The sequence below is a fragment of the Aulostomus chinensis genome, chromosome 9, assembly GCF_037954235.1.
Source record: "Aulostomus chinensis isolate RoL2024-O1b breed Wild chromosome 9, RoL_Achi_v1.0, whole genome shotgun sequence".
NCBI classification, from domain to species: Eukaryota; Metazoa; Chordata; class Actinopteri; order Syngnathiformes; family Aulostomidae; genus Aulostomus; species Aulostomus chinensis.
In genome coordinates, this window is record NC_141328.1 from 3,803,823 (window position 1) to 3,947,446 (window position 143,624).

At 44.6% G+C, this 143,624-nt stretch overlaps 6 protein-coding genes and 1 long non-coding RNA gene across 20 annotated transcripts in view; 4 read left to right on the top strand and 3 right to left on the bottom strand.

Annotated features, from left to right (window-relative positions):
• Positions 1 to 2,038, top strand: part of LOC147255450 (uncharacterized) — a 32,056-nt gene extending 30,018 nt beyond the window's left edge. For both annotated transcript variants that reach the window (XM_086213178.1, XM_086213180.1), the window contains one exon: positions 1,665 to 2,038. In XM_086213178.1, the coding sequence (XP_086069304.1) occupies positions 1,665 to 1,766 (102 nt within the window). In that variant the 3' untranslated portion in view covers positions 1,767 to 2,038. The remainder of the gene's footprint in view (positions 1 to 1,664) is intronic.
• Positions 1 to 40,034, bottom strand: part of LOC147255451 (uncharacterized) — a 65,864-nt gene extending 25,830 nt beyond the window's left edge. For 6 of the 8 annotated variants that reach the window (XR_015117841.1, XR_015117844.1, XR_015117843.1 and 3 more), the window contains exons 1-4: positions 39,818 to 40,034; positions 20,950 to 21,008; positions 20,588 to 20,646; positions 13,312 to 13,383 (exon numbers count right to left, since the gene is read on the bottom strand). This is a non-coding gene — a long non-coding RNA (uncharacterized LOC147255451). Of the gene's footprint in view, positions 1 to 10,479; positions 10,511 to 13,059; positions 13,384 to 20,587; positions 20,647 to 20,949; positions 21,009 to 39,817 lie in introns of those variants that run through there. The other 2 variants (XR_015117846.1, XR_015117839.1) reach the window with 2 other exon arrangements.
• cbln4 (cerebellin 4 precursor) lies at positions 8,266 to 16,551 on the top strand. The gene is made up of 3 exons (XM_086213181.1): positions 8,266 to 8,989; positions 10,508 to 10,624; positions 13,192 to 16,551. The coding sequence occupies exons 1-3, from the start codon at positions 8,723 to 8,725 to the stop codon at positions 13,387 to 13,389; spliced, it is 582 nt and encodes a 193-aa protein (XP_086069307.1). The 5' UTR covers positions 8,266 to 8,722; the 3' UTR covers positions 13,390 to 16,551.
• A 3,311-nt stretch (positions 40,035 to 43,345) lies between the features above and the next one.
• LOC147255453 (putative N-acetyltransferase camello) lies at positions 43,346 to 45,130 on the bottom strand. The gene is made up of 2 exons (XM_086212540.1): positions 44,987 to 45,130; positions 43,346 to 44,484 (listed from the first exon to the last, which is right to left on the bottom strand). Exons 1-2 carry the CDS (start codon positions 45,003 to 45,005, stop codon positions 43,751 to 43,753), a joined length of 753 nt encoding a protein of 250 aa, XP_086068666.1. The 5' UTR covers positions 45,006 to 45,130; the 3' UTR covers positions 43,346 to 43,750.
• A 25,162-nt stretch (positions 45,131 to 70,292) lies between these two features.
• On the bottom strand, positions 70,293 to 73,348 carry pfdn4 (prefoldin subunit 4). Its single transcript, XM_086212541.1, has 4 exons — positions 73,196 to 73,348; positions 72,632 to 72,739; positions 71,676 to 71,816; positions 70,293 to 70,821 (listed from the first exon to the last, which is right to left on the bottom strand). Exons 1-4 carry the CDS (start codon positions 73,220 to 73,222, stop codon positions 70,690 to 70,692), a joined length of 408 nt encoding a protein of 135 aa, XP_086068667.1. The 5' UTR covers positions 73,223 to 73,348; the 3' UTR covers positions 70,293 to 70,689.
• A 2,778-nt stretch (positions 73,349 to 76,126) lies between these two features.
• Positions 76,127 to 91,003, top strand: bcas1 (brain enriched myelin associated protein 1). 5 transcript variants are annotated; one of them, XM_086213183.1, is made up of 16 exons: positions 76,133 to 76,379; positions 76,499 to 76,574; positions 76,830 to 76,905; positions 77,817 to 78,013; positions 79,423 to 80,622; positions 81,647 to 81,826; positions 82,706 to 82,765; positions 83,741 to 83,776; positions 84,093 to 84,290; positions 85,566 to 85,625; positions 85,817 to 85,858; positions 86,004 to 86,069; positions 86,327 to 86,365; positions 87,465 to 87,587; positions 87,875 to 88,078; positions 90,014 to 91,003. In XM_086213183.1, exons 2-16 carry the CDS (start codon positions 76,536 to 76,538, stop codon positions 90,092 to 90,094), a joined length of 2,601 nt encoding a protein of 866 aa, XP_086069309.1. In that variant the 5' UTR covers positions 76,133 to 76,379; positions 76,499 to 76,535; the 3' UTR covers positions 90,095 to 91,003. The 5 variants fall into 5 exon arrangements, with proteins under 5 accessions (XP_086069310.1, XP_086069309.1, XP_086069308.1 ...); XM_086213182.1 differs by having other exon boundaries at positions 76,135 to 76,379; positions 87,462 to 87,587; XM_086213184.1 differs by lacking the exon at positions 83,741 to 83,776 and having other exon boundaries at positions 76,127 to 76,379; positions 87,462 to 87,587.
• Positions 91,004 to 100,086: 9,083 nt separating this feature from the next.
• On the top strand, positions 100,087 to 107,647 carry znf217 (zinc finger protein 217). 2 transcript variants are annotated; one of them, XM_086212542.1, is made up of 5 exons: positions 100,087 to 100,235; positions 103,682 to 105,054; positions 105,147 to 105,254; positions 105,745 to 107,133; positions 107,235 to 107,647. In XM_086212542.1, the coding sequence occupies exons 2-5, from the start codon at positions 103,737 to 103,739 to the stop codon at positions 107,345 to 107,347; spliced, it is 2,928 nt and encodes a 975-aa protein (XP_086068668.1). In that variant the 5' UTR covers positions 100,087 to 100,235; positions 103,682 to 103,736; the 3' UTR covers positions 107,348 to 107,647. The 2 variants fall into 2 exon arrangements, with proteins under 2 accessions (XP_086068668.1, XP_086068669.1); XM_086212543.1 differs by lacking the exon at positions 100,087 to 100,235 and adding an exon at positions 100,263 to 100,373.
• Positions 107,648 to 143,624: the final 35,977 nt, after the last annotated feature.

Sequence of the window (143,624 nt, forward strand, 5' to 3'; positions counted from 1 at the left end):
CCTTCGCACGCTGAGGGCCAGAGCGCCATGTGCACGATCACCTGACACACCATCAGGGAAGAAGCTTTTGTTCTTTAAACCTGCGCAAATCTTCCAGAAACGCCAGCGACACCACCTGTAAGCAGCGATGACGCTGAGGGCTTTTGGATGAATCTGCGAGAGACACACATTGATATTTTAATAATCACTTAAATTCATGTTCAAATTCTATGAAAAAGTAATGACCGGGAAGATTGCTGTGCTAAACTGGGTTGTAACCTGCATTACAGGGTGTAATTTCCAAAATATGATAGTTGGAGATTAGATTTTGCCAACCATCATTTGTAATTATTCCATAATTTACGGCTGCAGATGTCTCGGAATTATTTCTCATTCAGTCAGAGAAGATTCAAGGAGTGGAACGTTTACAGCAAACACTTATCAAGGCAGACGTGACTGAAAAGGCTCCGACTTCTGACTGAGCTCTCATGGAGGATGTGTCAGAACGGATCTAATCAGGGGGCATTAGGGTAACTGCGGGGGTTACGCTAATGCCTCTCTTTCTCTCGCTCTCTCTCTCTCTCACACACACACACACACACACACACACTTACACACACACACAGCACTGTCAGAACATCATACACTTTTACCAAGCAGAGTCAAATAGACCCAAAAGAATCAATCCACATTTTCTGTAATAATCATGGAAGCCACAGCTGCCCAGCATGAACGCAGCATCTTGCTTTAGTGTCGGTGCTGAAAAGGTCAAAGGTCAAGCCCCGGACCAATTAGCACACTACTCTACTGCCCAAAATGTGACTTTATGCAAATATTACCAACAGGGTGTGTCTTGAGATCTTAAGAACATGCTATATAAATATGATGACGATCAATTAAAATCAAAGTTTAGCCCCGACTACTCAGATTGCTGCACCATGTACCTTCCCATGAGTCGTGACCGACGTTTATGTGCGCTAGCGCCACCTACTGTATAATGGAGAGAGAACAAATGATATCACCACTAAAATACATGTCTTAGTAAGTCCTTTAGATCATTGTTTTGCCATCGTAAATCAAAACTAAAATCAAAACTAAACTCTCAGACAAAGGACGGCAAGTAGAGAGTTAAAAACAGTCACGTAAAATGTAAAAAACTGTCTAAAAAAATAAGATACGGGGACTGAAAAAAGTCAAATAATAAATTGTTTGGACTTCATTTCTTCCCATCTCTGGAGGCAAAGCACCTTAAAGTGCTTTGCATTTCTTTACACAGTCAAAGTGAGGAGAGTGACATCAGCCTATGAGCTGGAACTTCTTCCGTCTGCACATTCAGCTGCATGAACCAAGCCCATTAGTTCACTTAGCTCCTCTGACCTCTCATATAGTTTGACTGGAGGATTATGTTTTTATATCAGTGACCCTTGACCCCCCAGGGGTTTGTATTCATTCAGCTTTTCACAGCTACCTCGGTGTGTGAGTGCTCTCCAGGAATGGCCTGCATGCTGAAGCAGAATATCAGCTAATTACATCAAAAGCCCATTTAGAACAAATATTCGAGACCAGTGAAGTGATAAAAGTTAATGCTCTGGTTAATTCTGAAGTGAACTTGAAGGTCTGAGGCGTTGCTTTTTTTCTCTCAGGTCAGTGTTTTTAATGTCATATCCTGTTTTTCTTGTGTCGAGGTGAAATTCGGGGAGCCGGCGGACCAAGACTCGCGGGAGCTCTTCGGGATGATCTGTCAGTTCATTCACGAATTCAGGATGGCGCACGCGGACGTTATATGAGTTCTACTGTACATGTTAGGGACCACTGGGACTGGAGAGGTGTTAGAGGAAATACAGTCACTTGACATGTTACAAAAAAAAAACAAACAGCTTTTTTATGTGGTTGCATTTCTCTCTGCCAATGTTTTGTCTATTAGCTTTGTATCGGAGTTCATTTCACACTGGTCACTGGATGGGAGTCATTCTGTGTGCGTTGCATTATTCTCATGTACCTGGGCAACAGGATGACAAAGTCAGTAGAAATCAATTTTGGAGAAAATAAAGCTGATCTGCATCACATTCGTTCGCGTCAGACGTCGGTTTGTTTAGGGTTGACTTCTTGTTTACTGATGTTTGTTTTGAGACAAATCTGTAATGAAGGATTTGAAACCCTCCGGTGCTGTGAAGGATGCTGAACTGCATCTGAGGGCTCACTAATACCCAGAGCTCTCCGCTGGCAGAGGAACAGAACAGACGAGCAGCTCTGGCTGGTGTTGCTTGGTCGTGCGATCATTTGGAACATGCAGTTGTGCTCTGGTTGGAGATATTTCCCATCCAGGAGGGGCTTGAAGGCCACCTTTTATTCAGGACCACATCTGCACTGTGGCGAGACATGACAAGCAAAACAAATTCCCCTTCACATGCTACTGGGAGGTATTCTTAGCCCCGCCAGCGCCGACGTCCACGTGTGTGACATTTTAATCAGATAACAGGAGAGCCACCATTGTGGAGCGAGGAGGTGAAATGTTCCTCGCTGAGCAGGAAGACTTGCACGTCTCCTTGTAAAAAGGAGGAAACACCGACTTTAATTACACCTCCACAAACTGGCGATACTTTGGCAGGTCGCGCACAAAACCAGTTTCACTGTTTGTTTTCGTCAGTTTTGCGGGCAGAGGGATCTTTGCACAGCCTCACCTGATGCGACTTTATGCTGATTTGGCAAATTAAAAAAAGATGACTTAACCCTGAGCGTCGATACATCAAAGCGAAGTCTGTTCAAATACACATTTAATTTCTCTCCTATTTAAGATTCACTTTTAAAATGAATTACATGTCTCCAATTATTAACCCGATGCATCAGACGGTTGGTTTCACACCAGCATCTGAGACACTAAAGACACTTTCAAAATAATTAAAAAAAAAAATCTAAACCCTTGGCAGGTGATGAAATGTATCATCAATCTATCACCGTGAGTGATACACCAAAGGAGCTCATTACAAACCTGTCGAATAATGGAAAAATCAGAGAAGAGCAGACACAGGGATGCATCCAGACCTGCCTTCAAAATATCATTCGTCTGCTTGAGTGTCGCTGACGCATTGGCCATTAGAATCATTTAAAAAAATACTCGGTTTTGGGCAAGGTCAACGCGAATAAATCACAGCATCATTTTAGATCAGCGAGAACAGCATCAAATGGCTGAAAAGACTCTCCCGCCACCGGGATATTTTCCTTCCTCCTCTGTGGAAATGCGCTTCGTTCCCGGTCTTCGAGCATTAATCGCTCCGAGTGCCGCGGTGCAAGTTCATTAGCCAGCAGCTGGAGCAGGAGGCCGCTGGTATGAAGGTGCTATGACTCATTGTGGTGCCGCTGTGCAGAGGAAAACAAAGTTCCACATTTGTCTCCCACTCTGCGGTGTGAGCTGATGGGAACACACACACACACACGCGCGCACACACACACACACACACACACACACACACGCACACACCAGCCCATCTCCTGGTATCATGCAGCAGACAAATATTAGTATCACTGGCTTCATATTTTAGGCTTTTCCTTTCCTTATTTACTTATTTAAGACGAGTCGAGGTCACGGGACACCGACACCTTCATGGTTTTGGCGACATTTTGCCAATCAATTCCGAATGAAACATCCGACCCGTTGTGTGTAATGTTGAACTTGTTTTGGGTAAAAGGCTCCAAGTGCACAGGGGGATCAAATAAATGCTCCTGAACAGGTTAAAATCACTCCAGAACAGCTTCCTTCTTCTATTTTTGTTTTCAAAGTGAGTTTCTCAACAGTTCTGATTATAATAACAGGATGCAGGAAAACAGCGGCATCAACTCGCTTTGCTGGAAGCCAACAGCTCCAAAACTCCAGGTATGATTTGACTTTTAGCTCAAAACAAAGCGTTTGCTGATAGAATCCAGCTGGATGAAGAAGACGGAGTGCACGCTTGAGAGCTTCCAACCTGCTGTTCGCCGTCAAGCTAAATATACGAGGCTGACGCTTCCTGCACGCTGCAGTCACACAGAAGTGGTGCAGGAGGGGAAAACGTGGCGTTGATGAGTTCGGAGCACCTCCCGCTGCCAGAGTGTCATAATTCTTGGTGAGAATCTTTTTCACAACTTTGCAACTCCTAAAGAATTTTTTTTTTTTTTTTAAGGAACGTATTGATACGCACTTGCGACTCTTGAGCAGTTTTGCTCCAGTAAAAGCTCCGCGCCGTCCTCCGCAGACTGAGACAAAACTATGGATTTATTCACACCTTGGCAAGACTACAGATGTTTTGAACACGCCATCCATAAATCAGAGAAGGTTATCACACCGCAGTGATGGCTGGTGAACAAACTTTTACACCTGGAATAGTTCGGCTGAATCATTCAAGCTCCGTCACCCTTGTAGCACCCAGAAAGGAGCGATTGATGCACATTTCTCAGTGATACGTTCAGGGTCAACGAAAACGTGAAAGAAATCGCTTTAAATTGGCAGGTGAATGTTGCTGGTATTGATCCAGACAAACATGCTGGAATTTTTGATTCAAAATCAGATGAAGTCGGATAAAAAATGTTGGAAAGTCACGGACGAGAGCGGTACCAAGCCAGTGACTGACAGCTGCCCTCTCTGGACGACCTTCAGACTGTTTTATTCCTCTAACGAGTCGCACACGCACATCGGATTCTGTTTAATTGGTGTAAACTAATACAATAACATGTGGCCCGGATTGCCAGAGCTGCTCATTATGCGCGACAGCCAGGCCCCGCCGACGGTCAGAGTGCTTCACGCCTTCATCCTCTACTTTGACGACTAATTAACTTCTGAGAGATGTCTTCTTTTATCAGTAGTGGAGTTCATTTGTTTTATCATTTCTTTTCATTAATACTTCCCAGATGATAAATCCAACCACATCCATGTCGGACAGCATTTTTCAAAAGGGAATAGTTGTTTGGAAGGTAAAATATGAATGTGCCCCCCCCCCCCCCCCCCTCACATAAGCAGTTTAAGTCATTTTACAAATGTCTCCTCACCTGGCCGGTGGCTTCGACACTGACAAAGATTTGCTTCTACTCATTTGTTTATCCACCTTCAACTCAGCCTGACCTCTGATTCCTCTTTCTGACCAGTTCCTGGGCCGGTGCCTTACTTTGAACCAGTTCTGTGCTGTAACAGAATGGATGTCCCAATCCGGATAAGGTATCGGATCGGATCCAGCACGAAATGCGCTCAATTTCTTTTTTTTGTGTCGCGACACTTCGGTTCACTCTGCTGCTCCCTCTGCAGGCACAGGGAGAACATGCGGACTCCGCACAGAGAGACCCCGTGCTCCAGCCGGGACTCGAACCCGGAACCTTCTTGCCGTGAGGCCACCGTGCCGCCTTAACACTGAACGTGAACCCCAAAAATGTTAGTTGTTGGTTAACGGAGTGGATACAGTCAACACTGGCTCAGGTCACATGACTGCGGTCAGGACTTTCCCTGCTCGCTTCAATGATGAACACTGTCAAACTGACCACGAGAAAGACGCTGAGCACCCAAACAAACCAGATGCCTTCACCATTGTGTGTGTGTGTGTGTGTGTGTGTGTGGGAGAGAGAGTGATTGTGTTTGCATGCTGTTGAGCTGCACAACACCCTCCGCTGCCGTGTGTGGAATGGTGGGTGGAGTAGAGGAGCCCTTTGGTTGCACGCCCTCAGGTGGCGTTACACCAGGAACACTGACCGAAGCGCTGAAAACCTGACAAACTCATCTACTGGAAGTGGCGCGTCAATATTAGCAGTGTTTACCAAAACCTGCCATTACAAAGCCCAAGTTTTTGCGCTTTTATAGCCTTGACAGCATAGAACATTTCTTTCGTAAAATTAAGAAGATACGATAAATAAGGAATTAATAATAAATGCCAAGTGTCAATTTTCAAACCAGTATTTGTATGCTGCTTCCTGTTGAAGCCTCTTACTCGATGCGACTGCCATCATGTTGGTTGTTGCCAACTCCAGACAGACATTAGCTGCGTTTCCACTACCACTCCCTTTTCCATTCCCGCTAGAATTGCGCAAAATCTAAATATTGCAATAAAAAAAACTGCAAATGGAAACACCTTCATTTTGAAAACTCTTTAACGCCCTCATGAGGTGGTTCTTCAGACGTGTCAATCGGGCGCGACGTTAAATCTCTCATTGATCCCTTATTCGTGTCCGCTCCCACGCACACCGACTTCACCTCTGAACCGTCGCTCGCTGCCTTCGTCTCGTGATGGGAACAGCGGCGACCGCAGCAGTGACAACTGAAAAAGCTGCTCCAAAATGCAGAATGTTTTGCAACCCCCGGTCCTCCTCAAAGTCGAGCCTCGCGGGATGAGGCTTGACGAGAATCACAGCTTGTGCGCGAAACACCGTCCGATGGAAACACCTGCGAATCGCAGTTGTCCTCTGTGGAAATTTTGGAAATATCGCTTTTATTTTGCGGGAGACTGTAACGGAAACGCAGCTATTGATTGATGAGCAAGAGCCATGGACTCTGAACCCACCAGAACAGGACAGAAGAACCTTTTCTGGAGCGGGGAAAAAAACAAACAAACCTGGGAAGGGACGCTAAAGACAGAGAGCAGAGCTGCTCTGGCAGAATGAACAGAACTCATGAACTGACATCCATCGCTCCAATGAGAAGGGAGTTCCTTCCCACTCCTCTACATCGACATCACGTCCAACTTCTCCTTCACAACAAACCAGCGAGTGAAACTCTACCGTCGCGCGTTTTTCTAAACACCGAAATGAAGCCACACCAATCGACCACATCTGGTGACACTGATGTCACATGACCCACGAGGGATTGATCCCACCATTGACCACACAACGTCTAGAATATCAAGATGTTAATAGCAAGTAGATTACACACACACACACTCTTTAAAAAAAGAACTTTTTAAACAGTTTTCCCATTTATGTTGTAACTCTTTTTACTTTCTTTAAAAAAAAAAAAATCAAACTGACAAAGAAAGGAAAACACGTCTTCAGGTGGCGGGTAACAAATCTCCCTCCAGTCAAAAGTTGTCTTGTAGAACCTTTGTGTTGAGTTCAAGATTCAGGAACGGAAGCGCCAGTCTTCGTCGCGCTCATTTAAAATCCCACTTTAAAGAGTTTGGTGTCAGAAGGGGGACTCGTGACATCACACGCTGGTCCTGGTCCAAACCCGGACACAATCACAACATGGAGGCTCCTGACTACAAGACATTTTGTGTCCAAAAGTTAAACTTGTTTAACAAAATTTACTTCCACATTCATGTATTCAGGAATGTTTCATGTGGGCGGGGTAGGTGCTACCTCAGGGATTTAAATGTGGTAATTATACTTTTTTTTATGCCAAAACAATGTCGACACTTTACTGCATTTCTTAAAGTATTTTTTTTTCCATTGTATTCCTTAACACGTGCAGGGATCTTGACAATAAAATAATTACCACAGAAGTGTGCTGGCTGGATCCCCAGTTCAGCGGTGAAGGTAGTGAACCCCTAATTGCTCCAGATGAGCAGGCTGGTGTGTCAGCCGCCACCATCACGGCTGAATGAACCATTATTACCAAGCTTTCTACCATTAATGCTCTCGGGAGCTATATAATGAACCCCATTTGAATGTGTACTTCCAGGAGCTTGAAACTTTGTTGTAATATTTCCAAGAAAATGTTTCTAGGCACATTACCTCCCAGCTCTGAAATCTTCCATTGCCATGGAAACATATTGACATGCATGACATTAGGCACTCAGCCATTTGTCAGTCTCACAAAATGGGAGCCACACAGAGTGGCGTTGTCCTCACACTGACTGTCATTTACAGGTCCAAGTGAAGACAGACCTACTGATGCTGCTCAGGAAGCCACACACAGACCCAAGGTCCCACCACTGCCTCCCTGAAAACCTGGAAGTGAAAACTTTGCTTCACTGATAGGGTTTTTTTTTTTGGGGGGGGGGGGGGGGCAATATTTTCAGCCAATAAAATCCAGATACCTCACCGCATCATGGAGCAATTTCTGAAAATTCTTACAAGAAACAAACCCCGAGACAAACTCAGGCTCCAGGGCAGATTCCAGATACCGGATTCATCAGGAACCACTCGCGGTTCGCTCCTGGACCTGAATATTCATTCAGTGCTTCTATCAACGGGACACACGGGCAGTTCATACCAGCACACTTTAGTTGAACGCCCTCTTTTTTTTTTTAAGGAGGAAAACAGGAACGCAAACTTGAGGGAAATTACGCAGGGGCAGTTCATTAAAACTTATGTGTGCGTGCGTAAAGTGGATGGCTGGAGCGCGCACACACGCCGCACGACGCTGCGGGGATCAGCTGCTGTCAGACGCGGAGTTGGAGTGAGAGGCTATGGACGATTCCTCCACAGATCTGCGTCTCAAACTGGAACAATCGTCTCTAGAAATTAAATAATAATAAATTTTAAAAAAATCTTCCAGCTTTAAACTGAAGCACCCGAAAAAGAAAATGAGGGGCATCCGGTGATCCCTGCTTTTGCTGAACAAGGTTTAGACTTCATCATGGTTCTGTTGACGGTGGGGATGTCTCTCTCGGATATGGCACATTTGTGGATAAGAGAATAAGAGAATTTGAGAGCGACAGACGCGTCTGCGGCGGGGGAGACCAGCGGAGGGACGGGGAAACTTGGGTGGCGCAGGAGACGGTCCCTCTTTTTCGAATCGGTGCAGCCACAGCCGTCAGGAAGAGAGAGAGGGAGAGAGGGCGAGAGAACCATGGTGAACTCCCTCATACTGATGCTCAGCTGGGCCGTGATCTCGGAGGTTGCCAGAGCTCAGAATGACACGGAGCCCATCGTGCTGGAGGGGAAATGTCTGGTGGTGTGCGACTCTAACCCGACCACGGACTGGAAAGCTTCCTCCTCACCGTTAGGCATCTCGGTGCGCGCTGCCAACTCCAAGGTGGCTTTCTCTGCAGTCCGGAGCAACAACCACGAGCCGTCGGAGATGAGCAACAAAACAAGAATAATCTACTTCGACCAGGTTAAGACACTTTTTTTTTAATTCACAACAAAAGTGATCAAATGTCTTTTTGCAACGGCGCATTAGCAGAGTTTTTTTTTCCCCTTCAGCCTAAAAAAAAAAAAAAAAAAAATCTGTCTCTGTCCGTCTTTTCCGGTGAATTATTTTTCTAAATGGAAATATTTTATCTCTGACTTTGAACATGAAGGGACTCATTTCCACTTGTGAGCGTGGAGCTGCACCTCCAGAGCTGAGTTTCGGGCTTGTTTGCCGTTCTGGAAACTGTTCAAATGTCGCACGCAGGCAGGTTTGGGAAGTGTTGTGGATCATGTTGGAGGGCGGGCATCCTGCAGAGCTCGCACTCCTGTCTTACAGCTAATGTGCACGGCGCGCGCGCACACGCACTCACACACACACACGCACATTCTCACCTACATACTACACCCAAAAGAAATCAAACAACACGATTTGATTAGTCATGCAGCCGTGGCGGTGGGCAGCGTGAGGCGATCCTCTGCCCTCTCGGAGAATTACATAACGGGAGGTTTTACTGTCATAGCACCTGAGAGGGATCTGATTGGTGTGGATCATGCTGTTGCTATGAAAGTCATTTGTCAAAGATCCTGCAGTGGTTTCATGCTTTTTTTGTTTTTTGTTTTTGGACAGGTGAGACTGGTGTGTTCGAACCCTTGCTGCATCCTTCCATCATCACCTCCCCCCCCCCCTTCCTCTGTAGTAAATATACCTCTAGAGTTACTGCAGTCTTCTTTAAATCCTTAAATGACACTCATGAGACACAGTAAGTGCTTCGCTGTATGCCGACTGAAATATTTAGAAAGGGAAGCAAAAGTTCCAAAATGCATTTATTTATCACTCTGCTGGTGTCACCCAGAGAAGCACGTAGAGCTGCACCGCCACAGCGACTTCACCCTGATCCCGATACCAATCTGCTGATACCACAGCTGCTTTTCCTTGAGTGTACTGTCTTTGCTGGTGTTATGTTTATAAAGTACAAGAGAGCCTGTTTATTTATATATTTTAGGGCAATTTATTTAACGGCGTACGCACGGCTGGTGGCTCTCATCCGTGTAAGGGAACCTGGACCTGCACCATCATTCTTATATCCCATCTGTGCATGAAGTCAGTCGATGTGTGGATGTACTGGCAATTCCAATATTCCCGATTCAATGTCCCATCACTACAGCCAAGAGGATTCTTTGTCTTATTAAGTTATGTGAGGAACAAAAAAAAGAAATCTGTTTATGCCCAAAAGTGGAATTTATTTAGAGAATATACATTTGGGTCAGCCTCATTTATTTTATTTTTTTTTTTGGATCTCTTTGTCCGTCTGGTTTGCAACAGAGACGCTGGAAGAGGAAATAAGGCTGATGAAAATGTTTGAACAGGGGGAGAAACGTGCCTGATTCCTTGGTGAAGTCCTGCTGGTATTAACCCTTGAGTTGCTGGCTACATCACATGCTTCTCTCTCTCTCTCTCTCTCTCTCTCTCTCTCTCTCTCTCTCTCTCTCTCTCTCGCAGGTTCTGGTGAACATAGGAAACTACTTCACATTTGAGTCAGTCTTTTTGTCTCCTAGAAAAGGAGTCTACAGTTTTAACTTCCACGTCATCAAAGTGTACCAGAGTCAAACCATACAGGTAACTTCTCTGCTCCTGTACGAAAGTCACTGCGTAGTTTAATTCCCCATTTCTGACGAATCCTGATCTCGGTCACACGTCGGTGTGCATTTTTGCTCTTTTGTGCGACTTCTGTTGTGCGAAGAGGGTTTTTTCCACTTCACGTTCAGAGAGTTTAACCCCTAATGAACCGCCGCTGTGGCTGTGATACCTTCCAGTATCAGCGTGTAGTTTCTCCTCTCACACCTGAGTAAGCAGTACATGTGTCACATTGTCACCTTCTGAAAATAACTGCCTAAATCAGTCGTTCTGACAACTTTTTGTTGTTGTTGTTGCTTAAAACAACACCTTATGATGTTTTATTGTGTTTCCTGGAAAACTTGAAAAAAAAAAAAAAAACCCGACTCAGGCGATTATTTTAAGCAGGCGACGATATTTACTAAAGCCTCCCCCGGCGTTTCTCTCAACCCATCTCATACGAATAAGTCAAAGGACAAAACAAGCACAACCTCTCGTCGTATAATTTCAACTCTTATCATTGCAGTATCGGCACCACAGCGTCTCTCTCTTTTTCTTTTTTTTGGGGGGGGGGACACAAACATTTCCAAAACTTAATTTTATGGTTATTCACTGACATCAGCGTCTTGGAATGAAATCCTCTGTTGAACAATCACATTATGTGATGTCAACAAGTTCCAGGCACAAACAAAGACTTTGTTGAGTTGAGGAAAACGTCATCAGGTGCATTCAAGTTGTGTTTGGGACTTGAAGGACCGCCAGACTTGGCTGCTACCACCCACAGGCCCAGTCTGACCCCGGAGCTTCACCGACGCCTGTTCTGACAACTGTGTCCGTCACCCGCCATACCAGGGTTGTAGCAGGGAATCCACATGTCCACCGTGGAAAGGATCATGATCGAGTATAAAGGGTTGGCTACGTTGAACCGCGATGTAACCATCAGCGGTGGAGACAGGCGGGTGACCAGGGTGGCACCCCGGGTGCCCTCCCAAATTCAATCGGATGTACTTTTCAATGTTTTTTAATGAGCATCAAACTGAGTCGTGGGTCGAATCCACGAGCCCCAGCATCGGCAGGTGAGCCAACTCTAGATCGACATTCAGTTACAACAAACAGCACTGCCCCGCATTTGGGTGTAAATTCACACAGTGGCCTTGTTATTGAGTCATCAGTTTTCTGGAGGCATCCGCCCCCCCCCCCCCCCCCCCCCGTTGTAAAACTTCACCCCTGACCCCCGTAAAAGGCAGCGTGAGGAGGTAATTTCAGGTTTGGCATGAACTCATTGAAGCACTCTGGAACTCCTCTATGGTTTTAGGGACTAATAGATGGATGAATCCCAAGTGGTTTTTCCAGAGACGACTGGACCGCCGATCAGCATTGAGCAGGACTTCAGTATTACAACAGGGGTCAGCGAGTCTCTACCGCATCAAAAGGAACCGACTCGTTGGCTAAATGTCTTGCAGCAGCCATTGCTCAACCCATCTGGTGCTGCCGTGCCGGTTCTTTAAACCCTCACTCCAGACGCAGGCCAAAGCGGTTTCTTTCAAGCAACTTGGAAGGCAACGAGCCCAGTGCATTCTGGTTGCTTTGGCCCTTTCTACTGAGCTTAGCAAGTCTGCTTTGGTCAAGAAGCTCCAATTTTTACAAAAATATTAGGCAGTCCACATTTTATAATTAAAAGGCCATCCTTTCTTGCGTAGTTCTTTAGAAGTGGGGAAGCCATTTGTGTTTACACAATCCCATGAAATCACAATGAGGCTTACTTTAAAATCAACTTAATCCTTTTTTTTGATCGTTTTTATAATGGATCTGCAAGGACAAATATTCAGCCCCTTCAACGAGTCTCTTACAAGTTTTATCTCTGTGTTTTATCCTCTCATTTTACTGTAGCAAGGTAAGGTGCTCTATGTACTCCTTCTCTGTGATTATAATGTTTTATTTTATTGTTATGCCGAAATCTTTCCACTTGTTGTGCTTTGCTATTGCTATTTTTTTTAAAGTGTAGTACTACTATTATAAAATAAGCATCTTGTGGGAGATATACATGAAAAGATCCTCGCCTGCTCTCCAAATCAACATTACCTTCCCTCCAACAAAGAGAAAAATTGATAATCAACCCCCTCCTTGATAACAGGCCACGTTTGAGGCTCAGCTTGGATAAAAATAATCGCTGTTGAGTTTCTTTACCTCTTTTTCTCCGTTTGCCTGAAAAATCCCCTTGACTTTTCAAACCGGGACCCTCAAAACCAAGGTGTCAGGGACCCGCAACCTCCACTACCCCCTGAAGCAGCTCCAGTGTGCAGTTGAGCTGCTATTTTTTGTAGTAGCAGTTCTATTTTTTTTTTTACCTTCATAAACAGTTAAAACCTTTTAAATACTTTTTAAATCTTGTGTCATGACCCCCCCCCCCCCCCCCCACACACACACACACACACTTTGGGAACTCGCGGCCAACATGAACAAACGCTCAACCTTTCCTGTTATCAGACTGCTCATTGGTTGTTTGGTTCACTGAAACGTTCCGTCTGCTTCGCGGCTGTTGATCACTCTTTTCTGTTGGATTTCCAAAGGTGAACCTGATGCTGAATGGGAAACCGGTGATATCGGCCTTCGCGGGCGACAAAGACGTCACTCGCGAGGCTGCAACCAACGGAGTTCTGCTCTATCTAGAAAAAGAGGACAAAGTCTACCTAAAGCTGGAGAAGGGCAACCTCGTCGGCGGTTGGCAATACTCAACATTTTCTGGCTTTCTTGTGTTTCCTCTGTAAGAAAAGAAAAAAAAAAAAGGAGATTGTAAATGTACTGACTTTCATGTGTTTTCACTGTGTAATCAAAACATTGCTGCTGCATCGGTTGGATCTTGAGAAATGATGGATGGAAATGGATCACAAAAGAGAGGAAATTTTTAGAAATTGTCGGCGTTCTCTGGAGGCGGCGAGTTCCCGTCCAGATGAGAAAAAAAAAAAAAAAAGACTTGAAATGTTCCCCGTTGCTCCTGTATGTTCCTGTCACTCAAGCAGCCTCAGAGAGGAACTCTAGAACATCCCTGAAGTACTTTTCAGACGCTGCCTCGACTTGCATACTGATTCCTTTTCATCTGTTGCATTCAAGCGCATCGGCCTTTTGGGTGACGACTGTGTACGCTCGTGTTACTCGTGTGACATCTCATCACCAGAGTATTTACATTTGTAAGCCCGTGGTTCAAGTTTACATGAACGGTGTCTGTGTACATTGGCGGATGGCTAAAACTGATTAAAAAAGGAACTCATGCTTTTCTGATCCGACGTCAGATTTAATCATTTCTTTCTGATCACTTATTTGCTCTGGGTGTATCAGAGTCAAATGCTAAACCTGTCCCCTGAACTGTCTTAATATTCTTTTAATTTGTTTTGCTAAATGTATTTGGAGGGAAATGAATTCTTAACTAGGTGGTTTTTAGTGGTTTTGCAGATGGAGGCTGCTGTTGACAAACTAAAATCCCGTGTGACGTTAGATTTAGGCAGTAAAAGCACTTTGGTTTAAGTGGCTATCATTAGCGCTTCTGATTAACGATTTATCATTTACGTAAAAAGGGGTTGCTCGAAGTGAAAAAACCTCTCAATTATCACCCGACTGAAATCCCCTCGGTTCAGCATCCTAACATCTTCCAGCTCATTGTCTCTGCAAGTGACTCCTCCGGTTCGGTTCACTGTCCTCAGTGTTGTTCTCCAGCTGTTTCCTCATTAACGTGCACTGCCGAAGCAGACACAGACAATCCTGCTGTTGCTGGATGTGTAAATAGGAAATTGTTTGCTACATCAACTTAAAAAAAAAAAGGTGCAGAAATCTGTTGCTGCGGGTTTAAAGTTGGGGAACGACTGTAGTTGCAGTTTAAAGTCAATAGAATGTCACATACTTTAAGTCACCGATGGCTGTCTCGGCGAAATCGCCATCTTTACCTGCCCAGATTACCAGCAGGGCAGGGCCCCCCCAAATCCAAGGGGCCCTGGCCTTACTGTATCATACAGGTTTGGAACACTGGACATGTCTGAAAAATGTTAACTTTAATCCACTGAAGTACAACATCAAACCCAGGAGGATCCTCGGTCCTGACCCGCAGCCGATTGGAAAGGTTTTCTTTTTTCTTTTTTAATCATTTCATTATCATTATTTGAACTTCTATTGTTGGAGTCTGTTATGGTGTTTGAACAGAAAACTGTGACTGTTAGCAAATGTTCACTGTATACCAACTCAATCATCTCAAGAGGCGCCGGACCAATCAACCAACCAACCAACCAATTAATCAACCACCCAATCAATCAACCAACCAACCAATCAATCAACCACCCAACCAACCAATCAACCAACCAATCAACCACCCAACCAACCAATCAATCAACCACCCAACCAACCAACCAATCAACCACCCAACCAACCAATCAATCAACCACCCAACCAACCAATCAATCAACCACCCAACCAACCAATCAATCAATCATCTACTTGTTTCAGCTCTACAGTGCCATGGAAAGCCAAACAGTGAATTACAAGCTTAATTGAGCCATTGCTGCTATGAGTTTACGTTGTTTGGCAAGAAAACATTTAAACTGGAATATAATTTAGTATCCAAGTGTCAAATCTGCTGGACAACTTTGTCCGTTAACTAATCCATACACTTATTGTGTTATATTTATGCTAACTTGCTATGTGTGGTGGTGTTGTCAGTTTACACACCAGCCAATGAGGCACAGGGAACGCAGCTTGTACATTCCTGCAGGGCGTCCGCCAAGCACTCCTCTGCAGGGTCATATTTCTTTACTGATAAAGCTTCCACTGCTTCTCACTCAGTCGATTTATTGAAACCGGTGAAAAGTTCTGACAAAGAACTCAGAGCAGGAAATGAGGTGATCAGGTGGTGTTTTTGTCGTGAAGGGACGATCAAAACGTTTACACCACAGCGCTCAATTGAATCAGGATGAATTGGAACCATTTTCTCTAAATTGGTGGCATAAGATCACCCTGACGGTTGCTCTGGTCATCAGTGGGTGACCAGGATGTTAGCAGAGATGCTAATTTAAAACAGTTTAGGCTGGATGGCTTGCAACTCGAGTGCAATTCTCCCAAAAAACAAATTTATTCAATTAACAGAGCGTCAATAGGAGGGAAGTCTTTGCTAAAGGTTAAAACGGACTACAAGAGTCTGCTGGGAGCATTCAACTGGAGTTGCCAGTCCTCTTACTAAATTGAACTCCTTTTTCCTTCAGTTGGCAAACATTCTCACATTATCCCGATAAAACAAATATTCAGCCGGGAATCGATTTCTCGCAAAACGGATTTGCTGTCGAAAATGTGTGGCACTTTTACCTTAACAGACCTCTGGTTAGTGGGACTTAATAAAGTTTAGCGGGCAACTGATATCCTTAACATGCTTATAATTAACTGTCACGGCTGATGAACATAAAAAGCTTCCATGCAGCCTGGGATAATGAATGAATTAATAAACTCCTTAACTTTGGCTCTTGAGCTCAACGTGCTCCAACAGTGCGTGATGGCTGGACGCCGCCAGCAGTTACCACCGGACTTTTTTGGCGGCTTCACTGTTCAAAATCAACCCGGTTGAAGCTTTTCTTACGGGACTTACACGACCGTTCCATCCTGAAATAGTCATCGACACCTTCGTTAGCTGGAAAAATGTGAAGTGTTCTACTTGGTCATGCTCACTAATCAGATTTATGTTGCTACATGCTGTTTGCCGATGTATTTTTTTTGTCTGCGGTGGATGGTTGTCAGGTGAATAAAGAGGTAATGGTTGGAATGAAAGAAGTGTATATAATTTTTCTGTGCAGCTACGCAGGCTTCCTGCAGATTACTGGTGTCACACTTCATACCGTCAGTTGCTCAAGGAAACAGGGCAGGATATTTACCCCATTAATATTGCAGGCATGTTCGGTGACAGAGCGCTGCGTAAATCAAGCAGACGGAAACAGTGAGGCAACATCGAATCCGTCTGATGTCCTCTGACACTATGTATATTTATCGAGCTCAAATCAATCTGTATTTTTTTTAATCTACCTTCACCACACGTCTGTGACCGATGGTTGACTTTAACCCTTTCCCCACCGGTGGTTTTCATCTTATTTCACCGGCCACCCGGTGCCACCCGGTGTTTGTCAAAACCAACAGAGAACTTCGAGTTCCACGTGTGAGGACGAGGCGTCTCCAAAGAACAGAGTGCTTGGATTGACACACAAAAGCACCTCATGCTCTAACATCAAATGCTCTTGTTTTATAATCGCTTGACTCAGCTATCGATGATTGACAGCTGAGCATCTGTCAAAGTGACCTTAGCCTTTGAACTTTGACCAGCAAAATCTTGTCGGGTCCCTCTCGAGTCCCGGCAGCTCCGGGTGTTTCTGGGATATTTTGCATTCATGTTGGGTGACCGTGACCTTGACCTTTGACCACGGAAATGTCGTCAGTTCATTCTTGAGTCCCAGCGGACAAAACTTAAAAATGAGAAGAAGTTCTAGGAAGACGTTCCTGAAACATCGCCTGAACTAGAATGGGACGGCTGAGGAACCTGCCCACCGCCGTCGCGGGTGTGGAGGCGTAACAACTCACCTTTGAGAGAAAAAAAGCTATTAAACAGCAATTTAGCAGTTTTCAAACTATTCTCGTTAATATTAGCATGTTGAGCAGCGCAGCTAACATCACCAACGCAGCAGCAGCCGAGGGACTTAAAGATGTACCGCAGAGTTTTGGAGGTCAAAGGTCATGGCCACTTCACAAGAACACGACAACTTCTTCAAATGTAGAACCAAAATCCACTGGTGCTCAAAGACGACCAGAAAAAACAAACAAAAACAAACATTTGTGGTCAAAGGTCAAGGTCAGTGGGACAGGCACGCATGGAGGAGGGGGAATACTACAACAATGCAGTATTTCTACTCATCATTACAGTGATATTAAATACGATGGTGAAAACACGGATTCCTGGCGGCTCATTCATGACATTTTTCCTCTTTATTATTCTACGAGAACGACAGTTGAGCCTGTGTTTTCACAACCAAGCGAACGAGGGTGTATCTATCAAACCCCACCTCCACATGTAAATGATATATTTCTGGACTCGTAACTCAGAAAAACCCCTGGACACAAACCCGTTATTGTGTCATGATCATTTGTCCCGTACGGTGTCAGCTGATAAGACGGTGCTGCTACAACATCCATGAGTAACAAATAAATCGATGAATAAAGCAGGATTCACGTCATTAGTACATGAACAAAGGTTACAGATGGCCTTTTATCAGACAGGAGGTTTTTAATTATAATTAACGCAGCGGGACGTATGCTTGACTGTGGTGTTGTGTTGTGTGAAACTGCGATGATTCCCTGCGTTAATGAATCTGATCCTGGAATCATTTGCTGGAGATTATCTGCTGCTGCAGCTTGATTTGTTTCTGGCGGTGTTCAGGCTGTCAGATTGACTGTTTACAAGATAAGACAGATCCAGCTGAAAAAGTAATTTTAAGAAAACCGCGTCTCTCCCGACTTAACAGGAATTCATTAAAAACGGCAAACAGAAGGTCACTCTGAGAACTTTACACTCTGTGATTTTACGGTCATGTAGTTGTAGAGTAAAAACTTTGCTGCAGAAAAGGGGATTTGTGCGAGGCAAGTTCATCCTGTCCTCAAAGTTATATAGTGGCAGCTGTGCTGCGTAGAATTCCAAACTGAATTCTAACCTTTATACTGGCATTTCAGAGGACTATATTGAGGTGTGATAGAATGTATTGTCTCTAAACACCGTAGCTCCACACACAGATTGCTTCCAGCAGTTGCGCTGAGATATGCACAGCACCGCTTGTGTTGATTGCATCCAGGGGGACTCATAACCCATGAACTGAATTTTAACTCCGCATTAACCCCAGTGAAACAAAACAGAGGCTCGCGCAAAACACAACAAGCATTCATCCTTCCACGGTAAAACACAGCGCTCACTAGAAAGGAAACCTAATATTGCACGTTTAGCGGCAGCAACACACACTTGTGGTTGTGGTTTCAGCCGCCGAGCCTCCAGGGTCTGCGGTTGTGAGTCAGGGTCCGGTGCCTGATGCAGACTACAGACTCATGTTCTGGTTTTGCTTTCATTTGAGTCACCTCTTTTGTTTGGGAAATTCCTGCAACAGCTTTTCCTGTGAAACTCCAGCGGCATTTGGTGGACTTAAAATCCTCCCCTGAACTTTCACTGGAATACAGGTGAGACAATGGAGGAATTTTCATTCCTTGGGGGGGGAGTTTTTCGAACAAATAAACAACAATAAAACGAAAACATGAACAACAAAAATAAAACCAGAACTTTCCTCCATACCGCTGGTCCAAAGTTCTCGCTGACGCCACGCGTTTCGTGAGGCTCAGAGCGTTTTTGGCACGTCAGCGCTTCAGGAAAAATGACTCAGGTTTCATTTTTGGGTGACCCGCTACTTAAACCAAGTGTTGTTCATCAACTAAACCGGTCCATCATAAAACATTCAGCGAGTAACGGCAAAGTTCCGTTAGCAGCAGAACAACATTAATCACCTCCCGGAGAACTGCATTGTTGAATTGGGGATTTGTTTGTTTTTTTTCCGCCACCAAAGGGATCCTAACTGACTTTACACAGGCAGAGTTTCCTCAGCACTGACAGACTCCGCGGCACCACTACGTAATGGGGTGCGTCTTTTCATATGTTTCTCTGAGATCAGTTGGAAGAGTAGTTGCCTCATAGCTGAGTAACTGCCACTCCGTGCCAGACGCCTGTCAAGTTTTAGATTTCTACATCATACCAAAAAAAAAAAAAGGAAAGTGTGCCCCCAACAAGAGGTGTAGTCTGCATCATGATATTGCAGGGCGGTGTCTATTCTTAAGTTTGTTTATCTGCTCTAATGCCACCAACATTAGCATGCCTGCCAGGCCTCCTACTCAACCAAAGTTATTTTCAAATGCAGGGTGTCATTTGCCAACTACATTATTTTGTGGGGTTACAGGTTACTTGAGAAAAATGCCAAATTCTGACTGAAGCATTGGCTGTGTTTCTACACCAGAGTTTAGAGTCACAGTACTTTCTATATTCATTTCCTCTATCCATTTTCGAAAAGTGACTTTAAAACACCGGGGCTGAGTTGCTCGACCCAGCAACAACTGCTGCTACATCAGCTGGTGAGGATGCTGTCCTGCTGTGGGGGGATGTGCCTCTTAAGTGTCAGGATGGAAAAACCACTCAAACCCTCAGAGGCTGTCTCAAGCCGTGCACCGCAGCTACACTTGGCTATGTGTGCATTCCTTTTCCTTTGCCTGGCCTTGATGGCTCTCTTTCGCTCAGACGTACTCGGGTCTCTCTTGCAGAAAGAGGCTCAACTGATCGACCCGGTTGAGGTCCTGCGTAACAACACCCTTGTTTAAGGTTTTTTTTTTGGCATATAGTCTTGACATTTGCCCTTCCTTGATATGAATTTTCTTGCAAAACTTAAATTCAATGCGGTTTTTCAGCTCTTCTCATCTTAATTCTGGTGCATTATACATTAGCAAGAGGAAATCGTTGGTCATTAAATAATAACATGTTTTGATTTTACAAAATCCAGCAAAAAAAAAAAAGTATGCATCACCGCACGCGTCCAGTTACAACACAGACGAAAACAATTTCACAAGCAGCAAGCAGGGCAGCAGCGAAACGTGTCCTGTCATGCTACGCACCTAAGCTGAACATGCGAGCGGGCTACTGTATGCAAATGAGCTTGGAAGAGAATTGTTGATTTGTTGGGCCGAAGGACTGCGAAACCACGTTTGCATGCAGTGCAGTTCTCCAGAGCACCTCTGTGCCTGCAACACGCCTCATTCCGATTTCTGAATAGTAAATGAAAAGCTCATTTGGTGTTTGGGTCAGGGGGGCTGCTCAGGGAAACTCAGAGTCACTCCATATGATGAGATTTCAGTTGGTTCATTACTCACATTGCAACCTTTGTAATTCTTCCGTCTGCCAGGATGCAGAAGGCCTGCTGGAGGGAGTGCTGCGAAGAGAGATGTAGATCATTTTGGCAAAGCTTGTCTCAGGAGCAGAAAAGCAAGAACAGAAGATCTGAATCATAATATGTGCGTCACGTCCTGCTGGAGCCGACTGCACCGTGTCGCTCAAATTCAAACAGTTTACCCAATCAATGAGCGGGGAATATACAGAGGGTGGTGGAACCCACCCTCCACCCACTTTATTAGGTACACTACGGCAATCCAACACGATCAACATTATGTGCACATGCATGCATCCTCGGAGATAAACGTTCAACTGCCAAGCTAAAGCTAAAAGTAAAACCTACCTGTTACTGCGCTGTCCCAGCAGTCCTGGCCCGATCCCCATCGTGAGTCAGCACGCTTCCTGTGGTCAGATACGATTTAGCATCAGTTCAGGGGCTGACATGAGCACGAACAACTACAGCCGAGGCGGGACGGCATCAGGTCTGGATTTCTCAAACTAGGGTTCGTCTACTCGCTTAATTTCATTACATTCCATCCAAATTTGGGGGGTTGGAAAAACCAAAGCTGCGCCGAGGCACAAAGTTAACAAACACTTCGATCCACATCATCTCCAGTTTCTTTTAATTAAAAAAAAAAAAAAATCTTATCACCAGTGTTCATCAAAATCACTGTTTTGAGCTATGCTGCGAACAGACACGCGCTACATGCGGTAACTCCAGATGGGAAAGCACGACAGCCTCGTTTCTGTCCTCACACCCTGGGAACAACCTCTCTTCTGCTGGGTTGCTCTCCAGTCCCATAATCACCTGGGCCAGGTTTGTGAGCAGGTCTGAGAGCCATCCAGGACCAGCCCCTGTTCATGTCAGGCAGGCCCATCTGTTTTACATTTGGGTGGCAGATGAGCGCTCATCTAGAGATTCATAACATGCATGGGCAGGCCAACAAAAGCACTGTGAGCTTTATAAAAGAAGAATTCATGGCAGAGTTGTATTATTAGACGGCAGTACATCGTACGGGTGTACTCAGTGACGTGGCTCATTGGATTATCCTTCATGTGTCTTCTTCCGTTTTAGCTTTGTCGGGTTTTTCAAGGAATACCTTTCTGTCAGGAGACAAGTTGTATTTGCGTCTCAGTTTCTTCCTCTGTCCCCTCCAACTGACATCAAATGCAAAACAAACAGATATGAACTGCAAAATCCCATTTAGCAGAAAACTTTAATCCTGAATGGAGGTTGTGCACTGTGCCGTTCCATTTTACACCTGAGGATGAAGTGACGGTCGCTGTGCATTCCATTTCGGAACCTTCCCTTGCAGGGAAAACACATTGCATGACTTATGTATCCCCACGTGGGGCACACGTGAAAGTCGTGTGTCATTCTTGTGATGACATGGAGGGCTTTTATATGGAGAACCAGCTCCATTGTCTTCCACTTGACTCATCCTCAGTGTTTTGATATTAACCACAAATGACATGCCCAGCTCTCAGGATATTGTACTCTACCTTTGAACGCATTTGTGAGTGAAGCAAGCTGCATTATGTAAGGACTTCAGCTCCGGGTTAATAATAATGTGGACGGCAAGATGTGGATGAAATGCCATTGTCTCATCAACCGTCTCCGATGAAACCTAGTAGCAAGGTAAGGGGGTGCGGGGGAGGGACCACTTACTGGCATGGCAGCGAAAAAGTGAGTCACATCAAAAGTGCATTAGTGACTTTGACTGACAATAATCATGTAAGTTATGAAGGGGGGTGAATACATGAAGTGTCTCCTAGCCAGAAAAGAACAACACACTAACCCAACCGAAGATGGATATAAACAAATACGGGCGGCACGGTGGTGCAGTGGTCCTCACTGTGGCCCCCAGCAAGAAGGTTCCAGGTTTGAGCCCCGGCTGGAGCACAGGGTCTTTCTGGGTGAGTCTGCATGTTCTCCCTGTTCCTGCGTGGGTTCTCTCTGGTACTCCAGCTTCCTCCAAAGTCCAAAGACATCAAGAGGGACCAGGTTAATCCAGACTCTAAATTGACCGTAGGCGTGGCTGGGAGAGCCAATGGTTGTCTGTCTCTATGTGTTGGCCCTGCCATGGACTGGTGACCTGTCCAGGGTGAACCCCCCCCCCCCCCCCCCTTAACAGGATAACTGGTAGAAAATGGATGAACGGATGAACAAATACCATCAACAGGTGAGCGAGTGACCTCTAAGATTTCCCTGCAGCTACACAGTCCGATGTGTGTCCTTAAGCAACTCAACATAACTTCATAAAACAGTAAGTGACGCAGGTGGAGGTTGGTTGGTTGGTTATACATCATTGATGAACAGTATCACTGACTCGCATTAATGAGACAACTTTACCATTAAATAATTAAATCTGCATTTAAATATGCTTTTATTCTGAAGTATGAACCTGCAACGGTGCACTTCAACACGGTGAAGCAGAGCTAATTGCTATGTGTTGACTTGTGCCGGCAGCAGGTCCTTGACGTGATGAGCTCAGAGTGGTCGGACACCATCAGCATGTTGAGAACACTCGGACCGCTTGTTCAACTTCAGCTGATTGCAGCCATCAAAGCTGACCGTGTCGGAGACATTTCTCTGTTACATCTTTTCTGCTCATCATGTTCTCCCAATTCAATGTACTGGGACGATGTATAGACTTTTCTTGGATATTTCTTTGACGTGAATCCACACAGGGCAGGATTATTTTTGATTCATAAGATGGTAAACAGCTGTGATAGGGAAGAAGAGGTGGGACTGAAACAAAACAAACAAACAAACAAACAAACAAAGACAGGCTCAAACAAACAAGGTCTTTGACTTTTGCCTCTGGTAGAAATTTAAATATTTGAAGTGAGAATCAATCAAATGAATCAGCTGAGCTCAGAACTCAACCACCTGATGCCTGAGTCAAGCTGCACCCTGTTATAATGGCAGTTAAACATAATGTGAAAGAACAAGCCAGGGGACTCTGTATACTTCACAATATACATTCTTTATACTTTAACAATTCTCAGCAAAAGCAGATTAAGATAAAAGCGTTTCACCCTGAATTAATGACTGCAGCTGCAGGAACTGTGGTGTCGCCTCAGTTGGTGAATGGCGGTTAGTAAATGTTGCTCTCGGCGAGGCTGTTCACGTCGTCGTGTGTAATTCCGTGATCAACACATTTAGGGAAAGTTACTGCCTTCCCATCCTCCCCAGAACCAGATGAGAGGATGGATGTCCTTCCCTCCACCCTGTGTTCACCAGAGAGCTGACAGCCACCAAGACAGTCAATTAGCTTAGCACAATGAATGGGAGTGGATGGGAAATGTTAGCATACCTCGGTCAAGTTATTACCTTTTATCTTCATATTTCCTGTAAGAGTGAACACTGAACATGATGAGAAGAGAAAAAAAAAATGAAATGAACAAATGACCTGGAGCAGTAAACACCAGTTAAGGAAATAAGACTTTACAAGCGTAATAAGATGGGTATGCGAGATCTACTGACATCTAGTGGTGAAGCTGCGGACTCCCTTTCCAAGGAGAGTAGCGGAACTCACATTAGCCGGTACACTGCTACGTGAAAGATCCGAAATGTTTCAAACTTTGGCTTCTCAAAGGTCTCCAAACAAACAAATACAACTAGCCAGAAATAAATCATTCAGAATCAGAAATAACTTTGTTAGGCTACAACTGGATAGCCGACGGTCAAGACAGAGCGACTGACAGCCAGAGTCTGGGCGGTGTACCACTGGAAGAGGCAGTAGATGGCATCACACAGTGTAGTGCAAAAACTCCACATCCTCTGACTGTCCTCTTGGTGTCTGTGGAGCCGTCTGTAGTGGTCAGGGGCTCGGCTGAAGAGGACGGTTACAGCTCCCTGTGGTTCGGGCCCTTCTGAAATATTGCTTCTGCACTTGTTCGCCGGTTGCGTACTTTCAGGTTCTGGCCAGCTTGCCAGGCACCGCGGTTGGTTTACTACTGTGAGCAGCTCCCCGCTCTGCCCGTAGCTGTGTGTCACTGTGTGATAACTAGGAACGAGATTATTAGGGGGCCGCTCTCCCACAGGTTACTGTTTTTGGATTTTCCTTCAGTCTCGATTAGCCTCAAGAGAATTTCCTTTCATGGCTCATTCTGGTTAGATAGCTAGAGCTCTCGTGTTGAGAGCTCTCTCTTTCGGTTGAATTAGTTTTTTTGTTTTTTTTATTTGAGCAACACCCACAGGCCCATTCTTCCTTTAAGGTTTGCCTAATTTTTCTGCTTACACCCGCTTTGCTATTAATAAACACAATTTTCCACCAAATGCATCCAGCTTGTGTTGCTTCCATTTCCTCCAAAGAGGAGGGTTTGCAACAAGGACCTGCTGACTCCATCGATATAAAGCACTCATTCTAAGCAAATGAAAGCAGATTTGCAGTTCCAGGCGATCAAACACTGCTATGATTATTCTTTTCTTGCCTCTTTTAGATTTTAGAACCACCAGTCAGAGATCCGCTGACAGATAATAACAGTTTTTTGATATGCCAAAAAAAAAGAAAGAAAAGAAAAGGGCCAAGCCCCCTTACCCCCCTTACCTTATGGGAAGCTCAATGCACCCTCGCAGCCGCGTTGTTTGAGGAATGTAAGACCACCAAGATTTAACGGCCCGGCTGCAAAATGTTTGAGCTGAATTTATCTGCATTTGATCTCCTGCAATATCTGCCTGTGGCAACTAAACCAATTTTAGGGAATGATTCAGAAAGTCAACAGTGATTTAAAGCACAGTTTTTTTTTCCCGTTTTTTTTTTTTTAACCTTATTATCATCCCAATCTTTATCCAACCTTTATCAAAGTGCTTTTGCTGGACTAAACTGGAGACGCCAACCCTGGAATCCGTTGTTCAGCTTGCACTTTACATGATCATTATCTCCCTGCTCTGTCGTCCGTCTGGTAGAACAACAAAACGCGTCCGTCACTTGAAAGAACTGCTGGCTGTAAATTCAGCCGGCGTCCCGGCCTTCCTGCAGAAGGTAATTGGCAAAACAAAAGCAGGAAATAAATGTAATTTGGAGGGGACAGCTTGTTTGTATTCATTAGAATGATGAGGTTTTAGAGTGAAGGAACCTGCAAGAGAAATCCCTGCTTGTTTTGGATAATCACACTTATTAAATCTTGTTGGCTGATGCGGTAATCATCTGATGCTTACCTGCTTTAACATCATTCCGGATGATTTAAATGCGGTTCATTAATATCCATAACGGCCTGCATGAACACACTTGTCGTGGATGAAGAGGGAGGAGAAATATTCTACCTACACCTGCTACACGGAGCACAGCAGCACCTGTGTGAACGTGGGTTTTAGAACATTTAAACCGTACAACAGAACATCTGAAAACCCTCACTTCAATGTGCAAAAGATGGTCCAATTTAAATGAAAGAATTCTTTAGATTTCAATAACACATTACTCATTCTGATGTGCCTGGCAATTACTTATGCTTACTTGAAAGCTCAAAGTGCCACTTAATCATTATAAAATCTTTGAAAAGTAAGTAAAAAGCAAGAATATGTGGATTGCTGTGACATTTCTTAACTTCAGCAATTAATGTCCCCCCAAGTAGAATTCAATCAAGGGAAAAGAACTAAAGCGGCACAGCTCAAGTCATCGGATCCATGCCGCGCAAAAACACTTTTGTTTTTCAAACCACCTGATTTGACTCATCTGGCGCATTCACGTCTGCTTTGTCGAGAACGGCACAGAAAACCCTTTTTTTTCTTTTTGGGGAAATGTGTTTAGTCGTTGATTTGTATTTATTTGTCAGTCACAAGGGAAAACTCAATGCCTCATTACGAGTGTTCAGTAGAGACGCGCCGCCAGTGTCCCGTCTTAGAAGTTCTGCTCCTGCTCCATTTGATCAGAGCCGCGATGATGCTCATCTGTCTGGTGGCGTGCAGATGCTACCTTCTGGGTGCTGCCACACATAAACATAATTACTGGTTTGTTAAGGTCCATTGTGATTGGAATTCCCTCCAGTTTGGGGTTAATTGAATATGAAGATATTGTAGACACCGTGCACATTTTCAATCAGTCAAAACAGGATGAATCTGTTGTGTCTTATTCGTGGAAACACTGACTAGAGTTCAAACTTAAGAGAGGGCGATTCCCTCGGCAGAGACTCGGTGTGGAGCTCATGACTGTGCGGTAAAACATGAATATTGAAAAGACATTTTCCCTATAAGGCCACATTAAACTGGGTATGTAAAATTAATGATTTAAGATTTATGTCACTATGGATCCCCTTTGATCGAAGGGCATGTTTTATTAAAGACGACCCAAATCATGTTTAACACTGCTGAAGCTGTAAAAGAGGGAGATTTTCTGACCACATGAACTTATGTGTCATACACTTCGATCAAAATACATTTCAGAGAACCACACTTGTGAAGGAAATACACAAAACTTAAAAAAAAAATACTCTTCATCCATCCATTTTCCACTGCTTATCCTGTTCAGGGTGGAGCCTATCCCAGCAGCCTTCCCCCTGGACAGGTCACCAGTCCATGGCAGGGCCAACACATAGAGACAGACAACCATTGGCTCTCCCAGCCACGCCTACGGTCAATTTAGAGTCTGGATTAACCTGGTCCCTCTTGATGTCTTTGGACTGTGGAGGAAGCTGGAGTACCAGAGAGAACCCAGCAGGAACAGGGAGAACATGCAGACTCACCCAGAAAGACCACGTGCTCCAGCCGGGGCTCCACCCACAACCTTCTTGCTGGGGGTGCCACAGTGAGGACCACTGCTCCACCGTGCCGGCAAAAATAATAATATGAACCTCAATTTAGCGGAGTTATTTTGGCCATTGGTAAGCACACACACACACACACACACACACACACACACACACACACACACACACACACACACACACACACACACACACACCTTCTCCCATTATTAACGTTGATGTAACATTGTTTGGTAAGTTTAGAATCCTGACACAGAAATAGTGATGAAAATGAGAATCAGCACTGCTACTTTTGCTCCTGGCTGAACAAGCACGTAATGAATGACCATCACCAAATTTTGCAACTCCACCAAAATCGCTTTACTCTGCACGCTACCACAATTTTGCCTTAAGTTAAAAAACAAAAACAAAAAAAAAAACAGTTGCGATGAAAACAAAGACCTTTGCTTCACACAGATGGAACTGGAAGGTGGTTGTGTGCCGCTTCGCGGTGAGTCACCCAGGAGGAAAAAAAGAGAGAAGAACGTGGCTACAGCAGTGGATTAGGGTGGTGCCATTTGCACGTTCAGCCTGTTAGCAGAGGTGTTCACTACCAACAACCGGAGTTTTCGAGATGCAGTAACAACATTGACAACTCTTCATCACCATCCTCATTCTCTCTCAAGTGAGTCAAAGCAAACTCAAGATTCATTCTACTTTCAGAGTGAAGCTTTGCCCACTTACTCCACCCGCGTTTCCTCAAATACAAGAGGGTAATCAAAAAAATCGGCGAGGGAAAACCAGAGGGCCCTCAGAGAGAGTGCACACCTCCACCACGGAGATATGACAGAATTAGATCTGGATCTAAATCAGATGAATAGTTTCTCAATCTAAGGCCTATCCTCCGACCAAATCTCATCAAAATCAATCCACAACTTTTTCAGACGGACAAAAATTAGCAAAAAAAAAACAACAGGAGAGGGAGGAAGTGCCAGCGACTACCCATTTATTTCGGCCGTCTCTCGCGGTCCTTCAGGGTGTCTGGAGACATCTGGTCCTGCTGTTATTGGCTACAACAAACCCACGGTCCAAAGATGAAATGTCCCAAACAAAAAAAGACAATGCAGACAGAGGACAGGGGCGCTGCGCCACACCCGGTGATGAGAGGGACTCTACCCGTCTGAGTCTTCCCACCGTAACGCTTAGATTTATTTAGCAGTAAAATAGCCCCCAGGGAAAATGGATGAATTGCACTTCATGGTTTTTGATCACCTGTATCTTGGAGGCCATCAATTTTCATGGCAAGAAAATAAACACAACAAACGACCACTTACAGCGACGGGGCTGATTCACAAGCAGTGTTGGGCTTGTTATTTAAATGCAATTTTTTAACTCATTTCTCCTTCAACAAATAACTCATAATAGTACTTTTCCTTTACGCCTCCCAAATCATCTTTACTGCTTCCGTCACCCTCTAAATTTTCACGAGTCTCTGCGTGATAATCCCCGTTAAACGCAGCCAGAGCTTCAAACTAGCAGTCCGTCTGTACATGTAAACTGCGGGCTGGATGAAAGCACACCTGACTCACCAGGAGCTCATCGGCGTTGCTCACCATGGAAGTCTTGGCACCATCTGCACACAATTCACTTTTGACAATCATGTTTTTTTTTTTCCCCCACGTGTTTCCTCCCAACAAAACCCAAAGTAATGGGCCAGTTTCCATGGTGACAAATTTAAATATGAATGTCTTTTATCAGTTGCAGTTATATTTTAAGGGGTTAGGAATTCTAAATCGTTATAAAAACACATTACCGGGGGAAAAGTCTGACATGAAAGTGTATGATGCAATCCTCATTCATGAAAATTTATGGAATAAATAAAATCATATACGCCACGAGACATGTAACCCTCAATTTAGTCTTACAGACCAGCAGCAAAGCCTGATGGCTATTTACAACACCTTGCTCCATACATGAACTGAATGCTTCTTGTAAAAAAACGTATTTGCGAGCCGTTTCTGGAGGTCCACAGCACATGCATGCAGGTGCAAGTAGCTTCGAAATGCCCATCAGGAATTGCCATCCGTCTGTAAGACTAAACTGAGGGCCAAAACAGTGTGTAAGAACTCATTTGTCCAAAAGAACATTTCATGAATGAGGTCTGCTGCTCGCAGGGAGTCGCTAACATCTACTTCCCAAAGTTTTTATTACTTCCTGGTGTTCACCTCGCATATGTTTAATGGAGGGTGGGGGGGGGGATCAGGTTTAATTTTGGACCCAATTCCGCAAACCTTTGTCGAGATGCTCAGCAGCCATGTCACAACAATTAAATCCTGGGTTTGGGAGGATTTATTCATCACACCAGTGGCTTCCCCACATGAGCACTTCTCTCCATTCACGAGGGCACCTCAATCTAAAATGCCCTTTGGGAGGCTATCTGTGGTGTCGCCTGAGTGACTCCTAAAAAAAAGTTAATATCCATTAGTAATTTGGGGAATAAGTTGGCTGTGTCAATGACTCACCTGCTGAAAGTTAGAGTAACCTTGCTGTTGGCATGTACTGAATTAAAAGTAAACAAATTCGATGTTTGATCGAGAACTAAACTCTCTGGGCCGCAGCATCTCATTTCTCATTGTGTCAGACTGCACAGAAAACACGACACACACCCTCCTCTAAAAGTCTCGGCAGGTATATTTGTCTAACTTCTACTCAGAACAATCTCATTACACTTCAAATAACTATTTTTGGGGGGAAACCTGCTTACTGGCCATCCTCCCCAGATCTGGGAAAGACGATAAGATACCCTGTGCAGCAGTATGTGATCTGGGACAGCACTGCACCCCCAAAACTGGCGGACTGCCCGATTGAGTACATAGTAGTTTGAAAATGTTAAGTATGCAGTATGGAAGTATGCGATTTGGGACACACCATACCTTTTGGTCAGCAACTGAGTTGACTATTTGTTATTTCGCCCAACACTAGTTATAGTAGCGCAGGCTGTGACAGCGGTATGCTAACCTGCCCATCCACTACTATTCATTGTGCTAAGCTATCAAGCGGTCAGCAGGTCTGTCTATCGTCTTGTCTAGCTCCGGGGAGACTTGCAAACAAAAAGGTATTTCCCCAAAAAAAGTTCATCATCCAACGCATCTAAGTGGGATTAAAAAAAAAAAAAAAACCAATAACAAAAAAAACTTGCCAAGATTTGATTTTTTTCATTTACGTGTTCTTGGCAGGACTTTGTTTTTTTGCAGTGCACCCACCGCGTCCCCGGCAGCAGTGTAGCGAGGCAGCGCGATCGACTGGAGGACCTGGGTTTTCCCCCGCACGATTAGCATTCATCCACCCAGCTGGAGTGTCCTTCAGCAACACACTGCAGCCTGAACCTCTCTGCAAGACGGGAGGAGAGACTTTCCCCACTGGAACTGATCACATTGGCACATCATTATTTCGATAATCAGCTGGTCACGTGGGATTTGACTCACACAAATCAAAACACAATGTCAACAGCACTTGGACTAATTCATGGTGAAGACTCGGATTTCACAGCGGTATTATCTTGTAGCACGGGAGCTGAAAATAGCATGGAAGCTTTCACGTTGTGGCCAATCTTATAGTGCTTTTGATATACTGTCTGAATGATACGGTTATGTTGATCACGGTCTTGCTGAGATATCATCAGATGCACAGTGAAAGAAATGTATACAATGCACTTAATACGGAACAGAGGAGGAGAATGAAAGAGGAGGCCCAGGAAGGTCTGGTGGTCTGTTATTTACCGCAAGTGTTGAGAGTTCATTTCCTTGTGTCTCTCCTCACAGATTTCTGGATAAGGGTGTCGGTTTCCCCCTCGTTGCTACAGAGGTTCTTTATGTCACGTCGCTGTCATAACTGAGCACTGATTGAGATCGTTTCAAACAGCTGAAGTGCTTCCAGGAGCTTCTTTTATTATATCTCACCGAGTGCGTTTCTCCTCATAAATATCGGCTGCCTCAAAATGGATTTGTTTTGCAACAACGCCTTAGCGACATGATGAACCTTTGAGATTGTATTTGAGATATATTTGTATTATATTGTTCTCACTAAACCACTGTAGACCTTAATTTTGGTCTAAATTTAATATTGAGGACATTTTTTTCCCCCCCATCCAAGCGAAGGAGCCTGATATTATCAACTAATCCTTGATAAAAATAAAAATAAAAAATCCTGAGGAACGGCATGAAACATAAACATTACATAGTCTGGTAAAGTTTTGCCAGTTTATGAGTCACAGAAAGCATCAGTCAGACATACAGAGCAAATTTAGGATTCCAGGACGCTTCTGTGTCTGGGTTTGACCCTAACGAGGTGATGTGACTGATGATACTCCTCACATGCTGCTTGTTTTGGTCTCATCAGCTTTTTCCTCAGTCGTGAATCTGTCAATGGGATGAGAGTAACAGCACAGGGAGCCCGCTGCGTCCGGATTACAAAAACCTGCAATAGATGGGAACTTTCCGGCAACTTGGCAGGAATCACAATGTCTACCAACAATTATGTCTCCTGAGAAGCGAAGCAGGAGGACGTGCTTATTTGGAGGGTCTCGGCAAGGCTAAACCCCGAGATGGCACACAAGGAGATCTGAGGCAGGCTGCTCTGTCTCAATGCAGCGGAATTAAAATAAATATAGTAAATATCCATCCGCCTGTGTTCTTTGGTAGCTGCTGGGATACAGAATCTCGTCTCCGGCTAATAATCGGTGGGTGAAGCCTCAAGGCGTACCTTGCTAGAGTCTAGTGATATTGATGTGCTGCACCAAATGTACAGTGGGACACAGACAAGAGACGGTGCCAGCAAATGAAGAATGAAGGGTTATCTAGTGTGTGTGCGTGTGTGCGTGTGTGTGTGAGAGAGACAGTGTTGACAGTGTGTGTGTGTGTGTGTGTGTGTGTGTGAGAGAGAGAGAGACAGTGTTGACAGTGTGTGTGTGTGAGAGAGAGAGAGACAGTGTTGACAGTGTGTGTGTGGGTGGGCTGACGGACGAGCTTTCACCTCGTTGGAGAGGAATCTGAATTCACTGTTTCAAAGTACAAGTACTTCAGGTATCTGTGCTTTACCTGAGCAGTTATTTTTCTACATTTTTCACTTTCACATACATATTAAAACACATGTCTGTGATTTCTACCCGCTAACGTTTTCCATGCGGTCTAATTTCTTTCGAGCAGAATTACTGACTGCTTTCGTTTTGTATCATTAGGCTCCTTCTTGTTATCCGCTGACCACGTGTACATTAATTATTTGCAGGGAATCAAAAACCCTGGTGCGCCAGATTTAGCCGCTAACTCGCTTCCATCCCTAGTTATTGAACACAACAACACAAAACTAAATACGCAATACAAATACAAAACAAAATTAAAAAAAAAAAGACAAAATACCTCATTTAAAGTATTTCTTTAAAAAAGGGAACACAATTTTGTGCATTCAAAGCATCTGGTGCAGAGCAGACGATAAATGCTGCTACTTGGGTTAATATACGGGACTGCTTCACCTGCAGACTCAAGCCCAAGAGTCACTGTAAGTCTCAAGCCGGCACATACGCTGTTCATGAACATGAGCCCCACCTGCGCCAAAAGGGGCTGAACTATTGTAACTAGGCTCAGCCTGGCCTAACCATGGTCTTCGGTCAATGGCGTTATGATGAAGTGCTTTTCAAGGGCGCATCAATCAGGCGAGCAGATGTGCAGCACTGCAATGCAAAGGTTCTGCTGATGACCGATAAAGTGGAAACTCATGTTAACGTGAAAGATTACATTCATTTTTTGTAACCCGGAAGTCGTCCTTACAGGCGGTGGCTTTTAAATCGTCAACTTATCTTTTATCTTTTTGGTTTCTCGGACACAAAACGGGAAATTAAGACAACGCTTACAAAACATTTCCCCCCCCCCCAAAAAAGCACCCGTTTCCACAACCAACCATCAGCCAAATTTGGACAATAAAAATAGGCATGGATACCAGCCTGGGCTTTCACAGCGGGTGGATCCCTACTCTTTGTTAGCTGTATCGAATCACCTCATCCATTTGCTGCTCCAACAGTTCCAAAGTAGCAGGAAAATAAGGCAGAATTAAGTAGTGAGCACATTCAAAGAGAGCATCAATGAGGCGTGAATGAATGTGGCTCTTTGCTATCAAGAATAATGATTAAGACCTTGATGTGATTGTGTCGTTTAATCGCCTTACAAGTGTTTTTTATTAGCGTATAGCCCTCTAAGTGGGGGTGGTAATCTCTGAGGTCTTGAATCGAGAACAATCTGTCTCCTCACAAGCATATTCAAGTCTCCCAAGGTCCATCGCTGCCTATTGGTATTATTAGTTTTGGCATAAAAAAAAAAAAACTCATTTAGAAATCAGAGTCAGATAATTAAAAATCCAACTAAACCTGTTCCCGCAGGAGCGAATGCAGCGGATGCCTCAGCTGCTGCAAGCCCAGCCAGCGAGCACGCTGACGGGATGCATTTCATTTCCTATGACGCAGACCTTGCGAAAGCCTCGTTAATCCGTCCGTCACGCCGGCCTCAGACCCTGCTTCCTACTTTCTGTGCATTTTCTGTGTTTTATCATCTTAAAACATTTAATGAGGCCGTCCCAACACCAAAGACCGTGTCTGGTGTCAGCTCGAGTGATGGGTTCTATCATTGTACATGGGTCTCTGCACAAACTACTGTCTGAATAACTCATGAAGCCTTGACTGCATAGAGAAGAGACACAGGTCGGAGCAGCAGCACCAGAGCATTATTTGGGTGGTGTATAGCAGTATGAGTCAACTCTTGCTCTATTGTTTGAACAGGTGGATTAAATATACAGTATAAAAGTACATGTCAGTACGTTGTACTGAGCACTTGGGTCCTTTCCACAACAGTTTTGGCTTCTGAAAGCAGGAGAAACGCATCTGTCAACATAATGGCTCAATCCTCTGTTGCATTCATTGTTTTGTTTTGTTTTTTTAAATCCCAGCAGTAAATTAGCATATTCAAAACTGGAAGGTCCAGCTTCCCAGAACTTCTCTACAATTATTAATCATTTGATCTAAACTGGAATACGGCCATGTGCAATATCAAAATACCACAAGGGGCGATATCTATTAAAGTAAAAAAAACCTTGGTGTAGTGTCTTGGTGCTCCAAATGTCCCACCCTGAAGGTAGGACTACACTGACATGAGAAAATATCTTTGTTTGGTGCGGAGCCCTGCAAAAACGCGAACAAAACAAAATAATCACAAAATCATTACATTTTTTTTAAATGTCAAATGTGTATGATGACACGCGTTTGGTTCTCCTTTCTTTTAATTGGGAATTGCAATACTAGTCAAAATAATTTCAGTTGGTTCAGGTAGGTTTGATCTTCATTACTTATCCATAAATCGAAAATCAATAATAATATTAATATTAATTCCCACAGTGCTTTTTCTTACTTTGACAAGTCCGAATCTTGGCCATGAAAAGGATCTGTTGGTTGATTATTTCGGACGTAATGCGCGCGAAGATTCAACAGAATGCAGGAAACGTCTGCAGAATAAAGCATTTCCCGGGGAAGTGCATTAGCGAGATGTTCCCAGTCTGACTGATAATCCCAGTCCAACCCAGCCTGTAATCTGCCATTAAAGCTGCTGGTGCTAAAATGTTTGAGGGGTACTTTAGGTGGATTCTATTTGATCCGAGCAGGTATGTCTTTGCTTTATTTGAGGAGAAATCCATGGTGGCCGTCTGAATCCAACCCAAAATCCTCCTCTGAGACACTTGAATGGTAGTGACCGACCACAACGCACGGTTTATAAATAACCAGCAGCTTTGCAAGCTTGTCCAAACATTAATACCTCGGAGAAATAGCATCATGAAAAATGCGAGTTGTTTCTCTGTCTGGGCCTATTAAATCTACGATTAAGCTTGCAACAACAGCCAATACGCAGCGTCTGAACCATTTGACTCACTTTAGCGATCTCGTAACGCCGCACACTTCCCCCTGCTTTGTCTTGTTGCTTTATATAGTGACGCCTGAGAGAGGAGAACATAAAGCCTTCCAACAGCCAGCCTACAGTACAACAATTATTAGGATCCAACTGTGCCCTCCTCCAGCCAATCATTTACCGAACGTCAACATCTCAGGCAGCAGCAGCCTCGCTTTGACACTAAAATGGTCTTTTTGAGTCACGCCCCAGGTGCAAGACTTCTTCATACGTGTAAAAGACGTCGGCTGCAGCCTTGAAGACCCAGAAAGGTTAAAGAGAGATATCTGGAGTTATGCACACAGCTAATGAATATATAATCCATCTTGATATGACAGCTGCTGTATATGGTGTTACATAACAGATGGCGTCGAGCGCGCCATCACCACGAGATGGCCCTCGCTGTCATTTCCTTGAGGAGAAATAAAAAGTCCATAACGGTCTATTTCTCACGCTTCAAGCTCACATCTCACCAGAATGAGACAGGATCCTTTCCTCGCGTCGGTACTGTGACACGTGCCAGAGATCCTCAACTTAATCCACGACTTACTGGATGTGCATGATAAAGGCCGATCTCCAGAGTTCCTCCTTAAATAACACCAGACGGTCTAAGACATGACTCACAGCTGGATTTGAATGGTTTCTGCTAGCCATTAGCGACGGGATAATTTACCTCTAATAAATCTGTAAACCCAAACGAGATGAGGAAATTATACCAGAAATTAAACGATTTCAGAAATATATTGGCTCATGACTTACGCTTGTTAAATGTTATTAGTCAGGGACAGTATCAAAATGATTAGTGGAAGAGAAGAAAGTAGGAGAGAAAAAAAAAATAATGAAACCAAAGAAACACGAGGGGACTGTTAGTGGTCAAACATGTGACCAAGTCGTAACAGCGGCGATGGCTAAAATGGGGATTCCAGGACATTCGATTCTCGCCTTGCGGTCACTGTTGTATTTGTTGCTGATGCGTAAAACCATCCAAGAGTCAGGTGTTCATGAATGACTGAAGACAGAACTTAGTTCTACACGACAGCTCAATCATCCTAGCTTAGCTAAACGGTTAATGACGATGGAACGATCCTTGGTAGGCATCCTGACACGAATCCTGCAATCATGTCAGGAGGGGTGATGTGGGGGCTGCTCCTTCCAAGCCTTGTCAGAGGGGAGGCCCACCGTCAGACTATTAAATTACGGCAATAAATTAGTAACAATTAGAGAAATTGGTTTTTGATTACACTGGAGTAGAACAATTCCTTGAAGAGAGCGGTGTTAATTTGGAGGTAGTTAATAAAGCTCCTGTGATTTAAGTCGTGATCAGGTCCATTTCTGCCGCTCTTTTGTCGTTGTCGTCGTCGTCGTCGTTGTTGTTGTTGTCGTCCTATTTGTTCCTATCAGGTCCTCTTTTGATTTGTGGTCAGTTGTTTTTTGACCTGTGCTTCGTCCACCAGGTAGCAAGAGACATTTGCCACACTGCTGCACCGGTCATCGCTGTACCAAACTCATTTGTTCATTTTGGGGGGAAAAAAAAGAGGAACACCAACACTCGACAGATGCGACTCAGTCCAGTCCAGCCAAAACTGAAACCTGAATGTGCAACATAATGAAAAGAATGTGAATTTATTCACTTGCAAAGTCTCAGAATCAGATCTTTATTCTTATCACCAGTGTCAGAAGTGATATGTCAGCTCTTTGTGAATACAGATGTGGGTCTTTAGGGTGATGAATCGATGGAGTACACAAATGGGAATAAGTTTAGGTTTTATACCCAGAGGATCATCGTCAAATTACGGCATAAAGTATAAGAATTTAAGCCCCAGGATTGAAGTGAAGGTCTGGACTTGTTCGTTAAAGAACAGTCCACTGCCGTTGTCCAAAGTCCCAACAGAGTTATGGGGGGGCGTAGGGATGTAGTGTGGGTCTTCAGCTCTGTGCTCTCTGAAACGCTTAAACAGGGATATAAAATGAATGTCCTGTAAATACAAACAAGTAGGAAGAAAAAATTTCTTGTAATTTCAGTCACTGTCCTTAATTGTTTATCTAACAGTTCTTAAAATGGGGGGGGGGGTGGATGTATTTTCACCAAAGCAGTTCTTTTTCTAAATTGGAAGACATTAACAATGGCCGGGGAGGGATTGTTGACTTGTTTTTTTTGTAAGTGACTAATTTCCGTACAGTCCCATAAAAGTAATTTGATTACTGGCGTACTGTCCGCCTTCCTCGCTGATATTACAGACACTCACTGGAAGAGCCCCTCTGCTCATTCTTCAAAAACAATGCAGGATTCTTTTAAGTGCGTCGTAAGAGGATCACAACCGCTTCACTCCGGTTTATTGGAATGCGGCGACTGTGGGTAACTCAGCACCCAGCCTGCGATGTATAAAAATGGATTGTCCCATATCGCTCCTAATTACAACAGCTGTGATCAATTTCTCGCATCGTTGTTGTTGTGTCCAATTACTTCCTTGACCAAATCCCCACAGCCCCGTTTCACCAGAGCTGGAGCTCAGCAAACAAGAGGCTGCTTAATACTGTCTGGAACATTTATCCCGCATGTAGAAATACAGCGTGGTGTAAACATATTTAATAGCAGCTCATTAGCCATTTCATTTATCCCCATTTATCCCTGTAATGTGACTTCCGATCTTGAATGATAATCAGGCGATAATGACGCTTCCTCGTGCTGTAAACCATCATTTAAAGGTTCCAGTTAACAAATCTCCACCAGTTCTCCTACTCTGTGTATGAGTGTGCACTATGGACTCTTACAGAAAAATGTATCCATCCTTTTTTAGAACCACGGAGTGAATAATCGCACAATTATTCAGTCAAAGGAAGTGCAGATTCCGCATCATGTCAGTTTCCTCAAATGCAGCCCTGCAGGATGACAAAGCTCATTGTGTGCCAGCTCGGCGCGCCTTTGTAGCTTGTGATCTAAAATGTAAAGTAATTGGCGAGGTCTTGTTTTCTGTAGTGAACTTCAGCCACAAGTAACTTCCTGTGTTGCAACAAACGAGATGAAAGGTAAATGTCCGAGGCGAGCGGCGAGCGGCGTATGATGATGTATGATCCACACAAATCAAACGCTGGCTCTTTGACAGCCGCACACAGGCCACCGGCACCCTGACGCAATTAATCTCCATAATCTTCAGGTAGTCAATGCCGATGCTAAATTAGAACGAGACGGAGCTGTTGACGCAAGGTGTTGTTTGTCACGTTGATTACTTACTTTGAAATTGATCAGCGTTTGTCTTAAAAAGATACTTCAACCTAAAAAGTGGGTCTTGCCTTTGGAGTACTCCTAAATCGGTGTCTTGAACAGCTGAAGATGGGTTGTTGTTTTTTTTCCCCTCCCGGAAAAAAGCAAACTACAACATTTCTGGTTCAGTTCGGAGCTCAAACCCAAGTATTTGTGGATTACTGCAAATACTCCTGGATAAAGTCGATGCACTTGAGAGCCTTTAAATGGACGTTTTTGGGTTGTTTTGCTGCTGTTAGCAATCAGTCTCCATTAACTTCAAGCTAAATGTGTGTATGTATGTATATGTCTGACTCTTGCTGCGTTGTGGAGTTATAAAGAATTAATGCAGAAGGAAAAATAGCCTCTGTGAGCTCATGACACCTATTTGTGAGTACCTGAAAGGCAAAATACTCTTTTACGGGTTAAGTACAGCATCACTTCCAGATATATCAACAAACTTCATGTGGTAAAGTAGATGCCTTCAATCTGAGTCGGACTGATAACATACCCCAAGGAATACTTCATAGAGCGAATGCAGGAATGCTCAAGATAATCCCTGCCTACACACACACACACACACACACACACACACACACACACACACACACACACACACACACACACACACACACACTATCCCACCTAAAAATAGAGGACAAAGACTTGTTTTTCCTATTGGATTCCTTGAGCTCCTCTAACAGGAGTCTGCCCGTGTCATCGATCTCATGATTTAACTGGACCCCCCAGTACCTGACAACTTCATTAGGAACACCTCTGCACCGTGTGATGACATGGAGTTCAACAGTTCTGCCCAGAGAGCTCAACCACAGCCAGGCTCTCCAGAACCAGGACTGGGTCTCGTATACAGCACGGGTCCGTGGGGAAACTTGGAGAGGGTTACAGTGGGAAATGCACTCTTAGCACCGTGGTCTGTGTGACTTCCTGCTCTAAAGATTTGGTTCAAGAAGTCAAACACAAGCTCTTCAGTACCATAATGAACTCTGGACGTGCACACAAACACACAAATAAAACACACGGCATTCCCTGCGGCTGGAACCGAACAGATGAAAAGATACACACCGGTAAAATGCGTGTACGACATTTACCAATGCAAGACAATCTATTTTCGACACGAGCTTCACGAGAGAAGGAATGGTGGACGAAGAGCAAAATCCAGCACTTTGAGACACACCTGTAACACACACCCTTGAAACACACCTGTGCAAAGAAAGCCCAGGAGTACACGCCGTCAGAGCAGCTCGTCAACCAGCGAAGCAGGCATTTAAAATCCCTCCACTCACCAGTTACATCTGTCTGCTAGCCTGGAAAATCTCCTCACTTTTGCCCGTCCAAAGTTGTCGTGGTTATCCAATTGTCGTCATCTTTTTGTCGGTTAGCTGAGACCGAGGCCCGCTGGAGGCCTCCGGGGGTGGGAGCCGGACCTCGCGTCTTCTTTTCGGCGCTTTATTCCCAAATTTGTCCGTTGTTAAACTGGTTGCTGTGGGGGGACAGGGGTCAAGCCAGGGAAAAGGCTACTGGCTAACATGTGTGACGCGCATGCGCAGCGTACTCTCCCGGCCGATGGAGCGAGTTTCCTATTGGCTCAGGCCGGCGCGGCGCCACACGTGAGTTCTCGGTCATCTCCGTGAGTGCTCGGGCCCCCGAAGCACCCACGGGCCTTAATCCATCTCCCCTTTGAATACTAGTTTGAAAAACAGTTGGGTTTATGGTGGTTTTTTTGTTTGTTTGTTTGTTTTGTTTTTGTTAAACGGTTAAAGCCAATAAAAACCTGGCCCAACCTTGGTCTGAGAACTGTGTCTGTGAGCAGAGGAACCTCCTAGTGTCCGAGTACATTCGATTTCCACGTACAAATATGCTCGACCCTTTCTTGCAGCTCAGTGACCTTCAGTGCAGTCCTGCCACCACCTCAGCCACGGGTGCTCGGGGATCAGCAGGTGAGCAGAAACTCAAACAGTCAGGCTTGAAGGAACGAGCGGAGACAGAGTTCTGCTGCCGGGGTTAACGCGAGACAGTCTGACTCTTAAGTGAGGACGACAAAGGGGTGCAAGTGAAGAGAAAGGGATGAGGAGAAAAGTCAGGAAGGGAAGGGACATAATCAGGAAGGAAAGACACGAAAGTCTGAAATCCTGAAAGAGTTTGCACCCTCAGATGACGGCTCCCATCCTGGACCCCGCAGGGCTCCAGCTGGGGTTGCCAACTCCATGACGTGGAAATAAGGGACAGGGGCAGAGCAAGGGGGCGCACTTTCACAACCCCTGCATTATGGCAAACACACACTGAATTTGATCCTTTCTATTTTATTCTGAATGAACAAAGCGCAAAGTACTTTCACCAGTCTACCATTCTTTAGAATACAAATAAAACAAATTTGAATAAAACATAAATAGCAGCACGGTGGTGCAGTGGTCAGCGCTGTCGCCTCACAGTAAGAAGGTTCCGGGTTTGAGCCCCGGCTGGAGCACGGGATCTTTCTGGGTGAGTCTGCATGTTCTCCCTGTTCCTGTGTGGGTTCTCTGTGGTACTCCAGCTTCCTCCCACAGTCCAAAGACATCAAGAGGGGTCCAGGTTAATCCAGACTCTAAATTCGTTCTGTGATTGTTCTATGACGATCTGACAGCGAAGTTGACTCACGAGATCAGGCGTGACCTCCGGCGAGACCGACCGGCAGACATGTGTGTGGCAGCATAAAGTGCAGACCCAGAGACTCAAAAGCAGTTGGCAACCATTTTGGATTTGCAAAAACAAACTTTCAGTTTTAGATGTAAAGTTTCTGAGTTCACATCGACACATTTTTAAGCACAAAGTCCAGCATTGATCATTTTGCTTTTGGTATTTTTTTTTTTGATTGCAGGAGCCAGTAAAGGCGGGTTTCCACTGGCTCACTTCGGCTCGTTATGGGTGCGTTTCCACCAGCATCAAGTATCACGTCAGAGTGGGTTCCCCGGTGTAATCTGAGTGCGACACAACAACAATGAACAACATGGAGGCAGCGTGATGCCTGTTGCTCAGTCTGTGGTTTTTGCTTAAACTAAAAGTGAGGGACGACAGACAGACGAGGCTTCAAGCGGCAAAACAGAACAACCAAGAAAAGTATAAAAGACTTTACCAAGCGATCGAGCAGTATTCCGCCGAGGCTAAGATGATGCGAAGTAGACGACGTAAGCAGGTAAGATACCCAATCAGCGCCCCGCTATGTGTTTATGTCACGTTAGTCCCCGCTCGGCTCGATTGGAACCCCAGTGGAGCAGGGAGCAAAAGGTTCACGGTTAGTACCGCGTTGGGCCAGTGGAAACGGGCCAAACCGACCTGACCCCAGCCGAAGTGAGCCAGTGGAAACGCGCCTTAAGAGTGTTTGTAGTAACTCAGTCTGTTTATTAGCGTCCTGCTGTGAGTCCATCACTGTGTGGCAGTGTAGGTTGATGGCGGCAGGTCAAATCTTGTGATCATCTTTATAGGCGGGTCCACCAGACCTGCTGAGGACGCGTGGGAGGTCTTGCTCGCCGTATGCTCACTATAAAGTCACGCCAACGTTTTTGCATGTTGGTACCAGCCAGCAGATCCAGTTGCTGCAATGTACGGCTTCCCTGCTAGGTTGTGAATAAATGGGAGCCTCGCGTGATCCTGTGAGGCGCATCACAACCCGGGTTCTGCTGCACCCAGGAGCGGCTGAACTGCCTTTCGTCATAGTCGCTACACAATCTTTCTGTTGAATGGCAAAATAACGACACAAAAGTAACTCCACAGGTAGTTAGCAGCAATCGTGACGTTTTATGAGGGTATTTGCAAAAGCTTTCAAATCAAACACAGTCCAAGTGGTTACCGACTCATCAGCGGTGCACGTGTATGACAGGAATTACAATCTAGCTGTCATTACCTCAAGGCCAGTTGTAGCGGTAATTGTGAGAGGACGACAACAGGTTTTGCCGGCTCGTCTTCCTCTGGCTAGTTCGGCACCTGCCTGCTGGCCACCAGCCTAATTTCTTCCTGACAACCTCAGCAGGAGTGATTGATGCCCGTAGGCCTTGGATGGTGTGTGTGCGTGTCTGTGTCTTGGTGCCAAGCTGCTCCATCCGTACAGTACTCCCCCTGTACACCCATTCAGGACACATCTGTCGCTGCACACACTGATTGCTTGATGTTTTCCCTCAGTGGCCTACTGTGGACTGTTGAAGATAAAGAGCTACTGTGTGCCACTGATAATATTTTTGGAACTGTAATCACCTTTGAGGGATTTTTGAGGGAATGTAGGTTAAGAAATTTGTTAATCTACTCCGATCTGTTACAGAGCTTTTAAGGTTTATTAAGAAATAATACAGAAGCTCCTTGTTTATATTGTTTCATAAAGAGTGTGTGTGTGTGGGGGGGGGGAAGTATCACGGTTTGTGTCGCAAAATTCCCAGGATCCTTTGTCAAAATCCTCTTCACACAAATCACGCGAACACCACTAGGGTAAGCTTCTTTATTATTCTATTGTTTGGTGTCGTAATAATCTCGGTATTTTTCTTGCGTACGATGACCTGAGTGCATTGCGGTATACTGAACTCTTTAATCCTCTTTTTATGCCGCACACACTGCTCTCTTAGCTCCAAAGAATTTTAAACCTCCCAGTGTCCTGATGCTATTGCATTTTTCATTGGTATTTTAAGCAAGGAGTTGTGAGGTCTTAGAAGTCAGCTGGCATTAATTCCTCCGAGGCCGAGGGATTCAACTTCTCCCTGGAAAGAAGCTTAAAAGAAAGTTCTCTGACTTCCAAATTTCTCCTTTCTCACGTATATTTTTATATTGCCAAGTTGACCGGAGAACAATAGATGGTCTAATGTGACTGTTGCTCTATTTGGTGTAATTTTTTTTTCCAATAAAGTATCAGGGTGAGTTTTTTTTTTCTTTTTTCTTTTTCCTTATGCAGATTTTAAATAACTAACCAGAGAAGTTAAATAGGTGTCTCTCTCTCTTGGGCCGTCAGGGGTGCAGGTGTATCCATATTACATCAAGGCAAGAAGAAATACAAGGCGACCGGAATCATGACTGCTTCTTAGTGGAAAAAACATGAAATTTAATGTATTTACTAAGATAGAAAGCCTGATATGAGTAAACAAGTATCACACAAAAGAAGAGTTTGTACGCTACATGAGACAAATATCATAACTTAACGGAACATTCTTCACGAGCTGTACAGTCCAGGTTGTGCACGGAACCCTCAAGTCTATTTGACTTCAGATGAACTTCTCCAATCGCGTCACATTTATTCTGGCCAGCCTGGAGAACCAGCGATTGGTGTGTGTGTAGCTGTGGGACGCCGTTTGAACGAAGCCCAATTTTTGGTACAGAGAAGAAGCCGACGTCTGCGGCGAGCTGACGTCCACAGCCAGGCGGCTCCAGCCTCGCTCTTTGCAGAAGTCCGACGCCCTCTGTGTCAGCTGACAACCCAGGTTTTTACGCCGCCACGGAAACGCCACAACCATGTAGGAGATCTCGCCGTAGCTTCCATCTCCAGCATCTCCTCTCATCATTCCTCCATTCCTGTCATCACACCTGTCATCATCCTCCCCTCCCTTCTTCCCCATCACCGCCACCACCCCCACCACCTTGGACTGGTCGTTGACGCCCACCTCCGCCACCCAGAAACCGTTATCTGGGTTGTCCACGTAGTTGGCTTGAACGTCGGCCATGTCTGCGGCGAGCCTCCTCATCACGTAGCCTTCGTATATCTCGTGGCAGCAGTAATAAATGAGGCCAGCCCATGCGCTGCCAAAGAGTAAAGCCTGGAAGTAGGAGCTGCCTCCCAGCACGTAGCCGGCCATGGAGATACTCAGAGCGATGCCGATGTGGTCCGGGTGGCTCATGGCCTTGAAGAAGGCTGGGTACACGTTCTCAAGAATCCCATCACGGAAGAGTGACATGACAACATGTTGATCTGAGGGTCTATATTCCCTGACGGAGAATTGAGCTGTCAAGAGGGGGAGAGGGGGGGACAGAGGGGGGAGAAAGATTGTGAGGCTAATCTGTTGGCTGTTGCAGGAAAACAACAGCACAGCGGGTCTCCCAATGAGCCCAATGAGCTCATAACTTGAAAACCTCATTTTTACTCACACGAACATTAAAAACTTGACGTTTGTGTACAGCAACCGAAGGTGGGGGGAAGGAAAAAAAAGCACAATTAAGACATTTGTCTTTCAGAATTCAAGGGTGAGACTCATTCTGAGGTACTAAACACAGTCAATACTCAGATGCAGCGATGATGAAAAACACAGCAAGGTGAGTTTCAAAAGAGACGGCAAACAAAACGTCTTTAGATTCCGTGAAAGGTCTGGTGTCATTTCAGCGTGTTAGTAGTGCCATTCATTCACAGCCAGCTTGTCTAATTAGCGCCCAATCAACTCAACAACCAAAAAATAAATAAATAAAAGAAGAAGGTATGGAAGATTAACGTAATCAGAACATCAACTCACAGGTATTTTTCTGGGCCATGCCGACTCTCTCCCCTCGTCTCTCGCTCACTCTGAAGTACTTTACGCCGCAGCTCCCCCCCTGAACTTAAGCTACAGATTGTGATAATCAGCCATTCACATGAGGGATTGAAATTAGTCTGAGCATGCTCACCTATAAGAACGCACGCACGCACATGAACGCGCGCGCACGCACAGAAACAAACACACAGACCTCAAACGTCTCTGAAGTGCTTCTCTTTGCAAAAGATATTGAGATTTATACATGAAATTTTACAGGCGGCTTGAGGTGACGCTGATTTGAGAGGACGTGCCGTAAATGAAATTAATCACGGTGTTACTTTGATAATTGAATGTACCGCATGCTTTTTTTTTTTTTCTAACTTAATTAGACGAGTCAACAGAGTAAAGAACTCTATCATCAGGGAAGATGAACACTGAATATATTAAGTCAGATCAGAATGAGAATTCAGTGTTTGTTGAAGCTTTTCATAGACATTGCCAAGAATACAATATTAACCTCTTTTTTGTAGGGGGGGGGTCTCTCAGTAAACTTCTCTGGATCTCCACACTGCTTGGCTTTCCCCACGATATAAGGTGAATGTAAAATTAATATTGTCTAGCCCCTTGACATAAGAGTGTCCTATGGCGTCATTGACAGTGTCTTGTGCAATAACCCGTAACCCTGTGACATGATTAAATTTCCTCAGCAGGAGAAGGTTAAATCAATAGTGCTGCCTTGTGAATCTGTGAGCCCTGGAAGGTCAAGATTCTCTGGAACTTAGTCAAAACATTTCACAGGCTGAAGTTTGAAGCCCGCTATTGGAATCCCAGCCACTGTATTTAACAGTGTACTTCCTCTTTTTCTGGTTTAGTGACAGTGGCTGTGTAGTGCGAACCCTGTAGGTTTTCTCCTCTCAGTGAGTCACTTTAATGAGGCTATGATAATAATGTGTTTAATAACCAGGCCAGAAGGCCTAAAGTGGCCCAGCACAAGGTTTGATTTGTGATATAAGATGTAATTAATAAAACCAGGTCGAATTAAATCCATCCATTTTCTACCTCTTATCCTGTTAAGGGTCACGGAGGGGGTTGGGGGGTGGAGCCTATCCCAGCAGCCTTCACCCTGGACGGGTCACCAGTCCATGTCAGGGCCAACACATAGAGACAGACAACCATTGGCTCTCCCAGCCACGCCTACGGTCAATTTAGAGTCTGGATTAACCTGGTCCCTCTTGATGTCTTTGGACTGTGGAGGAAGCTGGAGTACCAGAGAGAACCCAGCAGGAACAGGGAGAACATGCAGACTCACACAGAAAGACCCCGTGCTGCAGCTGGGGTTCCAATTGCAGTGAGGGGACAGTGGTGACCACTGCACCAGCAGGTCGCCTTGAAATAAATCCATTTTCTTCTGCTTATTCCTGTTAAGGGTCGCGGGGGGGTGGAGCCTATCCCAGCAGCTACGGGCGAGAGGCGGGGTTCACCCTGGACAGGTCGCCAGTCCATCGCAGGGCCAACACACAGAGACGAACAACCATTCACACTCACATTCACACCTACGGTCAATTTAGAGAATCCAATCAGCCTCGTCCCCAATTGCATGTCTTTGGACTGTGGGAGGAAGCCGGAGTACCAGAGAGAACCCACGCAGACACGGGGAGAACATGGAGACTCACACAGAAAGATCCCGTGCCCGAGCCGGGATTGGAACCCGGAACCTTCTTGCTGTGAAGCGACAGCACGAACCACTGCACCACTGTGCCGCCTTGAAATAAATCCTAATTCATAATAATAATAACATGAAGTTTCTGTAAATGGCTCTTTATGCTATTTTCTACTTGTGAGGTTAAAAAAAAAGTATTTTTGAATTGTGCAGAATCCCAAATTAGTCTTCACTGAAACATGTAGAGTTACAGAGTACAGCTGTCAGCCACATATGTTAAAGTCTAAATTATATTTAATTAAAGGAACATGGGACATTATCAACACCATGTCTGTTTGCTTTTTACAACGATGCACTGAAGAAAAAACTGGACCAAACTTATTTTATGTCCAAACCTTTGTCAAAACTTGCCATTTTTATTGCAGAGGTGGCTACAAGATAGCTAGCTCAGAGTTTCTGGTTTCTGTCGTGAACAAGACACACACACACACACACAAAAAGTAGAGAATGCCAAAGAAAGTAATTGCCCAATGGCAAGCTTATACCCAGGCAACATTGTTTCAGTAAGCCAGATTAGAAATCTTTCACCACTTCCATCAGTCATGTAACATTGTTGAATGCACTCCACTGCATGGCAGTGCTCAGAGGTCACGGTCACTTTGAGAGTGTGTCAGGAGCATCATCACTTATAGTTATGAATCTATAGAGTTTTAAGGAACTCTGCAGCTTCCCACTGATTTATGGGGCTTCGCAGCTCATTATTTAGCTGCACAGCTGCAACTTTACTGTTTGAGTTGACACTTACAGCTCTCATAGTGTTGTTTATGGCCACAGCAGGCAGCTGTAGTCCAAAAAGAGAACTAAAGACACACTCCTCAGCACCAAACAGCAAACAGACAGTCAGGAATTTGGTGGGGAGCATGGAGGAGAGTCTGACATTTCCTTCAAAAGTTGACGGAAAGCAAAGTTAGGAGTGAGTGTTGGAAGGACGATCGCTGGTCTAGCAGAACTTGAAATGAATGATGCTGTCACTTCAGGGGAGTCCTGGGCTTGAGATCAAAACCTCCTCCAAAACTTTTCGTGCCAAAAACAAAGCCAAAACAAACAGTTAATTAATAATAAGGCCACTGATTTAAATGTATTCCAATGGTGTACCTGCCTTCTTTAAGAACAACCACCCAACACTAGTTTTGCTAGCACAGTGCGATTAAAGGTAAACCCAGTGGGAAGGAAGCCACCCAATCTGGGGCTCGGGGATCTGATATAGGCACCGATCAATGAGATAGGCTTTTTTTTTTGTGTGTGTGTAAAAAAGCACAATTTAAAAAAATATCCATGGCAACTATCAGGTGTAGCCAGTACCACCTTGGACAAAGAGAACCAGAGAGAAGTTTGATGCCTCCTTAAAATGATACTTCAATCTAAACATGTATTTTACCTTTCAAACACTCAGAAAGAGGAGTCCCAACTTCCCCACTTCATTCCTTTTTTTTTTTGCATTTGCATTTGCAGTGTTTGATTACTGAGCATACAGCTGGATAAAGCATGCCGGACCACGCACCTCAGAGTTTGTTAACAAGTGTTTTTGAACAGTTTTGTTGTTGTTAGCCGTCAGTCACCCTGAGCTTTAAGCTACATATACGTGGCTTGTTCTCTCTGCTGTCTGGAGTCACCAAGCTGTGATGCAGGAGGGATCACGTGTCCTTGTGAACTAAAGACATGAGTCAGTACCTGAAGGGCAAAACACACTTTAAGGTGAAGATGGGCTTTTCATTTTCACCTCCACGTCGCACACGTCAGTTTTGAAAAATTGAAGAAATTGTTGGACACAGATCCTGCAGGTTGTCTTCAACCCTCTGTTAAACGCTACCTCCTCCAGCGTTTCTGTTCAACCACATCCAGGTTCCAATCAATCGCTAATGAAGCCTGGGAGGAAACGGACTCTATTCCTCCCGTGGAATAATACCTGTTCAACTCTCCAGCATCAAACGTCACATGCAGCTTTGTCCTGCTGGTCTTAATAAATCCAGACATGAACTCTTTATGTAAAAGAGAAATCTGTCTGAATACAGAGGCTCGCTGTGTTATCTTGGACTGACCACTGCTCATTTTGAATACAAATAAGTCAAATTCGTGCATCGCAGACAGGATGGAGGATGTAATGTACAATGAAGAAGAATTGCCCAGAGCGACTGGGCTAATACAATAATGTCAAACTCATTTTACATCAGTCTGGGAAACTCTTACAACAAAGTAGTGCTACTTTTAAATTAATAAGTAAAAGCTGTAGCATTTATCAAGCATCATTGGAACTTAAAACAAAGGGGGGGGGGGGTTATGGAATGTGTTGTTTCAGAACCTAACACTGCATAATTACACTCGTTTTTAATTTCACCTGATAGTAATGAGCTACCCAACCCCAAATAAGCAGAAGAAAATGGATGGATGGAAGAAATAAGCTAAGGGTGCTAATTTTAGGATCCAGGGAGAAAGGCTTGAAGGTAGGAGTTTTACATCAAATATTTTTAGACTTTATACCTGAGTTTGTCAGACTTAGATAACACCCGAGCACACCAGCTAACAAAAGCTAATTGAACTTGCTCCCAAGCCAATGAAGCAAGGCGTTGCCTCTTTCTTTTTTTTCCCTGGATGTCACAAACACAGGCATTGCATGGGAACAAAGTGATGGGTGCTGCCACTTTAGCACTGGAATGTGACATTTTGGATTGGTATGCAGTTTTTGGGAGCTGTAGTCAAAGCAGCATGGGGGACTGTGGAGGAGTAAATGTATTAGCAGCAGATCTAACCACGTTAGAGCACCACTGCTTGAACACAGACGGGTTAAATTTGTGGATGGGATGACAAAAAGTCCCAGAAGTTACTGACCAAAGGTGACAAATTTTCAGTGATTCCATGAATATTGCTGATCGCGGAGCTCAGAGCACTCGCTGCGTGTGTGTCTGAGGTGGGAAACGCTGGAGCCTCAACTGGTGAAAGAATAATGTGTCTCTGGGATGAGCATCATGTGCTTGACAAAACATAAGAGGTGGGAGTTTGATGAAGGCCTTTCACGCCGCTGTTGACGCAGCAAACCCCCCCCACACACACACACACAGACACACACACACACACACACACACACACATCTTACTGAATTTTTGTTTGATTGATATAATCAGGGAAAAGTGTATGCTGTTCATGGACTGGACCGAAATAAAGTGTAACAGTTTTCCAGTGTGAAGTTTGGTGACTTTTCATCATCTGACTATTCCCATCAGGAAACTAAACCGTTACCCCTTCTATAAAAGCCATCAGTGTACAAAGATTGTCTTTGGCTTCCTTTTGAGTCAGCATTTCTAAAAATATTTAACAGATTAAAGGGTTTATTGCATCTACCAAGCACAAGGGAGTGTGCCCGTGCGCGTGCGTGCGCGCACACACACACACACACACGCACACATGCACACACACAACTTGTCCTCTAAGTTGAGAAAACAAAAACTTTCTTTCTTCCCCATGGACCTCCCCCACAAGCCTGATGTAGTTTCACTTTGTGGCAAATGTGATTATGTAACTATTGCTAATTGCTCAAATGTGCCACTGTATTACATTTTACATAAATTACTGCAAAAGTATTCATTATCTTGAGTACAGAAATGACTGGTGTAGTTTTCTGTGTTAGTGACAGCCGTGGGCCGTAGGAATTACGTCTCCAGGTTGTTCATCTGTCCCAGTCTTGTTATCAAGATATCATACGATTGCCGTGAGGGAATTTTCCTGATACGGGCGGCACGGTGGTGCAGTGGTCAGCATTGTGGCCTCACAGCAAGAGGGTTTTAGGAGCACAGGGTCTTTCTGGGTAAGTCTCCATGTTCTCCCTGTGCCTGCGTGGGTTCTCTCTGGTACTCCAGCTTCCTCCACAGTCCAAAGACATCAAGAGGGACCAGGTTAATCCAGACTCTAAATTGACCGTAGGCGTGGCTGGGAGAGCCAATGGTTGTCTGTCTATGTGTTGGCCCTGACATGGCCTGGTGACCTGTCCAGGGGGAACCCCGCCTCTCGCCCAAAGGGTGTCCACTGGGACTCGAGGATTAACTGAAAATAACTTGGTGGTCGATATTCAAAGTGCTGCGACTGGACAAGCAATGTCTCGAGCCAGTCTAGAATACACGCACTGATATTTCTCTGAGTCGTCTAACAGCATGAAATGATGAAGTGATGATGTTTCCCAAATGGTCCAAAAGAAAACAACAGAAAACAAACAAACACTTTTCAGGCCATATTAAATCTTATAACAATTAATCATATCTTCAAGTCTGCTCCACATGATATTCTGAGTCTGGACAAAAACAGGGACCAGCCTACGATTGAGAGTGGGAGAACGGGTGTTTGATGCCTCAGAAAAGTTCTGTGCAGATTTCCCACACAGGTAAGAGTTGTGGAATTAGCCTCTCTCCTTCGGCGAATCCGTAGACGTTTATGGTTCATGGACAGTGCTCTTCCTCCACAAATGAAACTTAAAACGCATTTTGTGCCTGAATGGGAATTCTCTCATTTTTATCAAGTTTTCCGTCAGAAACTGCAGCACAGTAATTGCACCAAGAATCAGGAAGCAAATTGCGCTTTGCTCGTCTCCTAACATGGATTTCCTTAAAAAGGAATTACCTTTATTTATCACGATCAAAGTCACTCCAACAACTGGATGCAAAGAAGTCACTGTCTCACCTCAAAGCGAGAATCCCAGAAAATTTTCATCCTGAAAATATGAGCATTTCAGACAGACATAAAACTCCCTCAAGATGCTGGCAAGAGTATTTTAAATTCCACAGACTGCTTAATAACAGAAAGTTGTCTAGACACATAGGGGAGAGTGATGATGGGGTCAGTGGTAAACAGTGGAGGGATGAGGAATGATCCTGGACGGCTAACAGACGTTTCACCGCTTTATATGCATCGTTGAGGGTTTATACAATGAACATTTTTAATAACCACGATAGGCCCATGTGGCTGCAGGTTGTTAGATGGATAAACAACCGCAAATCTCAGCTATTTGTTGTTACGACTGCAAAATAGAGGTACATTTTAGCCTCAGGGTGGTGCCAGGAAAGCAATAATACAACTTAAATAAACGGGGTATTGGCAGTACAGCCGGATGAGAGGAGATTCACTCCCGAGAATGTTTATTTACAATCTGTCAACACTGTAGTACGTCAAGAGTTAAAAGTACAGGACACATTCAAATCAGAACCGTGGAAAATATGCACCAGTTAAACTGGGAAGTCAGAATTCCCGAGCTCCCGGTTGGAAATTTGAACCGAAGACGAAAAGAAGACGAGAAAGCATGAAAGGAAGAGGAAAAAAAAAACGTATATCCGTCTGGAAAATCTTGAAGTCTCTGTGGCTTGCAGAGATGCATAGCACCAAACGTGTTTTGGCGACTGACCTTGAAAGGAATTCATCCTCTCATAGAAATGAAGGGGTCTCTTAGTGTTGTGGCGGAGGATGGTACGACAGAAATATCACATTGGCAGGTTCGAGCCAGATATTTCCCTTCAAAAAAGAAAAACACTGAAAACGACTCAGTTGGGCTGGAAACTCTCCACTTCATGATCACGTTGCCTCCTAACTGCTGGGTTTGTGAACAATCAATGATTTGCTGTATCTACTGATGGTACGTCAGTGACATCGATATTTGAGAATTACTTTCAGGTATCTCGCAAACAAGAATACTGTGATATTTTGGCACTACAGCATTCAGATTCGGTCTCAGGGCAACGTGAATATTTGTGCCAGATTTCGTGACAATCAAACAAATGCAGACACTTGACACAAAAGTGTGAAACCTTGCGAACAACAAATCGCAAACTCTGCCTGCACCCATTATTTCCTGGCAAAACCTGCAACCTGAAAGCTGCCATGCGTCACCTCTTCGGAAAAGCAATGATTTTAACACATTTGCTCTCCCACTGGCACATCTTGGCTGCTGCAAATTGATGACTGCTGTGTGTAAGACACGTTTGCAGTGTGTGAGGGGCGTCAATTGATTAAACACTTTGCCCCCCCCCCCCACAGTGTACTGAAGCTACTGTACCATAACATCAAAAGTAAAAGCGAAATGGAGTTTTGAATTTGTAATCTCTCATTCATTTTCCGACACTAAATGTAAAGATCAAAGTATGGAATCACTGCCTTTTTTGAGAGCTTGAGACGATAACAGATGGTAGGTTGCTGCTGTGTGTTGCACTCTAGCCTTTATCTTCTCAAGTACGTGGGACGGAGTGGGGGTAAAACCAGCCCTGGACAAACTGTCATTATTGTTACTAGCAGTATGTTTGGTTCTTTGTGTTCTGTGTGAAGACCAAAGATGAACTACAGCAAAAACAAATAAACAAACAAACAAACAAACAAACAAAAACCCTCAGACTACTTTATCCAGTTGTACACGCAGTACTGCAGAAACACTTTGGTTTGAGCTTGAAAACTCCCTAACTCAGACAGACAGTTCCAGCTCTCCACACCCTACCATTTCTCCATACCGCACTATGTAAACGGTGCATTTGGGAGTTTAATCTGAGATCAAAGCAGATATTACAGTTAGATCAAAGTGAGATCTCACAGATTAAAGTGAACCTGGAATCCAATTCACAGCACAGAACACAACCAACTGGATGGATGGATGGGTGGATAGATGGATAACATCTTGAAAAACAACCATACTCGATTGCTGTGTGGATAATAAATCCAATCTAAACAAAAGTAAACCCCACAAATCTAAAAATAACAAAGAAGTAGTTGAGGCAAGGTGGTCTGGTTGGCTCTTTCTTCCTGAATACAGATTGAGTGACGACAAAAGCTTTTTCAGCAGAGTGATATTGTGGCTCAGACTCATCCCAGCTCTCTGGGGGACAGCTGGGCCAGAGAAGGAAGCTGCAGCAGCAGCAGCAGCAGCAGCCTGAAACTAAACTCCATCTATCACACTTAAAAAGCTGCCCACCTCCACCTAGCCACCAATATGCCAGGAGATGTTGGGGGATTATCGGGGGATTTTGCAGCAAGATAAAGCTGTGAATAGCCACTGGGTTCTTTTTCATTAGGAGAAGCTGGTATTGTTAATTACTGACTTGGGGACATGGCTCAGAAGAATACAAGTCTCTGTGTGGCCTTAGGCTTCCTAAAACAACTGATTTGTCGCAGAAAAGCCACATTTTAAAGAGCGGCTCCTTCTTGATGCATGTGCTGAGGACAAAGTAAATCTCAATGAGCAAGTGAACAGAGAAACGCTCAATATTTAATTTGATGGAATCCCAGTCGCGGTGGTTTGTTTGAGAACAAGAGAAACTGTACGGCGGCAACTACAGTGACCTTGGTAACAAAGATTACAAGCAGAGATACTTGAAAAGCTGTTGTCACCGTTGTCTTCCGCTTGTTGCGGGGGCAGCAGCCTCAGCAAGGAAGTCCAGACTGTCCTCCCCCCAGCCACTTCCACCAGCTTTTCTGGCGGGATCCTGAGGTGTTCCCAGGCCAACAGAGAGATATAATCCCTCCACCGTGTCCTGGGTCGGCCCCGAGGCCTCCTCCTGGTCGAGCACGCCCAGAAAACCTCCCGAGGGAGGCGTCCAGGAGGCGTCCTCACTGGATTCCCGAACCACCTCAACTGACTCCTGTCCACATGGAGGAGCAGCGGCTCTACTCCTGAATGACTGAGCTTCTCACCCTGTCTCTGAGGGAGAGCCCAGCCACCCTGCGGAGGAAACTCATTTCGTCAGCCTTGAAAACCCTTCGAAAGTAAAAATGCCAATATAAAGCTCATTTCACTTTCTTGCCTTTGGTTCAACCATCAGAGGAGTGAGCACAGAACAATACATTTACCTTCCTAGATGAGTTCATAGAAATTATAACAAGTGAATTGTAATTTGAGATCAAATGAAGCTGGGTCTTACAGCACAGCATGTTTGCAGGTTTTGCAGCATTAATAACATAGTTTCAGGCAACAGGAAAGACAAATCCTTTCTGAAACATATATTTTCCTATTTGAGACCCACGGAGATCGTCTGACTGCTAGATAGCTTAGCGCAACGAGTGGGAGTGGACGGGCAAATGAGCACAGCTCAGTCAAAAGTCATCCAATGCATTTTTCTCCAAGACGTTAATATCGCTAAGGTTGTGTATAATATCTGCTTTCAAACTACAATTTAAAATGCAGAGATTTGATGCAGCAACTCAAATCTTTGGCTAACAAGACAAAACAATAATCAGTGAGGGCATCACATCAGAAAACGCGTCGAAACTACAGAACTTGTTTTGAAAGATTGGGTTTCAATCAAAGTAATCATCGACCAGGTCGAGGAGGTCACTTGTCTGTCTGTCAGCAGGGTTACACAGAAACCGTGAGCCTGGTTTTCACCAAACGTCGTGGAGTAGCATTCATCAATCCGGCATCCATCAAATCCTGGGACATATTTGTCGCAGCGCCACCTTGTCCCATCTTTTACAAACTTGCCATGTCTGACGTGACAAACACCCTTTGCCTTCATGTCATTCGCAGCAACACGATATGATGTCAGCGTGTGTTCTTTAGCGCCGTCTAGCGGCTGCGGTAAGTGACATTTTCACCAGAGTGCCGCGTTACTTTGTACCGTCATTCAACATCCAAATACGATGAGGTTTAACCACCGGCTCACCTTGGCGGAGGGATACGCTCCCTGAGTGCTCTCTAGTTATTCATGTGTTCTTTCTACACATAAAGTTGCACATTTTCATTTTCATTTGTTGTCCATTTCTGATGTTAATACTGAAAAATAATGGAATGGAATGTCCTTTTTAATACAGTTCTTACTTTTAGACCTCTGTGCAGACACAGAAGTCGAGCCTGTTATTGGCACTTCCAGTTATTTATCTTTCCATTACCTGCTGGTGTTCATTTAAAAATAAACAGCCTCGTTTTGGACCGAGAGTATTTTTGATGGACTCTGCCATACTGTATCCCACAATAGGATTAGACGCAAGTTTGCAATGCCTCCAATAATTCTATCTGATACAACATATTACGGATGCACATCCCATAATGCACTATGCATAAAAGCATGTCTCCTCTGCCTTTAATTTGACAAGGTGAAAGCTATGTTGTAGAATGCAAATTGAACTCCGGTATTGAAGGGATGAATTAAAAAAAGAAAAAGAAAGAAAGAAAGAAAGAAGGGAATTTACTCTATCAATTTTCTGTATTTCTGAGATTATTATTAGTTCCTCTGCTGTGCGAGTGTGGCTCCGGTTAATGGGGTTACATTTGAAGTAAACAAAATCCTGCTCCTCATCATCAGTGGAGAGAGAAGATTCCCCACCGCGAGTGACTGCCGCTTTAACACAACACTTCAGATTAATGGACACTGTGAGGTTTGGAACATCTGGGGAATTTGATTGTAATCATTTTGATATTTAAGAACTCCGAATGACATAACTCAAAAGAGAACCCTGCATCAACATCTTCAAACTCACCTCTTATTTGGGGAGTAGCGGCAGGATGAAGGCAGCTGCTGAGGTGTTCTCAGTAGGCAGTGATCAGCTGCTACATTTCAAACACCACAAAAACCTCAGAATGTTATAAATAGATGAGAACAGAAGAATAAATCAGCAAATTATTAATAATTTAGGAACAACCTCCGATCAGAACAGCTGCTGGCAGCCTGTCAATCACTCTTGACTGGTATACACATTAAATTGTAAAAACACCTTTTCTTTTCTCTGTTTCTTTGTGACATCAGGCATGACTGAAATAGCTATCGCTGCTCTGGACCATATATACAGAGAGAGAGAGAGAGTGTGTGTGTGTGTGTGTGTGTGTGTGTGTGTGTGTGTGTGTGTGTGTGTGTGTAGATATATTTATTTATTAATATATCCATTCTGACCTTGGCACTTCCAGCCCTTACTCTATGCAGATGTTCCTGTACTCTACACCAGCCACGTGTTATGGCGCTCCATGTTGGCTCTTCCTGCCTGCCCTTCCCCCTGCTACGATGGGCTAAACTGTCCCCCGGGCATCTTTGCCCAGCGTGCACCTGGGGTCCTGTCTGGTGGTCTAGACCCGGCCTCTATCTATCTATCTGGTGCTAAGTGCTAGGTCTATCTTGTGCTGCCATGAGGAGAGCCTCCGCACTGTCTGTTAGCTCAGCCTTCTCCAGCCACTGGTAGGATTCCTTGATGTCAGCTACTTCTTCCATCGGTCGTAGCGTAGCGCTCCTCCTCCTCTCAGGTTTCTGCTGCCTGAGGTATTCACTGAGCAGTTCTTCTTTGGTGGACATCTTCTGCTGGACTTGGGGTGGAACCCTCCGAGCGTTGTGAGGAGCTTCCTTGTCTTCATACCAGTGGCCTTCATCTCCCTTGGCCAGCTGATTGTACCAGCAGGTATCTGATGAGTGGCAGGGCGTAGCTGCTGGTGGCTCCCACTGAGCCGTCGCCTCAGGACCTGATTTATTTACTCTGTGGAAGTATTTGGCTGTGGTTGACCTCCTTGTGTCCTCCTCGTGGTTTCCATTTGCCTGAGGGATCCCTAGTTACCCGTCGCGGTCCTGAACATCTGCTCTGATCATCTTTCCTCTCCTCGATACCATCCGACCACACTTATCCAGTGCGAATGACGTTCAGATTCGCCGCTGTAGATCCTGGTGATGTGGATCGGTGAGTCGGCTCGTTCCTGGCGCACAGCTTGATGTCGTCCATGTAGAGGAGGTGCCTGATGGTTTCACCGCTCGTTTTTATGACTAATCGTCTTTTTGATCTTCTGGAGGACGGACTTTACTGCAGCTCTCTACCGGTGGAAGTGGGGGGGGGGGGGGGTGACCACGCGTACAGCTCTGTGACATGAAAGCCAAAGTGATGATGATGATGATGATGCTGCTGCGAAGCGCGTCATTCCAGCATCAACTATTTGAATGACTACCGTTTACGGCTCTGAATTTTCTGTGATTTAATTGCAATCAAAGTGTCAAACGCTGATTTGGGGAAGAGTGAATTGATGCGTGGTCGAGTTTTTCCTCGACAGGAAGTGAACGGCTTTGAAAACGCTTCACGTTTCGTGAATGCAGTTCAGAGTTGAGCTGCAGCAGTAAGACTGACTTGTTTGTGAAGGAAACTGTGGGATTATTGTGCGCATGTATGTTGTCCTTTTGCCTGCATCGTAGAAGGCAGAATTGAACGTCACATGGAATGTTACTAAAAAGGTCCTGGAACCTTCTTTCAGATGTATTTTATAGGTGTAGAAAAATGAATTATGATTACAATTACCAGTGTAAATTGTTTGGTTTTTTTTTTTCCTGAATTGTTGGGAACATTTCAAATCACTAACAGCCTCCCTTCAAATTGGGCTTTCCCAGAAATTCAAAGACTTCAACAAAACATCGCATTTAAAAATATCCAGTCACAGTAATTGGAAGCAGCTGAGGTTAACAACAGTTGAGACTCAAGTGGAGAGAGCAGCCGGCCTGAAAGCGCTGAGAAACTATTAGATATCGTTACTCCGTCCTGTGATGAAACATAATTAGACAGCTAAGACTTATTTTTGACACATGTTTTTCCCACTGCAAGCTTCTCAGCTATGATATCTGAATATTATCATCATGACTTCAAGCCCGTCATTAGACGCTGGAACCAAATTTCTATTTTTAAGAAAGATCCTTTTACTGCTCTCCAAACATCTTCATAATTTTTATAATTCACTGACTTCCGTTGTGCAACAATTCCCTTTATACGACATGCAGTTTCACAGAAAGATCATGCAGGGTGGATTACAAACAGATACGGCATGTAAAGATGGGGGGGGGGGGGGGGGATCCTCTGAGGGCAGGAGGATCCAACCTATATCCTCAAATGAGGTCACTCCGTTTGTACCGCGTGAATATTTTTAGATCTATAGATTCAACACAAGGTTTCCAAGGTTGGGCTGCAAAATAAAGTCTATCCATAGGAGGCAAAGTTAATTAATTAAACCTATTTCCCGACTGGTTAATGAGAACTGATTTCATTTTGTCGGGTATCTCGTCTTGTCGTGTCGATGTAACGCACCGCAGGAGCTGCCACCTAAGGTCCTCAGTTTAAGTCAGTGTGATTCCTTTTAATTCAAGTTGCATATTTACTTATTTGATCTCTTAAACTCCTTCAAACATCCTGCCATCGCAGGCACCAGCCAGCGACTGATCATCAACACATCAGGCAGACTGCATCTGTGTTTTCCATACAAATCCAATGTGTACAAAGTGTTTTACTCAATGAAAACACTGGACTGAATAAAAATGACCAATGAATTGAAGTGCAATGTGTAATTGCTCGTCAGACGGGGGGGGGGGGGGGGGGTGTCATTGCAATGACGTGATGAAAACAAAGAAAGATAGACAGACATTAACAAATAATAGTCCTCATGAGTGCAACGGTGAATACGAGTATGAAGAGGAACGGGACAAAAGTAATAAAGTGAATGATAAAGGAACTGATAATGGAGCAAAGATGAAGAAAAAAAAGAAACATTTCGATAAATAAATCCCATCCTCACAACCTCTTTTCACCACCTCCTCGCAATCCACAACTGTGCTGCATTTTTAAAATGTTAGACATATAAAATGCTCAGTTTCTGGAATGATTAAACAGCCCGGCATGACGAATTCTACGATATCCGACAAATGAATATATTTGTCCGTGTACGATGACTAATGACTTGCATTATGAACCCTGACATCCACAATAACATTGTAGCTTAAGTGACTGTGCATCTCCTCATTGTGCTGCTTTTATACTTCACTTCTATGTAGGAAATTTATGTAAAACCCCAGGAGTACATCATTTTCAGCACCGAAATCTGAAAATAATAACGCCACGCTTTTCACTAGAAAACCAGGTTCACTTATGTGGAGGAAACCCAAGAAATATTCATCTTCTGACCTCTTTCCTTCATTAGAATGATCGTTACATTCCTTTTTAAGACACCAAGACTGAGGCCAGAGTCAGCAAGAACACACTCACTGAAAGTTGGTTCCCAAGAGCTTTTAAAGATTAACAGGAGAGAATATAACCGAATCATCAGCACACATGCACACAATTCATTATTCAGTTACCTCGACGTAACCTAAAAGCATTTAACTGCCAGGACCACTTATTATATCCATACATGAGTTAAATTAGGAGGCGGATGATATCCAGCCCCATCACTGACACCAGACCAAAAGCCTGCTGTCGTGCAAGCTGCTCTGCCAGTCAAAAAGCACTAATGTCGATGCAGCCATGAAACTGCCGGCGGAGCAGGCAGCAGTGGAGCCGATGACGCTTGTTTGTGGTAACTCTCACTGCCTGAGGACGGAGACAAAGTGCAGCTCCTAGCTTTAACAATGCTAGCATGCTAACATTTGCTAATTAGCACTGAACACAAAGTTCCTGGCATTTGAACCATCCATCCATCCATTTTCTACCGCTTAACCTGTTAAGGGTGGGGGTGGGGTGGGGGGGTGGAGCCTATCCCAGCAGCCTTCCCCCTGGACAGGTCACCAGTCCATGGCAGGGCCAACACGTATAGACAGACAACCATTGGCTCTCCCAGCCACGCCTACGGTCAATTTAGAGTCTGGATTAACCTGGTCCCCTCTTGATGTCTTTGGACTGTGGAGGAAGCTGGAGTACCAGAGAGAACCCAGCAGGAACAGGGAGAACATGGAGACTCACACAGAAAGACCCCGTGCTCCAGCCGGGGCTCCACCCACAACCTTCTTGCTGTGAGGCCACAGTGAGGACCACTGCTCCACCGGGCCGCCCAGCATTTAAATCAGATTCTGCAAATTGAAATTTTGCCCCTGATGATGGAGGCAGGTGAATGGTGAAGTGCTCTCCATTTTAATTCTGTTGTAATGTTAGTATTTGATATGAATCCGTTTGGCGCCCGAGCACTCGACAGCGCAAGAGCCCTCTTGTTTCATTTGTGTTGCATTTGATCCCAGAATTATTGAGATTGCTGGCAAAAACATCATTTTTTCATGGGTTTGTCATTATCGTTGACAAATGATGTGTTCACTGGCTCGTTCTCATGTTGTAGTGCAAAATTTCAGAAATTTGTAAGGAAAACGATTACTGAGAGAGTTTCAGGCGAAGCGTTTGTCTGCAAACTCTTGGATGAAACATTTTCTCTTTATTTTTTCCCCAAACAAATCCTTATTTCAGTAGCACTTATAGATACGATATGAAATATTCCAGTTTATTCCCATGTATATTCTGAAGGTTTCGCCCCGAAGGTTTTTCATGAATTAGTCATAACCACATTTATCCTCCTACTAATACATAGAAAATATTTTCTGACATCGTATTTCCCCATTGAAATAGCTTCCTTTCGTGCTTTCATACTGACACGCCAACAAAATACAGCAAGAATTTGAGCTGTCGCGTCCATATTTGAAATCATGCATTGCAAATACGTGCATAATTAAACTGATGGGGCATCGTTTGCATATCTGAACTTAAAAAAATCGTAATAGCACAAAATACTATGAAGAATAAACACATCCGGCGTGCAGTGTGATGCGATCAGCGGTCATTTAGACACTCGCTCATTTCTCACTCTCCTCGGTGGAATCGACACCATCAGAACGATCCAATATTCTTTGCAGAAAACCAGCCCCGGCAGTGCGCTCATTTGATTTAATAAAATATGGATCATATTGAAATCTTGCTTTTGCACGGTGGTGTTCGTTACAGCCAGACAGGATTAACATTACATCCTTGGTTTTTACATTTGTAAATGACTTCTCCTTTCAAGCGCCTCCACGGCAAACGATGCCGCGTGTGTTTGCAGTTCGCCGTACCGCTGCTGGTACCTGCAGAACTCCTCACCGGCTTGAACAGGGAAGAGTCACGTCTATTTTGCTATGCCACTTGCATTTTAGCGTTATTTTAGGGTTGTGTTGCCCAGTCAAACCCGATGCAGGTGAAACGGGTTAAATCCTTCAGGAAATCATTCCCAGTAATCCGTGTTTTATTCACCACATTAAAGAAATAAATGTAGTTAGTAATTTACAGAGCCAAACTTCATATTCAAAACCAAATTATTTGAGGCTTAAGTGAATAAATCCTCATTTTCATGGTAATATCTCGAATAATCAATTTACTGCTGTTAATCTCATTTAAATCACACACTGGGAATGATTACTCACGCGTCCCAAAATATTGAAACTCTTACACTTTACTCCGTTTCTGCTCAGACAAACTTGAAAGTTGCCTGAGTAATGAGGTCACGGATTCTCCTGAGATCTTCGCGCTTTTCATGTGGAACACTCGGGATGTCACACAGAACGTTCTCCAGCTGTAGGTGACCTGCGTCCAGGACACGACGGTGGTTTCATGACACGGCCTGTGTGGCTGTTGGCTTCTATCCAATTACCCACCTACTAGAATTGGGCTGGACTGGATTGTGCTGCACCACGAGGTGTCTGTGTGGATCCTCGTTTGATGGTATTCTCCTCTGAGCTGGTCGAGTGGCCTAATTGAAAGTTTTCAATAGACAATTTATTGGCAGGGTGACATTAACTCACTGGCACGCATCGAAGTTACATTTGCCAGTTGGAGCTGCCTGAGGTGTTGAAACCAAAACTGCAGTGAAAACATAGAGCAACACATAGGTGTTAATAGAGTAGCTTCAGCGGCAGGATCAAATCAAGGCGAACCCCCCCCCCCCCCCCCCCCCACACACACACACACACACACAGCAGCCCGGTGCCAAGTTTTATAATCACATGAATGAAGAATTCTAATGGAATCTTTTACTGCTCAGTTACAATGCAGGTGCTGCTGTTGCGCTCACATATGGAGCTCTGCTGCTGCTGCTGACCGCTGCAATTAGATCAAAATTGGACAGAAAATAATTCATTCTCGTTGCCCCCCCCCCCCCCCCCCCACTACCTCCCAACTTATTAAACTGTGTGTGATTCACAGGAGAGGGAACGGGGAGGAGGGGGCGTGAATATGAGAATGATTAAATCATAGAAAACTGTCACCCTAACGGGTTACTGAGGAACTCATCTTTTGTGCTGTTATTTGTTGTCGTTGGACCATCAGTTGAAGCTAATTGGGTGACAGCAGAGCCGAGTCGGTGCAGTGCTGTCACGACTGAAGGATCGCTGGTGTAAATCCGCAGAAGCGTGTGTGTAGCGCCCATGCCTCCCCAGAAAATGTTATTAGAGAAATATTATTATTTAGTACCTGGAACTTGGATTGGGAGGGGGCGGCGTGGCTTGGAGAAAGAGTGGCCCTCTAGCGACCGAAGTGTCGCTGGTTCAATGCTCACTTCCCCCGGTGACCATGTCCAAGTGTCCTTGAGCAAGATGCTGAACCCTAATTGCTCCTGATGGCCCTGTGATGGACTGGTGACCCGTCCAGGGTGACTCTCACCTCTCACCCAATGCCAGCTGCGGCTCCACCCCCGTGACGCTTAACAGATAGGCAGAAAAGATGGATGGAACTTGGATTGGTCTGCTGGGGCTGCCCTGAGGTGACCAGCTCAGCGGGCAGATTGGACCTCAAGGACTGTGGTGCCCTGTTGTGGTTCAAAATGAAATTCATTCAAAAAAAAAAAAAGACAAAGATTCGAACACCTGATTAACAACAAGCCCAAGAGTCTGCAGCCATGCTGGCAGCTTTGTGAGGGAGCTGTTCTTCATTAACCTGCTGAGTTTTAGCAGCTTAGTGAATCTGGGCCATCTGTCTCCTCTCACTTTAGCATGTGAGGAAGGAGCGATGAACACAGCTGAGGCTGAAGGGAACCTGATGATAGAACATCAGGGAACTGAAGTCCAGGGAGACATCGGAACATGTAGGTTTTCATTTATGCCTCAAGATGGCACTGTGCTACGCTGATGAGGAGAGGAGGGAACCCCCTCGTACCTCCTGATACAGGACTGTCACAACGATAACGATGGTATCATCGGTTTATATCACAAGTCTCCCCATCCATGATGCATCATAATATCAGTGGAACTGGAAGAGAAATACCCCCAAAAGCAGGAGTTGTGTATTTATGTACTGCGTTATTGAGTCTCAGAGCCGCTCGAACACTAACACACGCGCACAATAAATCACTTGTAAAAACGATGTGAGAAAATGTTGGTGGAATTGCTTTGTAACACCAGCTGCTGTAATAAGAATGAAGATATTTGGGTGCATTATTATACTGTAAGATGAAGTATTGCGACATCTTGCAGTATCGATATTTTGTCTCGCCCCTGTGGATGAAAAAAGGCTGATTTATACCTGCGTGTCAGGTCTTCGCTGAGCCTCCATACGTGACCTACGCCACGGGTGAAGCTCTTTCAGTCCTGATGGAGCTCATCAGATTTTGACATCACTTGAAAGTAAATATCTTGTAAAATGTGACAGTTCTGCATTAGAACGAGCACTGACATTTAAAGTGGCAGATATGTAGCACGCAAGCTCAGAAGTATTTGTTTGGCATTAATAGGAGTGAAAGGTCTGTTGTACTGACGGCGGATTGATATCATCACCTGACAGGTTCAGGTTTTCTGTGGAATCGGTTGTAAAACAGGTTGCTACCTAAAAACACCGTTTTATTCAGGTTTGGAGAAGTGTGTGATACAACGGTGACCATCTATTGTGTAATGATGTGTGTGTGTGTGTGTGTGTGTGTAAGTGTGTAAGTGTGTGTGTGTGTAAGTGTGTGTGTGTGTGTGTGGTTATCCTTCACCAGGGGAAATGTAGGCTCTCAGACATGTTAACTACCAAAGCCATAGCCTGATGTTTTCCTTCATTTCATTCGAAACATTTAAATGTTTTGTGGAGTTTGTGCTGTTTGAGAAGAACCATGTTATTATTTTGGGGATAAATATATTTAAATATATATATGTAAAAAAAAAAAAAAAAATATATATATATATATATATATATAAAATTACCCCCAGAATTGTGGCTTTAAGTGTTGGTCACTCAAGGACTATTTTTATGAAGACGGAGTAGACAGATCTCTGAATTTCTGCTCAGAGAGGCAAAAGGTCCCCGTGGACGGAGGTGTAATGGACTGTGCAATGGAGAGCAAACAAGCCTTTTTGTGGCCTGAATGTTTTGAGGGTTTTGTTGTTTTTTTTTGGTTGGTTTTGTTTAAAACAAAAAAAACACCAAAAAAAAACCCTGACCCCATTTTTTCATGTTCCATACAAAGAAACCAGGAGGAAAACAGATTCCCCCCCTCCTCCACGTCTTGTGCTGATTGGTATTTCATTTCACCCGAGTGACAGAGAATTTACAACTCATCCCGAACGGGGCGGAGCCTCTGCTCCTGTTGTCTATAGTGGGAAAGTAAGGCGGTCACCAGAATCTATAGGATGCAGCCTCATCAAAAAAATGCCTGCACAGGAGTATGTGTCAAACACAGGTTGGATTCTTTCCAGATCTAAAAAGGAAAGCCAATGCATTCTCTATAATGACCAACAGGGGGCGGGTCAGGTGGTTTTTAGACACAATATTTGAGGTCATGTTGCCTGTCTGTCCCTAGGATGATGTAAAAACACCAAACTTGTGGAATGGGGGGTGGAATGAGCCAAAGACGAACCCTTTAAGGGTAGATTAATTACAGCGCCACCTGGTGGCCAAAGGAGCGTCTCTTTTTGGAACACCTTGATGTTCTCGCCCCAGTTGGTCGCCCTGATCCAGCTCAGATTTGCTCAGAAAACTCCTGAGGAACTTGATGTGCTAGTGTGAAGAGAAGCTGAGTTTAAGTCCTAGCGCCTCCTAGTGGTTACAGGGAGTTAACCTGATGTAACACCTTTTTGTCGTCACAGGAGGTTCTACAACATGATATATATACAGTATATTTGTTAATGTGATGGACTGGCGACCTGTCCAGGGTGAACCCCACCTCTCGCCCGTAGCCGCTGGGATAGAGTCCAGCCCCCCACGACCCTTAACAGGAATAAGTGGAAGAAAATGGATGGATGGATGGATGTTAAGTGAGTGCTCTCGGGCTCCACCTAGTGGAGAGAGGAAGCAACATTTGCTCCACAGTGTATGCACTCTGCTCTCTCATGCAAAACCCAAAGGAGATCGGGTTTCGCCTCCCTCTCGCTCTGCTCGACAGTCATACACTCGGAGGAGTGAGAGGGAGTGAGAGGGAGTGTGAGGGAGTGAGAGGGAGTGAGAGGGAGTGAGAGGGAGTGCTAGGACTCGCTCAGCGCTGCTCGTAGCTGAATCAGTGCCTGAGCGCTGGTGGCGCTAGGAGTTCTCTGAGAGCATTTTAGGTCTCTGAAATGTTGTGGAGTGGAAATCTAAAGTAGCATGTGATGGGAATACGCCAGTAAAATACAAGTGCCATAAATCTGTACTTTGTTCCAGTGTTTGAGAAAATATACCTAGTTTTGGTCCCTGGGAAGTATTTACCACAGGCAAATTTTTGGGGAGATACACAATAAATTGTCCATCACTTCAAAGTTTCTCCCACCTGCTCGGGCGAGTCGGTGTCCTCAAGGTCTTTGAATGTAACCAACATAAATTCAGGCTCTGATAATGATATTCATTGAAATACTTGGATGCATTCAAGTGTCTTTCATATGGTAAGTTATTTGGTCCACTGTTCTATGATGGATATGGAAATGCATTTCTGAAGTCATATTCTCTGCATATGAGGGGCCAGTGAATTCAGTCAAAAAACGAGGGGGAAACCTATGAACTTAAGACTCCCTCACAGCACGAGACAGGAGCCAGCGTTTGGTTTCTAATTCAGTCGTTGATAAATGAAGATATATTGAACTTTAGATAAACCACTGAATGTTGGCTCTTGATTGCTGCACTGATTACACACACACACACACACACACACACACACACACGCTCACAGAGGGATCAGTCCACACAACCACTTGTCTTTATCATTCATACGCCGCCGTCGCCGCAGTGGAATTGTGCCTTTATTGCCTCGGCTGATCAACTTGACGGACAGTAATGAAATGGAGGCGAGCAGATATCCCAGCATGCTGCTCAGCCTCCCTCCACACACACCGCCAACAGTCCCTGTCCATGTGAAGTAAAGGAAATCATTACCAGCAAATTAATTTGTCTTATGAGTCTCACGCCAAACTTCTTCGGCCTTTCGTCCATCTGCGCTTTGAGCGACGTGCCCTTTTGCAGCTTCCTAAATGATGTGTGGTGCTGGTTCGCAAGCGTTGCCGGTTGTGTCTCTCTCAGCCTCTGACACGCCGTCTCTTCACTGCACTCCATCTTGCTTTGTGCTCTGTAGGCTCCTCCTCTTAATCCCCACGATATAGCTTACTTGACATTCTCTTATAATGTATTGCAGCACAGCTGTCAAGGCTAAGGACCCTCAAATTGTGCCCCATCACTCAGAAACTCAGCTGGGTTTTTAGATCTAGTTGATCTGGGTCTCCTCGTGGCCCAGTGGTCTCAGACACAAACCGCATTATTGGCTGTTCAAGCGGACTGTGTTGCACATTATCCGTCTCTCTTCTTATTGCTCCTGCCAGTCCTTGTTGTGAACCGTTGCATGAAGGCAAGAACACAACGAGAAAACAATTCTAGTTGTTCTCGCTGGCTAAAAGGCCCAACTGAGCTGAAAACTAGACCTGCAGGCTGGCAGCACAAGCTGGTGGCCGGGTTCTACGGAGCCCTGGAGGCTCAATACAGAAAAACAACAACAACAACATTTGTTCAAGGCCACAAGACACAACTGGTTCCCTCAATTTAGTTACTTTGAGGTCAGAAGTCACAACTCATTCCCTCAATTTCAGGAACTGTAACCTCTTTCCTCAGTTTCTTGATCAAGTTCAACTTTGTGGCCATGCATTAATTACACTGAGGTAACAGGTTAAATCTCGTCCTTGCCCACACTGTTGTCTCTCTCTCTCTCTCTCTCTCTCTCTCTCTCTGGCCACTCCAGGACTCTTGACAAATCTTTGCCGGGTCACATGTAGAACTGTGCCTGTAGGAGCTGACGCGAGCGCTGCTCAGCCGTGATGAATAAGCCTGGCTGAGACGGAGGAAGAGTATGCGATGAAGAACCTGCCGGAGATTCCTCCTCAGAGCGTCCGGGTCGAGTCTCCTGACACGGAGACGATGAGCAAACACAATTTTCAGCGTAAAGCTGAAAAGGATCAAATGTGCCCACACTGCACGAAGGAGAGCTGCCTGAACACCAGACAGCTACGATCAGAGGGCGGCTGTGTCGAGTCACATTTTCAATCAAGCTGCAAAATTACCCCCCCACCTTTTTTTTTTTTTTTTTTTTAAATAACCACTTCTCCTCCCATATTTTTGTCTAATTTTCTTTGTCTCAGTGGGAGTGTTGTCTCCTGCAGCTATGATATGATCATGTTTGACATATTCCTCAAATATTTACAACGCACAGCCATGTCCAATAAGCTGTAAGAGCCCCTGCGTACCAGTTAGAGCTCTTAGATTACTGGGGAGACAGAGACACCCACTGGTCTGTTCCTGCTTCGACCGCACAAACCGCTGGGTGCTTCTTCAGCTACGGGCCCTTAAATCAGGGAATGCAGCTGTTCAGTTGTTTTCCTCCATCATGCGCAGAAACATTTCCTGATGTGGGTTGTAATTAGATAATTGTCATATATACAAACGGACTATAGATTTTTTTTTTTACTCCCTCTAAAAATCACTGAAAATAATTATTTTCACTTCCAGCGCGATAACTAAAGAGATATAAACATGGAAATTAGATATTGGCACATTGAAAAAAAAAAGAAAAAAGAATTCCATGACATGTTTGCATGCTGATCTGGGATCTGCACAGGCAGTTTTGAGGTGCTGCTGCTCTAATCGGTGTAGTTGCAAGTACAATAAAGAAAAAAACTCCGATAGTTGAAGAATCCCTCAATTATAATTAAATTGTTGGGATAAATTCAGGTCAATTTTCCTCAAACAAGCGTGTTTTACTGTTCCAGTGGTGAGAGTGAATGTCTTACTATCCCACTAACCGACATCATGAGAGGCTGTGTTGTACTGGTATGAACATTTTACTGGTGTCATGGTCTGAAAGCATGACTCGGCAGATTCTATCTCCCGCTGACCTCGTTTGACCGTTTTGCGGCTTTAGTAGCAAGACGTGACACGGAACCGACAAAGTGCTCAGACAGAATGTTGGGTTCATAAACGTCTGAGACAATAGGGAGGGAGGAAGGAGGAGTGTAAGAAAGATGAACACACACACACACACACACACACACACACACACAGTAAACAAGGCCATCAGGGAAATAAGCCCAGCCATCTCCATGTGTGTTCCTCTCGAGCCGGGGTTTAACAAGCTCTGCATAAAGACGCGCCGGTGTGGTCGGGCTTCCTCTTAATCATGGCTCTGACGGTGCAGCAGGAAGCCCACCAGGACCACAGACTTGTTAATTGAGATCTCGATCCTCCAGAGGTGCCTGCTCCAACTTCAAGCTCTCCGTTTCTTTCTCAGACGACGCTATTAGCTCATGCAGGCCACACTCGAGGGCACCCTTTAATGAGGTTTGTGCATTGTCGTTATTTATGGGATCCACCAGGCATGAAGCTTAAACACAAAATATTCTGGGAAAAAATGGAGCAAACATTCAGACAACAAACAATACTGGAGCTCTCACCTGAAGTGGCCTTCCGTGTCTGGTATTCCATGTCAAGAATAATTAATGAGCACCGTTGCTGTCCTGGGTTGACACTGGAAACAAACGTACCTGGCGACTGTATGCGTGATGCTGCCCAGGACGTCGCGCTCATCTTCCAGCGTTGGAAGTTTCAGGTGACTTTGATCAACCGTCACGCCAGAGAGGAAGGAGGAGGCAGTCAACACTGCGACGCCCCGCTGGTTTACGCTCCCGTTGCAGGCTTGGACACCACTTCCAGGTGATCTTTGCGTTCGGCAAACGTGGTTTTCTAGGAAATTCGGTCAGACCTAAGTGTCTCCTCTATGTGTTCCACACAGATTGGGAGTCGTTAGTTTCTGTTCTGTTTGAATTTCAGGACAAGAAGACGGATAAAGTTTCAGTGGAGAACAAAATTAAGATGCCCTCTTTACCCACATGGCCGAAAAATGAAAGAAAATCAGCCGGGACACAAAAAGCCTACAATATTGATAAATATAAAATCAATTTAGATGTTCTCAAGTGCAATTCCTTGTATTTCATTGATTATTCAACGCAACATGGGCTGAGAAATTGATGGACGGATGAGCAAACAACATGATAAGAAGGGCAAAAACAGGCTAAATCGAAGCGGTCAGTCGAAGACAGGGGTGGGCACCCATGGGCCATGGAGGGCCGTGTGCATGCAGGTTTTCCTTCCAACCAAAGACTTTAACAGGTGATTCCACTGATCAACACACCTTCAGCCACAGAGGAGTGTTAATCCTCCACCTCCAGCACAAGTGGATTTATCTTCTCCAATGGTAACACTTAGTGTGTGAATTCCAGGCATTTCTGTGGGATTGAGTAGCTGTCGCTCTCTAGCGGGTGTTACGTAACCGTCTGACCTCAGATTAACCGGATCTCTCGCTGCGTTTCTTGCGAGACGTTTACGGCTCCGCGTCACTCCAACACTCACAAAGGAATCGTGAAAGACAACACGTGCAAATACATCTGATTTGACTTGAATAAACACACGGCGCGAGGACGTCAGTCGTATTTATTCGGTCCTACGGAGTGAAAGATTATTCCACAGAATATATAATGATGCAAAATCTGCTGAAATCTGAAACAGTACAAGGCTGTTCTTCTTTTCCACCTGGTCTACACCAACAGAAAAGAAAAAAGAAAAACATAAAAGAGGGGACCAATTAGCATTCGTTAGAAATAACGTGAAGTCATTTCATCTCCACCATGGCCGTCCTCGCGTTTACCAAAAGCAAACAGGAAACAAACATCTGTGTAAGCAACAATAAACCAGAAGCAACCAATCTGAGCCCGGTCCTACGGGCCGCTTTGCTTGGCAAATGTTGTGTGGACCAGATGAGAGAGCCGTGAGTTCAAGTCCGTGTGGGGGCAGCTGTCGGCGTCCCTCTCGGCGTTTAGCTTTCATCTGCCTCCAGGTTAATGCTGTTACCAAACTTGGCGTAAAGCTGCACCTTCAGATCACCCAGCACTTGCTGGATGGCTGACACTCGATCCTCCAGACCTTTGACCTCCTGCTCCAGTGTTTCCTGTTCACACAACACAAAAACACATGAGGACCACGGCACCGTCTTCCCCTGAGGCGGCCAGCCACGTGTTTAAGACATTCCCATCAGCCGGTTTCAGTGAATTATTCAACCTGTTTTTGCTAAAAAATGCATTCAGGTGGCAGCAGGAGAGGGGAGCGTGTATTAAATTATCATCAGCAGATATAAAGGGCTGACAAGGAGCTGTTATTATCATAATTGTCATTCAGGGCGTGCAGCCGCCGGCTCCACATCAGGATTTGTTATAAAGGCAGCAGCAAACAACACGGCGACACCCTGACAGGCTGGAGGACAAATCTGAAGACCCTCCTGGTCAATAATGAGGTTGTCTGACGGGAGAATGGGACGAGCTGACGCTTGATTTGTTTGCGATTCAAAGCTGTCACATTATATTTCATCCTGATCCAACGACAACGTTTCTCGCGCCATGACGGGACACAACAGTGCGTGACCCGACAAAATGATCTTTAAAATGATGTCAGTTGCCATCTTTAAATATTCATCTACTACACAGAAGGTCTGACGACAATGACTGATGGATGGTTGCTATCTTTTTGCCCTACAGACTGATTAGTGGCTGTGTAAAATGTCTGTGCCGTAGCCTCATCACCTCACCGATGCCTTAGATTTACAATTCTGCAGTGGCCTCTCACGCCATTGCGCCTTAACGCAGTTTCTTCCTGTTTTTCCCAAGTTTCTTTTAGAGTACACACACACACTCCCCATATTCAATCACCACCGTGTTAATTTCTCCCTAATTGTAGTTGTACTCCAACAATTAATACCAGTATTTAAGAGACGATCACGAGGTGCAGGGTGTGAGAGGGGACAGGTACCTTCGCAGCCTCCAGCATCTCCTGCGTCTCTTCCTGCGTGTGACAGATGAAGACGTCTCCGATTTGATACGGGATCAACAGGGAGTCGTCGTCGAATATCATCAGGTCATCACTGGCGTCCTGCAGGTTCTGCAGGGCTTTCTGGGAGGAGACGATTGCACACGATTACGGTCTGTTGACGTTTCGAGTCGCTGAACTGCCTCTCAAACAGGAGTTCAGCGACTCCTGAGTTTCAGTAAGTCAAGTTCAAGTGACAGCAGGACTGGGAAACGCACAGAAGAGAACCGAATACTGTCCAGCACCGCACCATTTACTGAGAAAGCCATATTGCAAATATTATGTAAAGTATTGTGGTATTATACAGATATGGTGTCATGGGTCTTTGGTTATCAAGGAAAGGGCACCTGAATCACTGATAGTTGTGAAGTGTGGATTTCTCAACTCAACCATTCAACCTTAAACTAGCATCAAAACAAAAACAATAAAGCCCGTAAAGTAAAACAGCAACGACACAACAATTCACAAAAACGTGTCTGCTGCAGTAATGTAGGGGTGCAGGGTGTCAACGGCGTACCGGCGGCGTCCAACTGTGACTCATGTCATTAAGTTCATGGTTAATAATTTTGCTCTCTAATATGTCAAAATCAGTTTGTGCTTCTCTTTACCGTTCACGGCCAGTAAGAAGCAGCATCAGGATCATTATCAAGACAGGCACTTGTGAATATAGTGACTTCCCACCAGATTGCCAAAACCTCCATTTTGGTCATTTTGGAAGCGGTGGGGTTTCATCTCCTTAAATGTGACTTATTCACAATTCAAAAGTGAAGGCAGTGTAATAAATGCAACCATCTAGTCGGTGTGGTGTGAGGGGACACTGAGGGGTGTCCAAGTTAGACTTGTTAATTTACACTTGGATCATTCAAATGAAACAGACATAAGTAAAAGGACCAACACACTTTCTTCGCCTCGATTTCATTCTTCAGCTCAGTCATTCGATTGGTGTTCCGGGCGAATTTGTTGATCTTCTGCTGATCGTCAAACGTCACATTCACATCTTCAACCCCCTGCAACAGCAAGAGACAAGATAAAACCCCGTGTAGCTGACGAGCATCACTGCTGCGCAAGCAGCTAACCACCTTTACAAATGAATGGGCGTCCACGCAGCTAACATTAGCTAGCGTGCTAACTCGTGGCCACCGGTGCACTTGGACGGAGCCGTCCCATCCTTCATTCTGATCGCTAGCATCAACACAGTCAGGCTGGCGATGCCCAGGAGGTCACAACTGACGTTTATTCACGGGCTAGCGGGAATTAGCCTCGCTGGCTAACTGTTAGCGTATGCTGCTGGAACTGACAGAAGCAGCACGAGGGTGTAACCGCGACTTTAACCATCACCGAGGCCGGTAACTTCACGGTTTCCGGTTCCCGGTTTAGAACCGTACACAAGTATTTTTCTCCTCCCCACTAACGGGACAGCTGGGTCTAGACAAACAATGATAAATCTTTACGTCTGAACTTACTCCGGCTCCTCTCTTGGTGGCTGCCATCTTGAGAAGGCGGAGACTGCAGTGCGGAAGAACGGCAGATACACGTCCCGCACATACACGTCCCGCAGATATACGTCCCGTTGAAAGCGCCTTTCGCACCTGGACAGTTTTTAACCGTTTGTTTTTCAGGGACTGAAAACAAGCGGAAATAGGCTTTTTTTTCTTCTTCTTTTTGTTTTACACCCAATTTTCTTTGCCAAAAAAGAGTCATTTAGCTCTTTCTTTTAAATGTTGGCCTTAAAACAACAACAACAACAACAAAAACAGAATTAAATTTTGATTTCTTGTTTACTGGCCTTGCTGCTAAAAACTTTACCACTGAATGTTTTATCGTGGTGGATGGGCCTTCACCGTCAAGACAGACAGATGGAAAGTAATGTAACACAGTTCCATTTTCACGCGCAGCAAAGTCATTCGGCATAATTCCATGTCTTTAAAATTAAAAACTACTAAGGTTTCCTCACTATGTGCTGTGCTTGACAAAAGCAGATACTGGCAATGGCCAGCAGGTGTCGCACTGTGCGAACCTCCTCAACAGGTTCGGGTTGCTCTCAAACACAGAGATGAGGATGTGTCGACAGTATATGTGCTTGCCACTCTTTACTGGAGTAGCCTATTAAATGCTATCCACACATTCAGTTGTTTTTCTGAGGTAGTACTCCAGCATATCTTACACACTATCTTGAGGTCAAATAATAGATACCCACCTTTTGTTTTAGGCGCACACACCTGGAGGAGGCAGAGAAGGACTGTTTCCAAGTGAAACTCAAATTTATAATCCCTGTTCTTGTAGAAAAGCTGGTCTAACGCGGCCCTACGGCTCTGCTATACCACCTGAATTCAAATGACCTTCAGTGAATTATAATTTATGCTGTAGTTATTTTATTTAAAGTGTACATTCATCCAGTGATGAATGATGAATGACGGTGATTATGATGGTGATGATGATGGTGATGCTACAGCTGGAAGGCACAATGTAAAATACACAAAGCACATCTGGTGACATGCTGGTACGTGATGCCAGATCCCCTGAAGGAAGCCAGACAACAACACAATGCCTCTCTCTCGTCTTTCTACAATTGTCCCTTTTTCCATTGCCACATTACAACCGGCGTGCACTCAGTGGGGGCTCTAAATTATACAGATAGATTCGGTAGAAAGTCTATGTGTAAGTCAACGTGAACAATATTTGAAAACCAATGGTGGACAAAACATACCGTAAAAGATTAATTATTATTATTAATTATTTTAATCACTAGGGTAGCTCAGGCTTGTCGTTCCCCGCTACAAACTCCATTTCCCAGAATGCCGTGCACAGGTCGTCAAATCTGGCGTCCTTGCTAACCAACCGCTAGATTTAAGATGGCTTCCGGCTAACAACAACGTTATCGTTTTAGTCAGTTCTCATTTTCCCGACGCTTATTTTCAGTCCTCACAAGGTCCGCGCCAATCAACGTTACTTATATTTAAACACGGTCGTGGACTAACAATTGGGGCATTTTTCTGCCGGAGCGTATATCTGCTGCTCCAGGCTGCACCGCTAGCAAGGCTACACCGCCACCCAGCGGAAGACTCCAAAACGACAGTGCAACAAGCCGCGTAATTGTCAGCTGTAGGTGATCAGATGGCATCAAACTTCACCCACAGCCGAAGGGGCACAAAGAAACGTTACTTTAACCATTCGCTCGGTTTGATTTATTGAGTTAGGATATCATTATTTTTCAAGACATGTTTATACTTACTCACAATGTGTCAAACTTGTCTTATCAACCGGAACTACTGCTCTGTAAATATTGCTACAGCAAACAGGACTGCACCCAAGTTCAAATATTTACTAAATACATCTGTAAAGCAAGAGCGCTTAATCCAATTTAGATCATGTGCACAACATGTCGGGGATCTAATCACATCATAAGTGCTGTTACACAGGATCAGCAGCACCGGGAGAAGTAGCAGTTTTTGACCCACGTTGAATAAATCATGCGTTGGTACATCATGAAGAGCTCGCTTGAGCTCCAGCAGCTGCAGGCGCTCATGAAGTCAAGAGTGCACGATCCAAACAGGGGAATCCAACTCCCACCTCAATATGCAGCCTATACGGCGACAATTGGGACATTGTGCTCATGGATTCCAAGGCTTGTCAAAATAGATTCAATAAACACGGCTGATTTGAGGTCAGGTTTTAAAATATACTTTTATTTTGCGGTTGTTGTTTTTTTTGTTGTTGTTGTTTTTAAAAAGTAATACTTTGTGGTTTGACTGATATGCACAAAGGAGGATTCTCAGGAGGAATAAAACAAACCCTTTATTTGTTTGCTTTTGTCATCGTAATCGTGACACATTATCACACAAAAGCAACAAAGATGAGATGAGAACAACAAAAGCAGAAAGTCTGCTGATGAACTGAGGTGTGTCTGTGTTTGATCCCTGAACGCCTCTCAGATAGGCTGGGGTATTGATGCATTGACAGGCCCTCAAAGACGCTTCAGACTGATGATTTCATTACAGAGCTCTGGGTCTGTTTTGATTAACGGTGATAATACAGACGATACTTGCTCTTTGCAACCCCCCCCCCCCTCCCAAAAAAGTCTTTTTTTTTTAAATAAAAGATCAAAGCAGATATTTTAAGGCTAGTTTGTTTATTTTCCTTTGGTCTTATTTTGACACTGAATTAGATTCCTAGATAAAAATCTTAATATCGATTATAAAAAAAAAAATTTGCCACAATATCAGTTTAAATAATGCGGTGCTGAGCAAACACACACACACACACAATATGTTTTTGTTTTGCTGGTGTTGACACATGCCAGATAAACATCCTCATCACATATCCTGTTACTTCAGCCATCGGCGTCTTATCACGCTGCTCTTGATGACACTGAAGCTTGGCTATGATCTTGTCCGGTTATTTTCACCCAGTGATTAATTTGAGCTAATCACATGACTTCATTAAAGGGCACCTCTGTTGGGTGGACGGTGGGGTTTCCTCCTCGGGAGGACGTCCGATTGATTACTTAAAAACAGTCCCACCCATTTGAAAGAGCACATATAATCGCCTGGCAGCAGCAAGCCTCTGAGGGCAGCTGGGCAGGAGCAGCGATCCACCTCGATGACAGAGTGACTTCTGGTCATTTTTATCTTGAGGAGGTTACTCGAGGTAAGTTTAGAAAGAATGAACAAGTTCTGTCACTGCTTTAAAACACCTTGGAGCCAAGTATAATTTTGTTCTGAACATTTTGTTTTGTTCTGTGTGTGTCGTTTTTTTTTTTTTTTAAGTCTAAATTGTTCTGAAGAGTTCTCAGCTGGTGAAAGTATGGGAAACGAGCATTCCAAACACCGAGAGCTCACCAAGGTAAGAGGATGTTGCTCCCTGTGCCAAAGAGTTGAGCTCCAGAGATTTCCAAATAGTCACATTTATTCGGTCAGTGATTGTGGACGTCTGGATTTATAAAAGGGTGAAAGACAACATGGTTAAACCAGGTGAAAAGAGGGGACATTGGGCTGCTGCAGAGAGAAGGGACATGATGTATTCTGGGAATTCTGCAGCTGCACTCACACGTGTTTTTGGTTGTTTTTTGTTGTTGTTGTTGTTGTTGTCGTTGTGTAGAATGGAAAAGTTCACGACAAGCACGAAAATGGAACGGCGAATGGCAGTATCACATCTCCTGAGCTGGAGGTAAACGGTGGGTGAGACATTTCAAATTTTCTTTGCATTCCAAAATAATGGCTGCTGTCAATCACCGCAGCAAGATGCCAAATGTTCACCAACTTAGAGTACTTTATCTTTTTCGGCTAAATTTAGAAAGATTTAGGCGTTTTATTTCTGGATTGGAAACACACTTGATGTTCCCATGTGCATGTTGGCTTAGTCTGGTGGACTCCTCTAATGCTCTGTAAACACAGTAACCGTGACAGGAGCCTTCTAAAGTCAACTCTAGGCGTAGTCTGAGACATTGAACTGTCACGGTGAGTTGGTTTGTTTCCCTGCGAGTTTGCCCAAGAGCTAATGTTGACGCTGGAGATGAAGATAATGTCTTGGCTTGACTTGCCCATGTTTACTTCACGGAGCACTGCAGAAGTAGATATTGTGCACGAGGTGGACGTCGCACGTGCGGAGCTCAACATTGGCGTCTACACTGCCAGTGAACAACAGACTTTGAAGTAGACGAGAGAGCTTGAAGGTGACGGCAGAGGTCTGCGGCCGGTGTTGGTGAACGGTGACTGAGGTGCAGACGATGGAAGGCTGTCGTCACATTCATGAGAAAAAGTGGAAACGTGTTCAATAAAAAAAAAAATAAAAAAAAATCTGTCCAGGGGCGGGCCCATGAACAGGATTTATGATGTCACATATATTTTGAAAGCTGATCCTGAACGTGAACAAACAAGGAAAATGGACTTTGGAGGAGACATCTTGTGAAATAATCTGGAATTCTGATGTCGGGAGACAAGCAGGCGGCGTTCTAGGGATCTAGTTATGATACATTTTCTGCACAAAAAGAACTTCAGACACACTCAGAATTAGTAAAGAGTGTCTTGATATTTATGTGTGGAGGGAATCTTTACATGTTAGTCACAGATTCTTCTTTTTTTTCAGTTCACGGTGAGAAGGGGATCAAAGTAAATTGCAAGACCATGCCATTAAACGCCGCCCTGGACTCAAGCGGCTACGTGTTGGTGGAGTCAGAGAGCCAACATGCGGAACCAGCAGCTAACGTGCAGAGCTCCCACAGGATGGAGATCCCCAGTGTGGATCAAACAGATGCAGGTCCTCCAGCCACTGATCCACAGCTGGTGAGTGCATTTTTTTAGGCGTACATTCTATATTTCTCTTATTGTCAGCAAATCCTGCTAGAAGATCAAACCGATGATCAATAAATCCTACACGCAGGTATCAGCTGACCCGTCTCACTCCTCCATTCATCAGCCATCCACTAGGATTATTTAATAGGTGACATGTACCGCCAGATTCTTTCACCTCACGTGCAACATCCTGCTGCAGAAAATACCACAGCAACGGACGCGTAGTAATTTGCAGCTGAAAACAGCGATTGAGTGATATTCTGTTGGAAAACACTACGAATACGGAATTCTCTGAAGGCACCGCTCACTCCTCCCAGGTCCCTGCAGCAGGAGTGACGGGCCTCAATGCCAGAATCTCTCAAAAAGTAGCTAAAGTGGCTTGTTTTTAATAGAACATAGTGAAGATATATCACTTAGAATGTTTCTGACTGACACTGACTGACTCATCGAGGGCTAAAACAACCCGAGATGGTTTCCATCATCCGCCATGGCTCATCAGCAGAGTTGATGTAACAAGAACCCTCACCTTACTCAGCCGCTGCTCCTGAAGTGAGTCTGACTGGTCGTGTTTTTTTTCTTAACTGGAAATTAGACAAATTTATTTGATTTCATTTTTTTTTTTTTTTTTTTGTCGGAGCGCAGCAATAAAAGTCAGACGAGAGTGATGTCGGTGAGGGTCGTATCCTGTGATTTGTTGACGATAAGCAGAGAAATATCAGCGTCTTCCCTTTTTCTATTTTTTTCGACTCCAATTTCTCTGAGTAACAAACTGCCCGCGGGTTGGCCCGGGATTACATGCACTTCCATCAACTCTGTCACTTTTAGACGGAGAGAAATCATTCAAAGATCACGTTGCAAAAAGAAAAAAAAGAAAGGAGGAAATAATTTATGCAGTCGTGAATAAATCATTGAGATCCCGTCAATACGTTTCATCTAATATTAAAATGCTCAGTTGTTGTTGACACGGTGACCCAGGTTGTAAATTGGCAGATTTCTTGGAGGTATTTCATTTGGCAGTATTATATCGGTGGAGTTGTTTATCGTACTTGTGTGCTTATATTTTTGGTTCTGACGCGTTCCACCCTTCGGTGAGCCCATTACGAGATTGAACAAGCTCAGCATGTAAGAGAGAAATCATCTCTGCGATCATCACAAAAACCCAACAGGTTCCTGTTATTTATTTCCACGTATGAATTTCAAAACACGCTGAGCCACCGGAGTTAAACCAATGCCACTGTGGCACAATGTCAACAACAGTTCAGAAGCTGTGCTTATGTGTACCCAGAGGGAGGTTTTCGTGTATATACAGTGTGATCAAGCACATGGTTATGATGAATGTCCCAGAAGCAAAACACCAGTTCTGTTTTGTCTGAATGTTAATGTTGGTTTCCGTGATAAAGGAGTCAGGCAGAGAAGAAGAGGTCATCATGGTCATCGTCGAGAGCGCGAGGGACAAATGCCGACATTGCAAAGCTGAAACGTCGACCCAAACGGACAGAAAAGGGGAAGCGGAAATTTCGACGCAAACTGGCGATGATGCGACCTCTTCGTCTGAGGGCGCGGTGGAAGAAGCAGGCGTAATGGAAGCTGCCGCAACAACGGAAGAACGTTCTCTGAGGGAAGCAGCTGCCGTCACAGCTGAAGCGGCCACTGAAGACAGCACGAAGCAGGACAACCTGACAGCTGGGATCGTCATAGAGGAAGTGACTATGGAGGGGAACGTTTATGAGAATATAGTGTTCAGAGCCCAGAGGGTGGAAGTTACCGCTAGTTCGCCAGAATCGGCCCTTAAAAAGAACGCTGCCGGTGATGCTGTTGCACAAGAAACAAGCGAAGAAGATCTCAGCCCTGAAACTGGTGATGACCCTTCAGAGAAGTCTGACACTTCCCCCAAGGAGGCTACTTCCGAAGAAAATGCGTCTGTTCTTGAAGTCATTGTTACCCATGACAGAGTTGAGGTTATCGTCGCTGATGTGGGATCTGAGAACGTTGAAGAACCAGAACCCAGTCCGAGCAGTGTCAGTGGAGGTGCTGAGGAGATACCAGAGGAGGCAATCCTCGCTCTCTCTCAGTACTTTGAAACCAGCGCCGTCCCTCATCAGGAGCCTGCAGCAGATACTGAAAGCCTCCAGGAAGAAATCACTGTGACAGTTTTTGTTCCCCTGTTCAGAGAAGAAGCAGCGAGACTGACCAGTCCAGAGCTGCCTGTGGAAGAGACAATCGCCAAGGAGCCTGAAGAGGAGATGACAAACCCTTGTGAAGAGGATGAAGTCACGGAGGTGTTGGAGAACATCCTCGAGACAGTTGTGGAAGACGTCTCAGAGAAGCTTGAAGTTCCTGAAGAGGTCGCTGAGGAATCTGGAGATGTGCTAGCAGAAGAACCACCAGTCCAAGAGGAACACGCTGAAGGGGAGATTGCTGCGGCTGAAAAGTCTGAGAAAGAGTTGAATCCTTCTATGGTTTCTGTGGAAGTCTTGGAGTCGAGTGCGGTTGTCACCGAGGAGGCCGTGGAGGAGAGCGGGAGCCCTCAAGATCAACAAGCCAAAAATGACGTGCTCGTGGTGATAATTGAGACAACCGAATATGAAGTTACAGCAGAGGTAAATGCTAGTGATGAAGACAGGACTGCTGATTCAGCTTTAGCTGATTCTGAGAGTGTCGAACCTGTCCTTGAGATCATTGTCGAGCAAACCAACGAAGAAGACGCCGAAGCTCCATGTGGTCTCGCGGCTTCAGAGGAGGTTCCGCCAAAGAACACCACCGCCAAGGCTGAAGAGACGCCCGAGGGGGGATCAGGCGTGAGCGCAGCTTCAAACCAGCAGGAACAAATGGAAACGTTGTGCATGGACTTGCAGTCAACCTGTGCGTCAGTCGTTCAGGAAGCAATGCTTCAACTTGGAGGCTCAGCCACATCTTCTCCTGGATATAATATCACCGTTACCATCCACGTGGCTCCAAGGGAAGAGCAGTAGAAGGAAGTGTCCGAAAATAGTTTACGCTTTAATAAAAAGTTATTTTTCCTCACTGGGATGTCACATGTTTATCGCCATGTTTTAGTGATTGTGACATGATTTCTATTTATAATTTAATGACAAGTGCCTGCGTTTTTATTTAGGTTCACATTGTAAAGTCTGGAAAAAAAAACAAACATTTTGCAATAAAATGAAAACATGAAAACTTGAAAATGTCTTTTTTTATTCATGTTTTCGTTCGTGATTTATTTGAAAAACCATGTTTCACTGGCAAATAATCCTTGCTTTCTGAAAACTTAATTTGTACACGAAACAAATATGTACACACTGAATTTGAATCACAATTGATGACCAAATTAAACTAAAATCTAAGGTTGTTCATTTTTGCGTTTAAAAAAAAAATCATAACAGGGACAGCAAGGTATTGGACTTTTCTTGACATTTCTCGGGGCATAACTCTCACACATTGTTGAATATCAATGAGTGAGGGGTGGGACACACACATTAATAAAAGGGTGATTGTTGACAATGTGCCGAGTAGGCAGAGGCATGGTTGGAATTGTGCTCCCATCTCAAAGCTGCGATAAAGACACTCTCTGCTCCGGCGCTCCTGCATAATTCTCAAAGGCGAATTCTTTGTGATGGTGTATAGGAGAAGACAAACCTGAAGCAAGAGTCAGGAACCCTGACAGAGCCAAAGAGCGTGACTCAAGATCCCAGCCAGAAGGAAGAAGAAGCTCCTAAAACTGAGAGCGGAGACAGTCAACCTGTGGAAAGTCAAGAGGAGGGTCCCCCAGAAGAGAGTCCAGTTATGAACTTCTTCAAATCTCTTGTAAGTAACAGTTTTTATGGATTCTGCTGCAACATCAGCTTTTCAGTCCTACTTGAACAAAACACGGTGGAATAATTGTTTGATGTCATGTGAAAACATCAAAAATGAAACCCGGCGTGCGTGCTCATCATTCCTCGATACTTTACTCAAAGCTGATGTGGCGAATTGCCTGGTAAAGTTGAGTAAATCAGTGACAACGTGTTTAAATTCGATTGGTCTGTCTCCTCTTATTCCATGTGGAGGTGTTTGTTAAGAGGACATTGTCAAAGGAGGTTAAACGTCCGAATAGGTATCCATAACCAACTCCGTGAGGACAGTGGCTGAATGAAACCCTACAACAAGCAGCTATTGTATTTCCTCTTCATCATGCTGTCTTTTGGATTCCTGCCGTTTTAAACAGTTACCATTGCCCTAGCGCCATGCTAATCAAGGCTTTGAACATGCGGGACTGTGGTGGCCTATTGTTCAACCCATAGTGTGAGCTCACAAGGGAGGCCTGTGAGCTTGGAAGTTGAGATTTGTGAAGATAGAGCGAGGGCAGGCCTACGCCATCTCCAGAGCACAATAGCTGCTACAATGACAGCGCATGTACTGTACGTGCTCAGTCAGGGACGCCAGTGTGCAACTCAGTGTGCCTCAGTTAGCTTACCATAAAAGCCTATGTCTGCACTGGAGAAAGGCCTCTCTTTTATTCAAATCCTTACTTTTTTTTCCTGTCCCTTTTACATCAACTACATCCTCTTGAATGCGTCGTACCGCGGCTTCACCGTTTTCACATGAAATCGCTTCGTGCTCCAAGAAACCAGGTTTAACGTTTGCAGGATTGGCATTTGCTTCCTGGTGATAAATGTTCACGGTTTTCCTTTCCTTGTTGCACAGGTGACTCCCACTAAAACATCCAAAAAGGAAACAGCTTCTCCTGCTGCCCCAAAAGATCAGGTGAACATATGTCCTTGAAGTATGATATGGCATGCACAATTCTTGACGTTTGACACTGTGTTGCATGGGGTCACTTTATATTTTGTGAACTGTATCCATGAGTCCAGGAAATGTTTGAGATTGACTTTAGAATACAGGCGGTTGTGCTTGGAGAATGTTTTTTGTAGATTCTTGTGCTGGCATCAATTTATTTTGCATTTCTGTTGTTTCATGCTTGTAATCGTCCACATCGGGCCAATTTGTCTCATTTAAAAGCAGCTAGGAGGACTTTTTTATCATCCCCGATCTCGCCGAAACACGAGGAACCACCACAACCTTTCATCACTGCGCTACTTGGTGGTAAATAGAAAACCATGAAGTGCATTAGGAACCTGTCATGGTGGAGACACTACTTTCCTGGTTCATCAGCTTTCTGGGCGGTTTATGCGGTTGTTGTAGTTTAGAAATCATTATTGTTGTTCAGCGCTAACAGCTACTTTAAATGACATTCGTACTTGAACGGTACACAAACGCTGATCTCACACTGAAAGGTCGGACGTTAGCCGGTGCCAACCACCAGCCCGCCCTGCCCTCTGATCGGGACTTTCTCCTGCTTTAACAACAGTAGCGACCGTTCATTGTGGCACCACAGAGTGTCGATGTGATCGATGTATGGTGCCGTCATTTGAACTGTGTTATGCAGCTCTCGTATTTTCAGTGCGATTTCTCTGTCTTAACTGATGATGTAGCTGTTTCCGTTCAATACCGATGCCTCTGTATGACCTGCACTGCCGAGCCAGACCATCGGCCAGCACAATCGCTTAAAAAAAAAAAAAAAAGGAATGTTAAGGCCTGTGATTGGGTTGATTCCCCTGCAGAGTCAAACAAAACATTCTGGTTAACACTGCCACCGGCTGCCAAAGTCAACACAAACTGAAAGTTAAGAGAGGCTGCTTTAACTTGACCTCTGAACCGCTGCCTTTTGTTGCCAAACAGAGCCAGAAGGAGAGCCAGCCAGCGCCAACCACTACTGTGAGCACTGAGTGTTTTATAGTTCAATGTAAAAGGCCCACGTTTACTCGACATGCTGACTTCTTTTAACTTCTTCTTCTTCCTAACCTTTTAAAACTGAGATGCTGCTCTAATTCATCCACCTTTACTCGCTAACAGCAAGGCTACTTGCAGTTTGTTGAAAGTTGGAAATCATCATCACACCTCCGCTACGATTGTTGCTATTGTCTTCCTCTAAAAATGTATTTGGGCTACAAAAAAAAAACAAAAAACTGTTGGCAGTTGACAATGATTTTCTTTCACAGACAAGCATTCCAACTGTCTCTGCTCTGAATAGGTTGCTCAAGTGTCCGATCCACCTGCAGCGCCCAAAGGAATGTCGATCCCACCACCTCCTCCTCCAGAGCCACCAAAAATGGAAATCAAAGCAGAGCCGGCTGCCAAACCTGTAAAATCCACGCCAAAAGAACAGCCAAAAGCTGCTGCAAAGGAAAAATCAGCCAGAGACGCACTGAGCAAACTCTTCCGTCCAAAGGTAAGCAACTGTACCTGCAGGCTGCATGATGAACGCGCTCTCACATGGAACGAATGAACGCCATGCATGTTCCTCAGTTCTACCGCAGCCTGACACATATTCGACTGTATGTGAATTCGAGTCCCCGTGAAATTTTAAGGCGACCAAAGGAAACATTGCTTCAACACGTGGAAGAGCAGACCGAGATCTTTCTGTTGAAACGGCCGAGGCTCATCCTGCTGCTAACCCAACGAGAGCTGGTGGGTCCAGAGGTGTCAGAAACGGAGCGATTCGCTCTCTCTCAAATTGACACGTGCAATGGACCCGCCGAGGCTTTTGCAGCTGTTCGGGTCAGAATGTTGCTCTAAAAACAAAACTGTAACCATAGAATTCAGGAAAGGGTGATTAAGCTGAACGCGTGTGTACAAAGCACTTCAATCATGAGACTAAAATGTCTGTCACATCCTGTACGACCCCTTTCAGGTTAAGGGCGCCAGAAAATGCTCTTTACGTGGTCGTAAATTATTCACAGTTTTGTTCCAGTCGGTCGAAAACCAGGTCGTCGCCCTCCATGAAAACACAGCAGCTGTTTCTGCCACAGTGAGTGACTCGTCACAATCATCGACATCCAAACTGAACTGGTAAATAATTTCAGTTAAATCAAAAAAGGAGTCTGACTCCTTGGGAAATTTGCCAGTTTGGTGATACTTTGGTTTGGCAGTACAATATAATTCTTGCTTTTGTGACTGACATTGTGAGCTGAAATGCTGATGCAATTCCCATACTTTAGCTTAGCATAGCATAGCATAGCATGGCATAGCATAGCATAGCATAGCATAAAGACTGTAGGCGGGGAGAACAGCTTGTCTGGCCCTTTCCAAAATTCACTTCAAGCCTTTCAGTGCCGTTTACGGTTGAACATCTGTTTTTTTTTTTTCTCCTTCCACCAAAGAAGTAATGTTTCCTTTGCCACTTGTCTGTCTGTTAGCAAGATAATCCAAAATGCTGGAGCTGATCTCCACTTAACCGTGGCGGAGGCGCGCCCTTGGCGTGCGCTGCGGTTGGAATTGGATCGTCTGTTAGATCGTTTTGTGCCGTTACAGCGTACAGAGTTGTGTACTGACTGAATGAATGCGGTGTCACTACTCCGGCCACCAGCTCGAGTTACTCCGCCCTCGCCGCCACGATCATGTGCCCTCGCCTTCCTTAATGAACGCTTTTCATGTTTACTGACGGCATTTTGTTTCTGTCACATTGAACTTAACTCACAAAAAGACTTGCTTCACTGTCCTGCAGACAATCAAGGAGACACCACCAGCTGTAGAAGTAGAGGTACAGCCAGGTGTAGAAGTACAGGTAACGTCAGAGCGGGCTCGTTCCTCTCAGCTTCCTCATCTTTCACCAGCGTAGTAGATCTTAAGCTGATATGAAGCACCAGCGTTGCTGCCCTTCAAGGGTCACAGCTGTGCTGATAACCCAGCGTTTGTTTTACATTTATCTTCATTTGCATCAGTTCATGAGTTTAAAAAAGCAGTTTTGCTCTGCAGGAGACACCAGCGGAGGTGGCACAGGCAGTTGTAGAAGTCAAGGTAAATCAGTGGAGGAGCAAATCTCCGGGTTTTGTCGTCCTTTTTTTTTTTTTGTAATGATCCCTTGATTATGTCACATCACTGTGTACTAATTTGCTTAGCTTCTCTTCTTGTTATATTTCCTGATTCATTTGCATTTGTTCAGAGTGAAAATGAGGTTGAACCTCAGGAGACAGCAGAGGAGGCGGCACAGCCGGTAGTAGAGGAGCAGGTAAATGAGCAGAAAGTGTGAGGGAAGATTTATTCTTAATTTCCTTCACTCTGCAGGCACCAAATATTATGCTGCAACAATTAGGATTTTTTTTTTTTTTTTTTAAGCCAGCGAGCACATAGATTTGCGGTAAAGAAAAAAAATAATTAAAAGATTGCTGTTAGTTATTCCATCATGGCAAAGCATCACACCTGTGATTTATTTATGGTATACGGTCTTTGAATTAACGTGAGAACAAATACCTTTGCCCCATACAGGTGGTGGAGGAGGTATCACAGCCAGAGGTAGAAGCTGAGGTAAATGAAAAGATTTCAACATTTTGGGCAACATTCATATTTGCTTCGTTGGGCTGATGGTTAATACGTTAAGCTCTGTCTGTGGAAGGCGCTAGCGCAAGTTTGCTAATCAGCCTGTCCCTTCTTTGGACCTCAAGAGGGGACAGTGAGACAATGTAGCGCGGAGGATTAGCAGGTTTAAGCTACAAGCTAAGATTTTGTCATCATCAGAGGGTGGTCATGGAGGGTCGCTGTGAACGTCCCAGGCAGAGGTGTGAATGCTGGGACAATAATTGAGCGTCACACACCCGTGGGGTCTGCAGCTGTCCGTGTCAGTACCTGAGTGTAATGCAGGCCTTACTCTGAGCTCCACTCATGGCTCTAAACTCCTCCCATATCCGAGTCAGCACGCAGAGAACAATCTTTTTAGCTGTCTAGGTCCACAAGTGAGCCTTACCCTCACTCATGAACACCCCCGAACACTTGAGCACCCTCACTCCCTCGCGTCCAGCTGATGTGCATTATTCACAGCTAGCTAACCCAGCCTTTTTTCTTCTTTTTTTCCCTATGATAATGTGTTTGGCATCGGCTCAAATCTTACATATGGCGTCTTTAAGCTTTAACCAGGAAGTGATTAACTTTGCTTTGAAAAATGAACGAAAACTAGGCAACAAAATACTGGTACCTGCCGTCAGACTGATCTTTAAGCTGGGATGGAGCTTAGCTATGTCAGTCTGTCAGTGTTTATGGGGGCGGTGTCTGTCTTTTCAGGAAGCAAATATGTGTGGAGTGCCAGAATGCTGAACTATTTCTTTCAATAAAGACAATCTCGGAGTCTTTGGTGGAGGTTGGAGCACTCATTCTCCTGTTTCCTTTTTTAACAGGAAACAACAGTGATTGTTTTGCACGTCTTTATTTATACAGGGACCGACTGACCTTGAACTGATTTTTTTCCCATTTCCTGTCAAATCTGATCTAACATATTTATCTCTCCTTTACCTTTTTCTTTCACTTGAAGGTGGTAGCTCTTGCCGTCACTCTGTCGGCTTCATTATCATCTTTTAACTTGTAGGTGGCTCATGAAGTTTGTTCTCCCCTCCCTCTCTTTTAATAAAAGAAGGTGGATCCCTCAAAAACTGGGACACTGGAAGCCGCCGCAAAACCAGAACCTCCACCGCCCGTGAAGGAAGAGAAAACCAAAACGCCCACAAAATCATCCTTCTTTGCGCTCTTCAAGCCCAAAGTAAGGAACTGATCATTTAAGTCCTAAAAAGGCACCTAAAGCAGCCTGGCAGACTTACTTCTCTTCTGTGTTTTCTTGAAGATCATAACATATTTCAGTACTTTTATGATCAATCATCATAATGCAGCCATCACCACTGATTGGTTCCTTGCAGCAGATAAAGTTACTTCAAGCGTAACATTCTAATGTCCATCTAACGACGAGACACTGACATGTAACGATCCAGGCAGTTCCTCCTCAGTTGCTCAAGAATGTTTTTTTCCCCCGATGTGCGCCGACACTTTCAGGCTGTTGAGCCCAAGAAGGCGGCCGCTGCTCCGGCTGCAGCCCCGGAGGCAGCTCAGACTGTGAAGGATGAACCCAAAGCAGCATCAGAGACGGTCGTAGATAGCAAACCCGCCGCAGTGGCCTCCCAACCTGGAGACGATGCAGCCAACGTCCCCAGAAAGCTGGAGAAGAGGAACTCCATCCAGCTGTTCTTTAAATATCTGGTAAGGAGCGAATCACTTTTCACCGGTGCCGTGACACAAACATGAACAGTTAAACTTGATGTTGAAGTTACATATTTTGGAGGAATTTAATGATCCTGTACGTTGTAATATGTTGTAGCTTCATCTCCACTAGATGGCAGCAGCAACGCATTAGGAGTTCAAAGGTGTCGGCCATTACTGCAAACAAAGGTTACAGGCCAGGGGGGGCCAAACTTTTTGCAAAGAGGGTCAGATTTGGTGAGGTGGAAGTGTGTGGGGGCCGGCCCTTCAGCCTGACACCCTTTGAGCTGTTAGTGGTTCAAAGGGTGTCAGGCTGAATGCATTTAATGTGAATGATTAACAGTAAATACAAATGAACTATTTTATGAAATTTTTTGCTGTGAATTGCATACTTTTCACGTCTTCAAACATTCCATACTATTCACTATCAAATGCTCTCTGTGAATTTCTAAATTCAAAACATGTGATCAGGAAAATAACACGAGGAGCTCAGAGGTGCAAAGCACTGAGGGCCAAATGAATCCTTGGATGACTCACTATCAAAAACGAAGAAGGCCCTGTTTTTCGGACAGAATTTGACGTTAAATTGAAAAGCAAAATAACGAATGATACCACAGTGTCATGAGCCAGCCAACATTGGCAAACTCTTGCTTCTTCTCAGGACAAATTGTGTCCTCCATTTCCATCGCACGGTCTTTAATAAACTCACCCTCAGTAAAAGGTTTTGCAGTGCTTGGCAATCAGCGTTGCCACCTCGTCGCTCGCCTTTGTGACATCTTCCTCTGTCCTGCGGGCTCTTTGTAAAAAAAAGCGCTGCCGTGCCGTTAAAACAGCCTCCAGTTGCTTCAGTTTTTCGCCAGGTTCGTTCCCAGTTCGATCGTCGTAGTTTGCAGGTTTCGTCTGGTGGTGCCTCTTGATACTGAATTCCTTGAAGACAGCCACAGTCTCTTGGCAAATTAGACGCAGACGCAGCTGTGTCCTATTTCAGTGGAGAAACACTCCAATTTCCACTTGTCCTGGAGGCGGCGGCCCTCGCTGTCAACTTTCCTTCTTTTGGTTGCGGTCGCCATTTTGAAACTGGGCCACGTAAACTTTGACCCTTGTGTCAAGTTACTTAAGCGTGTGGCCACAGGTCTACTGCCATCTTCTGGTAGAATGTTAAATTGTATATTTTATACAGTGGTCAACAGTGCTGGTGGGCCGCATGTTGTTGGTGCTATGACAGAGGCTGCGGGCCGCTAGATATTTGAATGCGGGCCGCATTTGGGCCCCGGGCCGGACTTTGGACATGCCTGTTACAGGCAGTGGTGGGTTAATATCAGCTGTTTCATGCAGAAACAAGTAAGGATATCATGTATGATATCTTGTAAATTCAATCAAATTTGACACACGATAAAAGTGGGTTTTTAATCTCATCAAACCTGTTGGTGGTGCGATCCAGAATTGCGGTCTGAAAGATTCGAAGATGTAACAAAAGATGATCTTAATAAAGAGAGAAACACAAAAAAAAGGAAAACAAATTTAACATTTTGTCACATTTGGCTCCAGCCTGAGAAACTTTTGGCACCTGTGCCTTAGATACAGCACTGGAAAGTGAGTCTTGGGCCAGAATCGGGCCAAATGAGGACCGTGGATGCAGATTTAATGTTTTAATGAGGCAATTAAATATGTATGTAAGCACGTACTTTATGTATGTTTGTATTTATTTATTTATTTGAGACCCAGAATGTTAATGAACATCAATACATAATACAAGATGTAAACATGCCAGATTTCGCAAAAAAATAAATAAAAAATGCTAAGTTCCATCTGTCATTCCTTGGCAGGTAACAACAGGAAAAGAAATAGAAAAAGAGAACAATTCATTGACTTTGGTTCTTAAAAGCAAAACGCATCTGCTAACAACCACTTTGTTCTCCTCCCTTCAAATGGCAGGGTCAGAAACGCCACTCTACAGACGCCGGGGTCCAGACGGAGCCAGCGGCTGCTGCTTCAGCAGCCGAGAAGGCCAAATGAAACCAAAACCAAAAGTGAAGTTCCCCTGTAGATCATTCCTTTCAACCCCTCCTTAATTATTTCACCCAAGTTTTGTTGTTGTTGTTGTTGTTGTTGTTCCGTAGTTACTATGCAAACGGAAAAAAGACCACAAAGAGTTATGAGACAGAGAAACAGTGCGAGGGTAGGTGAACAGGTTCTGTCGAAAACCTGGCCAAGGTTGTGAACACCTGCCTGCACCAGTTCTCGCTCCGAAGACATTCCATGTGACTTCCATCTGCTCTTGCAACCTAATATATATTTGCTTTGCTTTGGTCGGTTCAGATGTCTCAGACGTTTAGAAACACTTTGTCATCAAGGTTTTATTTTATTTTATTTTCATTTTTTTTTTCTCCTTTTGGCTCATCTTGGAGAGATCATGTCCTTGTGGCAGCGCAGGGTTCGATACGGAATTATGTTGGAACCTTTAATTGGTAGGGTGTCAGAAGAGCAGTCCAGACGATGAAAAGATGATAAGAGGAGCGTGTCCACTGAAAAGGCAGCGCTTAAATATGTTACTGTGTTATGTTAAATGTATGTAGACTAAAGCACTGCCACACAGTACTTGTGTTTTTAACAGCAGGTACTGGGCAAAATGAAGAAGAAAAAAAAATCACAATCTTTGCTGTTTTGCGGGGAAACTGTTAAGTTCAAATAACAAATTCATGTGGGAAGGGCGAAAATGTTGTCGCGCAAACATGTCCTTGTGGTATGTAGTCACAGCTGGTTAGCGTTCAATAGGATAGCAGCTCTTGGTGTAATGTCATTTAACTGAAGTCTCTTTATGTTTCACAGACGTGCGACTAATGCCGTGCTTTCATTCACTCACGTGTACACGCATGTATGTGTTAACTTCACCCCCTGAAGACAATAAATTAATGTTCACCTCTTGCTTTTCTTGTTCATCGTCGGCTCCCATGAGAAACTTTATCAGGAATAACTGGAACTGCAAAGACAAAAAAAATAAAAATATGTGACCTGGCGAGTCGGTGGCGTTTATAATCCAGCCGATACGGCAGACACAAGTGACACAAGTCAGAGAGAAGCAGGACAGAAATGAGAGGAATTTAATTGAAATGTTTAAAAGAGGGTGTATCCAGCGTGTGCCATGGAGGCGTTGCAGTGATTCAGAGCTGGATGCTAACCTCCACTCTATTCATGTCTCACCTCCGCCAACACCCCCCATTACCGGAGCAGGCAGGCTGCAGCTATCAGGGTTAAAGCACTCCAGCAGGCTGGCCTGCACGGTATTCAGTCGGACAGGATTTAAGGTGGGGGAAAGCCAAAGACACAGCAAGGTAGCGCTCACGCTAACTAGCTGTGATGGCCACCTACAAGTACAGATGCTAAAAAAGTTAGCTTGATGGTTCAATGTCGTGTGATTGGAGGAAATTGTTTCGTAATTCGTGTTTCCTCCTGTTCAGAAAAATTGTTTGCTTTTGCAGGACAAAATCCTTTTTCTCCACGAACAAATATTTGGTCTTAAAGGAAGAAAAAAATGGATTGGGATTTTCATATGAAAAAATTACCACAGAACCAACTGATCATTGGTTATTTGGACCATGCCGTCGATAAAAAGTCAACAGCTGCGACTGTTTTTTGGAACCAACCGATGGTGGCGTCACGCAGATACAGCGCGTGAATTTCTATGGCGTCCCAGTGTCACGCAACAAATGAGGATTAAAAAAAAAGAAGAAGAAAAAAAAAAGAAGCACTTCTTCATGTCAGCTCAACTTTAAATGTTTAAACGTGTCATTCAACCGCGCCTGAACTCTGAATGATCCTCGTGTGTTCAAGTTCGATGCTGCGGATTTACTGGCCAGACACTCATGAATCACTCCTCGCTACGTTTGGCGGGTTAAGTCTTTCTTATCTGAGTATTTATTTGTGTTGCCGATGGACAAGTGACAGTCTGACAAATATGGATCTGACCACTCCGGAGGCCATCATTCGTAACCGTGACAGACAAATGATAGCGATTGAAGAGCATCGCCACCGGGAACGCTGATTTACATTTTTCCTCCTCCTACTTCCCACCTCATAGGTAAAAGCTATAAATAAGTTCAAAGGAGTTGTGTATATTTCAGGAAATCTTTTTTTCTCCCACCGCTTATGATGTCATTTCTATGATAAACAGCCTGGCGCGCAATCTTTGGAAGGATGTGTTTTAGATGGAGGCTTCTTGGACCCACCATTCACCCACCATTAAGCGATGAGTCACGGCCCCTGAAGGCATAACTCACACTGCTCCTTTGTTATCAGCCCAACACACTCTTCCTGCATTCCTCTCAATAATAGGTGTGGTCATTTTAAATTGAGCATCAAAGTAATTGACGTGACGTTGACGGAGGAAAAACCGAGGTTACTGCTGGAGCGGTCTGATATATTCGGTTCAAAGGTTTTAAATTAGGATGCGGTCTGACAATATCTACAGAAGTATGGCTGGCATGTGTGTCTGAGCAGCCCCCGTTTGTTAGAGAAACACAAAGTTTAGCCCTGACCCAACCACCAGATACACATTTCATCTCTGAGCTGTGTTGGTGTCTCCTTAAAGCTCCAATGGGGGGGATATTTGTCTCCATCTTGTGGCCGTGAGCGTTATTACAACCCAACGCGCACGCGCTCGCGTCTCCGTCGGCGGTTACTGGGGTGGCTGTTGAATGAAGGATGTGAGAGGATTTGTTTAACTATCAGAATCAGATTCTATTTGCCAAGTCTAACAAAAAATATGATCACGTTTTAAGTTCGCAACTGGCGAACCGCGAGTAGCCGTAGATACGTACGCCCTCGACCGCGTGTGCTGTGAGAGTTTCATACGGCGGGGATGAGTTTTATTATCATGGTGAGAACTTCTTTACCCTTGAATGTAAGGGATTTTCATTGCCATAAGAAGTTGTACAGCTTTGAAGGCAGGATAAGAATCTCCTAAAAACTACAGAAACGTGGCGATGACCCTTCTTCAATGCTACATTTTTAGCAGCAGGTTTTGTTTTATTATGCACAAAAAAACTTGTCTTGCACTATTCCATTGAAGATACTTTGGCGCTACAATGACATCTTGGACGTAATTCTCGAAATATTTTTGGTGTGAGACATGCAGGCCTGTAGGAACGTCCCACCGGTGGTGGTTTCAGCCCACGTCATCAAGAAAAGAATGAATTCAACACTCGAAGGACCTCACCAAGGTACTTATCCTATTATCTCATGTTGTTTTTATAAGGCTACATTTGGTTTTGGGACATGTTTGAGCCAAGAGACCTCCTTAGAAGGATCATGTATTCCTGTCTTTTATCTGTTTTCAGTTTATATATTTTAGCTGTTTGTTTAAAGTAATAGAAATGTGATTAATTATACGAGTATTATTGATATTAAGATCTGTCTTGTGTGCTTCTGCTGGACAAATTGTTGTACTGTTGTACTGTTAACTGTGTACTGTCTGTTTACTCAGCTTGTTTGTCATCCAAAGCACGATGAATGAATTCTCTTTGAAAATATGCGCGTGCACACACACACACACACACACACACACACACACACACACACACACACACACACCAATGGAATGCTGTGATTCACACATAAACACTCAGTTTCATGTCAAATGTCAATAATCCAAAAAGTTGCCTGACTTTTTTTCCCCCTGCATGTGTGCATCTCTTTTGCAAGAACCAGTGCAGACAAAGAGCAGCTGCGTGTCTCCGCATGCAGAGTGCCAGAATTGTGGAAGCATTTCCTCCGTACGCCTACGAAGACATCAGATTTCAGGAGGATCGGCCAGCGTATGGACGATGAATAAATGGTTTGAGAAGTGGTTTTAACAATGCAAAGACTGTACATTGCACAAGATCTGCTGGGCCACCATTTTGCTGCAGTTCATCCCAGGACAATGCATGTGACTGTGTGAATGCACTGAGCTCAGAGGGGGTGGAACAAGGGAACAGTGGGCAGGGAGGCCTGACAGGAGGCCTGCTGTCAGCACTAATGTGCATCATGGCGCTGCTCGCCGGCCACAGAGCTGCTGGAGAAACAAATGGGACCGTTGAGGAGACACATTAATCAAAGATTCTAATAGCAAATTAACGACGTTGATCGAGCCTTCACAGGTCTCACTCACTTTAGTTAGGCTGACTCAGCAGGGCCTGCAGGCACAATGTGTGTGTGTGTGTGTGTATGTGTGTGTTGGGGGGGGGGGCGCATTATGCAGATGCCCTCAAGTTACTTTTTAGGGTCTTTTTTCAGGGGAAGGCTGCTGGGAGGACAAAAGCCAGCTACAGTTAGAAAGCAGGAATCTTATGAGTGAGTGAAGGTCTGACACATGCCTTTCATGTGGTATTTATAGAAGTGATGACATCTCTTTTTTGCTGTTGTTTTTTTTGATGGGATCTTGGAAAAAAACAAACAAAAAACCCCAAAACTCCTCCATTTCTTTACGGCATCTGTGACCGCATCGCACACGTTTAGATTCTTTCACCTCCATTCACTGAGCCTCCCACCAAGCTGTCTGAAGCGCCCCCCCCCCCCCCCCACACACACACACACACCCCCCGCCCCCCCCGGAGGCCCGCCTCACCCTGACAACCTCAGCTTTAGAGAAGGATCTGACCACATGAATCAATTATAACAACATGGAAGAAGTACAAGTTCAACTACGCTTTTATTCATTATTAATTTTGTTCTTTTTTGATGCCTTTCTTCTGTTTAGTCTGTCTTGAAACGCCTGCTCTACAAAAACATGAGTGACAAATCCTGTGACTACTTATGTCGAACCGGTTTTGTGCAGAAGAAAATGAACGGATTAAAATCCCGTGTCCTGTCTTTAAAAAGTCCAAAACATATATATTCTTGTTCCTATATTCATATAAATATGCTAATATTCTTGCACAATCCTATATTTTTTGGTTTTGTCCCAAAACCTTTACCAGACTTTAACCACAGCATTGTGAAGACTTTCCTAGAACCTTGTGTTTTCAACTGAGAATAAAAGGAACGTGGGTTGTGTTTACTTGAGGTTCTCCGGTTCCTGGACACTTGCAGGATTTTTGCTGGTATGTTTCATCGGCGCACTTTACACTTCCGTCCTGTGAATGTTTGTGATGTCACATCTCAAGCTGGGCGACTCAGATTTTCAGTGACCAGGTAGAGGAAAACAGAAATGACACTTCCATCAAAGATGAGCGCATCCTTTCAAACACACAAGATTATCAAGACTGAAGCTAAAAAAAAAAAAAAAATCCCACTGTAGGAACAAGAAGAACATCCTTTTATGTTTTAAACAATGGAACTTTGTTGCTGAACTCAATGTACAAACTTTATCTGAAGCCTAGTGTGAGGCCTCAGCCGTCTGTTGGTCAAATCGAGCCGCCTCTCTAAACCGGAGCTCCATCTTTGTTTCCAGGGATAGAGTCTGCAGTGTTGAGCTGCAGTGGCGTCGTAATGAGAGAGCATCTTGTGCTTCAAAAAGAAGAGGAGCCTCAGATCGCCGTTGGAGAGAAGACTGTGGATTTTTGTGTCATTTCATCATCGCTTCGCAACGTCAACATAAGAGGTCTTTGAGGGATGACAACAGTAAACGGCTAAACCAGTTCCAGGGTGCACACGGGCACCTAAGCACTGTCGGGCCGGGGGGACCGGCTTTGACGTTCAGATCTGCTCCCTCAAATCGGCTGCACGGATGAGACGTCTCTCTTCATACATTCAAAGAAGCAAAGTTGTTGAGACGGAAGTTTGACAAAACTGAGAGTTTAGGGGGAATCGTGGTCAAGGCCTGACGGGGGGGGGGGGGGGGGGGTGAGAGAGGAGACCAGCGAGGGCGTTACGACTTTGATGACACCACTCAGAGACTAAATGACAATCAGTCCCACTAAGCTGATCACAAACACCAAAGTCTTCTGTTACATGAGTCTGTGTGTGCTCGCTGGTGGGGGTTTTCTTTCTTTCTTTCTTTCTTTCTTTCTTTCTTTCTTTCTTCAAATTTAGCATTTTTCACATTTGTTGCTCTTATTAGTTCTCTTTTTTCTCTTAATATCCACATTCCTTTTTTTCTCTTCATTAAAAACACGTAAAAAAAAAAGAAAAGAAAAGAAGATATCAGAATATTTGATCAAGAGTCTGCCTTTGTGTTGATCGTCGCATCTTTAACTCTCTGTGGTTTGCAAAAAAATAAACTCGCTATCCTGCATTCAGCTGAACTAAACTCAACCAAACCTTCTCCGACGGACTGACTCGCTCCGTTACGTGACGCCAGGCTTTGGTCGATGAAGAGTCAGAATATATCTTTGCCATCTTATCTTCGTCAAAACCAACTATTTTAACCCCTGGGAGCTTTTGAGGGTTTTATTCTAGGTACTCAATGAAATCTGAGCATGATTTCTCTGTTGGGAGCGTTCATGTGTCTCCTCGGGTTCATGGGGCATGAGCTGATATTAAATTAGTTACTTTTTCCCCCATTCAATTGTCAACTTTAATCTTGTTTTAATTTAAAAAAAAAAACGTGTAAAATTCTCACTCTCACTGTCCATTTTACATTTCGTCACAGAAATCTTAACGTGTGTTCAACAGATGTTTTTAGTCGAGTTTATGTTGAAATAAAAACTCAAAATTTTCTTACGATGATCCGTTTCTCCCTCCCCCCCCTCTCTTTGTATTGGATTCTTTTTAATCAACAAGTGCTGCTCTCCTTTCACTTTGTTTCTGACGTTCATAACGAGCCAGCACGTCTCTGAGGGGACGCCGGGGGACTGGAGACCTCCAGACGCGGGTGTGGGGGGCAGAGAAGAAACAGAATATGTCAAATGTGCAGAAGTCAAGGAAGTTGCATTTAAGGAAAGTGAGTCTGTGTGTGTGTGTGTGTGTGTGTGTGAGTGTGTGTGTGTGAGACTGACAGTGTCCTAAACACAACAGCTGGTTGCACTGAATAAACATTACAGACTGTGAGAAAGGAGATTATATATTATCAGTGTCTTTCAGGAGCGACACCAGGATTATGAAAGAAGCCGAGCTGTGAATCTGCAGGAGAACAATGCAGTCAGCTGCTCCTGACACGTTCAGACAAAAACAAGGCAGCACAGTCTCTCTCTCTCTCTCTCTGTCTGTCTATCACTCTCTCTGTCTCTCTGTCTCTCTCTCTCTCTCTCCCCGGCTGCTGATCCAATTCTTATCCGCTGAATATTCAGCTTTTTAAAGACGCATAAGCCTCTATCAGAATTCAACATAAACACACACACACACACACACACACACACACACACACACACACACACACATTCATATGTGTATATTTCTCAAAAGAAACAATCAGAGGTAAAATCATTTCGGAAGAGCAACGCCATTAGCATAAAGTCAACCTGGCTGTTAATTAAATCAGTTAAAGTTAAACAAGGCTTCCCTACTTGTTGCTGCTACTAAAACCCCAGGGGACGCCTGTTAATTAATAACGGCAATGGAACTGATTAAAGTAATATTTGTCCCATCACACAACCTGTAATATCACCTCCAGAGCGGGGGGGGGGGGGGGGGGGCTTTGGCGGTGCATCATCCCTGGCTAGTTTCATCATGCTGCTCCAGATTGATAGCCTTTCACGGAGCCTTTGTGGTCCCAGAACAATAGGAAATGAGCGGGAGGCCTCCGTGTGTCACATGTGGTGCCTTTGATTAACATACTAGACTTGTTCGTGTGACAGGATCTCAGGGTGAAGCAAGAAGACCCCCCAAAAAAAGTGCCACAGGCCAGGAGGGGGGGACAAAACGGTTTCATTTGAGGGGAATGGTGGAAGAAGTGCTGGAGTCCGTGAACAAACGTAGAGGATAGTAAAACTCTGCGTTCAATATTCCACCGGATTAAAGGTGGAGTTTATGTAAAAGTACTCCTGATTTTTGTGTATTCCACTGCTCCAGCGTGTTCAACACCACTGACCTCTAAAGGTCGTCCAGGATATTTTGGCTCAGATTATTTATCTATTTTTTTTACCGTGTTTTACCTTTGACTATCCAGACAAATGTGATGGAGTAAAAGTACAAACCTAGTACATACATGGGTACTGTCATACTTCCACCATTGCTTTCTACAGCACAGCGGTTGGAGGGAGCACACTTTTTAAACTAGTGCTCTGGTAAAACCTCAGTGTTCAAAGTTCTACTGCAGTAAAATTTGACATGCGTTGAAGTATCAAAAGTAAAAAAACACACACGATCTCTGTGTTTTCCAGTGCGTGGGAGCCTTCGCCAACCTGGTCGCTGACCTTTAAAGGTCACGCGGGTTATTTTGGATCTGATTACATTCTCTTGATTCTGGAGTTTTGGAGGCATCGTTTCACTTTCAAACTCTGTGACTCAAATGAAGGCAAGTGGCGCTGAAAGTAAAACTTCGCTTTCCACCCGCTGGTGGAGTACTGGTGTAGAGCAACTGGTTACCACTCGTGATCTCGCTGAACTTTGACAGGATAAAAACGTTGACTGTGGTTTAACGTAACACTTTGACGTGTTTATTCGTGGGTTTCATGGAGTCCACGTTCATCGTTGCGTTCTGATGACGCCGCCTTGTCAAACCTGCAGATCTGCTTTTTTTTTTGTTGTTAAAAACAACAACAACAAAAAAGAAGCAGAAGAAGAAGTGAAGTAATTAGTTTGATTTGTCCTTCACAACTTTGGCCGCGAAGAGAGTTTGGAAAGTGAGTCTCCCTTCATTCTTCTCCCACGCCGGCCCGATCCTGAGACACTCCGGCCCCTCGGCGCGTGTCAGACGAGTGTACGCCCAAGTGTATTTGCACTGATTGTCTCATGTGTGGCTCTCAGCTGCCTGGTGGTGCTGCTTCAAGGGTGGAGGAGGGGCTGCTTTCATCTGTTTATACAGTAGCTGGGAGTCTTCACCCCACAGAAATCGAGGTAAAACTCTCAACAAGGCGAGTCACTTAGTGCCCGAGTTTCTCTTGGCTGTAAACACCCTTAAAACATGAGCCGCAGGAGCACAAGACGGTTTGATCTCTTTAGTATTCAAACAAAACATCGACTCCTGTTACGCTCTCATCAAAACCACAAGACGTGAAACTGGGATTGAAAAAAACAAAACAAAACAAAAAAAAAACTGACCTGCTTTTGACTGCTTTGGCGCGTTTTCAAGCGTCAACTAGGAGGAAACCTGACATTTGTCATGACTCAACCAACCTGCTTCTGCAAAAAAAAAAAAAAAAACAACCCCAAAAAAACCAAAAACCTCATGTAACTGTGAAAAGTTTGAGGCTCCCCTCCCCCACCTCCACATGGTAGCTGATGCATGGGAGCGTGGAAGAAGAAGGGCAGCACTTGTAGGTAGGTTCAGGGTTCAGGGCAGCAAACTGAAGTGACTGTGTGGATGATTAGACACATTCAAACAGAAGCATCCAAAAAAAAAAAAAACACACACACAAAAAAAAGCAATCATATCAGCTTAAACTATAAAACTATGTTCCACTTTAAGTTTTGTAGAGTTTTCAGTGAGAGCAGCTCAGCCATGGAACAGCCTGCCAACACTTAGGGACTCTGTTCATTCATAATTAATTTTAAAAAATGGTTAAAAGACAATCAAGTGTGTTTAAATACTTGTGTATTGGTAGTATTTCATGTCTAAGTACGCTCTGCTTCAACATACTTTTTTTAGAAAAAAAAAAGATTGCGTTATATTTTGTCTTTTGTAGCCGTTGAAAATGAACAATGGTGGCTAAAGTGGTTCAAAAAGAACACAAATATAAGCAGTCCCTGTATTGATGAGTAGAATAAATAATGAATAACATTTTAAAAAAAAAAAGAAGCAACATAACGTTTAAAATTTATTGGAGTTTAAAAAAAAAACATAATCACGTGTTATCCGTGCTAATCATTTTCTGTTATTCATGACCATGTGACTGTTTGGGGGTGGTGTGTGTGTGTGTGTGTGTGTATGTGTGTGTGTGGGGGGGGGTTGTTAATGTGTGTCCCCCCCCCCCCCCGTGCACGCGCCCCATCTTCACCCCTCGTAAGAGGAGGGAGGGGGCGAGCGAGCGCGCGCCCAGCGAGCCCAGCCAGTCCCAAGAGCTCAACAGCTGCAACAGTGAGGAGGATTGACTCGACAAGTCCAACAAATATGATTCCCTACATTCAAACCCTTGAATAGGTGAGTCGAGCTCCTCCACCAGTAGCACCAGTAGCACCAGCAGCGACGCTGGGAAATGAAGAAGCAGCCCCACAACTAAATCCTGTCGCTCGTTATCACTATCAGTCGCGTTATTATGCCGGAAACTCTCCGTACTTGGTAGGTATTGTTGGTGAGTTTCTACCGTTTTTTTGGAGGGGGGGGGGGGTTGTTTCTCGAAGACAACGGAAAAGCGGCGTCGGTGGCTGTTGATCACCAGCGACTCGTTGTTGACGGTAACTGGTCCGAAAACTGGCGTTAAACTAACCAATTAGCGACCACAACGTTTGCTTGGTGATGTCACGACGGGCTCGGTTTTTTTTTTGTTGCTAAAAAAGTTTTTTTTTTTTAGTTTTTTTTTTTTTTTTTTAGCTCAACCTTGTGAATCAAACCAGGCGACGCGAAACTGATTGAAAGTGTTCTGGGTTCCTCTTATGAAGCGCGTATAGAACCGTAATAGCTCTTCAGTCCAATGAACGGAGAACCCAGCCGGGTTCTGGTCTGCTTGAGCTCGTGTTGTTTAAACAAACAAACAAATATGTAAACAAACAAACAAACAAATCGCAGCTCGCGACCCCGCGTACACGTTAAAAGTTGTGTTTGAGTCGTCCTCGAATTACAAGGTGGCTGCTTCCACACAAAGCATGCATGTGCTGCTTTAGACACACACACACACACACAACAATCTCTGGGTGCTTGAGGACAAATGTGAGTGTGTGTGCTCACCTGGGAGAGTCTAACCTTTTTAATAAACTCATTAATTATCGGTATTAATTCGGTACCTGCATCAACACCCCTATCACTGAGGAGGAGGAGGAGGTTCCCTTCACTGGCAGTTGGGATTTCCCAGAACTTTAGAGTGACACTCCCCGTTGTTGTCACTGTGGGTTTATTGATGTGAGTGTTGATTTGATACATTTATCATGGCTGCCCTTATTTAATCTGCTTTAATTCTTTGTCCATTCCCTTATTGGTTCCTGATCTGTTTTTAGTGTGTGTGTGTGTGTGTGTGTGTGTGTGTGTGTGTGTGTGTGTGTGTAAAAAAAAAAAAAGATGAAGGTCACATGATTTTTGAAAAACTTTTTCTTTTAATCCCAAGATCTGTAAAAGTAATTAAATCCAGAAATTAGAGAGAGGTCAGAAGATGTAGTTTTACAAGTTTTAATTATCATTTATTTACATGAATACAGGTGCGTATTAGTGTATTCGTTGAAGGAGTCGCAGTACAGTTACTCTTAATGATGGCAGTTTGCAATATAATGAGCCAATCATGAGACTACGACACTGGTTGTCCACAGAAGTCCGTGTGTCACTAAAATTCAAACATAAACCAGAGTCAAGTGAACATTTTTACAATACAGTCGTCAAAATGGTGTTCCTCTGAATCGTTTAAATGATTAGCAATCACAAAAAAGCCCCAACTGCTGTTTCTGTAGTATTTGTTGAGTACTAATCAAAGCACTACTAGCATTGTTTTCAGCACTTTTATCATGGCCTGTGCTGACATTGATTAGTCGTGCAGCCCTGGTGTGTGCTGTATCAAACTGAGTAGTTTTTGATGATTTTAGTCCGATTTTTTTCAGGTGTAAACGGACATGTCAGAGGGTATAAATGTAACTGAACCTGTCCACAGCTTTTTCAGGCGTTTATTATCTCTGGAAACGTTAAAATAAATGACATCGCTCCTCGTCTTTGCCTTTTTTCAATGGCGGAGACGTTTGACGGCGCCGTCCTGCAAGGAGAAACCGTCGATAAAACACGGCGGCATTAGTGAAAGGAGTCGAGCGGGTCGGAGGTTCCCGAAGTCCCTGAAGTCTCAGTTCTCCGTTTTCGTTCCTTCTTACTTGCTTCGTATAGACAAAAGCGATGCAGCATCATACAGCAGCTCTGTGTCGCTGGGTCGTGCTCAGTCAGCCTCTTCACTTTCACGACTAATCAATCCCCCCCCCAGAAAAATGTTTAAAAAAAACTTCAATGAAAATGAGCCGTTTCCCAGAACCTGAAGCCGCAGCTTCCAAAGACGGATAACACACACATAGTTGATGTTTGATTTTTTTTTTTTTAATTATTTTTTGGTTAATAGTACTTGTCTCCCCGCCAGCAGCCGATGCACAAAAATACCTGTCGAAGTGGCAGAGCGCGGCTGCTCCTTTTTTGTTTTCCTCTGTATTCGCCTCCACTTGCGTGGTCTTTCTAACTTGCCGGTCCAGTTCCTCCACCCTTGAGCTGATCCAACTGCTGCAGTCCTGCAGCTCACTTAGGAGCATTTGTTGATTTGAATTTAGGTTTCAGTGACGGCTCGAGTGCGAGACCTTCCACTGCAACAGATTAACACTCTTCAAACACATTCGTCCACGAATGTAATGTTTTTTTTTAATGTTTTTCTTTTTCGAGACGCGTGTCTCCTGTTTCCTGATCAGATCAAGAAAATAATAGCAGAAATGTTATTGTGGACGCGACTTGAGGGGCAGTGAGAATTCTACAGTTTCTGGTCTTATACTAGGCCATAGCTGGGTCGGGTACCACGTTACTTTCCTTTTGTGAAATGTAGGACAACTTTGCTGTGGTTTCTGTGTAGTAGCACCTTCAGATGGGTCGATAAGTGACGCTAAGAAGGAAAACCAACATGAAACGCGCCAGGAAGTTTGAGAACGAAGAGCCTCAGCTGTGTGAATGCTGCAGAGAGGAACAGCTATCAAGACTCGGAGGGATGATTACTTTTCTTTTCCTTTCACTGATTTCCTTATTTGGCGTTCTGGAGAACGCTGACTAACGTTTGGCCAACAGCTGAATTAAGAGGGCAAAGGTCATCGTATATGATTCACATCCTTTAACACACTGAAACTGAATTCTTTACTTTCACTTAATTATTGAGGCTTTGACTACTTTAAGATGCCAACAACAATGGAGGTGCAAGAGGAAATGATACGCGTGCTACGATGGCCTCCAACACTTATGGGAGAATCTGTAGATGTGTAAAGGCAGCCCTCTGTCACATGATCCAAACACCAAATAAGGGAATTGTTGGTTTTTGTTGCCCCCCCCCCCCCCCCCCTCCCAAGAGTGTTCACTCACTCCTCCTGTAGAGCTCCAGAAACTTGTTGAATCCTTCTAGATGCACTGAAGCTGTACTGGAGGCTGTCGGTTTTTCCTCTAATTTGTCGCTTGTCTGTTTGTGACAGTACTTTTTTTAAAGGATGTTAAATCCTGACCGCTCAAAAAAAACAAAACAAAAAAACAACAACAAAAAAAATAAAAGGTCCCTGAAAATAGAGGAAATGAGTCGCCTGTGCAGTTGATTGCTAAAAAGATACATTTCCTGTTTCAGTTTACGGGAAGTCAATTCTGTTTGAACTGATTTTGTTGAAGTCAGCTTGTGGCCACGCGATGCTGTTAAATTAGAAACTCATTTTTCTTCTTGTTGGCAGGTTCCCACTCATCTGGAGAGTGCGTTGAGCGTTGCTGCTCCACCTTCAGAGGACCATGCCGACTCACTCCCTGCTGCCGTTTGTGGAGAGTCCAGACGGACCTGCCCAAGACAGCCTGACCAGTAGCAGCGCCAGCACCCCGGGACCCGGCTCCAGCATGACCCCCCACACCACCTTCCCAGGCAAGGCTGCGCTGCAGTCTGAAGGGAACATTCCACTCTCCTGTATGTTCTGTGATCAGACTTTCTCTTATCCGGATGAGTTGGGACCCCACGTGTTAACGCAGCACCCCACCACTTTCTCTGAGCCAGCTGTGCTCAGAGTGGAAGCCGAATTCAGGATCCCGGGAGATAGAACCCGACCCAAACCCAGCAGCCTCCCGACTGAAAAAGAGGAGGTCCACAGCTGTATTGTGTGTGGCCAGGTATTGCAAGACGCCGGCGAGCTGGAAACCCACTTGAGGAAGCACAAGGACTACTTCACCTACTGCTGTAATGTCTGTGGACGGCGCTTCAGAGAACCGTGGTTTCTCAAGAACCACATGAAGATGCATGTGAAGCCAGGAGTGAAGAGCAAGGCCCAGCAGGAGCTAGAAACCCCAGCCACCGTCAACGGGGTAGTCCAAGACCCTGTTTCAGAGCCTGTGGTCACTGCTTACAAAATGTGCATGGTTTGTGGGTTTTTCTTCCCTGACCAGGAAAGCTTAGTAGAACATAGTAAAGTACATAATCGAGAAGTGGAACCTGGCAACGATGGAGAGACAGAGAACATGGATGGCACTTTAACCAAACAGACATTTCTTCACGGTCTCAATCTTCTGCCTTGTTCTAGTGGAAAGAGTGTGCAGCCTGAGAGATCATCAAAGTGGATTCCTCAGCTTGACCCTTACAACACATACCAGGCCTGGCAGCTTGCTACGAAGGGCAAGGTAGCAGTCGGCCCGACGAATACGAAAGATGTGGGCCAAGAGGCCAGCACAGATAACGAAGACTGTGGCTCTGATAAGGAGGAGCTGAATAATATCTGGTCTGAGGGTCAAGGAGACAAAGCTGTAAAAGAGGTTACGGGGAGAGAGCTCCGATCTCAGCAGCAGGCTGCAGCGCCAGACAACCCAGAAGCGAGACCACTGCGCCGGTCTCTAATGCAAAAAAATAAAGAGAGGCCAACCACTTGTGAGGACTGCAACAGAACTTTCAGAACCTACCACCAGTTAGTGCTCCACTCCAGGGTGCACAAGCGCGAGAGAGTTGGAGAGGAGAGCCCGACTTCCTCTGTCGATGGGAAGCTGTCGAGGCCGAGCTCGGTGGACCACGCGGAGGAGGGCCCCGAGGAGGGGTTTGAGGACACGGCAATGATGGAAACCTTCAGTACAGGTACATTCACTCACATCGCCTCCACCGGGAGGTTCGTCATGGCCTGAGACAAATTCATTTACCTCGTTGACTTTTTTTTTTTGGTCTTCCAGGTGAAGATGGTTTAGATCGATCAAAAGTCAGATCTAAAGGATGCAGCTACTGTGGCAAGTCCTTCCGCTCGAGCTACTACCTCACTGTTCACCTGAGAACTCACACAGGTATATTTTCCAATTATTTATTCATGAACCTATTTTCTAATTTAAAGTAGTAGCTCACCCACAAAAAAAGTATCTTTGCATCGAGTTGAGACATTTTTTTTCCTCTTCCCTCATCACTTCTTCGTGACTGTAGAAGGCAGTTTTTTTGCTGGCATTGACATGTTTGTGGATAAGTGAGCGTGTGGCTGGAGAAGGGAGACCTGGATTGTGTCTGCCGATGCTCTCGACAGTGGGTGAAGAGAGATTTGTGGGGCGGCTTTGTTGTTTTTGCCGTTAGCTTCAAGCTTCATATACATGGCTGGCTCTTGCTGCATGCTGAATTGACAATGAAAGAGGATGCAGGAGGAAGAGGTGTTTTTGTGAGCTCAAGACAAAAAAAAAATTAGTGACTTAAAAGACAAAATGCACCTTTTTTTTTTTGCATGAAAACTATCACCATACGCAGTGGTCTAATCATGTGGTGTGTCGCTCGCCTCGCTCTGTGTTTCAGGTGAAAAACCCTACAAGTGTGCCTACTGCGACTATGCTGCAGCCCAGAAGACCTCCCTGAAATATCACCTGGATCGCCGTCACAAGGACAAACCCTACATGGAGATCCCCGTCAGACCGGCGGCTTCCACGCCGTCTCCAACTGACAGGAAACATGGGAACGACAATGAGAATCAAATCCAGAATAGTTTCAAACTCTGGGTTCCTCGACCCACACTGTGCGCCAATGGACCAGCTGAAGACAGATTAGATAGCAAAGATAGTGAGCTCAACAAACCACTCGTCCAGATGAACACTGAGTATGAGAAATTAATCGCCACGTCTGCTTACTCCCCGACTGACAATGTGCCCATAAAGTGCCCTGTACCTGTTAACCTGAAGATGGAGAAGGAGATAAAAGAAGAGAACTCTGAGGCCCCATTAAATTTGTCCTTAAAAGTGTCTCTGTCCATCCGTGCCAGTGCAGAACCCAGAAACGCATTAATTCCAACTGCCTGCTCATTCTGTGCGTATAAAACCGTCTATCCAGAGGTTCTGATTATGCACAAACGGCTGACTCATAAAGACAAATCAGACAGTTCCAAAAAGAATGGGTACACGGGCGGTTGGAGGCAGAAACGCTTCACCGGCTGCCCCCCTGCGCTTGATGGAAAAGATGTCTCTCCTCTTCCAATGATTGACCGGCGCCACCCTCGTCGGACAAAGTCTCCGACCCCTCAACCTTCAAAACCCCAAGAAAAGACTCCAGCTAACCCACCTCACGGTCCTAAACAGCGGTCCCCTAGCCGTGCGCCGCCACCTGATGTCCACGAAGGCCCGCGTCATAGACAGAGCAGTGATTCACACGCCGGTCAGGAGTCCTCGAGGTACACGGAGCTCATGAGGAAATCCACCCCGGGCAGCAAGTATGTCATGGACAGACCGGCCCCTGTGGACAGAGTGGGGATCGGAGAGAGGTGTTACCCTGCGAGGAGTGGCGTCATCTGGCCCTCAGACGCTGCCAGGCTGTGTCTGTCCACCCGATTTGGGAACCTCCCTCAGATGGATTTTGGCGAACCTTCCAGCAAGAGGTTAAAATACTCTCTGTCTGGAGGGAGGGAAGCTGACGCCAGTGAGGTGGCTGGCTTTAGAGCGCCAGCCGGGGAGGGAACCAACAGGCTGCTCATCTCAGGGAGGAGTATGAAAACCCCATCACAGGGGTTGTGTCCACCCACGCTCTCTGAGGCTCTGGGGCCTTCGAAGACCACGTCTGCAGCTATCGGAGGAGGTTTGGACTCTGAGTGGAGCATGAGGAACCTCCTGTGCTCCTACACACCCAACGACCTGGCGGCGTTCTATCACAGCACACCGGCAAACACGAGTCACGGTGGGCTGGGCAACCCAAGAGCAGGTACGTAGGCCAGCGGGCTCGGGGTCGAAAGTGTCACAATTCAAACTAGGCTTCTTTGTGTCGGCGGTCAGGATTTAACATGAAAAGATGTTTTTCCTCAGGGGGCAGAACTCTGCTGTACCAACACTTACCGCCTTTGCCCACCCTGCAGAGGAGAGACCCCCCAGGCCCATTCACTAATCAACGATATGGGACCTCTGATAAAACTACCTAAGTGGCACCGAGGTAAAAGCTTGAAAACAGTTTTGAAAGTACATCATGTAGGGTTTCTTTTTGATTTTTAAACCCTACAAACTCAAAATCTATGAAAATGTTTACCTGGTACTTGATAAGATAATTTTTTTTTTTTTTTTTTTTTACATCTCTTGACTTGAACTGTGCTGCTACCTTATTTTGGAGAACTTCTGGGAAAAGTTTAATGAAAGGAGAGAGTGGATTTGTGCCGAAGTCGTATCTATGCTCTCCCCCTGTTTTTTTTTTGTTGTTGTTTTTTTTTTTTTTTAATAGAAGAATTGTCTATCATTTATATTTCAGGGCTTTTGGTGTATATTTTCTTTCTCTGAATGGAAAAAAACAAAAACGCAGATCATCTGTCTTTAAAAAATGTTCCACTGGTGTGCACTGATCTGTCTTTCCGCTCAAATTTGACCCACACTAAAGCTCAGATGCTGAGGGCGTTTATGACGCAACTGTAAAAATTGTTAGCTTTCAGTCCATAAAAGTTGAATTAAGTGAGGACATAACTAACAGAATTTGTGCGAAACACTGCTGCTGCTTCATTTACTGTGAATGCTCAGGCAGCCGTGGAGCACTGGTCTATGTTTTCCTTTTCCAAAGCACTGAGGGGTGAGGGGTGAGGGGGGGGTGGGGTGGGGGTGGGGGGATTCAGCCCAGCGGTTCACACACAGACCACCTTCCTTCTCTTTAGTTTTGAAGTGGCTGACATCATGTTGTCCTCTGGGGGCTGCGTTATTGTTGTAAAGCTGCTGAAGCTCATCGTGTCAGCGGAGTCGTTGCTACCTGTTGGCCGGAGGACAGATGTTTGGAGTTGTATGAGAGAGTACGTCGGTGGGACACGCAAGTCCTTTCAGGCACCGCATGGACTCGAACTTATCGACCTGTTATTCAGCGTAACACAATTTTGAGTCGTGAATTTTTTTTCCATAAGAGTCCCATTATTAACACACTCTGGCTTTATTATTTGTCCTTTAGAAATGGCAGTGGCTATCATCTGAAATCCGTCGGCTGTAAAATCGAATTTCATGGAGTTCTGTTTGTGTTGTTTGTCTTCTGCACATTTAGTCACTTTTCAGGGGTTCAACTTTACTACGAAACTCTTGAAAGTGTTGCGTTGTTTCAAGCGGCAGCAGTCGAGTGGCCCTCCAGACGCCGTGCGCCTGCGTGGTTTGGAGAGAAAAGAAAAGCAGCAGCAGCTACGATAAACGATAGCTTAATTAATTGTACACTGTGAATAAGAAGTCTCAGGTTAACTCATATTTACAAGCTATTTAGTCTCTTGTGTAATTTAGTATTTTTGCCACTTTGAAAGGCGTGGGTTAAATTATTTTTGTTTTGTTGCTTTTCTTGTTTGGTATTCTCATTACATGTTATGTAAAATGAAAATATTGTTTGAGATCTGTATGACACATTTCAATAATAAAGTGAGAGGCGAAGAGCTCCGTGGTGTTTTTGTCTTGAAGTTTACTGGTGGCGATGCGGCCAATCAGAACCTTCCACCTGGATGAGGCTGCCGCTGACTAAGGGGCAGGTTCTTCCAGGTCCCGGCAGCCCGGGTCCTCTTAGATGAGGTTTTCAGGATTTCACATTGAAGCAGTTTGTGACTTCAGATTCAATACTACAAATATTTGGCCTTCAGTGGTCTCAAATTTGAATTTATGAAGCTGTAATTGGAGAACTCCATCGATCTTTGTCAAAGTCCACACCACGTCACCCCCCCCCCCCCCCGCACGCACACACACACACACACACACACACACTCCCACTCCCGAAGCCAGCAGGCTGTTGAAGGATGTCACGATAAAGATGGCCTGATCGTTTCATCCAAATTCTTGTGGTTGCGGTTTAGATGCCTGCGAAAATCCCACCATCATTTCGATGTGATTTTCAACTTAAAAAGTGAGTGACACAGTAAGAGTGATGATTCTGATGTGGCCAATTGTAGCGCAGTCACAACATCTGTCAAAATCATCATATTGAAACTTCTTTGGGTTTTTGTTTTGGGTTTTTTTTGCCAAATCTTTCACCTGTAAATGAAAAGTGTGTTTCTGTCAGCGCGTGCTGGGCATTTGAGTGAAAACATTTAGAAATCTGATATGCAGAAACAACTGGGTGCCAGTTCATATGGCAATGTAATGTATCAGCACACTTACAGGACAGAGTTGGTCAGGGAACTACTAGGGCAGTATAAAGTGTGTAAAATACTTGTTAAGTGGAATGTTGAGTTGAAGTCCCGTTACCCAGATACCAATATTGTCCTTTCTTATAAACTCTGCACTGTTGGAAAAATGTCCAACATCCGTCGTCCTATTACCTGCTTGAAAGGGAAAATTTTGTTTATCCAAATCCGTTTTGCCATCCTGTAAAGTTTTTAAAATCCGGGATACCTGGTGACACCCTGTTGAGACGTGAGGCCTGAAGAATAAGCTCTCTGTTCCCCAGCAACAACTCAGGTTGGCAACTAGAGGGCAGTATTTACAAGCTCTAGATCTGAGTCTGGTTTGGAAGCTCTACCATGTTTAGTCTGACCAGCAGACCATCAATAAAAAACCAAAACAAAAAAACGTCGAGACTAAACAGCACATTCAAAGAAAGCCAAGTACCAGAAGTTTACAGGACAAAATACAGAGGTGCAGTTTCTCTTCCAACCTCGATATTCAGTTGGCGTTCACCGCCGTACGTCTAATCTCCCCTCACATTGCTGCCCTGCTGTTAGAAACTCCCAGCATGAGCGTGTGGCACACGCGGCCACACCCTGATCTGAGATGTCACACAGGTGCTGCTCGTCAGGTGACCTGCCGTGACTTTGCCTGTTCTAAACCAAGCAGCGCAGCTGAGCTCCAGAACGCCGCAAACAGCCCCTCCATCTGCGACTCCCGAGCACACGATGGTTGACCTCCCCCGCATCTATAAAAGGCTTTGACTTAACCTATCATGACTGAGCATTCTGTAAACAACAAATTACAAGGGACAATCTTCAGCACATTGAACACTTTCAACTTTTTTCCCCCCCCTTCTCCCCCCCCCCCTCTCCCCCTTTTGAGTAGACCACATCTGTTTGCTGTCTGTTCCCCTGGGCCAGCACTGTGTAATCTATTGCATTAGCTCACATTAGTGCATATTGCCCATGGGCCTTGGTAATCACAAACGCAAAATGAGCATTTCACTTAGCATCACCCTCATAGTCCCCCCACACTGTGGCGAACTTAGTGCAAACACGTGGCAGAGAATGCAAGTCGACAACAGCTTATGACATGCGTCCCGTTCCTCTGCGTCTCCGTGTCGTCGAGAGCTTCGAGGGGTTTGTCAGAAGCCTCGTAAACAGGCGAGATACTGCTTCCAATCTTACCTATGTTTGATCCTTTTCTCTCTAATTTAGGCCCCGCCAGAAACAAATAATCCTTACGTTTCTATATCTGGAGACAAATTTCACTTTGGGGCCTTTCTTTCATTAAGCTGCATTTTAGATAATTGTGTGATGGTATAAAAGCCTAAATACCATTTTAAAAATTTGATACAGCAATGTGGTGGAGGGTGTATCGAGTTAATAGCTCCAACATGCAGCATGTTCTTTCTCTTTGCTGGCAATATTAATGATCATCAAGATGATGAGAACAATCTGTTTCTCCTCAGACCCAGGAAGTCCATCCATCTGAGGTGAAATCCCTTGTTTTTAACCTCCTATTCTTTGGCCTGAAACACCTGAGGTCTTCACAGCTCCTTATCAAGTCTCTTTCATCACATTAGCTTCTGTGTGATAAGGGTTCAGCTATCTGAGTGCACAACTCAATACACAAATGGCATTTTATGCTTGCATTGCCATGCACTCATCTGTTCAGAGTGTTTAGAAGAGGTTCTGTTCAAGAGTTGTGGATATTTTCATCTGTGACTGAGGGTGTGTTAAGCAGTTCCGCCCTCTTCTCTCTCTGGTATGACGATCACATCTCCTCCTTTGTAAAGTAAACTTTGTGCTTTTCTTCCTCCCCTTAAGTGCTCTCTCCTCTTATTTTCAGTCCTTTCATCACTCATAATTGTTGCCTCCAGATTGTCAACTTGCATGAATTAGCAATTGGGCCAACAAAGCCAGAGACGGTCAATTGTTGAATATCCTGTCAGAATTTGAGGCAGAAAGTCTGCTCTGGCTGTGATTGCTCATCATCGTCACCCCATTCCTCTGAGGAAGAGGAGCAATGTAATGGTTCCCACAAAAACAGTTCCCGGCCCGGGGAAAGGGATTTGGGTGTCTGGAGACAACAGGGGCCATATGGAGCTAGCCGAGATAGCAAGGCACATGTACAGAATAATGGATGACGTGTCATGTTTCATGATGCCGAGAAGCCATCAAGAGACTTGGTTTGGGGAATTCAAAAGACCCATATACAGCAAAACCGACTGTTGGACCATTTAGCTTTTTTTTTTTGGTGTTCTTTTATGTTGCAAGAGTGCTGATCCTATAACCTTGTACAATGTGTTTTGCCCTACTTTCAGTGCCTGCAGTCTCTTAAGGTAATTTGTGGATAAATACAGTTTTAGCGGGTATTTATTGGCCTATTGCATATGACATAAAAACCAACCACCTGTTTACTGATTCCAGATCTGCAGGAACATATAAAAAGACCTGCTCAGTCCAAAGTCCACTGCATCTGCAAAGCGTCTTTTCCCAGATACACAAGATGAAGTGTCTCCGAAATTCTCACAGCTTCGCTATCAGGGTAAATCACAACTATTATTTCCTTGACTGCATTTATAAGGACTGAAGTAATCTCACTATTGACAATTTGATTGTTGTTTTTCTTATGAAATATAACATTCACATTCTCTCTCTCTCTTTTTTGTTTAACACATCCCTCAACCCATGCAGACGTGTATGGACCATTTGTTAGCACAGTCTGGTTGGATAGAAAAACACGCGGTTTGTTTTAGGAAAGGATCAGGATCTGTGTTCAAACGAGCGCCGCGGTGACAGGACGCCAACTGCAGCGCCTCTACTGCAACTGCACAGTGCTCCTTAAAGTAGCTTTTCAAAGACAGCCACAAAACAGCGTTTAACACTCATTATATCACGTGACTTGCTACTTTCAGGTAGCCATAATTACAAATGGCCACTAGGGGGCACCTGTCACAACTAAAGGTTGTTTTCACCTCTCATGTCCACCCTCTGCTGGTTCTTCTGAGGTCGACAGGGTGTCGCGCTTACATGCTACAGAGTAAAGTTTTAGTCATGACTAAAGATTATACTCGTCATACTCACAAACATTCACAGCGGTGCCTTATTACAAATATTGGGTTTATCATGGTAGCATCAACATCCTCGCTGTCAACATCGTCGGTCCTTTTCTAATTGAGGGAAAAGACACCAGAACAATTACTTTTTCATTCAAACTTAACACCCTTTTTTTCAACCGGTTCAAGTATTTTATGCACATGCCGGTGAGACTCACTACATTTTGAAACACAGCGGAACATTTTGAGCTTTGGGGACAAGTGTGCCTGTGCACAGAACCAATCAGCCACGTGAGGAGAACCCAGGATGCCGCTGAAGCCTTGCCTTTGCACCAGCAAAGCACACACCAAGTCTGAGATGCACCTTGCTGGGTGCCAGTTAGTAAAAGTACAAGCAGTATGAACATGAACGGAGTAAATGTACCTGCGTGTTAGCGTGGTAATTGTAATTGCTCAAACCACCACTGGGCCTTTTGTTCCCGGCCTGCAGGAAAATATTTCATCTCAGTTTCAATAAATGTAAAGACACAACATGTACCGTAATTCTGAAAAACTAATGTAAGGCTTGCTGTACACAGTGGCTGTTCAAAGTAATGAAACCTGCTGGTGTTGTGGAGATGAAGTTCCTCCTCCTCCTCCGTCCAGTGCTCTCCTGTCAGGGGGTTACTGTATACTTAGCCCCTCCCTCCCTCCCATCCTATCTGCTCTACCTGCATGTGAAATAAGCCCACTGCCTCACCTCGGTTTTTCTCCCAGTGTCAGAACTACACTTAAGTGCTGTTTCCGATACCCATGAGTAAGCCCCATAAAAGCTGCCCCATCGCCGCGGCGTTATTGTTTCTTGCGGATGATTGATTGATGGATGAGGGCTGACACTTCAATGAAGCCATTTCCACTGGCATCTCTATCTGATGATGTGCAGCGTATATTTTCCATCCACGCCTCATTGCTCGCCTGTGTCATTCCTGGAACTTCATTTACACCACGTTCCCTGAAGGACCTTTTTGAGCCCCATCTCCCTTTTACTCTCCCTGGCTCTTCTTTTTATCTCTTCTTTTTTTTCCATGCCATAAAATAATGCTATTTCTTGTCGACTCTGGAGGGGCCTGGAATCATTTTGCAGGGAATGATAAAACCAAAGGCATAGAGGGGTTATTTACAGGAAGTGTAACACTGACAGGGTCCCACTGTTATGCTTTTTTCACTGTCAGATGCCAAGTCCACGCTGAGCCAGGGCAGGGCTATGATATACATTTCAAACGTGCTCGACCTACACCGCCTGCACTCACAGCCATTTACTGTTATCTCCACGAGCCAAATAGGGACTCTCAGCATTGCAGGTTCTACTGAGATCTTGTCCAAACATACCCCAAAAACGTGTTAAACTATATTAGTTCAATGACAGTGTGATTGAGGTGCCTTCTCTGAGACAATTGCTGTTTTTTGCTCATATGGAGAGCAGATGGTAAGCAGGCATCAGTGCGGCAGGCTTTCTGGGATGACAGCCATGAGATTCCCCCTCAGGTGCCATTGGAGCCCCTTTAGAAGAGCAGAGTGATTGGTAGGACATGGCACCTCCAAGCAACTGCTTTCTCCAGAGTTTCTTCATCTAAGAATCCTCACCAAGGCACTACAGAGCCGTAAACGCTGAATAAAAATGCGACCAGAAAGGAACCGTATCGCAGTATCGCTCCAAGATGCCGTTGTGACGCCTGCTTTGTGCTACACCAACACTATTCAGCATTTTAACCGGTACAGAAACACCAATGTATTTGATCAGTTCCAACAAAGTGCCTGTAAATGGTGCACCAAGAATTAAAGGTGCAGTGTGTAAGCTTCGGGGGGAAGCCTAACATTCTGTTTTTAGCACACGCTGTGCAAATTTAACGATAAAATCATTAGTTATATGGATATAAACTAACGTATGATATATAAATAAATAAAAAAATGAGAGAAAAAAAGCCAGTTCAAAAACAAGGTAAGAATCTGCTGCAGAAACTAAGGGCTGCGGGTCAAAATGACGCCGATATCGAATAGCGTTCAAGTGTGTCGTTAGCGTCCGTCTGGTTTGAGCAGGAGGAACGTTTGCTGTGTACCGTTTGTGTAGAAATTGTTTCACTAGTAGGTTGCTTTTAACAAACCAAAACACTTGTGAGCCAATGTTCTCACAATTGCCACTAATAAATTAATTGAAGAATCGTTATCATTCATATTCTTAAACCATAACACAGTATACATAATATCCTTATTTAATAAACTATAGTATGATACTTGTCTGAACTCTTTTAAAACATTAATTATTGCTAATTATACGGAGATGTCGGTGTGTATTTTTTGTTGTTGTTTTTCATGACATATTGAGAACCAAACCCTAGCACTAGAAACAAGTTTACTGAGTCTCGACACGTTTGCATAGAAAAAAAAGGGAACTGCCACTAAACCGGAACACGGCCTCTCACTGGAAGTCCCGTTTGTGACTCTGCCAACTTTTTACAATTCGTACCTTTGAAAAGGATTTGTAATGTTCATTCTTCTAGGAAAAACAATGCTGGTAAATGAAATTAAAATGGGGCGGCCTGGTGGAGCAGCAGTCAGCACCGATTTTTTAAAACAAACTGAGAGTCCGCGCACGGAGAATTCTGCAGAAGTATTGATTAAAGGTAGAGGTGTCGGGCGGGGGTTCCCCTCCGAGTGCTTATTGTGAGACGATGCACAGGAGCTTTAAAATCTTTCACACGGACACTTGACTATTCATGTCCTTCCCCTGAAACGTCAGAGAGACGAACCAAGAGAAGAGGAAATGAACCAGAGAGAAAAGTAAGGTGTGTAAGTGTGTGTGTGTGTGTGTGTGTGTGTGGGGGGGGGGGGGGTTACTATCATTTAAATTAGCAGTGCAGCTGCAGATGCAGTCATAACAATTTACAACTAGCAAACGTCTGATTATAATTATGTTTAGCTGTGTTATCAGACCTTCATTAACTGTTTATATGCTCATTATGAATGCTGTTAGAATGAATGAATTTTTTTTTTTTTTTAAAGATGCTGGGAAAAAAAAAGAAAGAAGCATTTTTAAACACCCTTGAAAATCATCGTATTACCTCATAGACAGATTACCTCACAGGGCTGTGGGCAACAACGCTATTAAGATTCCTTCATTAAAATAAGCTCTCACACTGTCTAAAATGTACCCTCCTCCAGCAAATATCATATCTGTCCCACCAGATGTTAAAACAAAAATGCTAACTAATTTAAAAAAAATACACAGTAAATCATTGACGAGGCTCTTGTGCGGAGTAAACACCTTCCAACAATAGACTTTAATGTCGCTGGAACGTGTCAACAGACAGTTCGGGGGGTGAGCAAAGATGTTAATATTCCATATCCAGTCACTATTTTTGATTTTAGAGGATTTTTTTTTCTCCCAGCATCCTTTGATTGCATCGTATTCTGTTGAGAACAAAGAGCGCAGTTGAGTACATGATCATTAACGGGAGTCCGTGAGAGTGCGTGTGAGTGTGTGTGTGCGTGCGTGTGAGATCGGGGTACTTGAAGTTGGCTATTGTAGTTGATCGGGACAGATGATTGTTTCCTTTCGAAGATATTAGGAAGACGGTGTCTAAAGAAAACTGACACGGTTCCCTGCATCCTCAATGGTTTCCACTCCGTTTCCTTTATGGTCACTCAATAGTTAAGGGAATAGTGTCCCACCGCAGTATTGAGCGAGGGCTCCCTTTCCAGAAACAGGAACAGAGCGGCGATTGGCCCCGGAGTATAATCTCTCCCATGTCTACATTGGCGTGTCGTCCTTTAACCATAATCACCTTGGAGGGAGCGCTGCTCTCGTTCAAGGGTGATTGACCTCTGTGGTGATGTAGGTGCATGGATGGTGGTCATCCGTTACCACAACATCCACACACCAGGAGGGTCCATGTGGGAGCGCGTACAGTAAATACCCCCCGGGCCCTGCCGGCATTCCGGTAAACCCATCTCACATCTGTCATTTCTAAAACAGGAAAGGAGGAGTGTGGCTTTCAGAAGACAAAATTGGAAAAAAAGGTCAAGAGGAGGGAGGCTCGAGCTTTCTTCTCTTAAATGTACCCCATTATCTGATTACAGTGCATTTACATTTGATCATTTGTTACACGCTAGAAGTGTTCCAAAAATGAAAAAAACAAAAACTGAATGAGCGCCTAAAAGAGCAGCGAGGAAGTCATACATCCATCCGACAAAGCAATAGCCGCTGTCTTCTAATTCAATGTGACACTGAATACTACACACAGAGAAACAAGTAACCTGAAATTGGGTTATTCTTCCTACCTGCCAGTAATCCGGTTGATAAGCACTATACATGTAGATTTCTGGGGAGCAGAGAAATCAGATTACCCTGAGCTGAACTGGGATTTTCAGCCTAAATTGGCTGTTGTTCCTCGGGTCTCTCATTCTATCAGGATGAATGAGGGGAAATAAATGATTTGACTTTGCACCGGATAAATTGTCTGCACAGGAGCACACAGTAAAAAGGTAAAGAACACAAAGCTGGGTTTACGGAGCAAACAACAATATAGCACATATAAAACACACGGAGGAAAAAGAAAAGAAAAAAAAAAAAAGAAAGAAAGAAAGTTCAAAATTTAAAAAAAAAAAAAAAATTTACGAGGAAGATTCAGGTAAAGACGTCTCCGAGGAGATAAATTATCCGGGAGTCGAATGTTCTGCAGTTTTCCTCACTTGGCACCAAAACGAGCCGAGGCTTCTCAGTGTTTAAGTTTAGATGCACACAAGGCGGCCAGCAGGGAGGAAAAGGTGACGCTTACCCGGACGAGAAAATCAAGACAAAACTAGTGCGGCTTCATGGACTTCCAGTCGAGCGTTTCATGAAGGTCGCTCAGAAAATCTTGTTTTATTGTGAAAAAACCTTGAGTGGAAGCCAGGGCTGTTTCTAGTTCCGTGGGGGTCCTAAGGCAAGGTGCTGTTTGGGGGGCCTCGTTTGTCCAACTGTGATGAAGAGAGTCCTGTCCCTTGAGATGGCCCACGATGCCACAATGTATCGCACCACATGAGCAAAACAGGCCACAGGTAAAACTAAACAACTTAAGTTGAGCCACTCAGGCAAACCGACTTAAAAAAAAACTAATACAAGGAAAAGAATCGTCTGTATATGTCAATAAATATAACAGATTGAGTATTTATCACAAATGTTTAATTCAAATACGAACATCCAACAAACCTACAAGTGCAACAACAGTAACAAACACTTAAATAGTCTCACACTTATCAGCATAACACCTCACAATAGAACACATTATTTACCCTGACAGTCGCAGTGTATTGTCCTCAAAATGTCTGCTTCCTGGCTTTTTTCGTGTGCAAAACCAGGTCCTGAGGAACGTGATGGTCCGGGAGCTTCCTGGACAAGAAGAGGAGGTCCTGAGGAACACGATGGTCCTGGAGCTCCCTGGGCAGAAGGAGGTCCTGAGGAACGTGATGGTCCTGGAGCTCCCTGGGCAGAAGGAGGTCCTGAGGAACGTGATGGTCCTGGAGCTTCCTGGGCAGAAGGAGGTCCTGAGGAACGTGATGGTCCGGGAGCTTCCTGGACAAGAAGAGGAGGTCCTGAGGAACACGATGGTCCTGGAGCTTCCTGGTCAGGATGTTTGGGAGATCCCTTTGGTTCAGTGTCTGGAGCTCCAAAAATTATTTTAGAATTGCTCCTGCAAAGAAAAGCTCATTAGATCATCAAGCAAAATAGATCATGAGTGCATATTCCTATTTTATTATTACAGTGACAATTAAAAAAAGGGAAAATTAAAATTAATTTGTTTGTATATTAAACATTGTGATTGCAGTGCTGCCATGATGGGCCCGTCCAACTTGGCAGGACATGGCCAACTTTCTTAAAACAAACAAAAAAGATGAGTTCATGTCGAACAAATATTAGCCAGCCTGCTAGCATTTACTCGACGCCAGCTATCCGGCTAGCGACGCAATTACGCGTTTCACCTCAACCTCTCCAGCCCACATCACCCACAAATAACTCACCTTCGTCCTTTGCCTGTTTTTCTTCATCAGTTTTATTTTTCTTCCGTTTTTGACGCCATTATGCCTACTAATCCTCTCGCTTACGAACGGCAGGTGTCAATCATTCATCATTAACTGCCGGCGTCGCCGGTGACGTAGCGGGCCGGCGATCGAATGCCAAACAATATCAGCCACAGCTTAATATTGCAGTTTATTTTATTTATAACCAACGTTTTTTTTTTTTTAAGCACACAAGGTGTGTAATAAACACGTATAGCTACAAATAAAAAAAGACATTTTAATTCTCCTGAGAAGAGGCTGAACATACAGCTTGGGGGCCCCCTGGTGGCTTGGGGGCCCCAGGCATTCGCCTCGTTCGACTATAGCAAGAAACGGCTCTGGTGGAAGCAAACAAACAGAGCCAAGAATCGAGTTCCACAGGGCCAAACCGGGCGATGAGATTCTTTCTAAGTCTACTGTTCATGCTCACCTGACAGCAGAGGACACAGCGGCTTGTCCAGTGATGGCAGAGTTGCCGGTGCGATTCCTAGCCCCACCTGACATGCAGGTCAGCTCCTTGTGTAACAGCTCCGCTGCGGTGTGGGACTGGGTTCATGAGAGAGCGATAGTTCACTCCCAAATTTGACTGTCAGGTACTACAAAAAGGTGCCATGTTTTCTCCGCCTGCATCACCTCTTTGTGACTCCACAATGCAGGAAGAGCCAGCCACGTATATCGAGCTTGAAGCTAATAGGGACTGATGGCTAACGAAAGCTAAAGTGTCCAAAAAAGTCAGTTTACAAGCTCTCCAGCACATTGCCTCACATAATCCTCTTCTTCTCATTCACGGTTGTGCCGAGCGCCACCGCCTGGCTGGTTTGGTCCAACCAACCTGCTTCTTCTTCATTTGTTGCCGACCATATCAAAGTATCAGGGGATTAATAAAGAGGGTGTGGAATATACTTGGAAATTTGTAAATGAACATTTTTGCTGTTGTTAGCTGTCAGCCGCTAATAGCTTCAAGCTAAATATACATGATGATTCTGCATGCAAAAAAACGAATCCTTTCTTAGCTGGCAACGAATATTTGTGAGCACTTAAAAAGCAACTTACACTCTTTGGGTGAAATAACGCTTTGAAGATGCGTGCGTTGAGAATTATCATTTGCTTTGAACTACACCTGGTTAATCTTCCAGGTGACATGGCAGCGAAACATCCTCCTCCTCTCATGAAGGACCAGTCCAGACTGGATGCCGCTGTGCCTCTCCATCGCCTCTCAAGGGAGACCGCTGTATTTCAGGATCGTATGGGGCGAGCAGCTTAGCATGCTAACTTAGCTAGTTATCTTGCACTATCTGGGTGCCCGAACATTAAATTTAAAATGTAAGAGTGTGAATGTAACTTGGAAACTAGCCCAAACAGGACCAGACTAGTCAAGGGGAGGGACCAGTTTCCATGGTAACTGAGGCTAGACTTGTTAAAAACCTGCTGCTAAGCCTGACCCCCTGAATTAAACCTTAAACATGGACAATGAGCATACGACCTTCTCAGGAAGGGTCGCACATTTCCAAACCATGTCTCAGTGCCGGTTATGGCAACACAGTTGAGACAGAAACACAGCAAACAGAAGCCCTCGTGTGGCTCCCGCACCCACCAACGTGTGACTTGCATGTAACATCCCAGCGTGATTTATGTTCTTAAACCAGCATTGTCTTGCATCCCAAGCAGCCAGAGCCTCAGCCTCTCCCAGTTTTTGTATTTCCTAACATGACACATGAATCCCCGGTGGCCCTGGAAATCAGACAACCCAGGTGCAACTCTAATATCCTCCCAGAATCCAAACATTTCCTTTAAAAGTAACTGGCACATTGGGGCCCATAAATTAGACTTCAACGCTGCTCAAGATGTCTGGCTTCCAATAAGACTGTACCCAGAGCAATAAACTTTGACATTGCTGCTTGAAAAATGCCTGCCCTTTTTCATTGTCAAGTGTTACAAATTGATGAAATGAGTTCATCGATGTTCCCTGGTCATTATCTCTCCAGTGGCACTTTGTTTTACAGACAGTGGGAAAAGGGACAGTGCAGATTAGAGGCCCAGGCACAGTTTATCAAACAAAATCTAATATCATCCATAAGAGAAGAATCTGGAAATCAATACTTCATTACTAAATTGTTAGTGGGGATGAAGAGTAATTGTGTGAGTTCAGAGATGTGTCTCGGCGGCCGGGGCATAGGAAGTTCAATGTCACCGGGGAAGTGATAAGTAAAGGCACTGATGGGAAGAAACATTTCTGTAATGGGGGGTGCTGGAGGAGGGCAGTGGCCTGAGCACAGAACAGACAATAGACACTGGTTTGCCATTGATTGGTCCTGCTATAAAGATGGAATGTTTGAAAGGGAGAGGGAATGAGAGAGGAAAAGAGTTCCACCTTTCTGAATTTACCCTTGTCTTTACCAGTTTCTGTGCATGGCGTGGAGTCGTCTTGTGTGACCGCTCCGATCAATCCTGCGGTGCATTTGCATCCTGACGGAGGTAAGTGTGATGGTAAGACAGTTCCTCTGCAAAAATGGAAGACCTCCTGATGACATGGTCGTTAGCCTGGGCTGAAGGTTTGTCTTTGAAATGGCTCAGAGCTAATGAACGCTAATAAATATCTCTGACGATCAGTCATCGTCATCACCGCGTGCCCTACAATGTTTACAGCTGGATATGAGGTCTGTGTGCGCGCGCGCGTGTGTGTGTGTGTGAGGTCACATCACTGCGTCACCTCCATGCACCCCGGACCTGCCTCTTCCCTCTAAAAGCTCACGTCTGGGGTTCTTCTGCTCGGTTCCCCTGCCTCCCCCTGCTCAGTCACGCAGATCAGAACCTTCAGGTTGAACGTTCTACAGCCAGAACTGCAGCTTGTGTGTGCTTGGAACCAGTAGAACTCTGGGAAGGGTCCAGGAACGGGCTTCATTAACACCTTCTCCGCCTGAGCAGTAGTCAAAGCCCTCCCGAGGCAGGCCGTCCTCCAGCTGCCTGGTGACACCAGCTGATATGTTTATACCAGCCAGAACCAGATCGGTTCGGCTGGGGTCGTGGATGTTAATCGACAGTGCCAAGCTCCTGGAGGTGAGGTAGGTTCTGTTCCTGCTCCCTCCTTGGTGGAGGAGCGCTCGCTCAAGGCCCTCTGGTTTATTTTGAATAATTCTGAGAATTTTCGTCATCGTGATCTCTCTGAAAATGCTCCGTTATGGCCTTGATCTCAGTATCGCAAACCCAAGAAATGAACTTCCAAATGTTTTCATATGTAACGCGATAGGTTTTAGAAATTAAAATCTGTGTACGCTCCTGCTGGCACGCACGCATTGTGGCTCATCTCACTGCTCATGCCTCATGCCTGATGCAGCTGTACACGTTCTATCATTGATTTCACCTTTTTTTAAAATTTTTTTATTTGTGATGTTATTTGTTCGCCGGATGAGTGAAAACACAGAGAGTTTTTAAACTGATAAACTTGTAAACAGCTTCACATTTATATTCATCCAGCGGACGCAGAAAAACCTGCTTCCTTCTCTTGGGAGTCGAGATGGTGTCCATCGCACCAACGCCTGGGTTTCACTCCTCGTCTGGTCAGATTCACCAGTACGACTTTCCAAAAGCGGCGTTGGCTTCGAGGAGCTTTGCCTCCACTTTGCCAGTTAATGTAAACTGTTGGTATCAAAACAGAAGCTATAGCAGCTTTTAAACCATGGACTATATGAAGGCTCTGAGGGGGTAAAGCTGGCTATACAAGGAATCTAATAATCTCACATTTTTCACCTGAGCAAAGTTTCCAGGGCTGCAAATTCTACAGTTGGGGTGTTTTTCTAATTAACAAAAATACCCAGCGCGCTTACGCATCAGAAAGTGGTGGCAGCAGTGATATAACAAGCGGCTCCAATCCGCACACTCTCATTTCAGAACACGTTTGAGTGTTCAGCAACTACAGAGCTCCATTTAAAAAGAGCCCTTCCTCCGTTGTTGACAGAGATAAACATTTTTTATCGCAAGGCTTTGACACGTGTGAAGTGAAGTTGACAGTCCAGTAACAGGGGCCGTTTGCTAATGATTTTTGAGCAGCCCCCAACTGAGTCCTAAATGTCTGCAATATCCATAAACAACTCTATACTGTCCAATTAGGCAGACAGAGATGTACTGGGCTGTCAGACAGATTTGCATGGCTAAGCACCTGAGATCCAGAGGATGATGAGGGGGATGGTTCACCGGCCACAGAGAGAATGTGCACAATGGATGACTTTCATTACAGCATTACCGCTTTACGTACACACTCATCCAATTACCGCCTGGATTAATTGATCGTCGTACCTTTCTCTCGCCGACGCCGGTCTGCCGTGTTTTTCTCTCCCCCGTACAAACGACACAACCCGCTGCTTTCTTTCTTCCTTTCTTCTCCGGGTTTACAGCTCTTCATAAAAAGTCTGAGGAGACATTTTGAGAAGTAGAGGAAGGAGGAAGTGAGGTGGTGGTGGTGGTGGTGGCGGGGGGGTTGGTTTGTTAGAGAGGGGCCACCACTGTGAGGACGGCCATTTGCAGGATCGCATGCATTGGGAATAATTAGAATTTATGTGTGCTCGTCAATCCCGCCTCGTCCTGGTCGGCTGTGCTGTAGAGCCATCAGTGGTCAGGAGGGTTCAGCGGAGCATGACTCATCGCCGCGTGCGTTTGATCAGAATGAATTATGCCTTTTAGATTCATTATGGCACCTTATTTCTCCTCTCTGTCCTCCTCTCTTGTCCGTTCAGCACCAGGAATGAAATGTACAAGACAGGGTACATATTTTATTGTATGCACGCTGTCATGCAGGCACGTAGAGTGGACGGCGGTGTTTTAGCCCAGCTATGATCTATAATACATTTCACCCCTCACAAGGCAGTGCTGGCAATGTTCTGAGAATGCTACATGCAATGTGGTGCTATTGTTTTCATCCGGCTGTTTTTGCTTCCCCAGGATGACGTAACATTCTCTAAGAATATTCTGGAAATGTTTAGTGTTTGATCTCTGTTGTAAATTATGCCCCGTCTTTTTTTTCTCTTTTTTTCTAAAGCCTCGTAGAACCTGGAGACGTTTGGTTTCTCGCTTGTCCGTCCGTGGAACGGCTTGAAGGAACGTCACCAAACTTACCACGAACGACCGCGAGGACTGACAGATGAACAGAAATTGGTAAATTGGTCAAAGGTCAAGGTCACTGTGACACGCACGCATCGTGGAAGCATCTAACAGCGAGGCAGTGTTTCTGTTTTTGATATCAGTGTTTTGTTTTTTTTAAGAGATGAGAAACAGGAAGTAGGTGGGGGGGGGGGTTGCTGTCAGCTGGGAATCGAACCACAGGCTCGCTGCATTTACATTGCTATTTTTTTTAACTGAACCACTCTGCTATTGAGTCTCGTCAGGCTCTGCGGGGAGTTTTCATGAGCGGGTTTTGTTTTGTTCAGTTCTTTGATAGATGATACATCAAACACATGATACAAATGTGTCACGCCAACATTTTAACATTCTCGTAACTTGGACTGGAGATTCGTAGCCGATGACTGGACCTGCTAACGTTAGCCAGGAGGTCTCATGATGCCTTAAAGATGAAGTTTAGATCCAAAGTTTCTCAAAAGTCTAAGTTTGTTAACCATGTTGCTTCCTAGAAGGTTAAGATTTGAATTGAACCTCCGTGGGCTGAATAGTTCTGAAACAACAATTTCCCCAAAATAACCCCAGAACGTTGCAGTAAAATGCTTTGCACTCTTTTAATCTTCACTAAATCGAATGATAGAACACGGTTTGGGTCTTTAAGACGTCCTCAGAACACGTGAGTAAATTTGGCCGGTGTTGTGGGAGTTTGCTCTGCTCGCCGGGTAAACCAGAGCTCGTACCTCCACCGAGGCAACCTCAGCTAAACCCAAAGGGAAGCCACGCCGTTTTTCTCCATGCTAAACGGATCCGACCCCAAACTGTAACGGGTTCCCCTTTGACCCCTGCTGCACCCCTCCTCCTAGTATGGTGAGATCCGGCCCCCTCGGCTCACGGCTGCGAAATATGAGTGATCACCGCTGTGACGAGGCCAGAGGAGCAGCAAACCTGGTGCTGCGCCGGAGGATTTCTGCCGTGGCTTCATGAAACCGCTTTAACATGACAAAAAAAATCTAATTGAGCTCACGCTGTTTGGTGTACGGGACAATGACAAGTGCTAATGGGTTCATTTAGGATCATTTAAAACAGAAACGAGTCTTCTCTTTCTCTTCATTAATTACTGCTAATTACACAAACAGCTAGCCTTGTCGGGCCGTACGCTCGGCTGTCTCGCTGCAGGTCCAGACGAGCTGATGTCCCGCCATCCTCCTGGATGACTGGCGCATCACGTGCGTGACGGAGAACGTCAGAACGAAGTTGAATCGCAGATTCTGTACGTCTGAATTAATTTAGCATTTTGTAAAAACAATTATGTGTAAAATGCCTCATTTTATGACCAATTTGTGCCTTTTCAAAAACCAAGTCAATAAAATTTCTCGAATAATTGAGAGCGAGCAGATTACATCAACACAGTTCTGCATTTTTAATTGTTTCCATTCGACTTTTTTCCCTCTCTCTCTTCCATGTCCGCGTCCCCTCCAGGGAAAGCGTCCAGTCTAACAGAACAATCTGCTGCAAGCGAGCTGCTACATTTCAGATCATGTCAAGTCTCTAGCTGTTAATAATGCAGTTACCTATCCCCGTTCATTTATATACGCTAACATTACCTATCCAGATGAAAAAAAGGCAATATCTGATATAATTACACTACCAAGTGGTCAATCTTAACGCTTGTTTTCAGCTTCTGTTCAGAGCTTCATCAGTAATCAAGGGTTAATTTCACACCTCAGTGGATTGCCTGCCTTAATCTCTATTCGGTGTAATTAAATCTGTCCAATAAAGTGTGCTCTTTTCCTCTTTGTTCTCTCCCATCGCCCTCTCTCTCGCTCTGTCTCTCTCTCTCTCTTTTATTGTTTTACACCCATCACATCTCATCGTTTGAACTATTCAGCTTCAATTGACAGGCGGAATCTATTCCTAAAATTATAACATTCCTGACCAAGATTGTAAGAGTGTGTGTGTGTGTGTGGGGGGGGGGGGGGGGGAGGAGGAGGAAAAGGAAGCTGACACTTCTAGTGTCTATTTTATTCCCCCCCCCCTCTTTTTTTTCTCATTTCAGCAGAATGGAATGTGAAGATCTGACCCTGTCAATCAGGCCTCTTGACAAGTTTAATCACGGTGTGCCCTCCGCAAAATCATGGCTAAATAGGAATGCAAATAATAGAGCGCCGGGGCCTCTTATAAATGGTAATCAAGAGGACTAATCAGCTGACAGGCCCACAGATCTGCTCGCTCAAGGAGTCACTCAAACTTTTTTTTTTTTAAACATTTTTTTTATGATTTTTTTTTTGTTTTTTAAAAGCCTTCACACATTCATTTTGTTTTAAAGCAGCTCAATTCTTGATGTATTTATTTCGGTTACGATAGCTTTTTATGTTCCTGTTTACTTTTTTTTTTCCCCTTTTCTAAAAGGTTATATTTGTAATCTTTATGAGAGAACCTCTCTGTTCAAGACAGACCAGCTGCAGCTCTCTGAACGATGTAAATGAGTCTTGCCAATCCACCTTTTCTCCCTGTGATCTGCCACAAAAGTCGAGGGCTCCGTGAAGACTTTGAAATGTTGATTCGGTCGAGTGTGGTGACTTCCCTTTGCACCTTTAAAAATACAACTGATCTAAGTTTTATGTGCACTTGAAAGTTGTGAAGGTTGCCTCTCCTCCCCAATTGTCAAAGATGTCAAAGCTAAATATGAAATTCCATCTTTGCCGCGTCAAAAAGTCAGGGCATCTTCTTTAATGTTGGGTTGAATCCGTCACATGGAAAATCAGCCAACAAACTCATATTCATCATTTTGAACTCGGTTTTTAATCTTTTATTACGCACAAGACAAGAGGAATTGTTGATACGCTGGTAAAAATATGATAAACATATTAGATTTGAAGTTAGATTGGTTGATTGACCTTTCAGCTTCATCACGGGTTCATGAAGAGTTTTCTCTTATCATTATTATTTTGCTGTCAGAGTAAAATACAGATACAAGAGAAATCAGCCAATTTAAGGTGGACTAATGGGATAGAAATGAGCCCAAATTTAGATGTATTAATTCATTAAACATGGCGGGAATTCAGGGAACAATCTGGATTAGTACACACAATTCTGCTGCACCAGTAAATTCTTACTGTGTCCATTTAGTGACAAAAAAACCTGTTTTTTTATTTGTGTCGATATCTGCAAATGGAACCGGTGAAGATGTGCGTGCTGAAGCTACGGCGCGTCACATTTATATGTGCGAGCTCTCATTCTTTCAGCTCATTGCGGTAAATCTCTGCGCTTCCCACTCCGTGGCACCAACATTCCCGCCATGCAGGGAGGAGACAAACTGAGCATGCTCCATCTGCAGCGCTACTTCCTGTTAGCCCTCAGCAAATACCCTCCATCCATCCATTCATTTTCTTCTGCTTATCCTGTTAAGGGTCGCGGGGGGGTGGAGCCTATCCCAGCAGCCTTCCCCCTGGACAGGTCACCAGTCCATGGCAGGGCCAACACATAGAGACAGACAACCATTGGCTCTCCCAGCCACACCTACGGTCAATTTAGAGTCTGGATTAACCTGGTCCCTCTTGATGTCTTTGGACTGTGGAGGAAGCTGGAGTACCAGAGAGAACCCAGCAGGAACAGGGAGAACATGGAGACTCACCCAGAAAGACCCCGTGCTCCAGCCGGGGCTCCACCCACAACCTTCTTGCTGGGGGTGCCACAGTGAGGACCACTGCTCCACCGTGCCGCCCCTCGGCTAATACGGCACATAATACGGCACATAATTTTAGACTTTTCAAAATATTTTCGGAGCAAACAGGCTAATGCGTATTTCACCACCAATTTTGGCTCTTTTAGGTTTCGAACTCCGCGAACTTAAACGTGGATAAATAATTCAATCACGATTTTCTTTTTTTTCTTTTTATAATTACCCACTGTTGTTTGACCTCACGAGTCAAACTGTGACAGCAGCGCGAGTTATTGTTCGGGCTTAATAAGTACTCAACACGGTTTATGCTGTTTTTAAAGTGCACCTATGACATCATGTTCTGTGCTTAAATGTCTTGTAGCTAGACGGCTTGTCCAGACACCAGCCTGTCCTCTGATTGGTTGTTAATGTGAGTCCTGACCCACATTCATGCGTCAGTGCCGGATGCCATCTAGTGCCTGTTCATTACAAGATGCAACCAGGAAGTCGCATGACACCAACAAAAGCTACAGCGACAGAGGGTTGCCGATTTGGTGTTGCCGGCGTGAGTGTCGGCTTCCTGTCTCCATCAAAGTTGACCTCATGAACGCCAGTGATGATCTTTTCCTTCATAAACCACACTGGAGACGTTTGCTGTCCAAGAGTCTGGACTGACGTGTTGGTTGGAGGTCTTGCTGCTAAAATGAATGCTAACATGCTACATGTTAGCAGGCTGTATGATTTATTTGATTAGACAAATAAAAGCTTGCAAGTGTTTCAGGTTTTTCTTGTGAAATACTGCAGCTGCCTCGTCTTCCTCCGTCTATAATACGTTTGTGTAGAAAACCTTATAGTCAGAAGGGGCAAATTGGATTTGCCTCACTGTAATTATACAGGATTTTAGATGGTTTGGTTTGTCATTTGGAATAAAAGGGAGGGGGTTATATGGCACGTCAGACGGATCTAACATTTTCAAGACTTACACTTCTCTCTGCTCGCTAATGATGGTTTACAGGACGATTCTCTGGGGGCAGTCTGAGTGCTTCCAAGATATCACATCTTCACAGGCAATCCACATAACTTAGTCTGGCAATGCCAAAGGGAGGTTTAAAGACAAGCCAAAAGTATGAGTAAGAGGTGTCAGAAAACAGCAGCATATATAAATCTCTGCAAACAAAACATTACAAACCCAAATCCTCTTCCCCCTTCTCTCCTACTCTCCTCTCCCAGTCGCAAAATTGCTCACTTAGATGTGATTTCTTTTTGTTGCCTTCACTGTAAATCCTTTGATTTCTTCTTGCATAAATGTTTATCCGCTAAGGCTCATCTATACTTTGCTTTAATGTCATATAAGAGACATTTCTAAAAAAAGAAAGCATCACTGCATTGAGTGAGTCCAGACCTGCAGTGGAAGATCAGCATCCAAACAATGGAGCAGCCCGGACCAGACATCATTAGGCTTCTTAACACCTCACAGGCAGACTGACATCCAGCCAATTTGGCCGGGAGCCGAGCTCGCTGGTAGTCTGCAACCTCGCTACGGAGTAATGATGGTCTAAAACTGTCACCGTTTGATCAGGTACAGCAGAAATCCGGCGTGACGAGACGTTCACTGTCTATTCAACAGTATTTACCTGTTTGAATCCCACCGCAGGTCTGACACGTGATCAACCAAACACGATCAGCGCCGCAACACCTGTCACGTGTCAGTCTATCAGCGCTGCGGGGGGCTGGAATTAAGAGAACTTTGGCTCCCTGCGGCAGGATGGATGGATGAAGGTGGAAGGAGGGATGACGTGTTGTATTTATAGATAACACTGACTTGGGAATTGACAGGCCCAACTAATGACGCTCCTCAAAGTGGCACGGATGCAGACGAGTGGACCTCTTCAAATGGGAGGCCAGTCCCTGCTGACACCCAGGATAATAGCCCAGTGCCGGGCCCATTGTCTGGCCACCCCATACCATGGCATTTGGACGTGAGCGGCCCCTGTTCCCGTGGACAAATGAGTCGCCCTCTGCCAGGGAGAGTCAGCCATCGCGTCTCTCAGTCAGCCTGTTCACATGAGAGGCCACGACGTCTTAACCTTTGCAGTTGTGCATAATTAATCTATCCATCCCTCTGAAATCTCCCAAACGTTTGCTTTCGCTTGTGTTGGATTTTTTATTTTTTTCCAGCAAAGAGTAAATTCTTTGCCCAACCGAAAGCTCTCTCTCTGATTAAACCGCCACCTTCTGATGAAAGCTTGCATTTCCCCCCTTTTTTTTTTTGAACAAATCCAAATTTCACTCAATGAAGTATCGCAGTTTTGGCCTTTTCCAACAAGTGTGAATGTGTAACACAAGAGCCGAAGTCTCATTTTTCTCACCTGAGCCCCGACACAGCAGCCAGCAGACCCAAGCAACCCTAAATCCTCCATTGGAGGCGGCAAAGACGAGACAACTTCTTCCTCTTCTGCCCCGTTACAGCCATGCAGCCTTGATCACTTCTTTTTCTGCTACATTTTTTGCTTAAAATTCTCCTGGCAGTTAAATGCTAACTGTTTATGTCTCTATAGCTGTGTTTCCATCAACCTGTCTCAACATGCACGCTGAGTCAAACGTTGATGGACTCGCAAAAATAAAATTTAGAAAAAGGTTTCTGTGTTGCCTTAGGTGTTATTTTTCGCCTTTTTTTGTTGTTGCAAGAGATAAATGTGTAAAACAGGGGATTTGAAATCCATACTTTTCATCTGAGCAGTGAGGTCGTCCATCTTTACCTCACATGACCAATCAGCTGTTTTCCCGGATGTTCCCGAGCTTTCTCTTCCCCCTGTGGCAGCAACATGGCCGACACTCGCTGGCACAAAAGAACATTTGCAGCTGGTCCAGCGAGAGTCATTCCTGAAGACCCACCGGTAGACAGCTGTGGACGACCCGCACCACTTCTTATTCTACTCTCGTTGTTGCAGCCGTGGATAATGCTGCATACACCGCCACCTGCTGACAAAACATGCAGCCTCGTTTGGTCGCTCCTCACCAGTCGCTGGAAATGCAGAAATCAGTTTGAGAATAAAATAAAAACACATATTTTCATAGTATTTTACTGAGACTTATGGAAGGCTGCAGCCATGTATTTATTTGTATTCAGGTTCTATCCATCTATCTATCTATCTATCTATCTGTCTATCTATCTATCTATCTATCTATCATCTATCTATCATCTATCCATCTATCTATCTGTCTATCTATCTATCTATCATCTATCCATCTATCTATCTGTCTATCCATCTATCTATCTATCTATCCATCTATCTATCTATCCATCTATCTATCATCTATCCATCTATCTATCTGTCTATCCATCTATCTATCTATCTATCTGTCTATCCATCTATCTATCTATCTATCCATCTATCTATCTATCCATCTATCCATCTATCTATCTATCTGTCTATCTATCATCTATCCATCTATCTATCTATCTATCTATCCATCTATCTATCTATCTATCTATCTATCTATCTATCTATCTATCTATCTGTCTGTCTATCCATCTGTCCATCTATCTATATATCTATCTATCTGTCCATCTATCTATCTATCTGTCTATCTATCATCTATCCATCTATCTATCCATCTATCTATCTATCTCTCTATCTATCCATCTATCTGTCCATCTATCTATCTATCTCTCTATCTATCCATCTATCTGTCCATCTATCTATCTATCTATCTGTCTATCTATGGACCTGTGTTATAATTGCGAGTAAACAAAAGAAACACTCCACAGTCATTATAAACCCACCCACAGCTGCCACTGGGACCTCCATTAAGCCCAGTGTTCCTGAGATGCTCTGGTCTTATCTGATTCATCAACAAGACGTTGGCTGGCATGATTTATCTATGCCACTTACTTGTTTTCATTTTGCCCGGGGGCTGCTGCCAGCATCGGGGGCTTCTTTTTACAATGTGACAGCTCCATCTCAAGAGAAAAGACTCCCCATGCAAAAAAAGAAAAAAACAGTGCATCAAAACAAATAAGGCCCGAGCCACTTAAGAGAAGTGGCTGCGTTCAGGACCCATTTTCACTACATGTCAACCAAATGATGCAACGGCACGCACGAATCTGCATTACTTCTGTGCTCGTGCCTTTGTCTGGAAATTCCCTGTATGAGCCTAAAACGGGTGAGAAGACAAATCCACTGATGGTGCACTTGCTGTTGCATCGAGTACAAAATTTACTCCAAAATTAGATCGAAGCATTTCCCGAGTATTGATTATCTGTATCAGGTTTCTGTTTATCCATCTTTGTTCCCCTGCTGCTCCCCAAACCTACAGGCTCCAGTATGTTAAATAAGAACTGTCACCTTGGGAAACTTGCAGCAACGAAGCATTTATTCTGCCTCACATTTCCTGGCACTTAGAATTATTTCCTTCATGCCTGATAACCAAATTAAAATATGGCAGGTCTCCCTGGAGCCACGGGATTGTTAGTGCCAGCTCGCAACATACTTTCAACTGATGTGGCATTTCATGTACAGCTGCCAATCAAAGCCAGCAGAAGGGAGAGATGTAAATGAGGGCGGGCCCGACGGTGTTCAATTACCGCTCTGAGCTCTGCATAATCCCCCTTCCCACTGACTGACTGACTGACAGCTCCGCATTCCTCCTCATCCCCAGCTTTCTCCCCTAATTTCACTACCTAGGTTTTGCCTCACACTGGGACATTGGATCAGACATTGGAGGGAATTTCTGTCATTTCAAAACCCATTTAGAGTAGCGCAAGAAAAAAGTATTTATCCTACATCTGAAGGGATACAAAGACGTATATTCAGCAAGTACTTTAAAACAAATCCCCCACACAAGCCAACATTTGTGACCTAAAAGCCAAACAAAGTCTCCTATGGAGATTGTCTTTTTTTTTTCCTCAGTTGAACCTAATTTTCATTATAAAAGAATGGAAATTTCAACAGCTGAGTGGGCTGAGATACTCTTAGCTGCCTACTCAGCATCAACCTTTGGTAAATACTCAGATTAAGAAGATCCATGAATAGCGCTGCTATCTTTTTGCTCTTTCTGTCATAAAGACGCGTTTTGATTCCTCTTAATCCTCGTGTTAAAGGTACGCCAGCAGAATGGCTTAAGCAATGTTCTGCTAGTGACTGAGAAATTACGCCATTAGACCTGCAGGATTCCAGACGCGCTCTCTCATATCACAACGCTTCATCAGTTCTACATCGCTCGCCGGGGTTCGTTTAAACATCACATGGTTTCGCCTGCCGTCGCCGTCGTCGTTCTCTCCTCTGCTCTGCCGAAAACCGGCACTTTTGTTGCATTCCAAGAGGTTGATAAATCAATCCATCAAAAAAATTCTTTGCGGTGAAACTCAATCAAGAAAGGTCATGTCGGAGGGAAAAGAACAGATTAAATTAGCATTGAATTAGACATGGAAAGTGAGCTCTGTCAAAACCATCACTGTGCTCAGCACAATTAGAATATGTTAATTATGCATTTCATTAAGGGGCCTCAGCGCTCTTTGAATGTGAGATGAAATGTCACTGGTGTAGGCAGCCGAAAAATGGAAGATTGCCAGGCACAACTTTCTTTGTGCAATGTGTGACACCTTCATTAACATCAGGGATTGCTAGTCTGATTAGACTTTTTGTATTAGTTTAAGCCTTTAGGCTTTCAAATGCTGTGCCTTTTCTCTGCGTTTTGATGTGGCAGCTAAGACCCATCTCCATTTCCGAGCAGATATTGTCTACGGTTTAATTCTTTGTTTAAATTCTCCGACATAATGCCGTGACATCGGACGCAACATCTCATTGTCTTTGTGCGGATGACGGCGTTTAGCACGCCTTTGTTTCACCTAATCTGAGGTCACTTTCAGCAGGCGGAGACCCAAAGAGGCAAATTCCCACACTGAAGGATTAACCCTTGATAGTCCAGAACAGACGGCAGGACGGATGCCCCATAGATCCAGCGGTGTGGATTATAGGGTCAAGCTAGGTAGCTAGATAGATAGATAGATAAGTAGATAGATAGATAGATAGAGAGATAGATAGATAGATAGATAGATAGATAGATAGATAAGTAGATAGATAGATAGATAGATAGATAGATAAGTAGATAGATAGATAGATAGATGGATAGATAGATAGATAGATGGATAGATGGATAGATAGATAGATAGATAGATAGATAGATAGATGGATAGATAAGTAGATAGATGGATAGATGGATAGATAGATAGATAGATAGATAGATAGATGATAGATGGATAGATAGATGGATAGATAAGTAGATAGATGGATAGACAGATAGGCAGATAGATGGATAGATAGATAGATAGATAGATAGATAGATAGATAGATAGATAGATGGATAGATAGATAGATAGATAGATAGATAGATAGATAGATGGATAGATAGATAGATAGACAGATAGACGGATGGATAGATAGATAGATGGATAGATAGATAGATAGATGATAGATAGATAGATAGATAGATAGATGGATAGATAGATGGATAGATAAGTAGATAGATGGATAGACAGATAGGCAGATAGATGGATAGACAGATAGGCAGATAGATGGATAGACAGATAGGCAGATAGATGGATAGACAGATAGGCAGATAGATGGATAGGTAGGTCGGTAGGTAGGCAGGGACTCTGCAGGACAGTTTGCTTTCTCTGCTCCAGTTATTAACTTCTGAGTGAACTCTGGTTCCTCCTACACACCGGAGCGCTTGACACTGTCATATTGTATTCCGCGGCGATCGTACATTACAGATCAGCCAACTTTTAAAACGTCATTAAAACAGAATGAAAGCACTTCCCAGCGCTCTTAAATTAAATCGAAATGCTTTGGGACGAGATGATGAAAGGTAGAGGTGGGAGCTGTCTGACAATTTCAGCGCTCACATACTTTCATGACATAAGATGATTTTTGTGTGCTGAAAGTGAGTCGTAGGAATGATTGTCTGTGGAAGAGCCCATCTCACAGATGTAATATAGATGTCTTGAATGAGTGACTACCTGCTGGTCCGTCTTTGTACCCATAACTGTGCAGCAGAATATACAGTAGCTGCTGAGGAGACCTCCCACCTCAGCTGCTTCACTACCAGATTGCCTTCTTATGCCAACCACATAAGATGAGACCTCCAGTCTCATCACCAGCCTGGAGCGAGGGATCAATTTCTTTATGTCTTTATGGTTTGCTGTATAACAGTCATTCATGTAAAATCAATCACTGCTTGGATATTACATTTTGATAACTAGATTTCCCCCCCTTTTTTTTTTTTCAAATATTGCATCTCCTGCAGAGCCCTTTATCTTTCCCTGACAGTTCATATTTTCTGCGGACACTTTTCACTTCCCTGCACCTCGCACGGTCAGCGTGACTTGAGAGATGATTCTGAAACATCCACAAAGATGACATCAGCACCGTTTGAGCGTTTGGTTTACGAGGATCCTGCGGTGGCGCCGAAGCTTCTGACATGTACACGACTGACTGCTCACGTGGGAGAAATTTCACCACCTTCAAAACTTTACCACAGGTGTGTCGTTTGCCTTTCTTGTCTGGCTGTCGAGCGTTTGTCACATTAAAACCTCAGTGGCTCTGACAGCTGCACTCCTAAGAGAAGTGGAGTAATTAAAATGTATCAATCACTCGTTACAGCACACGACACTATTTTTCCCTTGTTTGATCCGATGTGGACAGGAATAACAAAACGAGCAATGAAAGCTTCATGTTAGAAAATAATCTACTTACAGGTCCACCACTGCAGGGAAGCACTCGATCAAACGTGAAAAATGGAAGTCCGTGTCCAAGGCCTAAATGTATTCCATGGCCAGAGAATGAACTTGCTGCCCATGTGACACATGATTTACACAGGAAAAGGCCAGTGACTCTCTACAATGATAGATCTACGCCCAAGTCTGCCTGGGCTCACTCTATGACATATAATCCTTCTCTTTTAAGTTCTAAGATAGAGATAGATAACAAAATGCTGTATTGATTTCCCTGTCTGTACACACTGGCTGGCTTTTTAAGACTGCACATGTCCAACGTTTGAATCTTGAGCACAGTGACAACTGTCTCTGCAGCTCCCGCTACCGCTGTTGCTTACATTTGCATCATTACATCAATTTAGCGTCTCTGATATTCGCTGCATGTTCTGCATTAGAATGAAATCACACACAGGATTCCGTGAGACATTTGATGACATCTAGTGAAATATTACCAGGCTGCTGCACACAACTATTTAGACAAATACTGATGCTGGTCAGTGGGTCATAGAGCGCCGATGCGCAGCCTCGTCTGCAGCACAGAGAATGTGATGACATCCATATTAAGGAAGAAAATGCAGATTCTGAATCAAACAAGGCGGCAGGATGGGGCAGCGGTCAGCACTGTCGCCTCACAGCAAGAAGGTTGTGGGTGGAGCCCCGGCTGGAGCACGGGGTCTTTCTGGGTGAGTCTCCATGTTCTCCCTGTTCCTGCTGGGTTCTCTCTGGTACTCCAGCTTCCTCCACAGTCCAGAGACATCAAGAGGGACCAGGTTAATCCAGACTCTAAATTGACCGTAGGTGTGACTGGGAGAGCCAGTCTCTATGTGTTGGCCCTGCCATGGACTGGTGACCTGTCCAGGGGGAAGGCTGCTGGGATAGGCTCCACCCCTGAGACCCTTAACAGGATAAGAGGTAGAAAATGGAGGGTTGGATGAATCAAACAAACTGTGTTGGTGTTCTAAATGTTGCAGTGCTGTAAAGTTTGAGGTCTGCAGCTCCCTTTGCTCCGGCCAGCAGGTTGTAGGTCGACCGCTGGGCTCAGAAGGACTTTGACAGGAAGAGAAGTAGAGATATTCCCGTTTGCTGAAGTTCAATATCTGACCACAATTCCACATCGAGACATTGTGGATCGCCCTGACTAGAGTTCTGATACTCTGTGACACAAGAAAAGGCTCATTTACACTTGCGCGTCAGGTTTACTGGGACCCCACGCAATAGCTTACGCACGTCCTACACTGCAGTGAGTAACTGTACTTCCGCGCTGCAATGAATGCTGAACAACACCTTTTTGCGTGCAGTCAGCTGAGACCTTGACGTCCCACAGGAGATCTCAGGCCCTCCAACTCTGACTGACTCTGACCCTCCTGAGGAAAGAATTCAAGCACCTTCGTGTCAGAGCGTAAAAGTTTGACCAGCACAATCTCATTTGCCTCTCATCGTGTGGAGCGGTCGCTAACCAGTCTGAGCCGTTTGTGCCCACGTGGACTTGAACAGGAGACAGGGTTCACGCGTGCAAATGACACCGAGGACATCGTCAAAATGGGTCAGGGGCTCCACTGAAGTCAGAGCTGAAGTGAGACTGCAGGGGTGTTACTGTTACTAACTCTAACTACTGGAGGTAACATACGTGTCCATGTGTCATCACCAGGAGCCCTTGATCATGTGTCATGTGTGTCATCAGGGCTTCTTGACGGCAGCAATGAGCACTTGTGCTCTCAGGCAGGAGGGAACTGGGAAAGTTCCCATTTGGAAACGTCCCAAAATAATACATTCAACAGAATACATAATTAATCTCTCCTTGCACTTCATGTTTTCTCACAAAACTCCCACTTTTCCCTCGACCCTCCCATGCATGCATATGCATGAGCAGGAAGAGCACAATTAGCCATCCTGCAGCAGGCAGAGGGAAGTTTTAGACGTGTGCCTTCTGTTTGTAGGTGGAACCGAATCACACCTATGCTAACGGATATTAGCATGTATGCTCATCCTTGGCCGTGAGAGGTAAAACACAGCTGAAGTGTTTTCGGACTGTCACCTCTGATGTTCCTGTTACCTCTGGACTGAGTTGGACTCCATTCATTGTCTAACGAGGTCAAATTTTCTCTGTCTTCTGCTCGTGGCTGATGGATGTGTGGATGAGGTTTTCTAAGACTGCTGCCAAATAATGCCCCTCCTTCCCTCCCTCTCTTTTATCAAGTGCAATTTTTGTATCCGTTCATTTAAACAATAAACTTAATTATTCAGATGTCATGTGTGTTGAACATCCAATGATTCACCATAAAATATTTGGAATGTTAATCGACCTCAGACATTAAAAAAGTCACCAACCAGCCTTTAAAACACCGGTAAGATCGATGTTTCCTGTCGCGTCTGATCTGATTATTGGTTTTGACGACACTATGACCGGGTAACACAACAGGACATGACCGTGGGAAACAGCTGCAAACTCACGGAATACAGTGCAGCAGCACAAACATGAAGGTCCTGTGTCGGTGTGTGAGTCTGTGTGTTAATGTCACGCTGATCTTAACTTGTTTAACTTCTGAGCAGCTGTAACGCGTGAATTTCTCCGACGCGGGATGAATAAAGTTTATCTTATCTTATCTTTTGAATCAACATCTGTCAAAAACAGAAAATACGGCTGTTGCCGGATCGAACAACCTTTCCAAGAATCACTAGCTTATGATAAATATTAGCACACCAGCTCGCACGCAGTGTCACGTAAACACGCGCGTTGCGTAATCAACATCCTGAAGTCAGATTAATTCTGTCCTGCTCCTCGTCAGCAGGTGGCAGTAACATGCTAACAGCTGCAGTGGTGCAACACTCGCGAGATGAAGGACCGCTGAGTGACAGTGTTGATGATATCAGCACATCATCAGCAAATATGGATTTTTTAAAAATAAAACAGTGCCATAAACAGTTTTGCCTGACTGTCTTTTTCTTCGTTGTAAAGACGTGATTAATGAGCTAAAGAAAAACATGTTAAGTTGGTTTTTTTTTATTTACAAAGTACAAAAGTTCCATATGTAGATGTTTTAATACTGATAATATTGACCAGATCTGTCGTAAGTTAAATCTGCAAAAAAAATCTGATATGTGTGTGTGAAATCCACCCCTCCATTTTCTTCCTCTTCTCCTGTTAACGGTGGTGGGGGTGGAGCCTATCCCAGCAGCCTTCACCCTGGACGGGTCCCCAGTCCATGGCAGGGCCAACACATAGAGACAGACAACCATTGGCTCTCCCAGCCACGCCTACGGTCAATTTAGAGTCTGGATTAACCTGGTCCCTCTTGATGTCTTTGGACTGTGGAGGAAGCTGGAGTACCAGAGAGAACCCACGCAGGAACAGGGAGAACATGCAGACTCCACACAGAAAGACCCCGTGCTGCAGCCGGGGCTCCACCCACAACTTTCTTGCTGTGTGGTGACAGTGCTGACCACTGCACCACCGTGCCGCCCGATAAGGTGAACCCTCCCTAATAATCAGTTGAAAGAAGAAATTCAAAGCAAACTCTTCATGTAAATCCAACAAAGAACACTTTCAGTTTCATGTTCATGATATTGACAATGGTAACACAGATTTCTCTTATAATAACATCAACCGATCGAGCTCCCGGTGGAGCAGCACCAGCTGCCTCCCCTCACACTTCCTTTGGCTCAGTTCTGGTGGGAACCGGCTGCATCCTGAGGCCGGTGCAGATTTCAGTGGAACACCTGAACACCACCAGTACTTGGACCTCGTGTTACTTGGTACGTCAGATTAGTCGGAGACTCACGGCCAGAACACAAAGATGCTTCTGGAAAAGTGAGTAGCAGCTGCACGTCATGTCACATTAGCACAACCTGATAGTCCAGTTATATCACCAGCTCTTCTGGTTCACTTCACAAACCAGAGTAGTTTTGGGTGGGTTTTATTTTGCAGTTTCATTTAGCTGCAGGCCCGCGGACCCCGGCTCTGTTTACAGACGGAGAGAAAGAGCTTAAATCTGCTCGTGTCAATGCTGATTCCTGTCAAACTGAGTGACGGCTGACCCGGGAGCCAGCAGCCACAAACTGAGACGGATTACAAGTGAGCAAAATGCATACAACCTCTGGCCTGCTGTGGGGCAACAGATGACAACGGAGGAGGGCAAGAGAGTCCTGTACTCAGGCCCACCCCCCAATCCATCAACCAATCCCTCCCCGGGCCACCGTCCACTCAGGCTGACGGATAGACAGGGAGCAGGAGAGAGTTTGGTTGTTCAGATAATTCAGCTGCGTCTGGTCGTCCAGAGAATATTGAATAAATATAAAGCTCATTAAACTGCAGTTACCAGCTGGAATCGATAGCACATATCGGAGGCGGAGCGGCCCGGCCCCACCTACTGCAGCTCAAGTGAGGGCGCCCTCTTGTGACCGGAGTCATAATGACCTGCAGTTCAATGTAACGTCATGGTCAAGTGAGGATCAAACCAGGGACCCTTCGGTGACTCGAACAAGTCATTTATTTGTGCCTAAACTACGGTGGCCCTCACAGCTCAAAACACTGCAGCCTCGTCAACAGAGGGCTAGCATGTGCAGTAGCGCCGCCTTCATATCCACAAGCTGAATTTATGCACTTATTTGGCTTCTTCTGAAGCCCCGCCTCCCTGCTGCCAGGGTGTCTTTATGCTTCTGTGCTGTGTGCGTGCTGCACCTGGTTTGGGTCGAAGTCCGAGCGAGGTCAGGTGGTATTGTTGTGGTTTATTTACGCAACAGCAAACTTGTTATTAGTCCAGGCGGTACATTAGCAGTTAGCAAGTTAGCATCTCCATGTTTCCCTCAACCAAAATCAGACAATCTCTCATGAATTTTAGAATACAGCAGAAAATAAACTCGGTGGTGAACAAGTGTTTATGAGGCTTTCTGATTTGAGACAGAAGAAAGTTCAAGAAGTGCAAAGCTAACGTTCGGTTATGAAGGAACTTCACCGGCACCGACCCATCGCGCCAGCGTCACCGCAACCAAACCAAACTTCACGCTTCTTCTGTTTCCACCCTGATGATGTTTCCAGTCTCATTTAGCCAGTTTTACTTTCTAAGACTCATAAACGCTTCCAAACTCGTGAGTGTGAGTAATTATTGATGTATTTTATCCACAGAACAAAAAAAAAAACAAAAGAAAACAAAAAAAACCACCCCACAGACTTTATTTCAGGCATTTGACAGGAAACCCGCTGACTCCGTGACGAGGGAACCAGACGTCGCACAACGCTGACTTATTTTTGAGGGTTTTCAGGATTTGTTCACGAGTGTGTGAGTGTTTCTGACTTTCTATCCAGCGAAGATGCAGATCAGGAGAAGACGTCTTAACAGGAAGGTGAGATTCTCCCCGTGAAAAGGTAGATGTAAGACAGAGAGAGAGAGAGAGAGAGAGAGAGAGAGAAGGGAAATGCTCCTGCTAGCCTACAGATGTGGAGAGGCAACTGTTGGTGTGCCCTTGTTGACTGCTGGCTGCAGCCGAGCCAACAAAGCCTGAATTCTCCTGACAGTGTGTGAGGGGTCCGAATCCAATCCCCTCCAATTGTGGTTGTCAGTTTACAGCCAGGGCGACCTTGCTTGCTGCTGACAGTCAAATTCTTTCCAGGCAGTTTCCTTGACTTTTATAATTATTATACCTCACACACACACACACACACACACACACACACACACACACACACACAGACATGAGAGTTTTAAAATGCTTGCAGCTGAATTTCAATTAACAAGACGATTTCTTCTATAAGAAAATCCTGCCCTCTAAAAATGTTTTTGGTGTAATAGTCATTATGTTCCCCCCCAAAATGTCCCCGTCTGGGCCAATCAGCAACACTTTATTTTGAAATGTAATTTCCCCTTGGACCAATCAGTGGAACTCCGAACGCCAGAAAGCGCTGGTGAGATGCATCATTTTCCAAGTTTTGTCAAAGTGAGATCAGTCACGCCTGATGTTTTGTGTTTGACACATAAATGAGCAAGCAGATGTTGCTATGCCCCTCATTGGACTCATCTGCAGAATTCTGAAAACCCATCTGTGAATTTCATCTCTCCTCCAGTTTCTGCAGCAGAGGAGCGAAACGCCGCGGCCCTCCTGAAGACCGCACGGTGCCACACAGCAAAGTTACGACGGGAAAGCCCGCCGTGACCTTGAGAGGTCAAAGGTTCTATCACTCCTGAGTACACAAGGATCATGCAGAATGTGGCATTTTACTGTCAAGTAGAATTCATATTTTGAAGGGAGGCTTCGACCAGACCATTCAATCTGCTTGTGGTACAGCAGTGAAGGTGCGCCGCCGCTGCCTTCATCGCAACAAGCTCGTTTTAGCTGATTGTTTTGCTTATTTGCTCCGTCGTCACGGCGCCCATCACGTCAGGAGCCATCACAGGCGTTCAGGCTGATTTCATGTGTGTTCCGGAATCTCTGCATGTTCCTGAACAACTGAAAGATTCGCTTTGCTTTATTTGTTCTAATCTGCTGCGACGTAGCAACGCGTCTTCCAGAGGCTCTCTCTCACACTCACGGCCGTGGGATCAGACGTAAAATATTAAAGATCGTCAGTCGTGACTGCCGACGTCACTTCGGAACAATCAAGCGCGTCGCTGGTGGACGTTCTCTCTCCTCCCCACGTCCAACACGATCCAACACGTCTCAGGATCTGGCTCTGTGGCACTGGATTACTCACGGCCCCACGCTGCTACACATGTTCCCACCGCCACGTTACAGCCTCCTAATAAGCGTGTCACCCTCGTCTGTGGTGTCTGGACGTTTGCTCTGAGAGTCCAGAGATGCTTGGGAGGCACAAGCAGCCAGTCGGCAAGAATTAGAGCAGCGTCCGTGATTGTGCTGACGTCTGCAAGGGGCGAGGCTGGAGATTAAGCCCAATAAAAATGTGTGATTTGTTGCTTTCATATTTGGAAGATGTCAGCTTCAATTTGAGGCAGCACGCTGCCTCGAGGCGGGCTGGGTGACAAATATGAGGGATGCACTGATGAAGTGCTGGCAATCAAGTGTTAGTTCTCTCATCCGCTATATGATGGCAATGAAAACCTCCACATATTTTTACACAGAGCTTTGGCCTCAGCTAATGCTATCAGCCTTCACTTCACGTCATATTTCAGCTAAAAGGAGGACGTGCGACTCATTTGCTTTGTTCACTCGTCAGGAATTGTTTACTCATGTTGCTGCTAAAGGTTCTACGGTGTCCTGGAGCGGCAAGAGAGAGAGAGAGAGAGAGGGAGGGAGAGAGAGAGAGAGAGAGAGAGAGAGAGAGAGACGTTTACCGGCCAAAAGATGAATCCGTGGCCACAAACTCATCAGACTGTGGGAACAAGTTACATCTGGTGGCCACAGAGAACATATTTCTGTCTCCATGGCGACTCTGCTACGCTACACCACCGTTACCATCAGTTTCATTTTAAATACATAAACTGAAAGTGTTTATTACCTTTAACGTTATTGAATGAATCACCGCGCCGACAGCAAACTGAATATTCATGTCATTAATCATTATAAGTGAAGAAGTGCGGAATCAGAGGAGAAATTATGAAACCGTGGTCACGGCAGCAACGCGACTGTTTACGTCGACTGTTTCTGCCCGTTTGAAACGCCTCTTGCATTTTAAACCCAACGTTCTCCGCCTTCAATCCCCCTCTTTTCTTTTTTCCCCCCTTTTCAAAGCGCTTCATCAACCTTCATTCTTTTCTTTTTGTGACAAGACAGAAGTTTCAGCATGTATGATTAATCAGATACAAATGTGCAACTGATAAGTGATAAATGACTTTGGTTTCATATTCATGATGTACAATGAATATGCAGCACCGGGGGCTTAGGCCTACTTGATTGATCAAATGTATTCCATTCATCACTTAGTTTTGCTTAATTAGCATATTTGAGAAACGCCATTAACGGAGGAAGACTAAAGGCTACTCAGGAGATATGATGTATGTATGCGAGGAGACACGCGTGCCTTCCTCTTCGTCTTCAAGCCCTTTCATTCGCAGCGGCTGCAACCGAGTTCACAGCTTTTTCTTAATTTGGTCTCGGTCAAATGTCCTGCTAAGCTTTCCTGCTCTTTGGTGGTGCTCATGTTCTTGTCTGTGTTTCAGCCTCAGCTAAAGGAACGTTCCATTCTGATGTAGTTACAGAGTCTAAATCTGCCACTGTGGTTCTTTTAGGAAGCCAACTTTGATTGTGTTTTGGCCACATTTTTGTCATGAAGCTCTTGTCGAATGTAGAAGTTCAAGTTTGGTCGATAGCTTTTAGTTTTGCCGATGAAAACCGCAAAAGGGTCAAGATCTTCAGTTGAGTTTTTGTGGGAAAAAACAAGATTTTATAACTCGCAATAACCGAGGAGAAGACGCTTATTATTCACCTACAAGCGTCACTTTTTGTCAGCTACTTTTG

Excerpts from the sequence above, each read along its gene's own strand:
- znf217 (XM_086212542.1), top strand. The coding sequence starts at position 103,737 with ATGCCGACTCACTCCCTGCTGCCGTTTGTGGAGAGTCCAGACGGACCT. Across the intron at positions 105,055-105,146 it reads GATGGAAACCTTCAGTACAG|GTGAAGATGGTTTAGATCGA; the intron begins GTACATTCACTC and ends TTGGTCTTCCAG. Across the intron at positions 107,134-107,234 it reads GCTGGGCAACCCAAGAGCAG|GGGGCAGAACTCTGCTGTAC; the intron begins GTACGTAGGCCA and ends GTTTTTCCTCAG.
- bcas1 (XM_086213182.1), top strand. The coding sequence starts at position 76,536 with ATGGGAAACGAGCATTCCAAACACCGAGAGCTCACCAAG. Across the intron at positions 76,906-77,816 it reads TCCTGAGCTGGAGGTAAACG|TTCACGGTGAGAAGGGGATC; the intron begins GTGGGTGAGACA and ends CTTTTTTTTCAG. Across the intron at positions 85,859-86,003 it reads AGGCAGTTGTAGAAGTCAAG|AGTGAAAATGAGGTTGAACC; the intron begins GTAAATCAGTGG and ends GCATTTGTTCAG.
- pfdn4 (XM_086212541.1), bottom strand. The coding sequence starts at position 73,222 with ATGGCAGCCACCAAGAGAGGAGCCGGA. Across the intron at positions 72,740-73,195 it reads CCACCAAGAGAGGAGCCGGA|GGGGTTGAAGATGTGAATGT; the intron begins GTAAGTTCAGAC and ends TTGCTGTTGCAG. Across the intron at positions 70,822-71,675 it reads AGATGCTGGAGGCTGCGAAG|GAAACACTGGAGCAGGAGGT; the intron begins GTACCTGTCCCC and ends TTGTGTGAACAG.
- cbln4 (XM_086213181.1), top strand. The coding sequence starts at position 8,723 with ATGGTGAACTCCCTCATACTGATGCTCAGCTGGGCCGTGATCTCGGAG. Across the intron at positions 8,990-10,507 it reads GAATAATCTACTTCGACCAG|GTTCTGGTGAACATAGGAAA; the intron begins GTTAAGACACTT and ends TCTCTCTCGCAG. Across the intron at positions 10,625-13,191 it reads ACCAGAGTCAAACCATACAG|GTGAACCTGATGCTGAATGG; the intron begins GTAACTTCTCTG and ends GGATTTCCAAAG.